We start from the raw sequence: 121,896 nt of genomic DNA on the forward strand, positions 1-121,896 counted from the left end.
GGCTGCGGTCATCCTCCACTTAAAGGAGAAATCCAGTGGTTTACATGAACAATGTATCCAATCAGTCATGTAATATGTACTCTATGTTGATAATGTGATGCTAAATCCTCTCTCATTTAATAATGTTTTGAGAAAATGTTTTACCGACAATTACGAATTTTCAGGGGCACTGCCATTTTCGCAAGTCACATGACTTACGTGCGCGGATGTGACGTGTAAGGTGCTGCACCAAAGGCTTAATTACATTGTGATTTCTCAGATTCATCCTCATCTGATGAAGAAATAGCAGTATCGGTTGATTGGGAAGACGAAAGAGTACTTCCATACAGATTTGAACCTATGGCTGTAAATAATGTTGAATATTCGGATGGTTCTTCGGGCGGAATGACGCCAGAGTCTGATTACTTGGAGGCCTATGCGCGGGATGTAAGTGCGTAAACAAAGCACCCCGGAGCTCCGGGCTGGCAGACGCGGATGGTTCTTTGGATGGGAATGAAGCGGAGTTTGACAAACTTCGGCGTTCGGTGGAGGCCGCGAGCCAAGCGTCGGCGTCCGCCGCAGGCAGTTAGCTGAAGCTCGGATGCAGAAGCTCGGCGGAGGCCTTTATGAAAATTTCGATGACAAATTCAGACCCCTCCATGATTTCTAAGTGGGAGAACTTGCAATATGGCAGAGTGTTCAAATACTCATTTTCTTCACTGTATATTTATACTGAAGCAACATATTACCAGCCATTGCTCTCAAATTAACATGACAACATTTTGAATGGATTTCCTTCATTAAAATCCTTCTATATCCTTATAAAATATACCAACTTAGACTGTGGACTACGTTATCAGCTTCTGTTTTGGTGCAATAATAAACAAACCATGTAAACGCAAAATAGTTGTCACGATTGTCGGGTTGTCACGTACCAATTCACTAAATACATGGCGTTGGCATATTTTAAAACAAGACCGAAAACTTCATATGTACATTCAGGATATCAAAGCCCTAAACCTATTTATCAATTTATGACTAAATAAACAGAATAAGCCCTGCAATTGGCTGGCAACCAGTTCAGGGTGTACCCTGCCTCCTGCCTGTTGACAGCTGGGATAGGCTCCAGCACTCCTCGTGACCCTCATGACGATAAGTGGTACAAGAAAATGGATGGACTGATAAACAAAATAAAAACGTTACAAATGCTTACCAGTCTTTGTTTCCAACACGGGGCATGTCGTCCTCCCTGGGTCTGACTGCGAGCTCTGCACCTTCATCGCCAGGTTTTTCGTTTGCATTCGAACGTGTGTGTTGTCTAACTGGCTCAAATTAATAACCTTCACCGCCTTTATAAAGTGAATTATTATTATCATTAATCATTGTCGCTCTTACAATGCAGTCCAATGGCCAAAATGTTTATGTTCACTTCTGATGTCGTGTCCCTCCTCGGGTTTTTCCACCCTGGTTCTGTGTTTTTCTGGAAAATCTAGCAATGTGCGATCATTTTTTGCCGATAATCGAAAAATAAAAATGTTTTCTTCATAAGTGGTTTCAGATTCAAATTCAGCATTAAAAACTGTATTAAATGAGCAAAAGGTGCATCGAAGACTTTACATACCTTTTAAACTTCCGCTAATACCCAACAGTAACGTAATAGTTTAATGTTAAAAAATACATAGGAAAGAAACAGTTATACTAGTTATGGATGCCATTTTCTCTTCCGCGCTCATGCAGTCTCAGTCTCTCTCTCGCTTGTATGTTTGTACGTGCCACACAATCGTCTTGCACTCACTACAAGTCATTCAGACCTCTCTGCCCATGCTCATGCTAACTAAATACAGCACAGACACTGACCTTTGAAAGAAAAAAAGAAGTCAGAAGACCACACGAAAGCACACCTGCTACCCATCACCAGAGTCTTGGTTATGAGCCACGTGGCTTTCCACTTCCCCTTTTCCCCTCACCTGTGTGTCTCTGATCGGTGCTGTCATGAACGGGGCTCGAGGGTGGACCCAATTGCACGACTCCAGAGACAAGCAGACAGTACAGAGGAAACCTTTATTCGGTCCAAGGTCAGGGATCAGGCAGACAGTCCAAACAAGCAGAAGTAACAGTGCGACAGGCTTACGAGGGTGGTCAGTGGACAGGTGTGGGTCGGTACACGGAGAGCAGAAGTCAGGGAAACAGGAGTGCGGGAACGAGGCATCAAGGACGACGATCTGGCGGAGGATGACAAGGGAGAGGGTGTAACGGAAGTTGGTGCGTGGGGGTTTGATGCGCAGCCAATCAGCTCACAAGATGAAGCCACACAATGCTCTCATTGGTAGATGTCACACCAGGGACCAATCACTTTGCCTTGCATCAATGCATTGTCCCGTAATACACTCTATATTATATGCCGATCTGGCTTTTTTTTGGGGGGGGGGAGAAAAAAAACACGATGCACTGAAGCCGTAATAGCCGAAACGTGAAGTAGAGAGGAATTACTGTTCTTCAATTGTTGTATTTACTGCCAGTGATGTAGCTGTGGGAATTTTACTTTGCTGAATGCATCTGTCAAGTTCAGAGGTGGCGAATTTTTTTACTTTTCAACCAGTTATCCTCCCACGATCTATCATCGCCACAAAGGGGGATGGAGTGCGGAAAAGTGTCTCATTGCTGCAACTGCCATGAAGAAAGCAAGAGGAGATATGAGGCCAACTTGCCAGCTTTATGTGCACATGCACAGTGACACGTCACAAAAGGTCAGGATTAGTCAAAGTGACTCAGTCATTTGACATTGGTGATCGACGTATTGGCCACACCCAAATCAAGTGGCGAAATAGATGATAGGCTGACATTTTTTTTTTTTTGGCATGCAGTCACATAATTCACCAAAACTGCCTCGAAATTGACTGTTCATTCGCCATTGATGATTTGGGCACCTCTGGTCTAGCCAATGCCACAATTTGCTTCCTGAGAGAGGAAAACAGTCTAAGTCACTGACATATAGGAAACTGATCAAGTCAAAGTTCTCCCAAACGGGAAAACTTTCTTTTTGTCAGTGGTTCCATCTTTTAAACACTCGCAAATAATTAACTAAACCAAGCAAAAGATGTGCGGGCCAACTCGATTGCAATTCGCTGAGGTTTGTGTTCAGTAATTGTAAACCAACACATATTTCACACTGAGGAGATTTGTGAGTAGTTGGATACAAGATAATCTTCCTTTCAGTGTGACATTTTTGTATGGTGTTGAGTTGAGTTCCTTGGCACATTAGACATTGGGAAACATTGCTATATACGATTTATACAACTGTTCATGCTGTACTCTTTGTATGACGGTATGATTACTTTTATGGAAATGCATCTTCTATCCCAGCTAATGTGGCTTGGTTCTAGCTCATGTTGGTGTTTATGTAACAAGTTTCATGTCACCTTGTGTGCAAAGAGATGCTTAGAGTTCATCTGTCAGTCAAAGAGGGAACACCCTGGAACCTCCTCAGAGAGCCTGAGTGATTATTCTCTTCTTTGTGCAGTCATTAAACGTTATTATCTGCTGGCAGGGCAACACCTCTGCAGACAGTCCGGTCAAGGAGGAAAACAACATGGAGTTCTTTCTGCAACTTTGCTCTTTTGCCAAGTCACTCTGATTAAGAATTATAGAAACAGTAAAACTATGCTGAAATTGGAAATGTGTGTTAAGAATAGTGAGACATATACAGTCACTCACATTTGAAAAATGTACAGGTGTGGTCAGTCATGCCCGCAGATACAGTTCCAGGTGTGATTAGGGATGGAATTTCAAGACTTTAAAATAACTTACTGAATTGTTATACCCGAGTATGTAGTTGTTACCTAATACCATAATCATAATTTATTGACATTGCACTGAGACAGACATTTTTAAAGATGTCAATAGACATTCAATTTCAAAACTAAATATTTATATAATCAAATTGTTTTATTCCATCGTGATGTATTATAATCTATCGTAATTTAAGGTGGTATATATTGTCAATCCATTGATGAAAGATAGCAGGAGATAATCTATAGCTTCCCTAAAGCATGAAGAGGGGTAAAGTTTTCAACTTCAAGATAACGCGTACCACGGGGGAAAATGACCATTCGCATTTAGATATATGAACAGACTAGTCTAATGTTAGAATTTAGATCAAGTCAAAATAAATCACAATCTCATATTTACTATAGTTAGATTCTGAAACATTACCTGTGTTATATCCCAGAAATGTTTTCAGTGTAACTGAATTTCCTTTGAGATGATCATTATGTTGATGACTTTCAACCTAAATGCCCTCGCAGTAGGTGAAGAAGCTCCAAACGTGCTTTTGGCATAACTTCTGAATATGCTCAGTACCTTGCATTTCCTGTTTCCGGGTGAATACTGATTGTTTAGAATCAGGCTTGTTTTGTTACCAACGTTTATAAAATAAACACGTGAATTAATGTCAAGACCAACGTTCCCTCTAATTTTTTACGTGTCTGAGCAAACACACTAGGCCAGTGAGTGCCCCCTTTGTCCACTGCGAACAACATCAGACGTATGCACTGTGGTCAGATCAGTGTCATCCATTGAAGTTACATAGCTCATTAAAGATTCAGATTACAGCATTTACGTTCCCATCAGAACATTTTTAAGAACAATTTTGTGTTTTTGCAAACTTACAATGAAAATGTCAACAAACAAAAAAATACACTGCTAACTAAACCAAGCCAACTATGAACTACAAATTTGAAAGGCCGCTTGCAACTTTGTTTCTTTTTTTTTTTAACCCACAATGATATTTGTCTGTTTTTCTTGGTGCAAAACTGAATTATTGCTTGCAGAATATCTAGCAATGGATGTTGAAAGCTGAATGATGCTCCCAAACAGTTTTAAGGTAAATGTCATGTTGCCTATATTTAAAATACTGTTAGGTTTATCACCTAATTTGCACAAATAACAATATAATAATAATAAATAATGAGAAATCTTTTTTTTTCTGATCAGGAGGATGTGAGAGACTGGCCAGTTACAGTCTCCAAATACGTTCTGAACCAGCCTCTCGGGTACTCTTCATTTATTTCCAAAAACACACAAGGTCAAAAGGAGGAGTGAGTAAGTGAACAAAGGCACACTCTTTGATAATGTGTTGATGAAGTTGTCCTTGGCCACTTCTCAGAGTTGTACCTGTGTGTGTGGGGGCTTGTCCTATGAACAAGACTCTTCGAACCAAGGATAATACTTTGTCTGGCTGCATTCCTGTGTGCAAGGAATCTTCGAAACAAGGATGATATTTAGGGCTTTGTTGCAAGCCCATAATAAATATATGAACAATAATCCTAACAAATACAGAATTATCTATTTATGCACTGTATTGTCTGTGCTTTCATCCTCGATCAGGCTGTGCCCAGGTGGAATTTTAATATTATACACCATCTCATCCTGTACTTTCTACTTTGGCTTCAGACAAGACCTTTTTTACTCAAAAAAAAGGGAATATCTTGTCCACTTTCATCACTTTATCTTCTATTGTTCACATAACCTGACATTCATTAAAGCAACAGCACTTTTTTTACTTTTACTATTATTATCGAGAGTAAACACAAGCAGCATGTCTAACTCTCTTTGCTCTACGTTCCCCAAACTGTGTGGGTGGAGGGTGTTTGTAATTTACCCCTCCGTAGAAATTGCCTCATCCGCGTCTCTGACCAATCAGAGGCCAGAGATCTGCATAAACCACGCCCCTTGTTGGCATCCGCTATTACCTCAGACAACGTTGCATGGTCCAGTTTAGCTTTTGTCAGCATTTTATCACGTATTTGGGTTCTTTAACAATAGATATGGTTAAGAGGTGTAGTCACGGACTTTGTAATAGTGACGACAGGTATCCTGAAAGGCTAGTTGGTGGAGTTCAATTCGTACCCTTTCCAAAACCGAAGACCCAGTACGAAAAATGTCTTCGATGGATCAAACTTTGTGGAAGACCGCATCATCAACTCAATCCATCTAAAATCAACCGGAACACATATGTTTGCACGAAGGTAAGCCCTATATTTGATTTTCAATACATGTCTCATATAAATGAATGAGCAGTTCTTCGCTTACATAACATAGCTACGTCTTAATGATTGACACACATGATCTGTGTTGAGCAATATTTTGCGATGATCTGACTGCACAAACGTGTCTCTGTTTGGCAGCTCCCGAGCTAAGCTAAACCAGACTAGCGAGTCCTAAAAGCCTTCGACGTGCACCGAGACACCAAGACTGAAGGAAGGAAGTTTGAGGACACTATAAAGTAGTGATTGTCGTACTCGGTCGGGACTTACGTAGGTACAGCACTAATTCAAGAATAATTATTGAGGGGAGCGCGTGACGTTACACAAAGAAAACGAGAGAAACAACTCGTAAATCAAGCCTCGCCTTCTTCTTTTCCTTCATACGGCGGTTCACAAAGGGCTATACAGATACACATACAGATTCTGCACACAAGTGTGATAGGTAACACGAAAATAGGAAACTGTCAATGACGAATTCGTCTTTGGGTTATAATACATTATATTATGTGGCTTCTCGGGCTTCCTCTGACTCCGGAAAGATCTCCCGCTAATATCAATGGTTTCTCCGTCGATATGCATGTGAATACCATTGAAATACCCCTCGCTGAAATACTTGAAGCCCTGCTGTCTGCTCTTCAACGATATTTCACTATTCGCTAAGAATGCGAGTGAGAAATCAGCTGGTAAATCGGACAATTTCGCTCTAGTCTTTTCTTCCTGCGCCGCCATTTTTGCTAATTGTTTGTCTGAGGTTAGCACACGTGGGGTGACGTAACTTCAGGAGGCATGGTTAAGTGCCCTGTACGGAGGGGTCAGTTATGAGTGTACATACCGCTCGAGGTGTATGCGCGATCCAGTCTTTTTTTTTTTGGATCAGTGGGCTGTGGTTCACTGTGCTGGATTGGTTTTCATGTGCGCCGAGAATGTCTATGTATTTCTACTCGTAACAAATTTTACATGCGTGATTTTTCGTGCTCCACTGTGCAGATTTGCGAGTGCGATGGCGCGCGGGCACGGTCACGCCCATCAAATCACAATGACTGCATATACATAACAAGGACGTCCCAAAGATGTTGACGTAATTTTCTTGTCTAATAACCAGAGGTGGGAGAAAGTCATATATATTTGAGTCTCAAGCAAGTGTCAAGTCATAATGTTCAAGTCTCAAGCAAATCCCATATTACTGGGAGAAAAAATGAAGTCATTACTTGTTTTAACCAAGTGATAAGTTAAGTCATGGGTGCTCAATGTGCCAATCACAACTGCGTGCCAACTAAAAAAAAAAACAGCCGTATTTTTTTTTTTTTAACTTTAGCTCACCGCGCATGTGCAGGCAATGACAGAAGAGGAAAACACCCTTTCAGTAAGTTCCCCCCTATTTTAAGCTCTCACTTAAGAAATCGTAACAAATATGAGTATGGATGCTGCAGTAAAAAAGATAAAAACGTATCACTTTCATACGGAATGAGAGGCAGACAACTTTTTCACAATGTCATTTTCGAAGTACGTTTGCCTTATCTGCCAGTGTAGGGAAATGTGGAGCGGCATTTTCGAACTTTTTATGTATACGACACAGACATTCTGCCGAAAAGCAAGATGAGAATCAGAAAAGTGAACAAATTAAAACCCCAACTGGCCACACAGCAGTCACTTTTCACACAATATTGTTCAACAGCGAAAGCAGCCACTGAAACATCGTTACCGGTTTCGTCACATCAAAGTTAATAACAAGTCCTTCCAAGACGACATTTTAAAAATAAGGCGGAAATATTATCTTCAATGAAATCTCTGCAGCTGTAAAGGAGCACAGTTACAGGGCACTGTGAAGCCATGGCTGATGTGTGGAAGGACATCGGAGATTGAGTGTTTCACACTCACGTGAGTGACACGGCCTAGGTGTGCATTTTCATTTGTATGGCATTTAGTGATCATCGTGAACTCAGATAGTTACGAAAAATATTTAAACTTAATTATGTTGTGTAATATTGGCTCAAAAAACACATCACACCCCCAATCAATCGCGAGAGGCTGGATGCTTGAGAGAAAAAGTCTGGGCACCCATGCTGTAGTGTTAAAAAAATAGTAGTCCAATGTGACTAACCAGTTTAATCAACATTGTCAGAAAATTTTACTTTTTTTTACTGCTACATGTATGGATTAGAGACGGTGGCACTGAAGAAACAACAGGGAGCAGAACTGGAGGTAGGAGAAATGAAGATGTTGAGGTTCTTGCTTGGAGTGAGCAGGTTGGATAGGATTAGAAATGAGCTCATTCGAGGGACAGTTTTGGGATGAGAGGGATGTTTTGGAGACAAGGTTAGAGAGAGCAGACTTCGATAGTTTGGACATGTGCAAAGGTGAGAGAGTGAGTATATTGGTACAATGGTGCTGAGGATGGACCTGCCAGGAAAAAGCGCGAGAGGAAGACCAAAGAAAAGGTTGATCGATGTCACGAGGGAAGACATGAGGACGGTGGGTGTTAGAGAGGAAGATGCAGGAGATAGGCTTAGAGGGAAAAAGATGACAGGCTGTGGCGACCCCTAATGGGACAAGCCGAAAGGAAAAGAAGAAGAAGTCAAACAAGTTACCAGTAGGTGCAGTAGATTCTCAGACAATCAACAAAACCCAGCAGTCACGAAATACACACTTAAGGCTCAGCAATTGGGCAATTTGCTGAAAGGGGTGTGTTAAAAAAAATAGTAGTGTGGCATTTAAGACAGTGAGTCATCAATTTTGTGAAAAAAAAAGGTGAATGTCAAGTGGCCCCTATTTGAGGACGAAGCCAGCACCTGTTGAAGTACAAGCACCTGTTTCCTTGAAAGCCTGAGGAATTTGGCTTGTTCAACACATTTTTCAGAAGAACAGTGTACGTGGATTAAAAGTTGGATTGGAAAGGGGAAACCTTATGAAGAGGTCCCAAAAATTCTAGGCTCTTCTGCTAAAATGATCTCCAATGCCTTAAAATGGAGATCAAAACCAGAGACGTGGCAGAAAATGGAAGAAAACCATCAAAATGGATCGCAGAATGCCTGGAATGTCAAAGGCTCAGCCAATGATCTGCTCCAGGATGATCAAATTCAATTTGGAGTTACCTGTTGGTACTGTGATCGTGAGAAGATGTTTGTGTGAAGCTCTGTTTAGAATTCCCTGCAAAGGCTCTCTGTTAAAAAAAAAAGGGCATGTGCAGAAGAGGCTACAATTTGCCAAAGAACACATCAACAAACCTAAAGAGAAATGGAGGAAAATTTTTTTGTGAACTGATGAGAGTAAAATTGTTCTTTTTGGGTCCAGGGGCTCCAAACTGAATTCAAGCCCCAGTACACAGTGAAGACAGTGAAGCATGGTGGTGTACTTGAAGAGGTCATGTTGCTTCATGTGAAAGAGGACATGCCCTTGAAATGGGTGTCTATGACCACAAACACGAGTAAACATGCAATCATAATTTATGGGGTGACATGTGACTTCTTCCCAAGGGCTCATCAAAGACCAAATTGTCCATAGGTGAAAATGTGAGTGTGAATGGTTATTTGAAGAGATGTGCCCTGCGACTGGCTGGCGACTTGTCCAGGATGTACCCCACTTCTCCCACAAAGTCCCAAAGAAAATACAGAATACTCTATACCTATTGGCAGATTTTTATGGGAGAATTCATTCTTTGTTATCTATGGTAAAAACTCACCCATTTACTGTTTTGGGCTCAGGCCAAAGTCATGTAGTCTTGTCGCTTAGAACATTTTTAAGTGAGGGGAGCATTTTATTTTTGTCTTGTCAACTAGAGAAGTATGCTTTCCCAACATCTTGTGGGCTCTATAGAAAAGTATAAATATTTTGGGGTTGGCATCAATAACTCTTACTCTATTTGGAGCAGAGCTCGACCTCCACCCCCCAAAATTTGAAGGGGAAGACCATATAGATGTTTTTATGTTGATAACATTGCGCAAATGAAAAACAATTCCTTACATCTATTTAATTACATCATTGCTGTTGTATATATACAATGTACCAGATCAATGTTAGCTGGTTGACCTTCCATAATAAATATTGAACAAATAACATTTTAAACAGTATATTTTACAAAATCAATACAAAAAAGGTCCACCCATGTGATATGTTGCACTTCACTGGGGCCAAGGTTGTTGTCCTTAGGGTTGAGTCCTTTTTCTCTCATTGCACAGCTGAGTTGGGAAGTGGTGAACAATAAGGCAACTTTTCCCATCGCTGCGCTTTTTTATTTTTTTCCTTTTCACCCTCTCGCTACACATGCCTGCGCAATCACAACACCTGTAAGAACCATAATAAACATAAGCAAATCACACATGCACCTACATTGAAAAAAACAGAACTTCAGTATGCTTTTGCGGATTCATGAGATCCACGGGTTGGCCAGAGCTCTTGTCCCAGTTGGTCAGTGCAGAATCAGTACAGCAAGAGCTTCAGATGCGGTCAGTGTCACCAAGCTCACTCTCCGAAGAGTGGGGGGGGGGACTGGACAAGTAGCATTAAAACGGGTAGAATCATAAAAATAAGCAGAGTATTTCAAACTCCCCTCTTGCACCACCACAAACCTGCTTGAGCGGCTATGCATCTGAAAATGGCAGTTAAAATTAAAAAAAAAAAAAAAAGTACATATTTTGTTTGATCTCAGGGAGGTACAACTTCAGATGACGGCAATCGTGCGGGTTAGCTAATCTTATATTTGTATGTGATATCCCCAAGAAGGCAAAGTGCCAGTCTCTGTTGGACTCTGCAAGCAACGTTCTAATCTCAAAGGCCACATTACAAATAATTACATTATGCGTCATTTCAGAGAGATGATAAAGAAAAATTATTGTGTGTGTACCCTGCTTAAAAGTAGCGAAGAAGTCGACTAGTCAGGCAGAAAATCTGTGAGCCAAACGCTGTTATGTCATCTGACCTGTAGGGAAGACAGGACATTGCCTCCAAACAAGATCAAGATCTGTACTAATAACTGACGAGAAACAAGCAAGTTCATTTACGTCTGAATGTTTTTTTTTTTTTTTAAAGCTAAGTTTTGAAATTTGCCAGCAACAACCACACGACCTTAATTGATGAAAGATCATTTTTTTTATTTATTCTTATCGAAGCACATAATGCATCACCCGGTAAGAAAATATTTTCATAAAAACACACCTGGCAATGCTAGTGTGACATTTGCCTCAGAACTTGACAGAACTGACAAAAATACAGATAATTCAAATTAAGGAGACTCACCAGAGCTCACATACATGCTAACACAGTAGGTTTCGTAATTACCACAACAACAATCACATTAACAAACCAGAACATGAGGACTATTTGTCATGAAATAGTTGTATGCTCTTACAAAGAATTTCAGGGGGAAAAAAAAAAAGATAATTAGAAAAAAGTTTACTTGCACTTCATTTGGCGCAGTGGAGTTCTACAATTCAGAAAACGACAACCAATAAGAATAAAAAAAATAAATAAATCAATACCTTCAAACTAGTTTTATGAAGAACATGATACATTTTTTCCCAATTAGTTTGATCGTGCGTATAGAGCTAAAATTATATAGTACAGTGGAACCTCAGTTTGAACATAATTTGCTCTTTTGAAGTGTTCAAAGTCTGAGTTGTTCAACTAACGAAACATTTTCCCATAGGAAATAAAGTAAATGAGTTTAATCCGTTCCAATCTTCAAATAGTAAATTCCCATTTTAATTCCTATTTATGTAAGTAGAATTATTTGAAAACAAAGATAAAATATTTAAAATGGGATCAAAACAATAAAAATGACAAAAACATGTACAAACTGCATTTAAACAAATCAAAAATGCATACATTTAAACCGTTATAATTTACCTTTCTGGTGGCGGTGCGATGGCATCGAAGGGACTTAATAGGGAAGGAGGAAGTGTTACACCGAAGTCGCCTTCCATGATTTGACTGCGCCTAATTCTCCAGTCGCTTCTCCATTTCTTCCATTATCCGTGGCTTTTACTTTGTAATGGCAGTCACTCCTTTGGCAACACCAACCTGCCTTTTATTACATTCCTATTCTTTCGATGATAGGAATAGTCGACATAGCCATATGATGGTCGCTAGAGCCGTAACAAACATTTTACCCCATTTTTGTACTTAGCGATTATCTCCTTCCTTAAACACACTGTGATTCACACAACTTTCCTTTTTCCTTCGCTGATGGAAGTACTGATCTCTTTCCTTGAGCTCATGGCAAATAAAATACTTGAAAAATAAAAAAATCTTGAGAAGCACTTGCTCAGGTGCATGCTGCACTGGCTTGAGTATGAGTGACTGCTTGACTCGAAGTGGGCAGCGGCTCATCTCGGCATTGCCCCGTGTGATTTCACGATCGCTCAGCTCAAGTCGGCTACACGGTTAACATTTGTTTAGCTTCGCTCAATGTTCGAAGACAAAATTGGGTCGAAAACCGAGGCCTTTTTTTCTGCATATTTTTTGGGTACCGCCAGAGACGTTTGAATTCTGAGATTCTACTGCATACAAAAAAAACCTATACAGTGCTTCTCAAAACACTCAAAGACGCTTTACACTTAAGATGAAAAAAACAGAATAGATAGTTTTCGACCACGTGACCTCATCTGGGCACGCGGCTATGTTGGATGGGTTGACTACTGTTCACTCTATCCCTTTTGTATACAGACAGGAGTTACGCAAATGTTCGTACGACTTAAAAGTGACGCATGATGGCTCAAAAGATTTTGGAAAGTTATTGGGCCTCATTAGATGTTTCAAGAAACCGTTTCGACAAGAAGTCTACTTTGATTGACAATGTCGACCCATATGCCTTGAACACAAATGGAGGACCCAAATGTGGGCGTCGGTAACCTATCCAGACATTGTCAACTATCTCCTCTTCCCAACAAGCGCTTATACCATGGACCAACTGAAGAATTACAATGGTCTGGAGGCTTACAACCAATTCATCAATAGCTAGGTTCTTGATGCGGCAGTCTCCATTGTAAGCAACCTGTGTCACCACAATGCTAAGGTTAGTGTACCACACAATGCAATTTAAATATGTATGCTGAGGCGACTTCATTTCTGAGTGAATGGTATTGAAAGTATTCATTTCCGTGATTACAGTCAGTGTTGTTAAATTATGTTGATTATACCAACGAAAGAGGTGTAGATTATTATTTTCATTTTTGCAAACGTGCTCATAACGATCGCTTTGGGGGGAGGGATGAGAAAAGCAAGTGCAAACCGAATATGTGAAACAATGAAATAAAGATTAAGATGGATTCATTCTAGAGGACTCTGAGGAGGAAGTTTTAGTTGCTTTCGTGAGTAGATTTTGAGAGACGTGCATTGCATTCACACACGAGTATTATGTCCGCCCTTGGCCCTAAAGAATACTTCTCTTTCACAGAACTTATTGCTAAGTAGGTGTGAAATTCTAAAAGGTATCCAATACCTATCAAGAACAAAATGCTCTGAGCAAACTCTGACATAAGGGAATGATTTGGCTGTTAGATCTGCTCTGCTGATATAAGACAGACACAGTTGTCGCCATTTGGTTGATAACTGCTTAGTTTTCTCGCACTGGTTCTCGATCATAGCTGGCGGGTGAAAGAAAGACGCTTTACAACGCCCACTTTCGTTTGAGTAACCGATAACATAGGAGTGCGCACCCATTCATACATGAACTGATTTGTGGTTAGTTACGGTTTGTTGACTCGAATTCGTCCAAAATGGCACCCATTTTCTAAACCGGAAGGTGTGCAACAACAGTTGAAAACTATCTACAGAAAGTGGGTGAGCAGGAAGTCGGTTGGGTGCTGGTGTCAACGACGCTGTCCACTGGAGTGAAATGCAGACAAGCATCACCGGCCAGCGGGAGCCTGTGTGGATGTTAATCTCTCAAAAGAGTTTCCTATGGAAGTAGATTAGTGCCACCGGGATTTGAAATTGAAATGTAAAGTGAAATAGGATTAGAATTTGAAATGCCACAGAAAACAGGATCTAAATTTGAAATGTAAAGGGATCACATTTTCAATAGTTGTATTTCAGTGTAACTTCTCAATGTTAACAATTCAACTGGCTACAATTCGCTGTCTAAAATCCACAGTCTGTGCCACCAGGCAAGGTTACTTAAGGTCAGAACCAAGCACCCAGCCAAACCAGTTACACTTTCTTAGTATGTGACGTCACGTTACGAAGAAAGCGTAATTGCGATTGGCTGGCTGTTCCGCCTGGTGGCACAGACTATGAATTTGAGACAGCGAATTGTAGCAACTATTGAAAATGTGATCACTTTACATTTTAAATTCAAATCCTGTTTTCTGTGGAATTTCAAATTCAAATCCTATTTCACTTTACATTTCAAATTCAAGCCATCGCTAGCTTGCAAATATCAAAAAATGTTATCAAGAACTGCTCTTACCTATCACAACAAACAAAACCATTAAGCCATACTTTTTAAGGAGCCCCTGGTGAAGCCCTCGGGAAAATGCTGCCCAATTAATCAGTGACATTCTTGAGAAATTTTATATCATCTTAACAGCATAATTGCTTCAGGAAATGAAAAAAAAAAAAAAAAAAAAAAATCAACCAGAAGAGTCAGGTTGCTGCGATTCAACATTTGACGAGTACTAGGACCTGGATGGAAAAAAAAAAAAACTTTTTTTTTTCCATTATTGTTGACATCAATCATCCCGTAAGTTAAATATGGCTTTGTCAATTATGCAGTTGGGCTGACGACAGCATACTAAAAGCCTTTTCTAACTTTGTTCAACTCATTGAAGTACATTGGAAAATCAAAATGTTTTCAAAGCTCTTCATGTGATCCAGTGCTACCGTACACCACACAAATAGTTCTCTGATTGGTTCAAAGCGGAGCATTTCAATTTACATTTGACAGCGCAATCAGTGATCATGTTGTGACTGGTCCTTGTGCGCTTTAAAAGTTAACCCTGTAGCCTTAGTTCAATTTTTTTTTTCTCCAGACAGGTATATCAAACATAAATGTATAGCTGTTTAGACCATTTTAGATTTTGCTAATTTCCACAACCCTTTCAAATGGTGCACTTCCTCACCACTGACCAATAGGAACACAAATACGCTGAATGATTATATTTATAACAACGGTGGGTGAAAAAAGGAGTCATGGTGACGTACTATAACTTTCATGTAAGTACTGTATTTTCCTGTACTTCCTCTCAAATATAAAGCTGGATTCACAGGTCTGAAGGAGCAAAACAATTACTGTCCAGTACTGTTGAGCGGCCTTCTTCCTGGGAGTCCCTGAGATCTTAAAGTTGTCAAAAAAAAGGAAAACATTTTCACATCATTCGACTTCTCATTTGCCTCATAAAAGTGAGCACAAACTCTCTTACTTGCCAAGAAAATGGGCTACGATGCAGCAGTGGTGTGGCTTTGCTCCACAGTGTTGAAGATGAGACAGACAGCGGCCGTGAGCAGGAGGTGCATGGCCTCGTAGAGTAATTTGGGAGAGAAAACGCTCCAAATGAAGAGATGGTAGCGCAGGACGGTCACCAGAACTATGTAGGCCGCAGCCGGCACCGACCTCAGCACGGCCAAACAGTAACAACCGTGACCGACTGCAACAGGACTCCTGTGGAGGAAAAATGCATCGTCGGCGAAGGGAAGGCTGAGATCAACAACAATTTGTTTTTAATAAAGGAAAACAACATTAAAGTATGAAATAATGTCATAAATATTTAATTAAAAGTCACCAAAGATTGGAGTGTTTGTATGTGCTTTTAAGGTGTCTGGCCAAATGAGTGAGTAACATCAGCAGCTGACACCAGTTCGACTTGCTTGTTTAACAATCGGCTTCAGAATCACTTTTTTTGTTGAAATATAATACAACAAACATTTGTTAAAGGGCCACGACCAATCTGGTATGGAATTCTTCAACTGAACGCTCATATTTGCTTGGGAAAGTTTTAAGACATATCCCCTGCTTTGACGCAGGTCCCTGCATTTATTTAGTATAGGGACCAGCCGACAGTTCGCAATGGCTCGTGCCAGGGCTATTTGGTAGGGCGGGCAGTGAAGGTGGCGTTCGCCCCCCCCCCCCGTTCGGTGAAGTCTGCATTCATGTTGTACATTTTGGTAGCAAACTATAATATGTGCAGTGCCTTGTGAAAGTATTCGGCCCCCTTGAACTTTAACCTTTTGCCACATTTCAGGCTTCAAACAAAGATAACATTTTCATTTATTGTCAAGAATCAACAACAAGTGGGACACAATCGTGAAGTGGAACAAAATTTACCGGCTATTTCATACGTTTTCAACAAATAAAAACCTGAAAAGTGGGGTGTGCAATATTATTCGGCCCCTTTACTTTCAGTGCAGCAAATTCACTCCAGAAGTTCAGTGAGGATCTCTGAATGATCCAATTATGACTGATGATGATAATAAATAGAATCCACCTGTGTGTAATCAAGTTTCCGTATAAATGCCCCTGGTCTGTGATAGTCTCAGAGTTCTGTTTAAAGGGCAGAGAGCATCATGAAGCCCAAGGAACACACCTAGTAGGTTTGAGATACTGTTGTGGAGAGGTTTAAAGCCAGATTTGGAAACAAAAAGATTTCCCAAGCTTTAAACATCTCAAGGACCACTGTGTAAGCAATCATATTGAAATAGAAGGCGTATCGGATCACTGCAAATCTACAAAGACCCGGCCGTCTCTCTAAACTTTGACCTCAAACAAGGAGAAGACTGATCAGAGATGCAGCCATGAGGCCCATGATCACTCTGGATGAACTGCAGAGATCTACAGCTGACGTGGGAGAGTCTATCGATAGGACAACAATCAGTCGTGCACTACACAAATCTGGTCTTTATGGAGGAGTGGCAAGAAGAAAGCCGTTTCTCAAAGATATCCATACAAAGTCTCATTTAGAGTTTGCCACAAGGCACCTGGGAGACACACTAAACATGTGGAAGAAGGTGCTCTGGTCAGATGAAACCAAAATCAAACTTTCTGGCCATAGTGCAAAACAATCTGTTTGGCGTAAAAGCAACACAGCTCACCACCCTGAACACACCATCCCCACTGTCAAACATGGTGGTCGCAGCCTCATGGTTTGGGCCTGCTTTTCTTCAACAGAGACAGGGAGGATAGTTCAAATTGATGGAAAGATGAATGGAGCCAAATACAGGACCATTCTGGAAGAAAACCTGTTGGAGTCTGCAAAAGACTTGAGACTGGGACTGAGATTTATCCAACAAGCCAATGGACCTTTCCGAATGTTATGTGGAGAGCCGTGACTAAATATAAGCACTACTGAGCATTCAAAGCAGTCTCACGTTGCTTTTATTGACACACGCACAAACATAATGTCTATTTGCCTATTTGTATCACATTGGACTTTTAGGACAGAGTACTGGGTTCCATAGAAAAGATACATTACTGATTCACACATCAGTAGATTCTACGGTAAAAAGGCTTTTCAAATATTGCGAAGACATTACGCAAGTCAGGGCAAACCCAGAATTATTGTCCTATACATCAAGCTAACTTCCCTAAAGAAAGTGTCTGAAGAAACTATAACAGACTATATTATTCGTGCTGAAAAGACCTCCCTGAGAAGTGCAAAGGAGGAAATTTTGTGATGGACAGGTAATAGCCATGGTTCTGAAGGGTCTTCCAGAATCCTACAAACCTTTTCCCATTCACACAACACAGAGTGATGAAGAATTAATGTTCACACAGTTCAAAAGTAAGCTGCCAAGTTACGAGGAAACTAAAATGTTTGACACTAAACCTAAGATGGACGATGTGATGAAATTGGAAGTGACCTGCTACAGATGTGGAAACCGTGGCCACATATCCAGACACTGTCAGTAAAAAGGAATACCAAAGTGGTGTCACTATCACAGAAGCTCTACACACAACGATGATACACGCCGAAGAAAATCCAAGCAAAAAGATGATACCAAACAAACTGCAGAAAGAGAACAGAAACATGAAGAGGAAGAGACATTTGTTTTCGAGGTCAGTCAACAGTATCTCCCAGATAACATTAAGAAAAATGGAGTGATGATAGATTGTGGTGCTACATCACACATTATGAATGAGATCCACAAATTCAGATTTGATGAGACGTTTAATCCAGAAAAACACTACATGGAACTCGCCGATGGAAGCAGGAGAAACAACATGGCATTAAAACGTGATGATGCTGAAGTAGTTCTTCAGGACATTAAAGAAAAAAATGTTGCTATCGCACTGAAGAAAGCATCATTCATCCCAACCTACCCCCAGAGCATAGTCTCTGTGAAAGCAGCCACGACTGACGGAGAAAAAGGGATCTTTCAAGATGGAGGAAACGAATTTATCACCAAAGATGGAACTGTATTCTGCATTGAGGAAAACGAGAGACTATACTACGTAAGAACAGAAAATACCCAGCAACAAGGTGTTGATGACTCTGTAAATGATATCCTGCGCAGAGACAAAGTGAGCCTTACTTGTGATGTTAAAACATGGCATGAGATATTGGGACACTGCAATGTGGATGATGGCATGAAAATTACCAAATGTGGTAGATGGCATGAAAATTACACGTAACATATAAATAGACTGTAATGTTTGTACACAGGGAAAATTTACCAACAACAGAAACAGGAAAGCTGATCCAAAAGGTATTGCACCTCTTGAATTGATAAATACAGATTTGTCTGGCCCCATCAAGGTGACCAGTCAAGACGGTTATAGATATGCCATTTCATTCACAGATGATTTTTCAGGGAAATATCTGTTTATTTCCTTAAAAATAAGAATGATGCTACATTAGCAACAGAAAAATGTCTTGCAAACAGTGCGCCATTTGGCAATGTAAAATGCATTAGGTCTGATAACGGTACGGAATATACATGCAATACCTCTCAGTCAGTATTGAGAGAAAAAGGCATAAGACATGAGACATTGTCTCCACATTCTCCTCATCAAAATGGAACTGCTGAAAGACAGTGGAGAACGCTCTATGAGTTGGGAAGGTGCTTGCTACTTGAAAAGTGATTACCAAAGGTACTATGACCTTAAAGCCGTTCAAAATGCAGCTCATATTTGGAACAGATGTTACAATAACAGGACCAAAAATACCCCATATTTTCTGATGACAGGATGAAAGCCAGACCTCTCCAAAATGTGGGTGTTTGGGTCAAAGTGACATGCATATATATACATGACAAAAAGAAATTAGACACCAGTTGTGAGAAAGGAATATTTGTCTGGTATAGTAGAAACTGCCCCGCTTACCCGGTGTATAATCCACTAACAGAGGGTATATATTATCACGAGACATTTGCCCTGACAGCAAACATTACATCAGTACGAGTGTTGATGCAGATAGCTTTACAAAATGAACCCATTGTCCACCAAATGGATGTTAAAACAGGATATTTACATGCACCTATAGAGGAAGAGATTTTCTTAGAGCAACCACAAAGTTTTGAAATGACATCTAAGACAGGAGAGAAGCTCGTACAAATTAAAACGATCCCTTTATTGCTTAAAACACTCTGGGAGTATTTGGTATAAGGTTCTACATGATCACTTGGTAAAAGATAACTTTGTAAGAAATCTGTCGACTGTGTATATACAGTTTGAAGATGATGTGATCTTGGTCATCATTTGGGTAGATCGAATAATTGCAGCAAGCAAGAATGACATCCTAAACGAATTCAAAGACACAATGAAGTCCAGATTTAACATGAAGGATTTAGGAGAAATATCATACTTCTTGGGTATTGAGTTTGAACAAGATGGTGAACAAATCAAAATGAGTCAGAAAAAGTACATCTTAAAAATGCTTGAAAGCTTTGGAATGTCAAAATGTAAACCACGCTACATGCCATGTGAACCAAAACCAGAAACTAATGAGAAAGATACAAATGAGGTTGTGAATCCCAAAGAGTATCGTGAAATTGTTGGCAGTTTGATTTATGCCATGACTTGTATCAGGCCAGACATTAGCTGGATAGTAAGCAAACTGTCACAAACTCTGGCGAAACCAAAAGCAGAAAACTTAGTATCTGGCAAACACGTTTTGGATGTACTTGAAAGGTACAAGTGACTATGAGGTGTGTTTCAAGAAAAATGAGGAGGATTTAAACTTAATGGCCTTTAATAACTCTGATTGGGCATCTTCAGTTCAAGATCAACGAAGCACCACAGGGTACTGCTTCAGCCTAACAAAACAGGGTCCTGCGATCTCATGGAAGTCAAAGAAGCAACCAACAGTTGCTCTCTCAACTTGAGAGGCACAATACATTGCATTGGCTTCTTACTACTCAAGAAGCTAGGCTACAGGCCTCCGCCACCACCGAAGCTCAGCTAACAGCCCTCGCCGCATGAAAGCTTGGCTTGCCGCCCACCGCCGGAGCTCACTCGTCAGACTCCGCGTCATTCCCGTCTGAAGAACCATCCGCGGCTGCCGGCCCCGAGCTCCCGAGGGCCTTTGTTTAGGCACTTATGCCACGCGTAGGCCTCCGAGTAGTCAGAGTAGTCATTTCACCCGAAGAACCATCCGAATATTCAACATTAATTACAACCACAGGTTCAAATCTGTATGAAAGTATTCCTCCATCTTCCCAATCAACCGATACTGCTATTTCTTCATCAGATGAGGATAAATCCAAGAAATCAGCGCTGGGCATAATGGTGTCCCATGTAATCCAGCGTTTGGATCGGCACTGAACACGTCACATACGCCCACGTACATCAGGTGACTCTCAAAAATGGCAGCGCCCCTGAAAATTTGTAATTGTCAACAAAACACTTCTCAAAACACTATTAAATGAGAGAGGATTTAGCATCACATTGTCAAAATAGGGTACATATTACATGACCTATTGGATACACTGTTCATGCAAAACACTAGATTTCCCCTTTAACATGCAGGCCAGTAGGAAGAATGTAAGAAAAGATGGACAAAAAAAGATAAATCAATTTTCTTGCTTGAGAAAAATTGCACTGGTGTGTAAATGAGGACATTTTACTAGGCAAAATTCCCAGGTGAGGGGGAGGGAACTTGAAGCAGATTCTAAAGAGGGGGAGAGGAGAAATGGAGATGAAGTAGAGGACATGGGAAGGAGTCCAGTTTCGGAGGGAGGGAGAAATGTGTTGTGGTTATTTGTCATCTGTGGACCTGTCCTGTGTGTTCACCATGTTATGTTATCACAATAAACAAACATGTTGAAGAAAGAACCCCAGAAAAAAAAAAAAAAATTACGTTTGATGTTTGTAAAATTAAAGCAAAAATGTCCAAATCCTTTTTGTCAATTATTTCATACTTGAACTTTCACCGTTCATTTTGAATTTATTGCGGATAAATACAGCACAGATACGGAAGGGAGGTTAAATGTGAATTTTTGAATTATAGTTCACTTACGAGAAGTGACGCCATCAGGCAGTGGTGTTGTGTTGACTGCTTAACAGACCAAGCGCAAATTTTGCAACAAGACTAAATTTTATATCCAAGCTGTTGTTGTTGCCACATATTGCTAACAGAAACACGAAAAACTAGCTAGCACCTTCATAAAAACTGAATGGTGTCTTTTGGGGAAAACGAATGGCCAAGAGTCTCAAAATGGTGCTTTCTCCCGCCATGAAAGGCAGATGTGAATGCACACGAGTTTGTCTCGCTGCCACTACTGCAAGAAAACTTGACAAGTCTCATCACAATAATTATGGACTCTCAAAAGAAGGGGGAAAAAAAGACTTTGCACTTTCACTGGAGATACAGGTGGTAAAAGTAAACCTCCAATACAGATTTTGCAGTTTTGCAGCAAAAAGCGAAGAAAAACAATCACGTGAGAAATTTTTTTGTGGGTTAAACAATTTTTTTTTTTTTTTTTTTTTTTTTAATCAGGCCATACTACATCATGTGTCTCATGAATTGTTTTCCTGTAAAATGTGATGCATGTAATCTAAGTGTAAAAGCAGTATGAGGAAGTGCAATTCAAATTCTTTGGACTGTTAGACCGTACCTGTATTTTCTTTGTGGATGGTGGTTCATCTATTTGTAAGTTAATACTTTTTTTTTTGGTTGAGTTTTTAGTTTTGTGATTTTTTTTTTCCCCCTCACACTTGACAAATAATCCCCGCAAAAATAAATAAAACTAAAAAAAATACAAAACCAATTCTCAAGAAGTTAGTACATTGTGTCAGATAAAAACAGAATAGAATGATTTGCAAATCACATTCAACCTTTATTTAATCGAATACACTAACAAAGACATGATATTTAATGTTCTAACTGATGCACTGTTTTTCTCAAATAATCATTAAAGGAGGACTTTGTCCAAAATTTCTAAGTACCGTAATTTCCGACGTACAAGCCACTACTTTTTTCACATTGTTTCAACCCAGCACCCTATGCTCTGATGCGGCCATTTAATGGATTTTTTCGGCCACAAGGGGTGCTCGAGCAGAAAAGGTAAGTGAGACGGGTGGAATATATGTGCCGAGGAAGACGCAATTTTAATGTAACTTCACGCTGTGTGGATAGTTTAAACAGACAGTCATCATGGAGAGTGCAAGAAGAAATTTCTACAACGCAGCTTTCAAATTAAAATCAATCAAGCTCGCCGATAAACAAGGAAACAGACCTGCTGCTCATGAACAAGGAATAAATGAATCGATGGCGAGACACTGGAAACGGCAAAGGGAAATTTGCGGGAATGTCAACAATTCAGTTTTTCTTTTTTTTCTTGTTAATATGGGATTTAGGAAATGGATGCAACAAAACATTGAAAAATGATGGAAGGAGGTCTGCAGACTTTCCATACCCACTGTATTTGTCAGTCTAACATTGAGAACAGTTAAGCTATATTTAAATTCATAAATCACATCGCTTCAAGCAGCAGCATGAAAAGGATTACAGCTACTGGAGCATTCATTAGAGGACAACATGAAAGAGATGGGCCGACCAAACAACATCCTAACGACTCACAAGGGAGAGCCACAAACATGTGAACGTTTGAGAGGATGCTTTAACAGGCGCTTGGCAAATCAATTTTGCTGTGAGATTAAATGTTATTTGGGCTCTTGCCCGATTGTTGCAGATGCCTAATGAAACAGATCATCGTGACAGAGCTGCAGGGGAATTTATTTCATCATGCCTTGTGAGATTCTCTTGTTCTTCCCAATATTAATTAGTAAAAGCAAGGGTAGGCTAAGGGGAACAACTGGCTTTAATCCCTGCATGATTTAATGTTTTGGTTTTTGGTAAAAGATAATTGGTCAGGGACTTGCATCCATGGAGCTAGTTTATACAGCATTACAGAGATTACCTGTCAAAATAATTGCTATTCAGTCATTTTAATTCATAATTTAAAAAAATTCCGGGGCAGTGTTTGGTACATTTTTATACCAAGATCTTAAGTCCCCTCCTCAAGCCATCACCTTATCGTGGCGGAGGTGTTTGTGTGTCCCGATGGTAGGGTCACCCATGGCAAAAAGGTCCTAGGTGAGGGACCAGACAAAGTACGACTCCAAAACCCTGGATGAGAGGGTAGTCTCCCTCCACCTGCAGGTAAGGGGACAGGTCCTGAATCTCGAGACCTGGAAGGGTGTGTTTGGGAAGAACGCCCCTCCACATCAGAACCCGAGTGGTGCTCTGTGACTGGACTCGGATTGTCCATAACAAACACCATGTTCAGGCAAAAGGGTGTCCACCTGGCACCAGGACACCCTAGGTTGCAGTTCGATGATCGACTTTGTGGTCGTGTCATCGGACTTGCAACCGCACACTCTAGTGAAGCGAGGGGCGGAACTGTCAACTGATCACCAACTGGTGGTGAGTTGGCTCCGATGGTGGGGGTAGATGCCGGTCCGACGTGGCAGCCCCAAAGGTATTGCAAGGGTCTTCTGGGAACGGCTGGCACAGTCCCTTGTGAGAAGGAATTTCAACTCCCACCTCCAAAAGAACTTTTCTCACGTCCCGTAGGAGGCGGGTGGACATTGAGTCCAAGTGCACGATGTTCCGCGCCTCTATTGCTGAGCCGGCTGACTGGAGATATGGCCATAAGGTGGTCGGTGCCTTATGTGGCGGAAACCCGCAAGCACGTTGGGGGACACCAACAGTGAGTGATGCTGTCAAGCTGAAGGAGGAGTCCTATCGGCATTTTTGGCCTGTGGGACTCCCGAGGCAGCTGAGCCGTGGGAAGAGTTCGGTGAGGTGGAGAATGACTTCAGGACGGCATCGAGGAAATTCTGGTCTCAGGAGGGGGAAGCAGTGCACTGTCAACACTGTGTATAGTGGGGATGGGGCACTGCTGACCTCAACTCGGGATGTTGTGAGTCGGTGGGGAGAATACTTCAAAGACCTCCTCAATTCCACCAACACGCCTTCCCATGAGGAAGCTGAGTCTGGTTGCTCTGAAGCAGGCTCTTCTATCTCTGGGGTCGAGGTCACCGAGGCGGTTAAAGAGCTCCTTGGTGGCAGAGCCCCGGGGGTGGATGAGATTCACCCAAAGTTCAGAGAAGGGTCTGGGTGTTGTGGGGCTGTCCTGGTTGACACGCCTCTGCAACATCGCATGGACATCAGGGAGAGTGCCTTTGGATTGGCAGACTGGGTTGGTGGTCCCCCTTTTTAAGAAGGGTGACTGGAGAGTGTGTTCCAACTACAGGGGGCTCACAGTCCTCAGTCTCCCTGGTCAGGTCTATTCAGGGGTACTGGAGAGGAGGGTCCGTCAGGAAATCGAATCTCAGATTCAGGAGGAGCAATGTGGTTTTGGTCCTGGCCGTGCAACAATGGACTAGCTCTCCACCCTTGACAGGATCCTCGAGGGTGCATGGGAGTTCGCCCAACCAGTGTACATGTGTTTTGTGGACTTGGAGAAGATGTTAGACTGTGTCGCTCGGGGAGTCCTGTGGGGGGTTCTTTGGGAGTATGGGGTACCGAACCCCCTGATACGAGCTGTTCGGTCCCTGTATGACCACTGTCAGAGTTTGGTCTGCCTTGCTGGCAATTAGTCGGGCTTGTTTCTGGTGAGAGATGGATTCCGACAAGGCTGCCCCTTAGTCACCGATTTTGTTCACAGGTTTTATAGACAGAATCTCTTGGTGCAGCCAAGCTGTAGAGTGTGTCTGGTTGGGTGACCTCAACATAATGTGTTTCTGTTGGCTTCATCAAGCCGTGATCTCACACTCACTGGAGCGGTTCACAGCTGAGTGTGAAGCAGCTGGGATGAGAATCAGCAGCTCCAAATCTGCGACCATGATCCTCAGTCAGAAAAGGGTGGCGTGCCCTTTCTGGGTCAGGGATGAGAGCCTGCCCCAAGCGGAGGAGTTCAAGTATCTTTGGGTCTTGTTCAGGAGTGAGGGAAAAATGGAGCGGGAGGTCGACAAACGGATCGGTGCACCGTCTGCAGTGATGCCGACTTTGTATCGGTCCGTTGTGGTAAAGAGGGAGCTAAGTCGAATGGCGAAGCTCTCAATTTACCAGTCCATCTACGTTCCTACCCTCACCTATGGGCATGAGCTGTGGGTCGTGACTGAAAGAACAAGATTCCGGATACAAGCTGCCGAAATGAGTTTCGTCCACAGAGTGTCCGGGCTCTCCCTTAGAGATAGGGTGAGAAGCTCAGTCATCTGGGAGGGGCTCAGTGTCGAGCCGCTGCTCCTCCGCATTGAGAGGAGCCAGATGAACTGGCTGGGGCATCTAATTCGGGTGCCTCCCGGATGCCTCCCTGATGAGGTGTTCAGGGCAAGTCCCACTGGAAAGAGACCCCGGGGACGACCCAGGACACACTGGAGAAACTATGTCTCTCGGCTGGCTTGGGAATGCCTTGGGATCCCTCCAGAAGAGCTGGAAGAAGTGGCTGGGGAAAGGGAAGTCTGGGTATCCCTGCTGAAGCTACATCCCCCGCGACCTGACCCGGAAAAGCGGTAGAAGATGGATGGATCTTAAGTGAACAAAAAATAGATAACTTCCCTTAATGATTCAGTTAAAATGTATTGTTAGATAAACATTGTATCCAAATAAAATAATAAATTGGTCTTCAAGATTAAATGTGAAAGTATTGTACTGTAAGTGTACTGGATTGTACTGAGATGTAGTCTATTGGATTTAAAAAAAAAAAAAAACACTGTCACATTATGTACAGTTTAGGTTTCCTACATTTAAGTCAAGGATTTTTTTTTTCCATCCCAATAGATGGTGACCGCGGACTATTAGTGATACTTCTACAACATTTTGACAATCACTATTTTAGTAGGGGGAGGCTATAAATCCCTTTTTGGAGGAAAAACACCCGGGAATGAGTTTAAATAAACCTTTATTGTACATAAAGAAGATATCTAAATGTTATTTCTCTCTGTGAATTTGCTTTTTGCACCTACTTTCATTTTATGAAATACATGACTATATCCTTAAAGTGCGGGTGACATCCCTATAAACATTCTAAAATAGATATTGTAATGGAAAATACATATAACAGTATTCACTTCAATGTCTATACGAAAAAAAAAAAAGCAAGCGGAGAGCGCGTCATCCATGCACAAAGTTGCACAATTGAGTGTCCCTCGACATCCAAGTGGTCGCCATATTAGTCGCGTCATCTGTCCTTGACGTCATTGTAACTTCCACCGTTGAAAACGCGCAGTGCCTGCTACTATGGAAGCCGAACAACCAAGATATTCGGATTTTTCCAACGCACCTTCTGACACGGAAGCTCTTTTCGAAAAGGACAACACCACACAACCGAGTGAAGTTACTGGGGCAATATTACACTATTGTTTCGAGCCATATTCAGATGCTATCTGATCACGGCCAAACCACATCCCGTCCGATCCACTCCCGCGACGGAGATGAGCCATCGCGGCTCATCGTAGCCGGCCGGTGTGGCTTTAGTCACAGTCGAGCCGGCTGAGTAACGCATTCTCGGCTGGGTTCTTCAGAGCCGCCCCCGTCGCAAAGCCCCACGCGCAGCCTTCGCGGAAGATGTGACCGCCGAACATGGCGCCTCAGCTGGTGTGGCTGAGTTTCGGCCCGCCGTGCTATATAAGGAGGGGGTGGAGCTGAGCTATGTTGCAGGCTGAGTGAGACATTGTTGGCTGGGCGGATCTGTTGTTACGTTATGAGAGAGACCAATTACGTGTTCCGCCCCAAACTATTCTTTTTTTTTTTTTTAGAAGCTGTATACACACCTACCTGTTATTTGGAACCCATGAACCTCTCGTCTTTTGCACCCGTGCAATCCATTTTTCACAACGAACAGTGTCTCTTTCAAACTTATGAAGGGTAATTCCATTCTCCCGAGTGTTCAAGCAATGTCCAGCAATGCAATGAGCCGGCATTTTGGCTAACACGAAGGAACAACGAGCTACCTTCGCGGAAGTAAAACTAATGGAAACAAACGAGTCCACAAGGGGGCGCAACTATCCTTTACGTCACTTCCTGCTTCTTCTCGACAACAAATTCCTGAGAGAATTTTCATGGCGGGAGTTACAAAAAGCTGCATACGTCAAAATCATGTTTTGTGGTGAAAAAGCACATGGGACCATATTGGCTGTGGGTTTTTCATTAATAATGTACCAAAAATCATCTGTTTGACGACACTTGAGCTTTAAAATCGTTATTTTGCAGAAATATTCAGTATGCATCCTTGTATGTCTGACACATGTCAGGCTATTCACATTCAGCTATTGGATATAGTGTCAGGGAAGTTGCTCCATGGCCAAACAAAAGTCTGACAGTGTAAATGTAGATCTGTCCTTGGTCTTGCCTAACAGAACCGTAAGGTTATCACCACACTGTTCAGGAGTCAGCATCTTCCACTTTCGACCTTCAGTGTTGAACATCCTGAAGACATTGCTTGTTCTGGGTAGTGATATGTTACTTCGTCTTTCATTCTCTTGGTCTTTGTCTTTAGGTCAGTGCAGTATTCTGAAGATACTCATCAACATGTTCAGCGGCTGTGAATGGTCCGCCTTGGTCCTTCAGTCTGTCCAAAATATTTAGTTTTCTGTTCTCAATGTGCAGCAGTTTAGCTTCCTTCTTACTAAGCCCAGCAGCTCTAAGATCCTGTTGGCGTTTGTTCCAGTCTGCAGTAATATTATTCATAATCTTGACCTCAGGGCCCATTTTACGGAAATCACTTGAAGCATCTTTTTGGCGCAAGTCTTTAGTCAGCTTTAGTATATTGCCACGAGATACAGTGTCCAAACTAGGCTTCTTCTTTAGCCACTGATCTGTATCTCCACACTGCCTTTCCAACTGCAAGTTGTGAACAGGAGCCTCGTCGATATTCTGGGCCACTGGATATTCTCTCTCATATCCTCCAAAATCATAATATTTTCCCCTCTGCATGCCAAGTATATCAGCCATTTTGGGAAGAATTCTGTTTGCCAAAGATACACATTCTTTGGTATGTGTAGTTGCCATCTCTTTGACAGATTTGACTACATCAAGCTTGTAGTTTGCCTTGACTGCATCAAAGAGAATCTGAGAAATTCCACTGAAAGTAGGTTGCAGGAAACTTCTGTGTTCTGGAGATCACTGTGGAGTGATGCAAAGAATTCTGCAAGGCTTGTATGTGTTGCTTTGCTTGAAATAGTCTTCACATAATGGTCTACATGATATTGATAATAAACTCTCTGTGTGGTATTTAGGCAAAAATGCGCGTATGTGGTTTTCACATATATGCCAGTAGCCAAGAGAAGCCAACTGTAAATGGAAAATGATGTTGAAAAATGTAGTTTTTATGGGTATGTGGTTAATTTGAATTAATTTTCCGCCATTTTGTAGAATTATAGCCCTCCTCTAATTTTAGGAGCTCTAAATGTTCTGAACATATATCCCAAAAGCCCTTAGCTACCCTGAATCAAGAAAAAGATGCACCATTTTTGTCATTTTCGTCATATACTGGACATAAAGCCCACCCTAAAAGTGTTTTTGTGATAATTTCCAACAATTTTTTTTGATCCCTCCAAAATATTTTCATAATTTCACATGAGAATATTTTTGACATGATGGTAATGTCGAATGAAGTCCAACAGTCATTTAATGGGATGCCATTTTAAACTACAAATTCAATGTTGCCAGCAACCAAAGTGTGTTCCACTTGCATTCTAAATTGCTGTCTCCGTAAATAAAATGAAAATTTAATCCGTTTTGAAATGTTTTAATCGAATCAAAATGTAAGAAATACTTGAATCTCCACTTATCAAGGTGCTAAATGATATAATGTTCAATATTGACTCAGGAAAAGATGTCAATTTTGGTGTTGTTGGATCTCAGTGCGCTTTTGAAAATGCAGATTATAATATACAGTGTTACCCCATCATTTGCGAGGTTTACGTTCCTTTCACCCCCACGAATAATGAATGCCGTATTAATACACACTGATTACACTTTTAGCCAGCATCTCAGCAAGTGCTTTAGTGTGTATGTAAGCTCCATAAGAAGCATATCAAGGTCCTGGCGTGGCCTAGCCAGTCTCCAGACCTAAACCCAATAGAAAATCTTTAGAGGGAGCTGAAACTCCGTGTTTCTCAGCGACACCCCAGAAACCTGTCTGATCTAGAGAAGATCTGTGTAGAAGAGTGGACCAAAATTCCTCCTGCAGTGTGGGCAAACGTGGTGAAAAACTACAGGAAATGTTTGACCTCTGTAATTGCAAACAAAGGCTACGGTATCAAATATTAATATATTGGTTTTGTCAGGTGTACAAATACTTATTTGCAGTTGTATCACACAAATAAATTGTTTAAAAAAATCATACATTGGGATTACTGTATTTTTCTTTTTAGATTATCTCTCTCACAGTGGACATGCATCTATGATGAAAATTTCAGATCCCTCCATGGTTTCTAAGTGGGAGAACTTGCAATATAGCAGGGTGTTCAAATACTTATTTTCTTTACTGTAAGCAGTACTGCTCTACAGAGCTTATTAGGATTTAAACAAGTTCCAGAAAGCAGCATCAGATACATTTTTAAGATAACAAGCCCAACAGAGTTACAATATAGTTTATACAGTACATATGTAGTTACCTGTTTCTCTCTGAGCTGAGGTAACAGACAAGGTGGCAAGCCCAAAGCAGTGGCCCGGCATATGTACTGACGGCTGTTAAGAAGATGGCGGGAGCTTCAACGAAGTTATCTAAACCAACAAACCACACTGAGATGTCGACTGTTGAAATGTTGTTGGAATTACCCTGCAAAAGCACGGAACATTTTATTTTAGCATTACAAATATGTCACAATGACACCTACTTGGCCGACCTGTTCAACGTCTGTTGCTCAGTACACTAGTAGTTTCTTACTTTTCCAGGACATTCCAAATTGTTGTATTACCTATGCCCAATGTTTGTGCAATAGTTCTGATTGATTTTCCCTCTTCTCTCAACTTCAAAACAATTTAGTTTTTTGCCGTAGACTATCTCGTCTTCATGTTTGCTTAAACACTTTTCACAGGTCAACCCCAAAGCCAAAAACGAGCACTAATGTTTAAGCAATCAATCTAAAAGGCAAAACTTGAGCAACTGCAAACACCTGTCAGTCACATTTTCCAACAATATTTTTGCTCACTTGAAAAGTTGGTGGCTTCAAACTGAAGGTTCTCTGTTTAACATATCTAGATGTAAATACCATAAAATAATAGCTGGAATTCTGATATTCTGATATTCAACCATGAATATAATATGAATATGATATGCAACCAAAATGTCTTCAATATGCAACAAAAACAAAGAAATTGACCTTGCCCTTCCAATACCTTTGTAGGTGAGTGGAGCTACGATGAGGTTTTGGTTGACTACAACTTCAAAATCCTCTAGAAGGTCTGTAACAGTAGCGTGAATATATTTTTTCCCTGAGAAATATTGTACATTATTAAAGACTGCTTAAAAACCACAACTTTTTCTGGACAATGTTTCTGTAAATTGTTTATGGTATTGTTGCTTACCTGAAAGTAAAAGAAGGCCTGACCAAACCAGAAGTGCATAATGGTGGTCTGGGCTGCATCATAATGAAGCTTCCTCCAGATGAACTGAGCCATAAGTGTTTGGATGAGCAGACAACAGCACAACACTGGCAGGTTGTGGGCACGAAACAACAGGGAAATTAACAAGACCAGGCCACTGTAAATCTCCCACAGCCCCCTGTTCTTCAATTTGGCATCAGGTGCGATGATTTGGGATCGCAACAGGTCCTTTGTACCCGTGAAGAGGATACCCAAAACAAACACGTATACAAAGCGTGCTTCAACGGTGCCCCTAAAAAAAAAAAAAAAAGACAGTGACACAGCAGGGTCATTCCTAAAGGCATGTATTTATTCCACTTCTTAATACATTCTAAAATAATGAATATCTGTGGTAATTAGAAAATAACACTTAACAGAGGTTTGCAGCTGTTAGAGATACCTTACTGCATTTCAAAGTTTAAAACAACTGAGGTACATCCCTCAATGAGACACTCGAAGCATTTTCAAGGTGGACTATCAATGTCAACATTTTTTAATACAGTATTTCAAACTAACATTTCTGGAACTTGGGACCAGATGTGATCACAATGAATGACTCACCCAAAAAATAAAGTGAAAGTGGATGCCTGTAGCATGTGACTGACTGGGTGTGTCCATTAAAAAATATATGATGCCCCATCTGGGTGAATGCCCCCTTGCACCACACTGGGGAGTGGTTATAAAAAGTATATGAACGGTGTATGGGCAAAGGATGCACATTAACTATTTTGAGGTTGAATATTTCTCAGGGGCACCTTTAGCCATATTGAGGGGATTTTTCCTCACAAACGTTTGGACAAAGGATAAAAAGCGTGGGGATCACATGCCTCCCTGCCCCCTTGTACCGCCACCTCTGCTTTCCATAGATAACCAAATCATATCGTTCCACCCTTAAAGATATATATATATTTTTTTTTAAATCAAATTGCAACCTGTGTATTTAGATGTGTAACTGGCCTCATACCAGAAATAAGTCTGAAGGGGAGACGACGCAATTTTGCTTACTGCATATTTTATAATCATCTTTGTTAAACTGTATTTGCATTCCATCCCCTTTTCCTTTTCCTTTACGCTTTTAATCACGAGGGTCACGGGCATACTAGAGCTTATCCCAGCTGACTGGGGGAAAGGGAGTGTGTACCCCGTGTGTAATGGTTGTCAGCCAATTGCAGTTTATAGCATATTATCTTATAAAATGATGTCTATGACATGTTGTCAAAGTTTAGCCTCATTCCATATTTCATATTTTGCTCACTTATTACTCAGAATACATTGTGTTTCTGTTCTATCCTTTTGGTCAGTACACGCAGAGCCATGGTAATATCAATGGTTTTTGTTTGTTTCTTTCGGCTTGTCCCTTTCGGGGTCGCCACAGCGTGTCATCTCAGATGAACGCACATATGTTTGGCACAATTTTTACGCCGGATGACCTTCCTGACGCAACCCTTCTTAGGGAGTGGAGGCCCCAGTGGGATATGAACCCACAACCCCTGGTTTTCCAAACCAGCGCCCTAACCACTGAGCTACGGGGCCTCCCATGGTAATATCAATGGTAATATCAATAATTAAAAGGTATGCTGGAAGGCGAAATGAATTGCCTGCAGTAAAGCATCACTCTGTTGGACTCCTTTGGGGATTGAAAAAAAATGGTTGTCAACAGATATCTGACAATGTCTGTGGAATATCACATTTACAGTGAAGAAAATAAGTATTTGAACACCCTGCTATATTGCAAGGTCTCCCACTTAGAAATCCTGGAGGGGTCTGAAATTTTCATCATAGGTGCATGTCCACTGTGAGAGAATCGAAAAAGAAAAATCCAGAAATCACAATGTATGATTTTTTTAACGATTTGTGTGATAGAGCTGCAAATATGTATTTGAACACCTGTCTCTCAGCTAGAATTGTGACCCACAAAGACCTGTTAGTCCGCCTTTAAAAGTCAACCTCCACTCCTTGTATTATCCTGAATCGGATGCACCTGTGTGAGGTTGTAAGCAGCATAAAGACACAATGTACGATTTTTTTTTCATTTGAGTGATGCAGCTGCAAATAAGTATTTGAACACGGGAGAAAACCAATGTTAATATTTGATACAGTAGCCTTTGTTTGCAATTACAGAAGTCAAACATTTCCTGTATTTGTTCACCAGGTTTGCACACTCTGCAGGAGGGATTTTGGGCCACTCCTCCACACAGATCTTCTCTAGATCAGACAGGTTTCTGGGCTGTCGCTGAGAAACACGGAGTTTCAGCTCCCTCCAAACATTTTTTATTGGGTTTAGGTATGGAGACTGGGTGGGCCACACCGGAATCTTGATATGCTTCTTATGGAGCCACTCCTTGGTTTTCCTGTCTGTGTGCTTCGGGTCATTGTCATGTTGAAAGAACCAGCCACGACCCATCTTTAATGCTCTGACTGAGTGAAAGAGGTTATTCCCCAAAATCTCACAATACATTGCCGCGGTCATCCTCTCCTTAATACAGTTCAGTCGTCCTGACCCATGTGCAGAAAAACACCCCCAACGCATGATACTACCACCCCCGTGCTTCACAGTAGGGATGGTGTTCTTGGGATGGAACTCATCATTCGTCTTCCTCCAAACAAGGTTAGTGGAATTATGACCAAAAAGTTCCATTTTGGTCTCATCTGACCATAAAACCTTCTCCCATTACTCCTCTGTATCATCCAAATGGACATTGGCAAACTTAAACTTAAGACATGCCTTGACATGTGATGGTTTAAGCAAGGGAACCTTCCGTGCCATGCAATATTTAGTATGACCAACACTCACCTTGGAAACGCTGGTGCCAGCTCTTTTCAGGTCATTGACCAAGTCCTGTCATGTCGTCCTGGGCTGATTCCTCACCTTTCTAAGGATCATTGAGTCCCCACGAGGTGATATCCTGGATGGAGCTCCACTCCGATTGAGATTGACCGTCATGTTTAGCTTCTTCCATTTTCTAATGTTTCCTCCGACAGTGGATCTTTTTTCACCAAGGTGCTTGAAAATTTCTCCGTAACCCTTTCCAGCCGTGTGGAGTTGTACGATTTTGTCTCTGGTATCTTTGGACAGCTCTTTGGTCTTGGCCATGTTACAAGTTTGAGTCTTACAGATTGTATGGGGTGGACAGGTGTCTTTATGCTGCTTACGACCTCACACAGGTCCATCTGATTCAGGATAATACAAGGAGTCGAGGTGTACTTTTAAAGGCGGACTAACAGGTCTTTGTGGGACACAATTCTAGTTGAGAGACAGGTGTTCAAATACATATTTGCAGCTGTATCACACAAATCATTAAAAAAATCGTACATTGTGATTTCTGGATTTTGTTTTTTTTAAGATTATCTCTCTCACAGTGGACAGGCACCTCACGATGAAAATTTCAGACCCCTCCATGATTTCTAGGTGGCTCCCACTTGTAACATAGCAGGGTGTTCAAATACTTATTTTCTTCACTGTATATGCTACTGTTAATATTTTCAATTAGAAATAGGATACAAACAAAAAGAATATAGATTTGTTGCAGCAATACGAATACTAAAGTTTTGTTCAAAAGCACAATTGGATTTCGGAAAAGGAAAGTTGGTGTGTGTGTGTGTGTGTGTGTGTGTGTGTGTGTGTGTGTGGTGTGTGTGTGTGTGTGTGTGTGTGTGCGTGCGTGCGTGCGTGCGTGCGTGCGTGCGTGCGCCCACGTGTGCGTGCATGCGTGCGTGCGTGCTTGTCTGTATGGCTGATCAGAGCAGAGCTGGAGTCGATTCCCGGTGACTTTGGGTGAGATGTAGGGTTCACTCAATACTTGTCACCAGCCAATCACAGAGCATAAATTGTCAAACAACCATTTACATACACGTTAACACCTACAAAGGAAGTAGGGTCTTTAATTAAACTAGCATGCATATTTTTCGGACGTGGGAGGAAACTGGAGCACCTGCAGAAAAACCACACGTGCACAGAGTAAGCATGCAAACTCCAAAAGATAAGGAACGAGATTAACGCCTAACCTAAAACTATGAGACTACTTTGATAACTACTCTTATCAAACAAAAACTAATTAACCTTAAACAGTAAACATTAAGTAGAAGGGAAGATTTTGGTTTTCAAACAAGGGTAAATTCTAGGCATTGTAGTCCGTAGCAATTAAATGCAGCACTATGGGGGCACAAGGCAGTGCAATCTGTAGGCTGGTCCCAACCCCGGACAAATGCAGAGGGTTGCGTCAGGAAGGGGATCGAGCATAAGATTTTGCCAAACAAATATGAGCATTCATCTAAAGAATCCCATACCAGATTGGTCATGGCCCGGGTAAACAATTCAGCTACTAAGGGTCGGAGACGAAGAGGAGGAGAAAAGCGGATTCGTCGGCAGAAGAGGAAAAGGAAGGCATAGAACCTAAAACTGAGCGTAGGGACTTTGAATGTTGGGACTATGATAGGAAAAGATCAGGAATTTGCTGACATGATGATTAGGAGAAAGGTTGGTATATAGTGCATCCAAGAGAGCTGGTGGAAATATAGTGAGGCGAGAAGTATAGGGGCACGGTTTAAATTATTTTACCATGGAGTAGATGGGATGAGAATGGAGTAGAGGATATTTTAAAAGGAAGAGCTGGCGAAGAATGTCTTGTAGGTGAAAAGAGTATCAGATCGAGTGATGAGCTTGAAATTTGAAATTGCGGGTGTCATGTATAATGTGATTCACAGCTGTGCCCCACAGGTAGAATGTGACCTAGAGTTGAAAGATAAATTGTGGAAGTAACTAGATGAAGTAGTTCTGAGCATCCCAGATGCAGAGTGAGTTGTGATCGGTGCGCATTGTAATGAACACGTTGGTGAAAGAAACGGGTGAAAAAGAAGTGATGGGTATGTACGGCATGCAGGAAAGGAACTTTGAGGGATAGATGGTGGTGGACTTTGCAAAAAGGATGGAAATGGCAGTAGTGAACACTTTTTCCAGAAGAGGCAGGAACATAGGGTGACCTACATGTGCAGACAATGTAATCTGAAAAATGTTACTGACTGTAAGGTTGTATTATAAGAGAGTGTAGATCAACAGCATAGGATAGTGGTGCATAGGATGACCCTGGTGGTGGGGAAGAAGATTAAGAAGACAAAGGTTGAGCAGAGAACCATATGGTGGAAGTAGAGAAAGGAAGACTGTGGTGGAGCCTTTCGGAAAGAGATGAGACTGGCTCTGGTTGGACAGGAAGAGCTCCCGGACTGGAGTACTACAGCCAAGGTGATCAGAGACAGGCAGGATAGTACTTTGTGTCTCTTCTGGTAGGAAAGGGGAGAAGGAGACTTGCTGATGGAACGCCACAATACAGGACGTTATACAAGGAAAGAGATTAGCAACGAAGTAGGACACAGAGGACTAAGCAGAGGAGAAAGCAATACAGTGAGATACGACGTAGGGCAAAGGTAGTGGTGGTTAAGGCTAAACAAGAGGCATATGATGACATGTTCACCAGGTTGGACACAAAAGAAGGAGAAAAGGATCTCTACAGGTTGGTGAGACAGAGGGACAGAGATGGAAAGGATGTCCAGCAAGTAAAGTTGATTAAGTATAGAGATGGAAATGTTGACTGGTGCCAGTAGTTTGCTAAAGAGATGGAAAGAATACTTTAAGTTGAAGAATGAAGAAGATAAGAGAGAAGGAAGAGTAGAATAGGCAATGTAAAAGACCAGGAACTGGCAATGATTAGTAAAGGGGAATTTAGAAAGGCATTAAAGAGGATGAAAAATGGAAAGGCAGTTGGTCCTGATGATATAGCTGTGGTGGTATGAAAGCAATTTGAAGAGGTAGCTGTGGAGTTTTTGACCAACTCGTTCAACAGAATACTAGCGGGCGAGAGGAGGCCTGAAGAAAGGAGCTCTGGGAACTACAGAAGAATAATCTTTGATGAGCCCCACAATGAAATTTTGGGTTAGAGTATCAGAGGCTAGACTCAGGAGGTTTGCGAGCAACAGTATGGTTTCATGCCTAAAAAGTGTACCACAGATGCATTATTTGCCTTGAGGATGATAGTGGAAAGGTACAGAGAAGGTCAGAAGGAGCTACATTGTGTCTGTGGCTCTAGACCTGAAGCTAGGCCACTAGAACAGTGGTGATGTGTGCCATAGGTGTGACAGAAGAATTTAAAGTGTAAGTGGGACTGCATTAGGGATCAGATCTGAGGCCCTTCCTGTTTGCTGTGATAATGGATAGGCTGACAGATGAGGTTAGACTGGAGTCCCCTTCGGCTATGACATTGTGATATGCGGTGAAAGCAGGGAGGAGGTGGAGGAACAATTAGAAAGATGGATGGATGAAGATCAGCATAAGCAAAACAGGATATTTGTGTGTGAATGAGAGTGGTGGAGGGAAGAGTGAGGCTCCAGGGAGAAGAAATAGCGAGGGTGGATGACTTCAAATACTTGGGATCAACAATGGAGAGCTATAGTGAGTGTGGTAAGGAGGTGAAGAAATGGGTCCAAGCATGTTGGAACAGCTGGCGGAAGGTTGTCTGGTGTGTTATGTGACAAAAGAGTCTCTGCTAAGATGAAGGACAAAGTTTATAAAACAGTGGTGAGGCCAGCAATGATTTACAGATTAGAGACAGTGACATTGAAGAGACAACAGACAGGAAGCAGAGCTGGAGGTGGCAGTGAAAATGAAGTGAAGTGAAGATGTTGAGGTTCTAGCTAGGAGTGAGCAGGTTGGATAGGATTAAAAATGAGCTCATTAGAGCTGCAGCCAAAGTTACAAGTTATACAAGGTTCAACAGAGCAAACTTCGTTGGTTGAGAGAGGGAGAAACTGAGTAGAAGTAGAGGTAGAAGGGTGGTGAGGATGGAGCTGCTAGGCAAAAAAAAAAAAAAAAAGTGAAAGGAAGACCAAAGAGAAGGTTGCTGGATGTTGTGAGGGAAGACATGAGGGGAGTTGGTGTTAGAGCGGAAGATGCAGGAGATAGGCTTACAAAGAAAAAGATGACACGCTGTGGCCACCCTTAATGGAACAAGCCAAAAGGGAAAAGGAGTCTGTACATTATATATATTTTTGTCGTTTTGTTGTATAAACACAGTGGTCCTAAACATTTTTTCAATTGCCTTATTTCTTAACGCCATTCTGTGGTCCTACTGCCGTTTACGGCATTCGCACTTTTATCTTTTGCAATCGACTTGAGGCTAACATTAGTTTCTTGTCAAGTTTGTTTCACATTTTTCCCTCTTCCATCATCATAATATCCTTCCCTGGCTGGGATAGTTCAATCATAAAAGTATTTTTGTCCAATATGTTTTTTTGGACCATTTTCAGCGGGGAAAATCTTTCAGTAACTTAGAGATGTGTACTGTTGGACCAGTGGTGAGGTAACATTATGCTAGGAAATGAAAGGATCGTTGAGGAGAATCGGCATTCTTGTAGGTGTATAATTCCAGTGGAATCTGTCAACTAGACCTAGTCTAATTCAGAATTGGTTTTCAATTCTCACCCCTATAAGTGGCAGTATACATTACATTTGCACTGCATGCTGAAGCTTACTCTGGAGACTGGGCCCTGGCACTTCATTCGACCTTGTTGGGCCACAGCCTTCCCCAAAGCCCCCAACAATGTTTTATCCATAAGAAAACCTTTACGGAAAAACAACAAATCTAACCGACCCACATTATATCGTGACAGGTCAAGAGGAAAAACACTGGCATATGACGTAGTGCACTATTCAGGGCAATCATGGGGGCTTGGGGTGTCTAAATATATTGATTCATCAATGCATTGCTATTTGTCAAGAGTGCAATATTGATCCACAAAATCCTCAGAAGCGATTCAACTCCTGCCCAGTGAGACGCGCTTTGCATGTGATTTCACGGAGCACACATGTATGGAACCACAACAAAACAGATAATTGTTTTGGGCAACAAAGAAACGAAGACTGCTATTAGTAAATACCTGAATTCACTATCTTCAAAAACTAAGATCAGGTCCAAAACCTTGGTGTTCTAACTTAACTTTCAACAATCATATCAAATCAGTTATTAAAACTGCCTTTTACCATCTGAAGAACATATCTAGAGTGAAGGCTTGCATGTGTCAAGCAGACCAGGAGAAGCTCATCCATGCTTTTATCTCAAGTAGACTTGACTATTGTATTGGTCTTCTGACTGGACTACTCAAAAACAACATTATACAGCTGCAGCTAATTCAGAATACTGCAGGTTGGGTTCTGACCGGAACAAAGAGGTCAGAGCATGTAATTTCAACTCTTGAGTTCTTTTCACTGGCTTCCAGTCATCTTTAGAATAGATTTTAAAGTTCTGCTACTGTTCCATAAATCACTAAACAGTTTAGGGCCTGAATACTTGATACGAAATGCTTATGGAATACAAAAACAGTAGGACTGACAATAAGGTCAAATAGTGGAGTACAGAGTTCAAAGCAAACATGGTGAAGCAGCATTTAGCTATTATCCATCTCGCCATCCATTAATTTTTCTGACCCACTTAATGCATGTTTTGGGGATGGGAGAGGAAACTGGAGTACTCAGAGAAAACCCACGCAAGTACGAGGAGAACAAGCAAACGCCAAACAAGTGTAGGCCGGGATTTGAACCCCAGTACTCAGACTGTGAGGCCAACGCTCTGCTGCTGCCCCACCATGCAGCCCCATTCTGTTATTACGCTGCACAAAAATGGAATAAGTTGCCAACAGAGGTGATATCAGCCCCAAGTGTGAATGTTTTCAAATCCCGGTTTAAAACTCTTTTTATTCTCGAGATTACTTCCAATTTTCAATTATATTTGTTGCACTGTATGCTGTTTAATTGTTCTTTTATTTTTTTAAAGTTTTTCTTTGTATTCAAATGCATTTAATAATGTAAAGCACATTGAGTTACAGTACCGTGTGTATGAAGTGCGCTAAACAAATAAACGCAGAATTGTCAGTTTTATTTTTGTGCTCCTTATGCACAAGTTATTATTGTGCATTTTTTATATAATTTTCCAAAATAAAAAGGTTCAAAAGTTTACATGCACTTTACCTTTTCAGTGTAAAAACACGACGATGATGTTTTTCACTTTGACACCATATGAACAAGTTATCCACGCATTTCTATTTTCAAATGTGACATGACATTTCTATATGGCATCAAAATTAATTTCATAATTGTCTACATTTTCTTGTGTATTTATAATTCTTACTGAATTGATAGAGCGTTTGAATAAATATCCATTCGCATTGCAACAATATAGAATAAAACCTAAATCTAAAGATTCTAATCAAATAATGAGGTTCTTTATGCCCAGGGATGTTTAAAAAAAAAAAAAAAAAAAAAAAAGAAATTAACCAACATCCCACAGTGCACTACCTGTTGGGGATAAGAGACTTGGTTGGCAGCTTGGAACATAGTGATAACGTAAAGGAAGCAGGGTATTGTCTCCTTGATAGGCAAGCCAGAAGCAACAAAATAATTGTGAAGCTGTTTAAGGAACTTTTGAAAGCAAAAGCAAAATTGCGCCACTAATTACTTAGACACAGACACAAGAATGAAAGTGTGAGGTCAGCAATAGGTAATAGCCCCAAAAGATCAAATTGGGACATTTTCAGAGCACATACTCATTATCTTATCTCATTTGGGCAATAAAAGTTGTTTGCCATTTATGTCATTATACTCAACTACTACCCTCCAAAATGGTTGCAGTTATTTCCAACTTTTGTTGCCAGATTCATGAATATTTCATGACACTTTACATCAGCATTTCCTACGATGCCACCCTAAGCCACTCTTGATTTTTCCTTGACGTTTGAACAACAATCTAATCAAATCCATCCTAGTCCTTTTGATGACTTTCTAGAAATGGACATGAAGTCAAAGTATTTCTCCTAAGAGGATGTTCAGGAGAAATGACATAAAATGCTGTTGTTTTAGGAATAGGTTCCAAAGGTCAGAACGCAAAAACATGACCTGTGTACAGTATTGTTAAAAACATTATGGAAACTTTAAAACGCACATACCAAATTAAGTAGACTGAGTGATTGATTGAATATGTAATTTGCACTATTCTCAGTCCTACCGACATGCAACCAGAGCTTGGTTGGAAAATTATGATTAACCACCATCATCAATACTTTCATCTTTGATTGCAAATTACCCTGTCCACATCCATCACAATTTATATTGTGATCACGTGACATTTAAGAAGTGGGGAACTTCTAACATCTGACTCTAAGAATACATTACAATGCATCGTCAAAAAAAAATCAAAATGTTTTGAGTATTGGGGAGAAGCAGGTTTGACATTGCTCAGTGGCTGACATTATTTCAGATTTCTTCTAAACCAATGTCAGTTATGTATCAAAAATAGCGTCTTCTTTACTACAAACAAATATAAGGTCTGATATTTGAAAGGTTATTAAAGTCACCAGTACATGGCAAGGTGAATCAATTTCACCTAGCATGCTGTTAATAGACCCAACAGAGGAAAGAGAAAAGTATCTCAAGGTAAGGAGCCGAGAGGCTGTCAAGATTTTATGTTACCTTGGAAACAAGCACTGGTGTTGTTATGTCACCTCATGTTTTGGAATCCCCACTTCATAAATGATCTGCATGAAGCTAACACATTAAGTAAGCCAGTCCAACACTGCACACAGACAACATGAAAGCAGAGTGTGGAAACATAACATTCTCCAAGGGACAGACACAGTGTCATGAAAAAGTATTCACTGCCTTCCTGATTTTTTTTTTTTGCACACACAGGTTTCAAATCAAAGGAATTTTTATATCATAGATTACCCAAGGAAATACAAAATGCAGTTTTCAAATGACAGTAACATTTATTTGGGCACAAAAAAAAAAGAACAATTTATGACCCTCTGTGAAAAAGTAATTGCCCGACCTATAAACAGGTTGTGCTACCCTTGGCAGCAATAACTGAAATCAAGAGTTTGAGACTGTTAGTGATGAGTCTTTCACATCTCTCTGGAGGAATTTTCAGTATCAGAATCAGCTTTATTGGCCATGTATGCCACAATATATGAGGAATTTTTCTCCGTAGTCAGTGCTGCCTAGTACGACATACATGTTGAGTAGGAAGAACAGAACAAACCAACTAACAAAAATGAAAGACAATAGGCAATTGACAGGGAACCTTTACAGAATTTTGAAGCATTTAGAGTGCCCATTAGAGCATAGTCCAGTGCAATGACCAAGGGGTGTCAAGGTTTAATGAGTGCAGTTGTGCAATAGTCTGTTGTATTTAATAACTACTTTGCTTTGCAGAATTGTTTCAATTGTTTTTTAGAGCATGAACTGCCCATTTCAGGTCACACCACAGAATCTCAAATGGATTTAAATCCGGACTTTGACATGAACACACCAATTTTTTTTTTTTTTATTTTTTTTTTTTAGCCATTCAGAGTTGGACTTGCTGGTGTGTTTCAAGTCATTGTCCTGCTGCATGATCTAAGAGCGCTTGAGATTGAAGCGTGAACTGATGACCAGACGTTTTCCTTCAGGGTTTTCTGGTACACAGCAGAATTCATTGTTCCATCAATCACAGCAGGTAGTCCTGGTCCTGAGGCAGTGAAGGATCCCCAGACCATCACACAGCCACCATCTTGCTTCACTGCTGGCACAATGTTATTTCTATCAAAAGCTGTGCCATTTTTACGCCAGAGGTAATGGGCCCTACACCTTCCAAAAAATTAATTTTTGACTCGTCAGCCCACAGAATGTTTCTCCAAAAGGTTTGAGGATCATCAATATGTTTTTTGGCAAATGTGAGATGAGACTTTGTATTCTTTGCTGCCAGCAGTGGATTTCACCTGGGAACTCTCCTGTGGATGCCATTGTTGGCCAGTGTTTTTTTTATGGTAGTCATGAAAACTGACCTTAACAGAGGCCAGGGAGGCCTGCAGGTCTTTAGATGTTGTTCAAGATTCCTTTGTGACCTCCTGGATGAGTTGTCGTCCCACTCGAAGTAATTTCAGTTGGTTTCCAGTTTTCTCCATTTGTGGATAATGGCTATGGCAGTGGTTTGCTGGAGCCCCAAAGTCTTGGAAAAGTGTTTGGAAATGTGTTTGTAAAGTTTTTCCAGAATGATGGACTGCAAAGTATAGTGGTAATCAGGTTTGGGTGTGGCTTGTAAAATTGAACTCAACTTTCCAAATCAGCAGTTAATCACAGTGACTGTGATTAAACAAGGAAGGTGGGGGTGGAGGGGTATTTACACTTTCACAGAGGGTCAGAAAGGTTTGGATTTTTTTTTTTATTGTTTGCAAACTGCATTTGGTATTGCCTTGTGTTGTCTGAGTGATAAGATTGGTTTGATGATTGGAAACCTGTGTGATAGATATGCAAAACAAAAGCAGAAATCAGGAGGGGGGAAAATACATTTTCACAGCCCTGCACAAAAAACTGAATTGTTTGGCAATATTTTCAGCCTTTTACACAAGGTCAAATCCCTTTTTGCATACAGCACTTTTTGAATGCTACTATTTTTTCCTTAACAACTAGATTTGGACTTTGTTGAGTCTACCTGTACTTTCTTCACTTTTCATATCCGAAGTATAGGGCTTGTGCACGTGAAATCGCAGTTTGCACGGTGCCATATTGCCGGTGAAATCGAGCTGTCAAATGTGTTTTGGGCCTGTTCTGGTTAACATACCTCTGCAAAATCGCGTGGACATCGGGGACAGTGCCTCTGGATTGGGGTGGTGGTCTCCCTTTTTAATAAGGGGGACCGGAGGGTGTGTTCCGACTATAGGAGGGATCACACATCTCAGCCTCCCTGGTAAGGTCTATTCAGGGGTGCTGGAGAGGAGGGCCCATCGGGAAGTCTTATCTCTGATTCAGAAGGAGCAATGCAGTTTTCGTCCTGGCCTTGGAACACTGGATCAGTTCTACACCCTCGACAGGATCCTCAAGGATGCATGGGAGTTCGCCCAACCAGTTTGGCTTGGAGAAAGCGTTTGACCGTGTCCCTCAGGGAGTCCTGTTGGTTGTTCTTTGGGAATGTGGGGTACCTAATCCCCTGATACCAGCTCTACACTCACTGTAGGGCCGGCGTAAGAGTTTGGTCCACATTGCCGGCAATAAGTCAGACTCGTTTCCAGTGAGAGTTGGACTCCGTCAAGGCTGCGCTTTGTCACTGATTTTGTTATTAACTTTTATGGACAAGATCCCAGACACAAGCGGCAAAAATGTGTTTCATCTGCAGTGTCTGGGTTCTCTCTGAGAGAGAGGGTGAGAAGCTCGGTCATCTGGGAGGGGCTCAGTGTCGAGCCGCTGCTCCTGCCCATTGAGAGGAACAAAAAGAGGTGGTTGGGGATTTGGATGCCACCTAGATGCCTCCCTGGAGAGGTTTTCCGGTAACATCCCACCGGAAAGAGACCCCGGGAACAACCCAGGACACGCTAGAGAGACTATGTCTCTCGCTGGCCTGGGAACGCCTTGGGATCCCTCTAGAAGAGCTGGATGAAGTGTCCAGCAAAAGGGAAATCCGGGTATCCCTGCTAAAGCGACTGCCCATATGAACACTCAGAAAAGCAATGGATGGATGGATGCACACATGCAGAGAGGGTAGAACATTACTGTATATGTATGTGAATTATGTGTGGCTTAAAAAAAAAAGACTGTACTCTGTTATAATTTCCATGATTTCCAATGAGGTTAATTTATCTCATCACAAAAGAATCACAGTGGAGAAATGACTTAAAAGGGATTGAGTTCGACCCAAGGTTCTAGAGAACAGGCAATTTCCATGTACTATTTTCAATAAATTGTAATTGTACAATACTCGATGTGATTTTTTTTAACTCATGAACAGATAAAGTTTCAAGTTCAGGAATTTTTCTGTGAATATTACTGATATAACAGCTCAGTTTCTTTTGAATTGTGATAATTCTGACAAACATTTGATTACATGTGATCTTGTTTTTCTACGTGGGACCACATACTTTATTATTCAGTGGTAAAGGATAAGGATGAAGGACAGACTCAGGGCCATATTGGACAACTCCTCTCATTCTCTCTCCAATGAGGACTGACAGGTGGGCAGCTCATTTAGTCAGCACATCATTCCACCCAGGAACAGAACTGAGCACTTCAGGCGCCGGCAATCCTTGTGCCCGCTGCAATCAAATTGCTGCCACAACTTGTCACTCAAGTCCCCTCACCACCAACCTCAATCAATAGATTCACCATAGCCTCAATGCAGGTGGTGCTGTATATCGTAAAATCATTGAATAAAAAGTCCTTCTTCTTAGTATGTATTTTAAATTGCATGTATTTATTGTTTGCCAATACTCCAGCAAACTGATGTGTTCTGATGTAACGCCTGTTATTTCCCCTTTGGGATAATTTAAAAATCATCTTGAACACAGAAATGGGGCTTCGGTACTGGCTAAGATTACCTTTAGGGGCAGTAAAATGTATAATGCCAATGACTGATGCTGGACCAGACAGAAAGAGCCCCTGTATGTGCGTATTTCTGTGTGTACTGTATTAGGGGTTCACAGGTGTCTCAAGATGGGTTTGAATATATTTCCATTTTTAAGCGTGATTTAGTATGCATGAATACATTTGAACTGGAAACTAGCACAAGAGCTCTGTAAAAGATAAAATTGTTCATGCCTCATGCAGGTGTGAACTACAAACATTGTAAATCTATGAGAAGCAAACATTCAATCGTCAGTTCTTTCAAGTAGAAAAACAGTCTCTGAAGGAAAGATGAGAGCAGATCTTCAAACAATTGCATTGATGTTGAGCTAATTCATGTTTGGGGAAAAAGAAATTATTTACTTTAAAAAAATACATTTTTATTATTTGTTTCTATTACTTTTCGATGGTATATTGCAAATTGTGAACCCTGTTTATAAATAAGAAAATTTTGGACATTACACTAAATTAGCACATTAGATAAGAACTGCCACTTGTTTGAAATATTTTTTTAAAGGTGACATAGGCTTGCTATTTTAACGAGCATATTTGCAGAAACAAATGAAGAAGTGCATAAGTTTGAACATTAAATATCCTGTTTTGATACTTGTGTATGAATCATATATTGAGAAAATAGACTGGTTGATGTCTGACAAAAAGCTAGGGGAGAAGAGAAGCTAGCTATCAACATGTCAATCATACAGTGTGCTAAAAGAGCAGAGGGTCCTCGCAATGACTCATTCAGGTGCACTTCATAAGAGGAGGGTGAGAGGTTGCACTTTTAATTAGGAGCACAAGTAGAAGACACTGCCAAGAAGGACAGGAAAGGTTATGAAAGGCCAGGAGACTGCATGGTAATGGTTGGAGCCAGACCTGAAAAACTGAACAGGACTGCGCAGTCATTATTTTAAAAAAGGAGGGAAGTTCTGTGTGTGTGTGTGTGTGTGTGTGTGTGTGTGTGTGTGTGTGTGGTGTGTGTGTGTGTGTGTGTTCTGCATCTGAATCTAGATTCTTAAAAAGGCAAAATATCAATTGCTGATTTTTTTTTTCTTGATTATTGCACTGTACTAGAAAAATAGCAATGACAAAAAAACAGCAACTTGTCAACACAACTTAACTTTAAGTAAAAAAAGTCAAATTGTGCTTGTAATAAAATATAAGACAAGCAGCACAGTAACTGGTTAGCTCACCTGCCTCACAGTTCTGTGGACGTAGGTTCAAATTCCGGTCCTGCCTGTGTGGAGTTTGCAAGTTCTCAGTTTGGGTTTTCTTAAGGCACTACGGTTTTCTCCCACATCCACAAAAAATGCATAGTAGGTTAATTAAAAAGTGTAAGATGCCCATAGGTGCAAATTATTGTTTCTACAGTGCCTTGTGAAAGTATTCGGGCCCCTTGAACTTTTCAACCTTTCGGCACATTTTAGGCTTCGAACAAAGACATAAAATGTTTTTTTTTTTTTTTGTCAAGAATCAACAACAAGTGGGACACAACACTGAAGTGGAACAAAATTTATTGGATATTATAAACTTTTTTAAACAAATAAAAACCCAGTCTCAGGTCTTTTGCAGACTCCAATAGGTTTTCTTCCAGAATGGTCCTGTATTTGGCTCCATCCATCTTCCCATCAATTTGAACCATCTTCCTTGTCCCCGCTGAAGAAAACCAGGCCCAAACTAGGAGGCTGCCACCACTATGTTTGACAGTTGAGATGGTGTGTTCAGGGTGATGAGCTGTGTTGCTTTTACGCCAAACATATTGTTTTGCATTGTGGCCAAAAAGTTGGATTTTGGTTTCATCTGACCAGAGCTCCTTCTTCCGCATGTTTGGTGTGTCTCCTAGGTGGCTTGTGGCAAACTTTAAATGATACCCATAAAAAGTATCTTTGAGAAACGGCTTTCTTCTTGCCACTCTTCCATAAAGTCCAGATTTGTGCAGTGTACGGTTGTGATCCTATGGACAGACTCTCCCACCTCAGCTGTAGATTTCTGCAGTTCATCCAGAGCAGGGGTGCTCAGACTTTTTTACCACAAGATCTACTTCTCAAGCATCCAAGCTCTTGCGATCGACAGGGGGATGTGTGACGTGTTTTTTTTCATTATTATTATTATTATTTTTAGAATAATCAATGATGAACTAGAACTACCCATTACAAAAATGCAAAACATATTTATTTTAAAGTATACTGAGCATTCTTTATGCGTAAATGTATTGTTTGTGTGGCTTGCATTACCGCATGAGCAAATATTACGCAACATAATTGACTTTAAACATTTTTGTAACTATCTGAGTTCACGTTGATGATCACTAAACGCTATACGAATGAAAATGCACACCTGGGCTGTGTCACGCACGTCACTAGATTCGTCCAACTGCAGTGAGAAACACAATCTCCGATGTCCTTCCACACATCAGCCGTGGCTTCACAGCACCGTGTAACTATACTCCTTTACAGCTGCAGAGATTTCATTGAAGATAATATTTTCGCCTTATTTTCAAAAGGTCGTCTTTGAAGGACTTCTTGTTAACGATGATGTGACGAACCCGGCAACGATGTTTCAGTGGCAACTTTCGCTGTTGAACAATATTGTGTGAAAAGTGAGTGCTGTGCAGCAAATTGGGATTTTAGTTCGTTCAATTTTCTCATTCTCAGCTTGCTTTTCGGCGGAATGTCGGTGTCGTATTTTGCATAAACAGTTCGAAAATGCCGTTCCACATTTCACTACACTGGCAGATGAGGCAAACGTACTTCGAAAATGACATTGTGAAAAAGTTGTCCGCCTCACATTCTGTATGAAAGTGGTGCGTTTTTATTTTCTTAACTGCAGCATCCATACTCATGTTTAAGATTTCTTAAGCGAGAGCTTAAAATAGAGGGGGGGGGGGGTCTGGATCACTGACAGCGTGTTTTCCTGTATTGTCGTTGCTTGCACATGCGCGGTGAGCTAAAGTAAAAAAAAAAAAAAAAAAAAATACGGCTGTCTTTTTTTTTTTTTCGGCACGCCATCACGATCGACCGAAACTATGATCGCAATCGACGTATTGAGCACCCCTGATCCAGAGCCTCTTGGCTGCATCTCTGATCAGTCTTCTCCTTGTTCGGCTGGGTCTTGGTAGATTTGCAGTGGTCTGATACTCCTTCCATTTATATATGATTGCTTTCACAGTGCTCCTTGAGTTCTTTAAAGCTTGGGAAATCTTTTGTCCTTTTTTATACATATATATATGTATATATTACAGTCACGAAAAATGGTCATGGTCAAATGGTTCATAAAAAAAAAAAAAAAAAAAAAAACTTACTTGGACATCGTCCGACCGGAGTGTTGCCAGGGAAACAAGACATTGCCGACAGCTGCCCGGTAGCTGTAGACCCCCAAAAGTCCAAGTGCAAGGGCAAACTTGGACACCAACGAGCACCGTCTTTGAATCAGGAAGTAGATGAGAACCAAAGAGAAAGCGGACAGCAGAGACAGGACCACTTTGTGCTCGGAGCTACAAAGAGAAAAGGATAAAAAATAAACATGTTTTACAATTAAAAAAAGAAATACTTTGTTTCCAAAATATGTAAAAAAAAAATAGGCATATTTAAAGACGAAATAAAATTGATTAAACTGATATTCAAAGTTCTATTTACAGAAATCAAGTTTGAATAATGAAGATAACAGCCAAGCTTGAAAGACAGAACATGATAAATGGTTCATAATATTTTGATTTGCACTTTAATTTATTCATAAATAATAGTCACAACAATAGTCACAAAAGAAATGTAAATAGACCAGGTTAACCAAAGTAAACACAAAATTCAGATTTTAAAAGGTAATTTTAATCAAGGGGGGAAAAAAAAAATCAATTCAATGCAACTTGGTGCTGTGTGAAATTGCCCCCTTGTTAAATTATGAATTAACTGTTGCTTCTTCTTCTTCTTTTCCTTTTGGCTTGTCCCGTAAGGGGTCGCCACAGCATCTCATCTTTTTCCATCCAAGCCTATCTCGTGTATCTTCTTCTCCAACACCCACTGTCCTCATTTCCTCCCTCACAACATCCATCAACATTTTCTTTGGTCTTCCTCTCGCTCTTTTGTCTGGCAGCTCCATCCTCAACACCCTTCTGTCAATATACTCACTCTCTCGCCACATGGCTCAGGAATACTTCAGAAAAATATTCTTTTCCTTTTGGCTTGTCGCGTTAGGGGTCGCCACAGCCTGTCATCTTTTTCCATCCAAGCCTGTCTCGTGCACCTTCCTTCCTTCCACCCACTGTCCTCATTTCCTCACTCACAATATCCATCAACCTTTTCTTTGGTCTTCCTCTCACTCTTTTGCCTGGCAGCTCCATCCTCAGCACCCTTCTACCAATATACTCACTCTCTCGCCTCTGCACGTGTCCAAACCATCTAAGTCTGCTCTCTCTAACCTTGTCTCCAAAACATCCAACTATGGCAGTCCCTCTAATGAGCTCATTTCTAATCCTATCCAACCTGCTCACTCCGAACAAAAACCTCAATATCTTCATTTCTGCTACCTCCAGTTCTGCTTCCTTTTGTTTCTTCAGAGCCACTCTCTCTAATCTGTACATCATGGCCAGCCTCACTACTGTTTATAAACTTTGCCCTTCATCCTAGCGGAGACTCTTCTGTCGCATAGAACACCAGACACCTTCCGCCAACTGTTCCACCCCGCTTGGACCCGTTTCTTCAGTTCTTTACCAAACTCTCCATTGCTCTGTATTGTTGACCCCAACTATTTGAAGTGATCCACCCTCGCTATCTCTTCTCCCTGGAGCTTCACTCCTCCTCCGCCCCTCACATTCATGCACATATATTCTGTTTTACTTCAGCTAACCTTCATTCCTCTCTTTTCCAGCGCGTGCCTCCATCTTACTAAATGTTCTTCTGCCTGCTCCCTGCTTTCACTGCAGATCATAATATCATCGGCGAACATCGTAGTCCAAGGGGATTCCAGTCTAACCTCATCTGTCAGTCTATCCATTACTACCGCAAACAGGAAGGGGCTCAGCGTGGATCCCACCAGTCCCACCTCCACCTTAAATTCTTCTGACCCACCAACGGCACACCTAACTGATGTTCTGTTGCCCTCATACATGTCCTGTACTATTCTAACATATTTCTCCGCCACACCAGAATTGCGCATGCAGTACCACAGTTCCTGTCTTGGTACTCTGTCATGGGCTTTCTCTAGGTCTATAAAGACACAATGTAGCTCCTTCTGGCCTCCTCTGTACTTTTCCACGAGCATCCTCACGGCAAATAATGCATCTGTGGTATTCTTTCTAGGCATGAAACCATACTGTTGCTTGCAGATACTTCATCTATTACAACTCTATCCTCTCTCCCATTCTCTTCATTCATTAACTTCTAAAAGTACTGTTTCCATCTACTTAGCACTCTACTGGCAACAGTCAACATATTTCCATCGCTATCCTTAATCACATTTATGTACTGTTGCTAATCACATTTAACGGAAAGCTGAGCCCCAGGAAGTACAGTGCTCCGAAAAAGTATTGGACCCATTCTCAGATAAAGTGGAACCTCGGAGTTTCAACGTCTCGGTGGTTGTACAAATCTGGGTTCGACAAAAAAAAAATAAAAAAAAAAAATCTGTGTAAAAAAAAAAATGCGTCTGATTTCGACCTAATCCTCACTGTCTGAACTCTCTGGCAAAACTGAACCCACGTTGACACATGTAGCCGACTTGAGCCGAGCAATGTTGTGCACACACATGGCGGTACCGTGATGAGCCGCTGCCCACGTCAAGTCAAGCAGTCACTCATACTCAAGCCTGTGCATGCTCATAATGTGAGCACGCACATTCGCGAATGTTTCTCAAGATTGTTTTTTATTTTTCCAGTATTTTCTTTGCGATGGGCTCACAGAAAGACAGCAGTCCTACCAGCATCAAAGGAAAATGAAAGTTGAGGGGACCACAGTAAGAAAAGCGATAATTGCCAAGTACAAAAATTGGGTGTGTGCTTGTTACGGTTCTTGCTCGCATCATATGGCTAATTTGATTATTTCTACAATCCGAAAGAATAAAAATGTAATAAAAGGCAGCTACTACTGCCATAAGAGTGACAAGCATTACAAAGCAAACACCACATGTAATAGAAGAAATGGAGAAGCTCCTGGAGAATTACCTGGTCAAATAATGGAGGGTGACTTCGGCATCACACTTACTCATTCCGTCCCTCCACATCCATCCATTAATGCCAACACACCGCAACCCAAAACATAAATGATACATATTAAGTGGCTTTAAGAGTATGCTTTTTTTTTTTATTGTTTGGATACAGGGTGTGGGCGTTGTTACATAAACAGGAACTAAAATGGGAATTTACTATTTGGCAGACACGATGGGGGAGATGTAAAGCGTTGGCCTTACAGTTCTGAGGACTGGGGTTCAAATCCTGGCCCCACCTGTGTAGCGTTTGGATGTTCTTGCAGTGCCTACGTGAGTTTTTACCCGGCACTCTGGTTTCCTCCCACATCCCAAAAAAACATGCCTTTATTGGAGACTCTAAATTGTCCCCTAGGTGTGATTAAGAGTGCGACGGTTGTCTGTCTCCATGTGCCATGCGATTGGCTGGCAACTAGTTTAGAGTGTGCCCGATGACAGGTGGGATTGGCTCCAGCACTCCCATGACCCTCCTGAGGATAAGCAGCTCAGAAAATGGATGGTTGAATTTACTATTTGGAGGTTGATAACAAACTAATTTACATCATTTCCTAAGGATTTGGGGTTTTTTATGTTTAACAATACGGACATTGAACACTTCACAAGATCAAATTCTGTTCAAACCCAGAGGTTCTACTGTACTTACATTTTTGAATAGGCTCCTCACTGAAACGTTTAATATGATCAAACAAATACAGCCCTATGATGGCACAAGCCATTGCAATCCGTAGGCCGGTCCCAAGCTCGGATAAATGCAGAGGGTTGCATCAGAAAGGGCATCCAGCTTAAAACTTTGCCAAACAAATAAGAACATTCATCTAAAGAATCCCATACCCGATCGGTTATGCCCCGGGTTAATGTCCGCCCCTGGCATTGTTAACCGGTGGGGCATCAGTGGAAATTCAGCTACCGTGGGTTGAAGATGAATAAGCGGAGGAAAGCGGATTCTTCGGCAGAAAGAGAAAAGGGAAGTACAGAGCCTACAACTGAGTGTAGGGACTTTGAAAGTTAGGACCATGAACTAGGACTTATCGTAAAGTAGTGGTAGGGGAGAGTGTAGCTAGAAAGCATAAGATGCTGGTATGAAGAAAGATTAAAAAAAAAGGTAGCAGAGAACTATGTGATACAAGCTGAAAAAGGAGTGTGGCCTTTCGGAAAGAGGTGAGACAGGTTCTCGATGGACAGGAGGAGCTCCCAGAAGACTGGATTACTACAGCCAAGGTGATCAGAGAGATGGGCAGGAGAATATTGTGTGTGTCTTCTGGTAGGAAACGTGAGAATGAGACTTGGTGGTGGACCCCAAAGTACAGGAAGTCATACAGAGAAAGATGTTAGTGAAGAAGAAGTGGGAAAGAGAGGACTGAGGTGAGGCGAAAGGATTACATTGAGATGTGACATAGGGTAAAAGTAGAGGTGGTGAAGGCTAAACAAGAGGCAGTCCCTCCCTATACCAGGTTGGACACTAAAGAAGGAGAAAAGCATAGATGAGGTAGCAGAGGAGTTTCGTACTTAGAAACAAGATGATCTGTCATAATCTGAGCAACAAGTGGAGGTTGGAGAAAAGATAGAAAGGGAAACGTAATTATGTTAGTTGCGCACTGAAACCTTAAGAGAAATGTTTGTCTTTGAGAGTAGATGTGAATGTATAGAGATTGGATATAAATTACAATTAATGAAAACATAATCCTAATCATTTATTAGCTATTTGGTTGTTCACATATAAATTGACCACAGCTAATACAACCAGTTCGATGGACTAATGAAAGAAATATTAACCTTTCCTGAAGTAATGGAACTGTAGTTCCATGTTTACACCTACATGTTGTAGTCTACCTTTAGCCCAACATTTGCTGATTTTGGCACTCCCGTAACCCTTGTGAGGATAAGCGGCTTGGAAAATGAGTGGATGGATGGATATAATAGATAACCCAGAATATGTCTTTGTTTAAATGCACTAAATTATTGGAACAAGGGACTGACAACCATCGACATAGACAGATTCTATTTGGAGATATTTCTTTTCGAAAACTTTTTTTCCTAATTTTCTCTCTCCAATATTTATTTTTGGGTTGAACCAGTCACAAAAAACAACTCTTGGTACTTTATCCCTGCTTGCTCAAGAATTTTAAATGTTTAAAAAAAGTAAAAATGTTAAAAAAAAAAAAAAAAAAAAAAAAACACTTTTCACCCCACTGCTATTTTCGTGACCATTATTTATACATTTTGTTATTCGTGGTCTGGGCTGGTCCCCATTCTCGGCAAATAGTGTGGATTCACTGTACTTTCTACTGGTAACACTAATTGAAAGTGCAAATGTGAAATACCATTATGCAGCAAAATATTAGTTTTGAACAAAGTCACATAAAATCTAAAATGAGATCACTGAAATTTTTTAGAGAACTAGCAGGAGACAGCTGGAAAAATTGGGAGAGTTGAATATAAGATGGATGGGTGACCCTCAAACTGTGGATCAAATCGGTAGAGCAGGTCATTACGTAACCGAAGAGTTGCCAGTTCAAACCCCGGCTCCAACTTTCTGTATGTCGGAGTGCCCTTGGGAAAGACACTGAATTCCAGTGGGCATAATAGTGCCTTCCATAGCAGTAGCCACCCATCGGTGTATGAATATGGGCATGAATCTCTGTGTGGCTTTGTAAAGCACTTTGGGCACTGCCATGGTGTTGATAAAAACGCTAAAACCATGGAGTCAATTTAACTTCAACAGTAACTTGAAAGATTGAAATACCAACATTTTCTAGATCCAGTAGTTGTCAACTTTGAGCAATGCAATGTCAACCTCATTTGCTTAAGCTACCCTAAACTGTGCCTAAAGTGTAATGGAAAAAAACTTTATGGGCCACAGGACCCTTTTGCTACCAGGAAGCCGAAGTTTCTGTGTTGGTTGGTGGAAAAGCCCAATTGGTGGTAGGACCCTGAGGGCGGACGAAATCTGCCCGGAGTTCCTAAAAGGCTTTCGTGGTTGACATAACTCTGGAACAAAGCACGAACATTGGGGTCAGTGCCTCTGAATTGGCAGACTGTGACGGAGGGTGCATTCCAACTACAGGGCCATCATACCCCTTAGCCCCCTTCTTAAGGTCTATTTGGAGGTGCTGGGGAAAATGGTTCCATCGGGAGGTTGAATATCAGATTCAGGAGGAGCAATGTGGTTTTTGTCCTGTCCCAGGAACAGCAGACCAGCTATGCATCCTCTCTTGGGTTCTGGAGTATGCATGGGAGTTAACACAAGCAGTCTATGTGTGTTATATTTACTTGGAAAAGGTGTTTGAAGTGTCCTGTGGTGCTATGAGAGAATGGGATACTTGACCGCTTAATACAGCCTGTTCGGTACTTGTATGATCAGTTTTTGGTCTGTCTTACCAACAGTAAGTCAGATTCATCTCCACTGACTGTTAAACTCCAACAAGGTGGCCCTTTTTCAGAATTTTTTTTCCTAATGTTTGTCAACAGAATCCCTAGGCACAGCCGAGGCGCTGATGGGATTCCCTTTGGCGATTTCAGTATTATATCTCTGCTTTTAGCAGATGATGTGGTTCAGATGGGTCTGTCAAGCCGCGACCCTGCATGTCTGCATAAATTGTGATCTGATATCCAACTCATACACAGCTGTTTAATTTTCAAGATGCAGCTGCATATCCTATTGTGGGTGTTTCTATGTTTATTTTCTGTTTAAAATTATTACAATGTAACGCTTGTCAGGAGACTGTCAATTATGATTTCATAATTTAATATTGGTCACCTGTTAAGCCAATGGCCCAGATCAGGAAGATGAGCCCACTGGACACCTGTCTGGTTGAGATAGCGCAGCAGTCGACAGCAGAGCAAAACGAAGGGCGGTGTAGCTAAAGCTAACCACTTCTCAGAGTAGATCTCTTCCTTATGGTAGTCTTTGTAAGGAGGGACATGCTCTTCCTGATCTCCCGGGTTGGTCTTCTCTTTGAAGTACATATCTTCTTTATGGAAGTCTTTATAAGGAAGGATATGCTCTTCTTCACCACCCGGGCCGCTCTTTTCTCTGAAGTACTTGCAACACACATCCTGGAAGACTACGATGCAGAGGGTGTTGAGCAGGAAGTACCAAGTTTGATGCTCCTCCTCTATGAAGCTGCTGGATGCCAAACTGAGGGTGTGACCAGCTGTGCCCACCAGCAGCAACGCATCCAACTCTGACAGCGACCATTCACTGCTACTGCTTTTCAATGGTGACTGTGAAAAGGAAGAAATGTTTAACCTTTAAAGCAGTAAAATGAATGCCAAGTGGTTGTTTTTTTTTTTCTTACGTGGACTCACACACACACACACACACACACACACACACATGTCACACTTACAATCAAACCCAAAGATGATTTAGGTGAGATTTTGACTGCCTGTAGACTTCCACACACTCAAAGATCCAAGCCTGAATTTGGGCCCTTGGCCTTACTTCAACAAATGTACTACAACTACCGTTTTTCTTTGACAACTTTGTGACAAACATGTGAAAGTTAAACCAAAAATGAAGTCCAAATAGTCTCAGAGAAATAAAAGTATTTATTGAATGTCTTCCAATGTAAAGTTATTTTCACTGGGTTTTCATTATACTTTTTCTGCATCAGTTCTTTGCAAGTTAGCAGAAGGGAAATGAGAAGTCACCTTTAAAGATATATTATAATGGGCAGAGGGATGGAGCAATAAAAGATTAGACCAACCGACCAAAAGTTTTGCCCTTCAAAGTAACTATTCCCAGTACCATTCTACAGATAAGTGTTTGTTGAATTTGACGATGTCACTAACCCTAACCGTATGGAAAAATAAACTCGACATAAACATCGCCAAAACAGGACTCAACAGCATAGGTAACAATGCCAAGTTAGATATAGCATCAGCATGTGGGTTTTTGTTTGTTTTCACCCAACTAACTACTTTTCTCTCTTCTAAGTATATTATATATAATGTTTTATTAATTTACATGTCTGGTTCTGTAAAGTAGAGGTGGGGGACTTGAGTTACATTACTTGACTCGAATCAAACTTGAGTTGCTACTTTGGAACATGCTTACTAAAACTTGCAAAATTACATAGAGTGGCTTGACTCGTTGCGCTAAACTAGCGCATCAGTCATAATGTGGCAGATCTCCAATTGAAACGAATGTCATAAAGCAATAACCTACAAAGTACACAAAATGAATGCATTCACCCATTCACAAACTCCCTAATATATCTGGGAAACAGGCATCAAAAACAACATAGACATTTTAAAATCTGATGATTACATATTTTCCTCCCATATACTCCCACAGAATATTTCAATATTGATTAGTTACATGGTAATATACTGAAAACACGTGCAAAATTTATCATGATCTTCCATCTGCATTGTATAATGGCGCCTATCTAGTATTGCACTTGAAAATGAAATCAAACTACCAACACCTCGGAATTACCACCAATCAATTTTATATACAGTAATACCTAATTTTTCGCAGTAAATTGGTACCAGATACACCCGCAAAAAGTGAACAACTGGGAAGTAGGGGTAAATGGCTTTTTTTTTTGCTTCATAAGTCCTTGTCGTCTTGCTGGGGATGCCGCATTAAACCCCATCAATGCGGCTTCCCACGACAGTACTGTACTGATGAATCCTGGAGATTTTTTGTTTTTGTTTTGAATTATTATTTTTATTTATTTATTATACTTCATTGGTCCATGTCGTCACGTTGGGGATGGCGCATTAATACGTAGAGATCTGGCTTTGGGGGGGGGGGGGGATCCACAATGCACTGAATCCACGATAGGTGATCCGTAAAGTAGAGAGGGATTACTGTATAAACATAATTCACTAAACTTTTCTCTATTCCTCACCACCACAATAGCTTGTGTAATTTTTCATTTTCAAGTTCATTCTTAGAGCTGGACTGTACACACCAGCGGGCCAATATTGGCCCACAAGTCATATATGAGATACCAATGATTTACCCATTTTTCAGTGTGGGGGGCGCGGGGAGGGGGGTATTAGTAAGTGCAAAATAAAGTGGATAAACTGTAGTATTTTAACCCATCTGAGCCCTCATAAAAAAATACAGACCCCAATTCCAATGCAGTTGGGATATTGTATACGACAAATATAATTAGAAACATTGTCATTTTAAATTTAATGCATGCAACACATTCGCCAAAAACTGGGATAGGGGCAATAAAAGGCAGGGAAATTTCAAGAATGCTAAAAAAAAAAAAAAAAAAAAAAAAAAAATCCCAGCTATTTGGAACATTTCCATGTTAATTCGAAACAAGTCAGTGTCATAATTGGGTAAAGAAAAAAAAAAAGAGCATCACGAAAAGGCTCTGTTGTTCAAGAGCAAGGATGCAGCCAGGGTCATTATTTGTAAAAAACTGCTTGAGCAAAAAGTGTAACAGTTTATTTTAATCTGCCAACAATAGCAAGGAATTTACGTATTTCATAATCTAGAGTCCATTAAAGCATCAAACGAGTAAGAGAATCTGGAGAAATCTATGCATGGACGGCCAAAATCCAACATTTAATCCAGTGACCTTACATCAGTCTGGAACCACTGCATTTAAAATCTGTATAATCGTGGAAAGGATATTGCCATGTGGACTCTGTTAATCCTGCTTGTCACTACATCTACACAAATGAACAAAGTCTTTTGTACCCCTGTAATAATAAAAGAAAAAAAAACGGTGGTCACAGAAATAACTTGAATTTAACTAAAGTAACAACATATTTAATGAAAATAAACAAATTGGTGTTCAACAATTTTTTTTTCTGTAGATCTTAAATTTCTGGATAATATCTAAAACTGTAGTCACAAGAACATCAAGATACTTGGAGATACGGTTTAATTTTCTTTGGAGATGGTTATTGTTTTTAAAATACAGACCCTTTCCAAAAAATTTAATATCATAGAAGTTTTATTTCAAAAATTCAATTCAGTTAGTTAGACATTCATAGATAATAAATTCAGGGACTGTAATTTAATTACTTTCAAGTATTTATTTTTTTCACAATTTGAGCCTTCAGATAATAGGACCTAGAAAATTAGAAATTGAAATCAAATCACGATTTACTTTACTTTGGAGGTGGGAAAAAAAAAAGAAATTTGGGGTCACCTAAAAATCAACCAAAAAAAATCATATGTTCAAATCGACATACCAGTCCATTAATCTTCAATACTTGGTTGGGAATCCATCCATCCATTTTCTACCACTTTTCCGGGTCTAGTGGCGGGGGAAGTAGCTTCAGCAGGAATATCCAGACTTCCCTTTCCCCAGCCACTTCTTCCAGCTCTTCCGGTGGGATCCTGAGGCGTTTGCAAGCCAGCCGAGAGACGTAGTCTCTCCAGCGTGCCCTGGGTCGACCCCGGGTTCTCTTTCCAGTGGGACATGCGCGGAACACGCCACCAGGGAGGCGTCCTGGAGGCATCCAAATCAGATCCCCCAGCCACCTCAACTGGCTCCTTTCTTGGGTCTGGTGCCACTTTGTTTACACTTCATAATAATTGAAACTATTTCCTAAAATTATTTAACTCCATATTTTCCCTTATTAATGTACACATAGCACAACACAGACAAAAAAAATGAATTGTTGAGATAGTCGGAGATTTTGCCAGGTAATAGAGCGAGAGGAAGACCAAAGAAAAGGTTGATGGATGTTGTGAGGGAGGACATGAGGACAGTGGGTGTTAGAGAGGAGGATGCATGAGATGGGCTTAAATGGAAAAAGATGACACACTGTGTCGACCCCGAACGGGACAAGCCGAAAGAAAAAGAAGAAGTTGAGATATTCGTAGTTATTAAAAATGAAATCAGAAATATCAGACAGCCATAAGTATTCAAACCCTTTCCTGTGAGAATCATTTAAGTCGGGTGCAGTCCATTTCTTATGAACATCCTTGACTGTTCTGGATCCTCACTAAAGTCCAGCTGTGTCTAATACTGGACTTGATTAGGAAAGCCACACACCTGTCTATATCAGACCATACGGCTCAGAGTGCATCTCAGAGAAAATGAAAATTATGAGCTCAAAGGCAAAGGCTTGAAGATGTCAGAGACAGAATTGTGGTAAGGCACAGATCAGGCCAAGGGTACAAAAAAAAACATCTGCTGTATTTAGTTTCCTTTAGTACAATGTCATCTCTAATCCTTGAATGGAGACATTTGGGATGACCAGAAACCTTCTGTGAGCTGCCTGGCCAGCCAAGCTGAGCAATTGGGGTAGAAGAGCCTTGGTGAGGGAGGTAAAGAACCCAAATTTCACAGTGACTAAGCTCCAGAGTTGCAGTCGGGAGATGGAAGAAAGTTGTAGAAACTATCATTGCAGCCCTCCATCAGTCGGTGATTTATGGCAGTGTGACCCGACAGAAGCCCCTCCTCGGTGCTAGGCACATTAAAACCCACATGGAGTTTTTAAGAAAGACCTCAAGGACTCCATGATGATGAGGAATAAGATTCTCTTGTCTGATGAGATAACAATACAGTGAAAAAAATAAGTATTTGAACACCCTGCTATAGTGCAAGTTCTTCCAATTAGAAATCATGGAGGGGTCTGAAATTTTCATCGTAGGTTCCTGTCCACTGTGAGAGAGATAATCTAAAAAGAAAAACCCAGAAATCACAATGTATGATTAACAATTTATTTGTGTTACAGCTGCAAATAAGTATTGGAACACCTGTCTCTCAGCTAGAATTATGACCCTCAAAGACGTGTTAGTCCGCCTTTAAAAGTCCACCTCCACACCATGTATTATCCTGAATCAGATGCACCTGTGTGAGGTCAGGTGTGAGGTTGGAAAGGGGTACGGAGAAATTGCCAAGCAGCTTGGTGAAAAAAGGTCCACTGTTGGAGGAATCATTAGAAAATGGAAGAAGCTAAACATGACAGTCAATCTCAATCGCAGTGGAGCCCCATGGATGATATCACCTCGTGAGCACGCAATGATCCTTCGAAAGGTGATGAATCGGCCCAGGACCACACAAGTATTTGAACACCTGAGAAAACCAATGTTAATATTTTGTACGGTCGCCTTTGTTTGCAATTACAGAGGTCAAACGTTTCCTGTAGTTGTTCAGCAGGTTTGCACACGCTGCAGGGGATTTTGGACAACCCCTCCACATAGATCTCTAGATCAGACAGGTTTCTGGGCTGTAGCTGAGAAACACAGACTTTCAGCTCCCTTCAAATATTTTCTATTGGGTTTAGGTCTGGAGACTAGTTAGGCCACGCCAGAACCTTGATATGCTTCTTACAGAGCCACTCCTTGGTTTTCTGGCTGTGTGCTTCGGGTCATTGTCATGTTGAAAGACCCAGCCACGACCATCTTCAATGCACTGACTGAGGGAAAGATGTTGTTTCCCAGAATGTCACAATTCATGGCCGCGGTTATCCTTTCCTTAATACAGTGCAGACGTCCTGTCCCATATGCAGAAAAACACCCCCAAAGCATTATGCTACCACCTCCATGCTTCACAATAGGGATGGTGTTCTTGGGATGGAACTCATTATTCGTCTTCCTCCAAACACGGTTACTGAAATTATGACCAAAAAGTTCCACTTTTGTCTCATCTGACCACAAAACTTTCTCCCATGACTTCTCTGTATCATCCAAATGGTCCTTGACAAACTTAAGACGGGCCTTGACGTGCTGGTTTAGGCAGGGGAACATTCCGTGCCATGCATGATTTCAAACCATGACGTCTTAGTGTCTTACCAACAGTCACCTTGCAAACGGTGGTCCCAGCTCTTTCAGGTCATCGACCAAGTCCTGTGGTATAGTCCTGGGCTGATTCCTCATCTTTCTAAGGATCATTGAGACCCCACGAGGTGTTATCTTGCATGGGGCTCCACTTTGCTCCAACAGTGGACCTTTTTTCCACCAAGTTACTTGGCAATGTCTCTGTAGCCTTTTCCAGCCGTGTGAAGTTGTACAATTTTGTCTCTGGTGTCTTTGGACAGCTCTTTGGTCTTGGCCATGTTACAAGTTTGAGTCTTACTGATTGTATGGAGTGGACACGTGTCCTTATGCAGCTAACAACCTCACACAGGCTCAGGATAATACATTATAATAATAATAATTTTTTTTTCTAAAGGCGGAGAAACAGGTCTTTGAGGATCTGAATTCTAGCTGATAGACAGTTGTTCAAATACTTATTTGCAGATGTATCACAGAAATTGTAAAAAAAAAAAAAATCATATCGTGATTTCTGGATTTTTCTTTTTAGATTATCTCTCTCACAATGGACATGCAGCTACGATGAAAATTTCAGACCACTCCATGATTTCTAAGTGGGAGAACTTGCAATATAGCAGGTTGTTCAAATACTTATTTTCTTCACTGTAGGAGTTTTTGGTGTTGATTCTAAGCAGTATGTGTGGAGAAAACCACTTACCTATCCAGTACAGTCCCAACAGTGAAGTATGATGCTGGGAGCATCATATTGTGGGGCTGTTTTTCAACTACACTGACAAGAACGGGGATATCCTGGACAAAAATTCCCCCATGAAGCGGTGTTCTCCCACCTCATTCCACTCTTTCTGGACCCCTGCTATTTTCTTGAATCTTCTCAGATTGATAATCCACTAAACCCCATGGTTCTCTTTTGCTGATGCATCTTGTCCCGACAGAATTTGTCCTTCCACTAGACTTCCAATTGATATGCTTGGACACAGCACTCTGTGAACACCCAGCCTCCATAGCTTTGAAAATTTGTGGCTACCATCCTATGGAGAGTATTGATGATGGTCATCTGGCCAGTTTAGCAGTCTGCAGTCTTCCCCATGTTCAACCCAACTCAGACAAATGAACCAAACTGAAGCAATTTAAGGACACCTGTTGAAACTTGTGCAAGTGCTTCTAGGTTAGTAGGTAATTAAATTGTGGAAAAATAATTAAATGAATACATGAAATTGTTTAACTTGTGGACCCCGAATCTTTAATCTATCATGGTTTAACATTTGAATGGAATTGTGGAAATAAAAACTTTTCCATGGCATTCCAATTTTTTTGAAAGGGTCTGTAATTATTTTTAAAGCAATATCTGATTTTCATTGATTCATTTTTCTAAGTATTTTGTGGACAATAACGTTTGTCAGAGTAAAGTTATTTCTATGACCACTGTGTTTTTTTTCTGACGGGTACCTATAACTTTGTCTACGTGTGTATAAAGGAAAGTTAAAACTATGCCAAGCAAAGCAAAAATCATATATCAACAACCTTCAGAGCCACTTCTTTTCTGGGCCAGAGCTCATCTGAGATGGACTGACGCAAAGTGGAAAAGTGTTCTCTGGTTTGACGAGTCCACATTTCAAATTGTTTCTGGAAATCATGGACGTTGTGCCCTCTGGGTGAAAGAAGAAAAGGGCAAACTATTTTTCTCCCCGCAAAGTTCAAAAGCCAACATCTGTGATGGTAAGGAGATGTGTTACTGCCAATGGCAAAAGTAACTGCACATCTCTGAAGGCGCACTAATACAGATAGGTACATGCAGGTTTCGGAACGTGTTTGGTACATGCATGTTTTGAAGTAACATAATGCTGCCATTCAAGCCAAGTATTTTTTCAGGGATATCTCTACTTACAGTGCTGTGAAAAAGTGTTTGCCCCCTTCCTGGTTTCAATTTCTTTTTTTTTGTTTTTGTTTTTGCATAGCTATAACACAAAGGTTTCAAATCATCGAACCAATTTTAATATCACTCATAGACAACCTATGGAAATAAGAAATCCAAACCTTTCTGACCATGAGTCTTTCATATCACTCTGGAGGAATTTTGTCCCACTCTTCTTTGCAGAACTGTTTCAACTCCATCACATTGGAGGGTTTTCTAGCATGAACAGCAGCCACAGCATCTCAATCGAATTTAAATCCAGACTTTGACTTGGCCACTTCAAAACCTTAATTTTGTTGGGGGTTTTTTTAGCTACTCAGTGGTGGACTTTCTAATGGGTTTCATTGTCAGGGTTAGGGTTAGGGTTAGCCAATTGAAAACTGCTTTTTTTTTTAATTTCCTTGTGTTTTCTCTGGGTGATATTAAAACTGGATTTGATGATTTGAAACCCTGGGGGCACATTGCAGCAACTGGTAAGAGCGTTGGCCTCACATTTCTGTGGACCGGGGTACAAATCCCAGCCCCGCCTATATAGACTTTGCATGTTCTCAGTGTGCCTGCATGGGTTTTCTCCCACATCTCAAAAGAATGCATTAGTTGGAGACTCTAAATTGCCCCAAGATGTGATTGTGAGTGTGACTGTTGTCTTCTGCAAGCAGTTCAGGGCTTACCCTGCCTCCTCCCCGAAGATAGCTGGGATAGGTTCCAGCACTCCCATAACCCTTGTGAAGATAAGAAGCTCAGGAAATGGATGGATGTATTCAAACCATGCGTGATAGATATGAGGGGAAAAAAATGAAATCAGGAGGGCGCAAAAACCTTTTCACAGCACTGTATGTCAGTGAGACAATGACAAGACACATTGGTATTGGGAGTAAGACAGTGAGTATTAGACTCGCCTGCCAGCAGTCAAGACATCCCTCCCTCTCTCCCTCCCTCCCTCCCTCTGACTATTGGACAACTGAAATTGTACATTAAAGTGCCACTGTCATGAAATGCATGATTTTTAGTATATTATTAATGAAAAAACGGCAGCCGACATGGACCCATGCGCTTTTTCACCACAAAACATGTTTTTGACGTGTACAGCTTTTTGTAACTCCCGCCATGAAAATCCTCTCGAGGGATTCGAGAAGGAGCAGGAAGTGATGTAAAGGATAGACCCGCCCTCAAGGGGACTCGTTTGTTTCCATTAGTTTTATCTTCGGGAAGGTAGCTCGTTGTTCCTTCGTGTTAGCCAAAATGCCTGCTCGTTGCATTGCTGGACATTGTTTGAACACTCGGGAGGATGGATTTACCCTTTATAAGTTTGCAAGACACCTGGTTCGTCGTGAAAAATGGATTGCAAAGGACGAGAGCTTCGTGGGTTCAGAATGACAGGTAGGTATGTATACAGCTACTATAAAAAATAATAGTTTGGGGCGGACCATGCAAGCCGTCTCTCATAAAGTAACATAAGATACGCGGACGAAATGTGTCGATATGCGCGTCGGACGGCGTTGGGCTGCTGCGTCACTTCACCAGCGAACCGCACGGGCTCCCGGACGGCGGCGGCTCTGAAGAACGCTGCCACAATGCAGCACTCTGCCGCGTGCAACAACAACGCAGTAAAGCGCCCCGGCTCGACGGTGTTGTTCATCGCTTATTGCGGAGTCTATGAACAAACCCCTAAAGCAGCATGGCTCGGCTCTGCCTCACTCAGCCACGTGCGACTACAATGCAGTAAAGCGCCCGGGCTCAACGGTGTTATTCATCGCGTACTACAGCGGATGTTAACAACCCCCTGAAGCAGCATGGCTTGGCTCCGTGATAAGCCACCTCGGCGCCGAAAATGACCCACACTGGCCGGCTGGGATGAACCGCGATGGCTCATCTCCGCCGCGGAAGTGGATTGGACGGGAGGCGGTTTGGCCGTGGTCGCATATCATCTGAATATGGCTCGAAACAATAGTGTAATATTGCCCGGTAACTTCACTCGGTTGTATGGTGTTCTCCTTTTCGAAAAGAGCTTCTGTGTATGTATGGCGACCACTTGGATGTCGTAGAATGACACTTCTGCAACTTTGCGCATGGATGACGCGCTATCCGCTCACATTTATTTTTTCGTATAGACATTGAAGTGAATAATGTTATATGTATTTTTCATTACAATGTCTATTTTAGAATGTTTATAGGGATGACACTTGGCCTTTAAGCAAGAATGGGGACTAATTCCACCAGCTTCAACAATGGATGTCCTCAGTTACCAAACACTGACTGAGTGTTGTTAAAAGTAAAAGTGACATCATGGTAAAAAAAAATGCCCATTTCCCATCTTCGGAATGTGTTGCAGGCATCCAATAATTAATTTTTGTATTGGTAGTGTATGCAATTGAATATACTTGGGGCTTGAAAGGGATTGTCAAATTATTGCATGCTCTTTTTATTTACATTTTAAAAAACGTCCTATCTTTATTCGAATTGGGGTTAGTATCATTGTTCCCCTATTACCATAATGATAGAACTCGGAAGTGAACAATTAGGGCAAGTGACAAATATATACAGTATTAAACTGAATTGTGAATTCCAAGAACAAGTGAAAACACACTATTCCAGTCAATTTAATACTCTTGTGTTTTCTATGAGTTTAAATATTTGTTGGCTTTAAAAGATAAAGTGTTAGAAATGGCAACACTTAAATGCACAACTCACCTTCCCGTATAACTTTGGTCCCAAGGGAATTCGTCTTGCCATCATCGAGAGCAGCAAACAAGACATGGCTGAAGAGAAGGTGATAGCAGCAAACACAAGACCCCAGGAGAGGCTGCAGAAGAAGCATGAGCTCTCAGTAGATGTGCACACCAGCACATGCACAGACGCAAGCAGTAGGCACAAGAGGTAAAAAGGCAACGAGAGCAGTGCCGAGATGACTGGGAGGTCCACGGATGCTGAGCTACTCAGTGCTTCAGGCATGGCCAACAATAAGACCAAGAGCAGCTTGGAGAGAATAGAGTAAAAAAACTTAAATTAGTACTACTGAATGGTGGAAAGGTTACAGCAATTGCATATGAATTTCAATAAGTGTCGACGTAGAGTTGTGTTTAAGTGATTATCTGATTGGTGAATGAACATTCAAATTAACAAATTATCATTGATCATTTTACACTTGAGACTATGTGAGTCCCAGGATGCACATGTCAGAAAAACAATGAGTCACACCTCTTGGAACTATGTGTCTCAGCAACTTAACATCACAGAGTACAGATACAGTAATGGTCACCTACATCGCGGTTCTTGGTTCACAGTTGTTAGTCTTTTAAACATTTTATACCGTTTGTGCAATATTTTTGTCTTATCTATTGCTCTTCCTCCCTTTCAAAAAATATTTTAGAATACATTTTCCCAAAACCTTTCAAGTTAAACGATAGTGTCAATGTTTTATTACGCCAATGAAATAATGATATAACATATTAAAGACTTATAAGCGCCTAATTCTACCCTGCTAATCAAACACAGGAGCACAATAGTGTAACAATGTTCTCTCATTCACTGAAAAGTTATTTGACGATATGAGCAAGTGAATAAATAATTTCAAATAAAGTGCTGAACTTGGAAAAAAGGTTTGAGTTTCTACTTTTCTGGATGGCATCTTGACAACAGTGAAGTCTCAAACAATTTTACATACTTATTTTAACTGAACGGTTTTAGAGGTTATGTTTGTTCAACACTTTTGTTCTGCTTTGACATTTTATTAGACTTTTCATAAGCACTCCCAGTGGGAACTTCCCACTTAAAAGCCTTTGTGCCTCTTCACAGCTAGCATTTTATGACAGTTTAATACATTAGCCTCAAGGCTTTGTACTACTACAAGTTTTGGAAGTGTTTAGTTTGATCAAACTAAAATGAAGAAACCCAGAGAGAGAAAAGCAAAGCCCTCCCATTAAGGAGCATAATGATAACCCATTTTACTCTCAATCCTCTGGGGCCACATTTGTAACATTTTTCACCTACTTGACTCAAACCTTTGCCACTTACAGATCAGTTTTCTTATATTTAAAAATCTTCAATTGCCTCATCATATTTATGCATCAAATTTATGAATTATTTTTGGAATCAGAAATCAAGGGTAATGGGATTTTCAAGTATTATTGATGTTTGGTAACACACAAATGCTTACAATCTTTGAATGTTATCAGTTATAACAATTTGAAATTTTTGCTCAGATTTGAACAAGAATCATGGAAGTTGACATTATTTGCCTTAGTGGGCCACATAAAATCATGTGGCAGGTTGGATCTGGCCCCCGGGCCTTGAGTTTGACACCTGTGCATTAAATTGTCTGTCACCATTAAAAAAAAGGCAACACTTTCGACGGAACTCATAAGAGACACATTCCACATTGTTGTTATTTTAGTAAAGTAGACATATGCACTAATAAAAGCAACAAAACTTTCACCTTTTGTCTTTTTTCTCAATTCGACGTCGCATTTTCGCAACTGCCGTCTTGGCGCTTCTCAAACGCTTTTGACGTAAGTGTGTTATGTCAACTACAGAACTGCCTGTCACCCGTCTTCGCGACTGTCTCCACTGTAAAGCTGATTCGGAATTATGATTTTCAATGTTTTTTTTAAATTCACAAAATGGGAATTTTGACACAGATACTGCGATGCAAAACTGCTTGGTGAGCCTTGCAGACACAGGTAGGTAAGCACATAGGTAAGAAACATTGTGTGTCAGTGGATGCACATTGGATGCACTCTTTTAACCAGTCATCATTTTGTGGATTTAGGATGCGCGATGTACATCAAATGAGATCCCTGTATTATTACACCTAAACTATTTATATATTGAATATATACTGGTACTTTAATATGTTCTAGGGGAAAATATTCTTCAAATAAATAGAAACTGAACATCCATTTTTCAGATTAGGGCATTGTCTTGTTGAAGTTTGACAGAGATTGCAATCTACTACAGACAATAACTTACAGAATAGTAACTGAAGAAATGAGAAGAAAATCCCTGGTCCTTACCTGAAATACAAAGACCATTCCAGCAATCATGGAGTAAACGTCGTACTTGCCCAGCTCTTTGCTGAGGGCTGAGCTCATGGCAGACAGTGCCTCCAAGTACTGTTTCAGGAGCTTCTTGCCCATGTTGGTCAAGACCTCTGATGTGTTCCCCTCCAGGTAGCGCTTCATCCAGCTTCCGTGTGCCTTTTCTGCCACACGGTATTGTTCAAATCCTGCCTCTACATCAGAAAAAAGGCACAAAATTTTGTACTACTGACTGGAGCCGTGTTTTACAAATTTGGTATTCAGTATTATGATGGAAAACTGAATCAGGAGGTCTAAAATGATAATTGTACTCACTTTTTGGGGTCAACAAAACTAACTGAATGAACTAAAGTCTGGTTTGAAGTCTTGAACATCAGAGATTCATTTTTTCCCGAAAGTAAATATTTCTTACCCAGGAAAATGGACTGACAATTAGGCTTAAGGCTTGTTTATACTCACATAAGCGGCAACCGCACTGACATCACTGCGGCTATCCCACATGCAGTTTGCCTTTATATTCAAGCACAACCCTTGTGCATAGTTTTGAAAAAGTGTTGCAGTTTTCCTCCAAGTCGGGGGCATTGCTGCAGCTGATATTGGCTAGGACACCACTGGGTGCTCTTCTCGCTCTACACAAACAACTGCACCTTGAGGTACCCGGCTTTCAAACTCTTGAAGTTCGCAGAGGACACCACAGTACACAGTCATCGGCCTCATCAAAGACGGCGAACTTCCTATCCTTCATATCGAGAAGAAGTGGTGAGATTGAAATTTGGTGTGGCCAACACAACCTGGTGTTGAACACTCTAAAGACGGTAGTGATGATTGTGGACTTTACAAGGCAAACCTACAATGTCTTTGATCAAACGTGCCCAAATTGCTTAATTCCATGTTCTGTTTTTCTGTTTTCTGCTTTTTGCATTGTGTCATCACTAATAACAGAATGTTTTTGAGTGACTCTAAGCAGACATCCACATTTGGTTTTGATATACATTAAATATATTTGAAGTGCTGAAAACATTGCAAAGACATAATATAGTGCAGAATTGTTGAGATGTCCCTTAATTTCTCGTATCAGATGGGCACCCATGTATAATACGCATCTACAAATTTAACAGAATTCTGGAAGACCATTCTACCTATATACAATCCATCTTTGCAATGCATGATTTTGTTTCTACCCATATGATCAGAACATGAAGTATCCCATATGATCAGAACAAGAAGTATTACATGTATTGTATTACGTGTTTCCCTGAAGAATTATTCTTATGCTAAGCAATTTATTTGAACATGTAATACTTGGGCGTCATGGTGGTGCAGCTGGAAAGCGTTGGCCTCACTGTTCTGAGGACCCGGGGTCAGTCAAGAGTTTGCATGTTCTCCCCATGCCCGCATGGGTTTTCTCCAAGCACTCCGGTTTCCTCCCACCTCCCAAAAACATGCAACATTAAATTGACACTCTAAATTGCCCCTCAGTGTGATTGTGAGTGCAGCTGTTTGTCTCTATGTGCCATGCAATTGGCTGGCAACCAGTTCAGGGTGTAGCTTGCCTCCTGCCTGTTGACAGCTGGGATAGGCTCTAGCACTCCTGCGACCTTAGTGACAATAAGCGGCTAAGAAAATGGAAATATGGATGGATGTAATACTTGCCTTATATTTCTCGCTCTTGTTTTCAGAGTTAACAGACTTACTTTTATTTAGTAAATGAGAAAACACACAGTTGTGCTTACATGTTTGATTAGCCAGGCCAAATTTGTAGTATGGGTAGAATTCTTTAAAGGAATAGTCCGCTGAACAATGAAAAGCCTTAATCCGATAGGTCATGTCATATGTACTGTACCTTGAAAATTTGAGGTTAATCCAATATCAATTAATGGTGTTTTTAATCAGCAATTACGAATTTTCATGGGCGCCACCATTTTAACGAGTCACATGACTTAAAAAGCAGGAAGTGATGTCTCCTGTGTGCAAACACAATCACGGACAGCGCTGATTTCTTGGATTTATCCTCATTTGCTGAAGAAATAGCAGCATCGGTTGATCGGGAAGACGGAGGAATACGTCCATACAGATTTGAACCTGTGGCTGTAAATACTGGTGAATATTTGGATGGGTTTTTGGACGGGAATGACGCAGAATCTGACTCAATAACTAACCACAGGCGATAAACGGTTGAACGCAGATTGTGTGGAGCAGTAATTCTGTTAACTTTTGACAAAGGTCACTCAAAGAAAAAAATATGAGTACCACCGAAGTTTTCAACAAGAATGGACAGCCTTTGTGGTGAGGTAGGGTTCTGCTCAGTGTTTAAATTCACAGATGGGGAGTATGCTAGAGCTTTCGTACTCGACATTGCCAATCAACATTTTGCCAACTTCGCATAAAGACAAGATAATCAAACGAATAAAAGACGTGCCTTTGTCGGCAAGAACTGTTCACCATTATACCATCATGGTGGCAAATCAAATTGAATTACGTTCACGATTAAAGGATGGAAGTCTCAACGCCTGCATGAAGTATGAAAGCACAAGAAGTCGCATTGATGGTAAGAAGTACTTTTGACATCATTGGTTAGCAACATCATAATGGTTTTTAAAAGAATTCAAAGACTCATTGTACTCTAAAAGTGTTGGTCTTAAATAAATGCGCAAATACACCTGTACATATGTCGTACGGCTCAGGGCGACCACACTTCGCTAGCCACTGGGTCTTTAAATGTTTCTTTTTCTTACTGGGCAGAATATGCCACCAAGCCTTCCACGGATTATTTCTATCTGAATTATGGCAAAATTTCGCGATACAGTAGGGCATTTTCACGTGTCTGATGGTGGTGGTACTGCATGTGATTACACTACAAATCGTCCATGATTTCTTTGTTTACGCACAGAATACCTCACATCCGCGCAAGTAGGTCACGTGGCTCACCAAAATGGCGGCGCCCAGGAAAATTCGTAATTGCTGATAAAAACACCATTAAATTAACCTAACTTCAAATTTTAAAAGTACAGTACATATGACATGACTTATCGGATTCAGCCTTTTCATTGTTTATTCTTCATTGACTATTCCTTTAAAGAAAATATTAGGGACCAGATGAAACATTTAATTTTATTTGAATGGGATTCAAATAAAATTGTCAAACGTTTCAAAATAAGCATTATTCATAAAAAAATAGATAACCTTAAAGAAATTAATGCTTGCTGTTCAGTCAGTCATATTTAAAAAAAATATATATACATATATATATATTTCACAAATTCTGCCATTCTTCGGAACACAACTATACATATATGCCGTCATAGTCATGTCATATTGTAATTAAAGTGTAGACTACACCATTCTCAGAATCTATAGGTGGTGTTCACATATCGGAATGAAAGTGTGCTGCTTATTCCATAACCTCAAGATGCTGGCCTAGATTTGTTAAATGTTAGGAGTTTTTTCCCCCTATTTTCCCCTATACCCATGTATAACATGCACTATTGACTTTTGAAAATTTGGGGGGAGGAATGCACATTATACATGAAAACTACAGTAGGTTGAGCATCTTTTTCATGTCTGACTTTCATTTAGCGGGCGGGGCTAATACAATGCCCCACAAGGCATATACTTTCAAGTCCAAGTTCCCTCCCTCACTATAAAAGCACAAAGTGACTTCATTTCGTTTGGCTATGCTGGTAATTTGTGGGTTTCCTGTGATTAGCTTTTGTAACAGGGCGCATTTACCACTCTAACATGCAGCTTGCTGGATGCCTCAAAGAGCTCAGTGACGTTTAAAGTCCCCCAAAAATGAGGAAATAAATAAAAATTAATGGATTGACCTTTTTAAAGGCACAGGCAGATGGCGAGCTAAAGATCAACACTACCACCTGACTCTGCAGTGCGCATTTTTACAATGGATAGTTTTGGAAACTTTCACCTTAGACAATATGGCATCGTTGGTATGTTGATAGTGAATAGGGTATTGCTGACTGTGTAACAACCTGGACTTTCTCCTACCATTCCGCTGTTGTCAGGTGCCATGTTCGGCTCTGACATTGTCACCTACAAGACGCTCAGTTGATGTGTGCTAATTTTTATGATTGATTATACTCCACATTACACATTCAATTTTGAAGCTGAGCCTCCTAATGCGATTTTACATCACTATCACCCCCTTAGTATGTTCGATTCTTTTTGGAGGATGCATTTGACAAGCCTACACATCTGCGCTGAGTTTCCACCCACATCCCAGAAAAACATGCATTAATTAAAGCCTCAAAATTGCCCATAGGTGTGTGAATGTGAATGTAAAGTGTGAATGATTTTGTTTTTATCTGCCCTGTGATTGGCTGGCAATCAGTTCAGGATGTACACCGTATTTCACTCAAAGATAGCTGGGAAAAATTCCAGCAGATCAGTGACCTGAGTGAGGATAAGCGGAATGGAGGATGAATGAATTTGGTAGATTTGTTAATATTAGTCTTATCTGTTTTCAATTTTACATGCCATTTTTGGGGCACATTTACTGCCTCTTTAAAAGTTAACGAGCTCATATTTTATATCCAAGACGTAGAAAGTAGATTGACTTACAGTTCGTACTACATTACATGAGGCGCAATTAATAAAACGCGGGTTGATACAACATAGATTGATCCTAGGCATATGCCCAGCGCAACATGTGGACCAATGAAGCAAAAAAATAAGTTGATTGGTTCCCGGCACAACATCGACCAATGAGAGCACGAGTTGCTTTATCCCGTGAGCTGATTGGTCGCACAACATCTACGCCTCACACAGTAACTTCCCTTGTCCCACCCATTTACTTGTTGTGTATGTTGTAGTCAGGTTCACTATATTTGGATTTTAACTTCCGTTGGATTTTTGTGGAATTTATCAAAACTATACATTTTTGGAGACCTTATAACATGAACAACCAGAAAAACATGGTTTCCCTTTGGCCCGAGTCCTATATTGCCGCCATCTGGGATTTCACAAAATGACTGCCATGAAAAGAGTTTTCCTCAATATCTCAGCTTCTAAATGACCTACAACTTTTATTTTGACAGCTAAACTACCAGCTGTAAGACCAAGGATTCCAATGCTCCAAGTTGCAGCTGGGTTGAGACATTTGTTACTGCAGTTCTTGCAAATACTTTCCAATTTCACAAGACAAATTCGTCATTAAGCCGTACTAAGCACCAAACGCAAGGATACCTTTATCTAGTGATCTGATTATTGTAGTAGGCGTATATTATGTAAGTTAAAAGTTGAACAATTTACTGTACCCTACATGTAATTTGATAGTGGTTGTATTATAATACATAATGGTGTTGTTTCTTCTTTTTTCAGGCTCTAAACATGAGTGACAAATCACAAGCTACTGAAGGAGCTACTTGTCAATGTCAGGAGTCTATTAACTGGAAGCAGTGTATGCGTTCCCAGTCTGATCGTGACAAGGAAGAGTTGGTGCAACGCATAAACTCCTACCAGCATATGCTTGACATAGTAGAAGAGAGGTCCAGTGTGCATGATGGCAACTATGTTGAGATCCAACGATGGCTGCAAAGCAGTTCAAAGAACACACCCTGTCTCTCATCAGGCCCCCCGAGGCCGTCATGCACATGCATTAGCTACTGGTCCCCACACTGCAAAGGACCACAAATCCTGCTTGATAAAGCGTGTTTTTCCCATGGACAGCGAGAAGCAAACACCGGTGGAAGCAGAACAGGATGTAAAGAACCCTTGTTACAGCATGCAAATCTTTTCCAGCTGATTAACCTTATTGATGTCTAAACACAGAACCAAACATACCTACCAATGGAAGATATTGAAACCACATATGCCATATGTTGTACAAAATGCCCGAGGGTTCAAGGGCCTGTTTGTGCCACCATTCATAAAGACGGGTGCCTTTGTGTTTTTTCCAGTATGCAACCATGACGGATAGCCTTCCAGCTCCAAAGGCCATCATTGACATGGTTAGGTGTCAATGAAAAACAGATCTGTTCTTCTGCCAGATGTTCTATCAGAACAAAGAACTTAAGCTGTACCGATTTTTGCCAGTGTGGCAGTGAATGTCAGAAAGATGAGGACACAGAACGTGTTTTCCAACTACTGTCAGACGACTGTTAACAAAGGTTATTAATTAAAGATTTAAGTAAATATGTGTACTGTTGTAATGTCAAATATGTAAACTATAAATACTATTTACATCTTTTAATCATTCTGGTACACAGATACACGAAAATTCCCGGTGTGTGCGTGTGTGTGTGTGTGTGTGTGTGTGTGTGTGTGTGTGTATGTTGGGGGGATCCTACTTCACAGTTTTTCACAATTCATGGGGGGTTCTGGTCCCCATTAACCCCAAAAAATGAGAGATTACTGTACTAAAGCACAGTAACAAACTACAAGTACTATGTACTATGTACTTGTAGTTTGTTACTTCTTACCTAGAGCAATACATTGTTTTAACTTGCTTTGAGAGAGAGATTGAAATGTGTGATTTACAATGTAATTTGTGTTCAACAGTGGTCTTGCCTTAAATATTGCAATTAATGAAGCAACAAATTATACATTCTTTACATTTCTGCGATGCATTTACATGCTCAAAAACAAAATAATTTTATATCTCAATAATGCTTTTGTAGGCGATTCAAGGACACTGTAGTGCAATAACTTGATTTGGAATACATTAATGAATATAGCTGCTCTTCTAAAAATATTTTGCAGTAAAACAATTTCAGCACCAAAATTGTTGATAAACAATTGAAAGGTTGGTAGAAATATTACAACCTAAAATCACAGAAATTGTAAATTGTACAATAATCTATGCAAGGCTGGAGTTAGACTGTGAAGTAGACATGCTAACCACTACACAATAATGTGCTCTGGCAAAGTATTCTGTGAAATTTTCTTTTACTTATTTAGAGTATTTTTCACCTCAGTCTGCAAACACTGACCCAAAACAGCTACTTAACAAACATATCAGGTGTATTTCTTAACTCCTATTCTTAACTCAATATTCAATATTATGTGTGTGGAAAAGAAAAAATGAATACATAAATAGATAAATCAACACATCCAGAAGTAACTCTGCTGAAATCATTTCCCATCTCATCTTATCACCATGGAAACCCGAGACTAAAATTGAAAGTAAAAATGTCAGTCTGTCTCTCTGGCTGCCCATCTAATAGGGAGAACATGCAAACTCCAACCAGAAAGGGAAAGATAGCATGTTTCACCTCCATTTCCAATTTCTGGTCCTATCCATCAAATATAGCTGAAATTGGGATTGTTTATCATCATTATATTAGTTTACCTACGGCAACTGTTGCATAATATCTTTGCATCTGAGAGAGTGAAGAATGGGAAGAGATTGACTGAGACAGAGTCAAGAGGCGTGGGAGAGCTACTGGAAGGTGGACAACACATGGTCCTGAGTTTCAAGCAGAAAAAAAATATTTAAGGAAATATTTGTTGCTGCAAACCCAGATGGCCTTTTCACATTAACTGTAGGGTTTAATTCTGTTTTGATCAAGCGTGTGATAAGGTCTGCATAGTTGATTTATTTGTTCTCAGAGAACAAGTACTTGTTCGTGCTGTCCTTTCCCAGTCCCCTTTTGAGCACACAGATGGGAGTAGAATACAAACAAATCAAAGATCTGAATAGGTAATGTATTATTGAATTGTTGAATTTATTTCAAAGGACATATTCTGAGATAATCTATATGAACTAATTTACAATGGGCTTGTTTTTTACGCAGCGAAATACACAGCATCACAAAATTAGAAAATAGATGAAAAAGATAAGGCTATCTAGTATGTCATGTTTTGGACAAACACTACATTAGATGGTGGGCAGACAACACTCTCAGTGGCATGGAAATAAGAAATTGGACTGATGGATGCCAAAACAGTATCGAATTGAATCATAATCAGTTGCAATGGTGATGAAATGCATGCAAACATCTACATATGTTCAGGGTCATTTGAATTAATTTTTTTTTAATCCAGTTAAAATGAATAATTCCATCTGGGACACCGTCCTGTGGCAAAGCTATGCAGACGTGTGTTTTATGATTATATGTAACAAATGCGTCACTGGCACCTCAAGAAAAAACGTAGTTTGAAGAAAAACAACACATTTGAAACAGTAGGCAAGCAGTATTGGCCTGATGATTAAAAGTTAATTACAATGATCCCACACTATGGCGTGCAATGTGGAGGGTGGTTCAGGGGTGGAGTGGGGTGTGACCCCAGGCATCTGACTTTCCAAATGGGTCTGGGTAGGCATTAAAACAATTGGTTGACTAATCGACGTGTCGGCTTTAGTATACTTTATATTCCCGTGGTCACATGGCTGACATCACGCGACCTATGCATTGCCCCACCCAGCACTTCTGGAGGAAGGAGCTCATCTCTCGTGATTGGCTTGTTCAGTCACATGCTGTGATGACGTACTCACTGTTCCTCCCAGCTCCACATAGCATCTACATCGCCACCTTCTCCATCAATTTTGCAGGATAATTAAATATATCATCTGGTCATTTAGGTCCATTTCTTCAAGCAGACACGCTTGAGCCATTGGGAATGACCAAAACGTGTAGGGGAGCCCCAACTGGTGGCGTAGTAGCCAATACCAGCCAGAGCGACGTGTCAGACGTGGAGAAGAATGGCAGTGAATTTTCAAAACTGAGCATGTTGGTTGTGCTCGAGTATAAAGGCAAACTACACGCATGAGACCCTCAGTGACGTGAGCGCAGTCGCTGCACGTGAGAGGATAAAGAAGCCTTTTGTCATAGCATATTCTGGATACAGCTTTAAATCAATGAATTGCCAGTCACATGTTCACAGACGCCTGTTCTGGCTGCTGGTTTACAGTCTGTCTCGTGTCCTTTGACATGGCTCATGATGACGACTTTAGACGCAAATGCGCTCACAATACATGAAGCAGCTCTGAACATGCGCTTTCGGCCTAACTTGCATTTCCTGTTTCTGGGTGAATACTGGTTGTTTTGGAGCAGGCTTGTTTAGTTAATGTTTATGAAATAAACACGTAAATTAATGTCAAGACTACACAAAATAAGTCACGTCTTTCAATATCTATTTTTACTATTCAGAAATTTTACGCACTGTGCAGATTTGCGAGCACGGAGGCGCGCGAGCGCGGTCACGCGCGTCAAATCCGAGTGACTGTTGCTGTGTGCGTGATGTGTGTTGTGAGTGCTGGACCTCTAAATGGAAACTTTTCCTGCTTAATGCAGTAAAGAAAATAAGTATTTGAACATCCTCCTATATTGGAAGTTCTCCAACTTAGAAATCATGGAGGGGTCTGAAATGTTCACTGTAGGTGCGTGTCCACTGTGACAGAGATAATCTAAAAAGAAAAATCCAGAAATCACAATATATAATTTTTGTAACGATTTATTTGTATGATACAGCTGCAAATAAGTATTTGAACACCTGAGAAAACCAATGTTAATATTTGGTATAGTAGCCTTTGTTTGCAATTACAGAGAGATTTTGGCCCACTCCTCCACACAGATCTTCTCTAGATCAGACAGGTTTCTGTTGCTGTCTCTGAGAAACACAGAGTTTCAGCTGCCTCCAAAGATTTTCTATTGGGTTTAGGTCTGGACACTGGCTAGGCCACGCCAGAACTTTGATATGCTTCTTACGGAGCCACTCCTTGGTTTTCCTGGCTGTGTCCTTCGGGTCATTGTCATGTTCAAAGACTCAGCCATGACCCATCTTCAATGCTCAGACTGAGGGAAAGAGGTTGTTCCCCAAAATCTCACAATACATGGCCGCGGTCATCCTTGCCTTAATTCAGTGCAGTCGTCCTGTCCCATGTAAAGAAAAACACCCCCAAAGCATGATGCTACCACCCCCATGCTTCACAGTAGGGATAATGTTCTTGGGATGGAACTCATCATTTGTCTTCCTCCAAACATGGTTAGTGGAATTATGACCAAAAAGTTCAATTTTGGTCTCATCTGACCACAAAACATTCTTCTATGACTGCTCTGTACCATTCAAATGGTCTTGGCAAACTTAAGACAGGCCTTGACATGCTGGTTTAAGCAGGGGAACCTTCCATGCCATGCATGATTTCAAACCATGACATCTTAGTGTATTACCAACAGTCACCTTGGAAACGGTGGTCGCAGCTCTTTTCAGGTCATGAACCAAGTCCTGTTGTGTAGTCCTGGGCTGATTCCTCATCTTTCTAAGGATCATTAAGACCCCACGAGGTGATATCTTGCATGGAGCTCCACTCCGATTGAGATTGACCGTCATGTTTAGCTACTTCCATTTTCTAATGATTGGTTTAACAATGGACCTTTTTTTCCCCACCAAGCTGCTTGGCAATTTTTTCATAGCCCTTTCCAGCCGTGTGGAGTTACAAATTTGTCTCTGGTATCTTTGGGCAATTCTTTGGTCTTGGCCATGTTACAAGTTTGAGTCTTACTGATTGTATGGGGTGGACAGGTGTCTTTATGCCTCTAACAAACTCACACAGGTATATCTGATTCAGGACAATACATAGACTGGAGGTGGACTTTTAAAAGCGGACTAACAGGTCTTTGAGGGTCAGAATTGTAGCTGATAGACAGGTGTTCAAATACATTATTTGCAGCTGTATCACAAAAATTGTTTTAAAAAAAAAAACAAAAACAAAAAAATCATACATTGTGACCTCTGGGCTTTTCTTTTGAGATCATCTCTCTCACTGTGGACATGCACCTACAATAAAATTTCATACCCCTCCATAATTTCTATGTGGGAGAACTTGGAATAAAGCACGGTGTTCAAATACTTGTGTTCTTCACTGTACATTGAGTCTTTGTAGACCTAGAGAAAGCCTATGACATATTACCAAGACAGTCTGTCTGGTGCGGCGGAGAAATATGTTAGAATAGTACAGGACATGTATGAGGGCAGCAGAACAGCTCTTTCCCCAGACAGTACGATAGAGATGGGAAGGATGTGCAGCAGATAAGGGTGCTTAAAGCTCAAGTGTCATCAAACGGATGATTTTTGGTATATTACTAATGAAAAACCCACAGCCAATATGGTCCCATGTGTTTTTTCACCACAAAACATGATTTTGACGGATACAACTTTTTGTAACTCCCGGCATGAAAATCTTGTCAGGGATTTGTTTTCGAGAAGAAGCAGGAAGTGACGTAAAGGACAGCGGCGCCCCCTCGTGGACTCGTTTGTTTCCATTAGTTTTACCTCCGGGAAGGTAGCTCGTTGTTCCTCCGTGTTAGCCAAAATGCCGGCTCATTGCATTGCTGGACATTGCTTGAACACTCGGGAGAATAGAATTACCCTTCATAAGTTTGAAAGAGACCCTGTTCGTTGTGAAAAATGGATTGCATGGGTGCAAAGGACGAGAGCTTCGTGGGTTCCAAATAACAGGTAGGTGTGTATACAGCTACTAAAAAAAATAATAGTTTGGGGCAGAAAACGTAATCGGTCTCTCTCATAACGTAACAACAGATCCGCCCAGCCAACAATGTCTCACTCAGCCTGCAACATAGCTCGGCTCCACCCACTCCTTACATAGCACGGCGGGCCGAAACTCAGCCACACCAGCTGAGGCGCCGCGTTCGGCGGTCACATCTTCAGCGAAGGCTGCGCATCGGGCTTTGCGACGGGGGTGGGTCTCGACTGTGTTCATCAAGTACTGTGGCGTCCGTGAGCCCCACCCTAAAGCAGCACCGCTCGGCTCTGTCATAAGGCACACCGGCCGGCTGCGAAGAGCTGCGATGGCTCATCTCGGCCACGGAAGTGGATCGGACGGGATGCGGTTTGGCCGTGATGGCAATATCATCTGAATATGGCTCGAAACAATAGTGTAATATTGCCCTGAGGGCTCGAAACAATGGTGTAATATTGCCCTGAGGGCTCGAAACAATGGTGTAATATTGCCCTGAGGGCTCGAAACAATAGTGTAATATTGCCCCGGTAACTTCACGCGGTTGTGTGGTGTTGTCCCTTTCGAAAAGAGCATCCGTGTCAGAAGGTGCGTTGGAAGAATCCGAATATCTCTGTTGTTCGGCTTCCATAGTAGCAGGCACTGCGCGTTTTCAACGGCGGAAGTGACGATGACGTCAAGGACAGATGACGTGGCTAATATGGCGACCACTTGGATGTCGAGGGACACTCAATTGACCCCTCCGTACAGGGCACTTAACCACGCCTCCTGAAGTTACGTCACCCCACGTGTGCTAACCTCAGATAAACAATTAGCAAAAATGGCGGCACAGGAAGAAAAGACTAGAGCGAAATTCTCCGATTTACCAGCTGATTTTTCACTCGCATTCTTAGCGAATAGTAAAATATCGTTGAAAAGCAGACAGCAGGGCTTCAAGTATTTCAGCGAGGGGTATTTCAATGGTATTTACATGGATATCAACGGAGAAACCATTGATATTAGCACAAGATCTTTCAGGAGTCAGAGGAAGCCCGAGAAGCCACATAATATAATATATTATAACCCAAAGACGAATTCGTCATTGACAGTTTCCTATTTTCGTGTTACCTATCACACTTGTGTGCAGAATCTGTATGTGTATCTGTATACATCACAATCACAATCGTCATTAAAATATGCTTAAAACATGCTATCTTATCTCAAGACAAATGAATTAAGTGAAATATTCAGTAAAAAGACATCTAAAATTGTCCTTTTCCCCACATTATACATATTATAGTATAGATATAGAATATACATGAAAATATATCCTAGAATTTCTACACCAAAACATGTTAAAGAAATTGATCTGTAGTAAATACTATTAACTTTTAAGTCTCAAACTTGTTACGTAACGTTGTACTGATACACTTGACCACATTGCTCACTATCTTAGATATAGATCTAGTAATACTAATAGTATAATCAGTTGCCTTTAATATACTATATAAGCTTGGCGGGGGGGGTTAATACTGCAGTCACTCACATTTGAAAAATGTACGGGTGTGGTCAGTCATGCTCGCAGATACAGTTGTGAATGTGATTAGGAACGCCTTAAAATAACTTACTGGATTAATATAACATAACTAAATTAAAATTAAAAAAAAAAAATATATAACTAAAATAGAAAATTAAAAATTAAAACACAAATGATAATTTCCAATTTCAACTGATATTAGTGCAACATGATATAAAACAGTATAGTAAAATTTTCATCAATAAAAATTCTTGATCTGACAAGCTTTATCTGAAGAAAAGTTAAATGCACTGGCGTGTCAAGGAATAAACACAAACGGTCTATATTCGCAATGTTTTGAAAATGCTGAAAGTTTAGTTCAACATAATCGGCGTTCGTGGCAACAAGCTAGCGATACATTGGAACAAACATTCCTGTCGGCAATCGTGACGTATTGTTGTGGGGGGGAATGACTGGGAAGTGGCATTGATTAGTAAGGGAGAAGGTACAAAGTCACAGAACAGAATGAAAAATGGAAAGACAGTTGTTCCCGATGACATACCAGTCTGGGTATGGAAGCAATTTGGTGAGGTGGCTGTGGAGTTTTTGACCAACTTATTCGACAGAATACTAGCGGGCAGAAAGATGCCTGAAGAATGGAGGAAAAGTGTACTAGCTTCCATTTTTAAGAACAAAGGCGATGTTCAGAGTTGTGGGAATTATCGAGGAATAAAGTTCATTAGCGACACAATGAAGTTATGGGAAAGAGTAGTGGAGGCTCGACTCAGGACAGAAGTATCTGCGAGCAACAGTATGGCTTCATGCCTAAGAAGAGTACCAAAGATGCATTATTTGCCTTGAGGATGCTAGTGGAAAAGTACAGAAAAGGTCAGAAGGAGCTACATTGTGTTTTTGTGGATCTAGAGAAACCCTATGACAGAGTACCAAGAGAGGAACTGTGGAAATATGTTAGAATCGTACAGGACATGTAAGATGGCAGCAGAACAATGGTGAGGTGTGCTGCAGGTGTGTCAGAAGAATTTAAGATGGAGGTGGGACTGCACCAGGGATCTGCGCTGAGTCTCTTCCTGTTTGCGGTAGTAATGGATGGGCTGACAGACGAGGTTAGAGTGGGATCCCCTTGGACTATGATGTTCGCAGATTATATTGTGATCTGCAGTGAAAGCAGAGAGCATGCAGAAGGTGTCTAGTGTGTTATGCGACAGAAGAGTCTCTGCTAGGATGAAGGGCAAAGTTTACAAAACAGTGGTGAGGCCGGCCACGATGTACGGATTAGAGACGGTGGCACTGAAGAAACAACGGGAAGCAGAACTGGAGGTAGCAGAAATGAAGATGCTGAGGTTCTTGCTTGAAGTGAACAGGTTGGATAGGATTAGAAATGAGATCATTCGAGAGACAGCCAAAGTTGGATGTTTTTGGAGACAAGGTTAGAGAGAGCAAATCTCAATGGTTTGGACATGTTCAGAGGTGAGAGAGTGAGTATATCGGTAGAAGTGTGCTGAGGATGGAGCTGCCAGGCAAAAGAACGTGAGGAAGACCAAAGAAAAGGTTGATGGATGCTGTGGTGGAAGACACGAGGACAGTGGGTGTTAGAGAGGAAGATGCACAAGATAGGCTTAGATGGAAAAAGATGACACGTTGTGGCAACCCCTAACGGGACAAGCCTAAAGGAAAAGAAGATGATTATCTAACATATCTATCTAACTGTAAATTTTTATCTGCATTAAATGTTTACCTAAAAACCGGGATCCAAACAGGTCACTCAGAGAAACATTTTCAGAAATAAATTGACTTTGTTGTTTAATTTAAGACTTGATGGGTGAACAGGCACTCCAAAATACCCAAAAAAAATGAAAACCACTGGATTAAAGGAAATATTTGTGATGCTCATTCTATTTAAGACAATAGATTTGTAATTTACCTCTCATATAGTCTGGAATGCTGTCCTTGAGCAGGCAGTTTAGCTGGTGTCCATTGAGATGCAAAAAGCGCAGCTGGTCTCGAAGTGATGTTTCATCAAATACACTCTGAATGACACGGCCCACACTATTTTGAGATATGGGCAGGCCCAGAGACAGGGCCAGTGTTGGAGTGAGGTCAACTTGCTCAACTTCATCAGGGTACTCCATGCCCACTGACATGACAGACAAAAAAAAATGCACAAACATTCTAATTACTTTGCATCATACATGAAAATATTACAATTAAAATTAAGTCATTTTCCTGCATCAGCTGTTGTCCTTAAATTACCGTATGTTTGGTTTACTGTTGTTTTCTATCCAGAGACTGATTCTATCAAGGGCCTGACATTTTCGATTGATATGTTTATTGGAATGTGTTCAAGCTTTGTCCACCCTCAAAATATTGACTTTCCACTAATGACAAAACTTGTTTTGCAATGGAATTCACCTTTAAAAGCTGAATTCTGCTTTTTCAAAACTATGACCGTTTGCAAACATTTTAATGTTTACACCAAGATGACAGAAATTGAATCTCTAGCAAGCGAGCTATAACATTAAAAACTTTGTTGGAGTGGTACAAATCAATGCAGCTCAGTGTTTCTGATTTAAACACGAGACAGTTGCAGGCTGTGACAACAAAGCTCAAAGGGGTATTTGTATATTTTCTAGTCGAAAAAGGTTAGTGTCTACTACGCTATTCCAAGTGACATCATATTTACATTGCTAAGGTATCCCTCCACTTACTTTTATGTTGTTTTACCCCAAGCAAAGTTAAACATTGCACTGTCTTTATATTTATTGTTCTCCTAATTTAGAGTATTTACTTTGAACTGGTAAAGCTACATGGATTCAAGTTACAGTTACTCTCAGCAGAGGGGTTCAAGGAAAACAGAAATGTCATAACTCACCCCCCCAAAAAAAAAAAGAAATCGTTCACTGAATGTTGATCCACGGCTGAAAGCACAACACACTGATTTATGCACCACAGTGTTAAACTTCCTGAGGTTAACTCTTCTCAACGTTGGCAACCGATGAATTTTGTAGCAATGGCAAAATGACCTTGCATGTTTAATGCATGACATGCCAATGTAGCAGGGTGAAGGATTTCATCTGCACTTGGAGATGCCTCATCCCATTGGTTTTAGTTAGGGTAAGCTCTTATACCAGAAATAAAAGCAAATCGGACAGGGGTGGGCAAACTTTTTCGCTCAGGGGACACATTGACATTTAAAATTTGATAGGCGCGCCATGTTACAAGCAGATGCTTACATGTGAAAAATATCAACAAAAAGGCGTTGTAGTGTTAATACTTAGATTTACTTATAATGGCAACTGTGTTGTTTTGTTCATCAGTCCAAAGTCTGATGTTAGTTTTGCTGTGGCAATTTTCGGAACAGCAGCTGCCACGTGGCAGGAATATCACTTATCCACCACAAAGAAAAAAAAAGCACCATCTTAACTGAACACATTACTTGGTAACGTACACCACACACGGTACTAACATCAACATGAAATAGTAATTTGAATAATTGAATGTTAATTCAACAACTTAATGCCGAATGCAGAAGAGTGCAGTCAGTGCTGTATTTTCACGACAATAAGGTGCACTTAAAAGTCTCTAATTTTCTCAAAAATCGACAGGGTGCCTTATGGGTCAACCAACATCCAAAATTTTTAATTGATAGGGAGAATTTCCTGCTGACACGCTACTTATACAGTAAAGTGGTAAAGAGGATGTGTGAAAGAACAGCATGAGGATGTTACAGGGGGAAGTGTGGGCAAGGGAGAGGACGCTAAAGGCACGCCCCCCAGAAGGTACATTATGTGTTTTGTGCCAAACAACATCGCTTTGGCTAAGGACCCGCAAAAATGGCACCAACGGAGAGATACACTTAAGAAGCGCACTTTAAACTGCAAGCTATCAGTTATACGGAGAAACATGGGTAACAAGGAGCTGCGAGAGAATTCAAGATCAATGAATCCATAGTACAAAAGTTGAGGAAGCAGGAAAATAAGTTTCACTAAGTCAAGAAGACGAAGCGGAAACAAGGCAAGGGTAACAGTGTTAAAAGTATATATGTTTAGTTTATGTTTATAATCACACAAAATTTGTAAATAGTTGCCTGACATATTAACCCAGAGTGGAACGTTGCAATTAAGTACCGCCCTTGCACCCTCACGTAGACGAAGAGGGGACACACCCTACCGTAATAAGTACCGTCACTGTCTTTACCACTGCTCTTTTCAACGATGTACATTTTGGTCCTAGCTTGATGCTACAGAAACCACAAAGTGTTTGTTCCGCCTTGTTCACAGCAGCTGCGTCAAATCAATGTAGATTGCCTCCGAAACGAATCCTGTGTCACGACGTGGTCTTCAAAACTACACAACGCAGAAGTCCACCGGTCATACAAGGAGGCCCGAGTTGGAAGAACAACTCGAGCAATGGATTAATGATCAAAGAACAAACAACCGCTGAGAAAAAAACAAGTGCAGTGAAATGAATTTGGTTTGGTGTGACACCGTGGCTGCGGATGGGGTGTTGACTGGTGACTTGCTTCTACCGGTAGGAGGGGTGGGGAGAGTAGAAGTTTGTTCTTCTGCTTACAAAAATAAAACAGATATAAATTGTGCCTCACTGCCTCGTAAGCGCCACCATGCCAGAGCCTAATAATACCGTGCACCTTGTATGTGTGTTTAACACTGAAATTGCACCTGCAATTGAGGCTACGCTTTTTAATACAGTGCGTCTTGGGGTTGCGAAAATACGATACCTAAATGTAAACAAGTACTTTATTCCCAGTACACTTTAAAGACTTTTAACTGATAGATAGACAGACAGACAGAAAGATGGATGCCGACTGCACACCATGAAGGCAACTGTGTGTGCGCGCGTGCATTTCTGCGTGCGTGTATGAAACACCCACTTACAGTACTATCACATTTTCGTACATGCATGCAGAAATGCACACCCGCACACACACACAAAATAAGGTTACCTCCTAACCTATAAAATGTCACTCTCAGAACAATTTGCCCAAATTTCCATATTTGGAAAAATTTAAATTGAGAACATTTCTGTGGAACAGTCATAATCCTGAATAAAAGTACGACCACAATATTTGTCAATATGTCTGGTGTGGCAGAACAATATGTTAGAATAGTGCAGGACATGTAAGGGGGGCAGCAGAACAGTGGTGAGGTGTGCCGTAGCGGTGTCAGAAGAATTTAAGGTGGAGGTGAGACTCCAACAGGGATCAGCTCTAAACCCCTTCCTGTTTGCTGTGGTAATGGATAGGCTGACATATGAGGTTAAAATGGAATGCCCTTGGACTATGATATTCGCAGATTACGTTGTGATCTGCAGTGAAAGCAGGTAGCAGGTGGAGGAACAATTAGAAAGATGGAGACACACTGGAATCGAGAGGAATGAAGATTAGCTGAAGTAAAACAGACTATGTGTGTGTGAATGAGAGGGGTGAAGGGGGAAGAGCGAAGCTACAGATAGAAGAGATAGTGAGGCTGGACAACTTAAAATACTTGGGGTGAACAATCCAGAGCAACGGTGAGTGTGGTAACGAAGTGAAGAAACGGGTCCAAGCAGGTTGGAATGGCTGGCGGAAGGTGTTGGGTGTGTTATGTGACAGAAGAGTCTCTGCTAGGATGAAGGGCAAAGTTTATAAAACAGTGGTGAGGCCGGCTATGATGTACAGATAAGAGACTGTGGCATTGAAGAGAGAAAGGGAAGTAGAACTGGAGGTGGCAGAAGTGAAGATGTTGAGGTTCTAGCTAGGAGTGAGCAGGTTGGATAGGATTAGAAATGAGCTCATTACAGGGACAGCCAAAGTTGGATGTTTTGCATACAAGGGTCGAGAAAGCAGACTTCGATGGTTTGGACATTTCAAGAGGCGAGAGAGTGAGTATATTGGTAGATGGGTAATGAGGATGGACCTACCAGGCAAAAGAGCAAGAGGAACACCAAAGAGAAAGTTGGTGGATGTTGTGAGGGAAGAGACGAGGGCAATTGGGATTAGAGAGGAAGATGCAGGAGATAGGTTTAGATGAAGATGATCACACACTGTGGCGACCCATAACAGGACAAGCCAAAAGAAAAAGGTTTGAAGAAGAAAATGAAGATTTGTTAATGTAATGTTTTTACTAAACGAACCTTTCAATCGTGAACGTTGTTGCAGCTGAATCAAAATCCCAACATATAAGATTTTGACATTTCATCCTAAAAAAATACATGTCTATGGATTAATTCACCTTTGCCTTTGTTTTCAACACAGTTTAATATTTTTTAAAGCAAGTATCTTAAAGCAGATTAATAAAATCTCAAATGTCTAAAATAATACTCCACATTATTGTGCGAACAAACATTGCTGAACGACTGAATTGGATAGTTTATCTATGGACAATAATTTTGGTTTCCAACTTTTGCAATGAGTTCATGTACGCGCATCGGAAGTACATAAGGTAGGGGGGAAAAAATGTAATAACATCTTCTCTTACATGCAATTCATATTACCGGTACTTATTTATCTTCCTCAATCTGCAATTGCTGCGCTGCTGAAACTATGCAAAGTTCCCGTGTGTGGAACTAACAAAGGTTTTCTTATATTAAAATAGTTTTAAATTATAATACATGTTTAACCTGCTCACATTCTGAAGTGATGCACTAATTTATTTCTGGTTCAGGCACACTCTTAAGTGAATGTGTACTATTTTAGATTTCTCTCTCGATACGTATTAATTGGCCTGTTATATTGTAGTTCAAAGTTGGATACTCGGCATGAAAAACACAGTTCCAGTCAGAGTCAAGGTGTCACACGTATCATTTCTCGTCTTCTTTTCCTTTCGGCTAGTCCCATTAGGGGTCACATCACTTATTTCAATGTTGTGTGACTGCTTGTAACTTTATCTTAGGTTTGCTCTTCCTCCCTCTGTGACATTTTAGTATGAAGTCACCACGGAGGCGATGATCAGTGTCTTACAATGCATTGAGTCCAAACGCAAAGACAATTTTCGCATTGGCGGACAGAGGGGCAAAATAAAGCAGGATGGACCAAGCAGCTGTTTGTGAATGCGCCGGTAATAGACACTGGATGTTCCCCCCAAAACACATGCATCCCATAACATTTATACATGGTGACCGGCATTATAGCAATGGATCCTGACCCTGAAGAGTCTTGGTTGTTTCTTATGTGGAGAGGTACTCCCAAACCACAACATGAAACTGACACACATGCATAGGCATTTAGGCAGCCAATCATAAGTGAGCAAAACTGATGACTTTTTCCACACAAAGATTGTACGAGTTCAGAGGAGCACAAAATCACATGCACACCACAATTTGGACTTTAGAAACTTCCTCCCATAGAGTTATGATACTAAAATTTAGGCCTAGTTTGGTAGAATCTGTTTTTTTTTTTTTTTTTGGTGTAGTTCTGCACACAAATTGTTCAAGCCAGTGTTGATCTTATTTTGTGTTTTTTTAAATTAAAATTAAATTGAAAAAATTCTAATTAAATTTTTTTAAATGACAAATTTAAATTGCGTGAGCATCCATGTGCACCAAGGATGCCCAGCCTCAGCCACAGTGTGCCTGCAGCGGGCCCAAGATAAAAGGAGTTCAAGACCCCTCCTGTAAATCATTGGGAAATTTGAGACTTAAAGCCCATATGTTTGTCTTATTAGTGGAAAATAATGTTTAAACAGGCCATGTTAATTTTCATATATATTTTTAATGCCACCTGCTCAAACCATATCATTTTCGAAGTCAAACTGAGAGCAAGGACACAGTTACTTCAAAACTAAACCAACCACCGACCAATTTTGTTTGAATTGTGTGAACATGATTTTTTATACCAAAATCAAGGAACATTTTCATCTTTGTAAGAACCACAGAAAATCTGACCAATCAAATTGAAAATTTCAAAAATAAGGTGATAAAGGCATTTGCCAACAATGTAGATCTCAAAATAAATACTATACTATACTTAATACTATCTTCCATGAAAAAATTAGAAAAGGTGACTTTGGTGGACCTCCGTGAAATTCAACAACCCAAAATCCGGAACAACGAAACGGAGAGAAAATTCCTGCTGTTTTTCCTGATTTGGTAACACATTTACTTCATGCTTCTAACAATGTACCTATGCCTGTTACGCAAAAACATAATTCAATAATATCCAGTTTCTGCTACTTGCACCACCAGTTAGTATTAGTACCACAAATCAAAATCTAAATGACTAAAACCCAGTGCAATATGAAGAAAAAAAGAATGATGTAGATAGCTTTGGCTTAACTTTGCAAGCCGGGGATACTAGACACGAAATATTTATACAGAAGTGATCAGCTTGAAGGTCATACCACTGAGATTTATTGTGAAGGCTCCTCTCTGAGTATCCACAACATCTTTCTTTGGCTGTTAAAGTGCCACTGTCATGAAATGCATGATTTTTAGTATGTTATTAATGAAAAAACGGCAGCAGACATGGACCCATGCGTTTTTTCACCACAAAACATGTTTTTGACATCCCCAAAACATGCATTGGTTGGAGACTCTAAATTGCCCCTAGGTGTGATTGTGAGTGTGACTGTTGTCTTCTGGACCCAGTTCAGGGCTTAACCTGCCTCCTCTAGCTAGATAGCTGGGATAGCACTCCCGTAACCCTTGTGAGGATAAGCGACTCAACAAATGGATGGATGTATTCAAACCTTGCGTGATATATATGAGGGGGGAAAAAATGAAATCAGGAGGGGGCAAATAACTTTTCACTGCACTGTATGTCAGCGAGACAATGACAAGACACATTGGTATTGGTAGTAAGACAGTGAGTACAAGACTCGGCTGCCAGCAGTCTAGACATCACTCCCTCCCACCCTCTGACTATTGAGCAACTGAAGTTGTACATTAAAGTGCCACTGTCATGAAATGCATGATTTTTATTATGTTATTAATGAAAAAACAGCAGCTAACATGGACCCATGCGTTTTTTTTCCACCACAAAACATGTTTTTGACGTATACAGCTTTTTGTAACTCCCGCCATGAAAATCCTCTCGAGGGTTTTTTTTCCGAGAAGAAGCAGGAAGTGACGTAAAGGACAGACCCGCCCTCAAGTGGACTCGTTTGTTTCCATTAGTTTTACCTCCGGGAAGGTAGGTCGTTGTTCCTTCGTGTTAGCCAAAATGCCGGTTCGTTGCATTGCTGGACATTGCTTGAACAACTCGGGAGGATGGATTTACCCTTCATAAATTTGCAAAAGACCTGGTTCGCCGTGAAAAATGGATTGCGCTGGTGCAGAGGACGAGAGCTTCGTGGGTTCCAAATGACAGGTAGGTGTGTATACAGCTACTAAAAAAAATAATAGTTAGGGGTGGATCACGTAATCCGTCTCTCATAAAGTAACAAAAGATACGCGTACAAAATGTGTCGATGTGCGCGTCAGACGGCGTCTGAGTGCTGCCTCGCTTCGCCAGCGAAGCGGACGCGTTACCGGACTGCAGCGGCTCTGAAGAATGCTGGCACAATGTAGCACTCAGCTGCGTGCAACGACAACGCAGTAAAGCGCCCCGGCTCGACAGTGTTGTTCATCGCTTACTGCGGCGTCTATGAAGAACCCCCTAAAGCAGCATGGCTCGGCTCTGCCTCACTCAGCCGCGTACGACGACAAGGCAGGAAAGTGCCCCAGCTCAACGGTGTTGTTCATCGCGTACTGCGGCGTCTATGAACAACCCTGAAAAGCAGCACGGCTTGGCTCTGCCTCATTCAGCAGCATTCGGCGACAACGCAGTAAAACGACCCGGCTCGACGGTGTTGTTCAGCGCGTACTGCGGCGGCTATGAACAACCCCCTAAAGCAGCACGGCTCGGCTCTGCCTCACTCAGCCGCGTACGACGAGAACGCAGTAAAGCGCCCCACCTCGACGGTGTTGTTCATCGCGTACTGCAGCAGCTGTGAACAACCCCCTAAAGCAGCACGGCTCGGCTCTGTGATAAGCCACCTTGGCGCCGAAAATGAGCCACGGCTAGTTGCAATGAGCCACGATGGCTCATCTCCGCCGCGGAAGTGGATCGGACGGGAGGCAGTTTGGCTGTGATCGCATATCATCTGAATAGTGTAATATTGCCCCGGTAACTTCACTCGGTTGTGTGGTGTTCTCCTTTTCGAAAAGAGCTTCCGTGTCAGAAGGGGCATGTTCGTCTCCCATAGTTAGGGTGCACCGCGTGTTTTCATTGGCGAATGTCCGGGTGACGTCACGGACAGAAGATGCAGCCAACATGGCGACCACTTGGATGTCGTAGAATGACACTTCTGCAACTTTGCGCATGGATGACGCGCTCTCCGCTCACATTTTTTTTTCGCATTGAAGTGAATAATGTTATATGTATTTTTCATTACAATATCCATTTTAGAATGTTTATCTGGATGACGCTTGGCCTTTAACTCTGTTGATAAAACAGCCATCAGAACTTTAAACAAAAACCAAGACAGATCTGTGTACCTTTCCTCTTGAAGGCAGGGCTTATGAGCACCAGGGGTGTCTTGATTTCTGGTTCTGAGGAGCCTCCGTGGCTACCAGTCTCTGACATGCCATGATCCGCACACAGCACCAGCAGATAGGGCAAAGATCCTTCTGCTTCCTACAATGATGAAAAACACCACAACTTCATGGACTTTTTAAAACCTGAAGATAAAACTGACAATATTGATGATCTTTCCCCTGAGAACAGCCATGACTACTCACAAAAACAATTACAAAGCAATTAAAATCAAGTCAACAAAAGAATTTATAGTTAATATCTGGAATATTATATTTGATTTGGAAGTATCTATAATTACATGAAATGCATTACACTAATGTGTACTGCAGCAAACTATGGCATGGAGGTATATGGTAATTTACATATTTATTTTAACGGTTGAAGAATGAAGTTCAAACACCTCTACAACTTCAAGAGAATCTGATCTCAGCACCCTCAACAGGATAAATATAAGGTAGAAATAAATAAATCCCTCACTTCCAGAGAAACAATAATCCCTTGTACCAGGTTACTGTGACCCCTCATGTAATAATGGTAATAGTTTTATGAGGTGCTGGATATTTTGCATCAGGGAGTTAATTTACACAAAATTATACAAATTAAATCAGTGCCTGTGTAGGTGACTGCCTAGCACAATTGTTTAATGGTTCTAAGGTCAAGGTTTCTAATCCGGCCTCCCGGAGTGGGTTTTCCATGTTGCCCCTAGCCTGCGTGAGTTTTCTTCAGCTAGTCCAGTTTCCTCCTACATGACAAAAACATCCATGGTGGGTTACCTGAAGACTAAATTCTCGCAGGTGTGAATATGAGTGTGAACACTTTTTTTTTTTTTTAATATATATGTGCCCTGAAATTGGCTGGGGTCTAAGTCAGAGTGTTCCCTGTCTTTTACCCAAAGTCACCTGAAGTGGGCGTAAACATTAAATACCATAGATTTTTACATTGTTGGTTGGGTTTCTGGTGTGGCTGAAACAAATTATTGGGATTTCCATTCATTTGAATGAGGAGAGATAATTTCAAATAGGCATGTTGGGTTACAAGCATGGTCAGTGAACAAATGAAACTTATTTCAAAGCAATACTCCACTGTCTGTATGGGCACTCACTTTTTCAGCCACATTCCTGCAAGTAAAAGATACTATAGACCTCGTGCACGTGACCTCACAATTTTCACGGCGCAATATTACTGGTCAAACAGAGCCTCTTGACATTGTGGGAGACATTGAACCAGAGGAGAAAATTTACAATACCAAAGACCTGTTGTGCTGTTGGTTGTCACAACAGACTTAATAGATATTCAAAGATAGCATTCTATGGAATACCAGCTGAAAAGACCAGAAAATATCGATGGATTTCAGCAATTAAACATTAATGATGGTGCCCAAAGAAGATACTCACACGCCTGTGTAGCGATCGCTTCATTTCAGGTAGGAACTATTCTTCTCAATCTCGAATTACCAAGAAGTATTTATAATGCCAAGTTGGCTCATTTGAGAACAATGCGTATTTTAAAAAAAAAACCTGTTTGTCGTAGAGGTTTACAGAGGTTAATTGTGGCCAGAATATCTTCCATGTAGGTTCCGTGGAGACGACTCTGTCTCCTCTTTTTTTTTCCCCCAATAAGGAAAAGAAGAAGATAGTCAATGAATGCGAGTTTGTGTAAAACCAGGGGTCATTTATATAAATATTGGTATTTGTATTGAATACTATCTGAAAAGATAGATGGATTCCAACAAAGGTTAACGAGCTGTCAACCAGTCACTATGTGGCATTTATTCCAGGTTGAGAACAGATCCAGCAACAAAGTATTCATCTGCGTCCAGACTTTTATACGCTTTCAAACTTTTCCCTGTAAATCTCGACTTACTCACCAGATACATGTGTATATCCAGTTGTCCGAGACAAGCGGAAGTGAATTAACAGTCCAATTTCTTATCAGCGAAAACATCGACTTTGGCATGAAATATGGGTCCTCTATGCCGAGTTTATCTTATTTTTCCACATACCTTCATTTATTTTCAACTTCTAAATGTAACGGTATCGGACAAGACTCTGGGCGTCGTGCTATTTTGTGTCGTCTCCAACCGTCTTAGCATTGAAGAATGCTTTGTTAGACCAGCAATATGGCGAGGTAAAGAAAAGTCATGTGATTTTATGACATAGGTGCACAAGCTCTATAGCTGAAAAAAAATGTTCTGCCCATATCGTCATTGTAACAAAGGACAGACTTTACCTCAGCCGTATATGGGGGAGGGTAAAGAGTTGTTCACCTGTATCGCATTAAAGTGCCTTGAAAAAGTATTCATACGCATTGAACCTTTTCATATTTTACCTCTTTTGAGATTTTGTGTGATCGGCCAACACAAAGTAGCACATCATTGTAAATATGAATGGAAAAGATATGTAGTTATCAAAACTGATCTGAAATCTGTGGCATGTATTTGTATTCAATACCACGTTGAAAATACTTTGTCGAGCCACCTTTCACTGCAACTACAAGTGAGTCTTTTGGGGTACGTCTCTCCGAATATTGCACAGACCAAATAACTTTAATACGAGCACTGTGATGAACACCAGTTGTAGGTGGTTTGACTATTTCAAAACAGCAATGGTGACAGTGGGTACCCTTGTCTTGTTCGTCTTTGGAGGAAAAAAATTGTGATGTGATCCTGTTCATCTTAACTCACTTTTAGTGCGTTGTATAAAACTGCTATGCAGTTAACCTTATCAAAAGCTCTCTGTGTGTGGAAGGTGACTTCGGAAGGCAATTGATTGCATTAGAGAGTACAGTCCAGTAGTGTTCAAAATAATAGCTGTCCAATGTGACTAAGCAGATCAATCCATCCATCAGTCCCTCACATTGGCCTGCGAGCCATTAAGGTCAGGGGTGCCCAGACATTTTCACCCCAAGATCTACTTCTCAAGCATCCAGCCTCTTGCGATCGATGGGGGGAGGGGGGTACGTGTGGGGTTTTTTTTGTTGTTGTTTTTTTTTGAATGACCAATGATGAAATGGAATGACCAAGTCACAAAGATCTACCCATTATAAAAAGGCAAAACTTTAAAGTATATTGAGGATTCCTTACGCGTAAATGTATGCTTGTGTGCCTTGCATTACCGCATGAGCCAATATTACACAACATAATTAACTTTAAACATTTTCCGGAACTATCTGAGTTCACGATGATAACAAAATGCCATACAAATGAAAATGCCCACCTGGGCTGTGTCACTCATGTCAGTAGATTCGTCCAACTGCAGTGAGAAACAGTCAATCTCCGATGTTCTTCCACACATCAGCCATGGCTTCACAGAACCGTGTAACTGTACTCCTTTACAGCTGCAGAGATTTAATTGAAGATAATATTCCCGGCTTATTTTTAAAAGATTGTCTCGGAAGGACTTCTTGTTATTAAAAATGATGTGACGAACCCAGAAACGATGTTTCAGTGGCGGCTTTCGCTGTTGAACTATATTGTGTGAAAAGTGACTGTTGTGCAGCCAGTTGGGATTATAGTTTGTTCACTTTTCTCATTCTCAGCTTGCTTTTCGGCGGAGCGTCGGTGTCGTATTTTCCAAAAAAAAAAATAGTTGAAAGATGCCGTTCCACATTTCTCTACACTGGCAGATGAGGCAAACGCACTTCGAAAATGACCGTGAACAAGTTGTCCACCTCCCATTCCGTATGAAAGTGATACGTTTTTATCTTCTTTACTGCAGGATGCATATTCATGTTTAAGATTTCTTGAGCGAGAGCTTAAAATCGGGGACAATCACTGACAGCGTGTTTTCCTGTACTGTCATTGCTTGCACATGCCCAGGTTTTTTTTTCCCCTCAGCACGCCGTCGTGATCGACCAAGACTGCCTTGCGATCAACGCATTGAGCAACCCTGATTTAGGTGGCCCAAAAATCATTGCGGCACAGTCATGTTTGACTGACAAGCTTGTCACCGTATTGCATTTCATCCTCTTCTTCTTTTCCTTTCGCCTTGTCCCGTTAGGGGTCGCGACAGAGTGTCATCGTTTTCCACCTGAGCCTTTCTCCTGCATCTACCACTTTAACACCAACTGCTCTCATGTTTTCCCTCCCAATATCCATCAACCTTTTCTTTGGTGTTCCTCTCGCTCTTTTGCCTGCCAGCTCCATCCTCATTACCCTTCTACCAATGCACTCACTCTCTCACCTCTGGACATGTCCAAACCATCGAAGTCTGCTCTTGTCCTTGTCTCCAAAACATACATCTTTGGCTGTCCCTCTAATGAGCTCATTTCTAATCCTATCTAACCTGCTCACTCCTAGAGAGACCCTCAACATATTCATTACCGCCACCTCCACTTCTGCTTTCTGTTGTTTTTTCAGTGCCACCATCTCTAATCCGTACATCATGTCTGGCTTCACCACCGTTTTACAAATTTTCCCCTTCATCCTGGCAGAGAATTTCTGTCACATAACACACCAGACAGCTTCAGCAAACTCTTCCATCTTGCTTGGGCCTGTTTCTTCACTTCCTTACCACACTCACCATTGCTTTGGATTGGTGACACTAAGTATTTGAAGTCTTCCACCCGCTCTATCCCTTCTCCCCTCCACCTCTCTCATTCATGCACATATATTCTCTTTTACTTCGGGTAATCTTTATTCCTCTCCTTTCCAGTGCATTCCTCCATCTTTCTAATTGTTCCTCCACCTGCTCCCTGCTTTCACTGCATATCACGATATCATCTGCGGACATCATGGTCCAAGGGGATTCCAGTCTAAGCACATCTGTCAGCCTATCCATTACCAGATCAAACAAGAATGGGCTTAGAGCTGATCCCTGATGCAGTCCCAGTTCTCTCGAGCCACAAAAACACAATGTAGCTTCTTCTGACCTCTGTACATTTCCACTAGAATCCTCAAGGCAAATAATGCATCTGTGGTACTCTTTCTATGCATGAAACCATACTGTAGCTCACAGATACTTACTTCTGTCCTGAGTCTAGCCTCCACTACACTTTCCCATAACTTCATTGTGTGTCTCATCAACATAATTCCTCTATAGTTCACACAACTCTGAACATCGCCTTTGTTCTTAAAAATGGGAACCGGCACACCTGTGCTGTCCATTGTGAGTCTTTCTCACCTCTTTCTGAATCGCCGCACAACATTCTTCCTTTTACAGCTTCCACCACATGGTTCTCTGCTCTACTATTGTCTTCTTAATTTTCCCATCTACCACCAGAGTAATCCTACACACTGCCATCTTATGCTGTCGAGATATACTCTCCCCTACCACTACTTTACAGTCAGTAACCTCCTTCAGATTACATCGTCTGCACAAAATATAATCCATCTGCGTGCTTTTACCTCAGCTCTTGTATGTCATTATGTTCCTGCCTCTTCTGGAAAAAAAGGTGTTCACTACTGCGATTTGCATCCTTTTTGCAAAGTTCACCACCATCTGTCCCTCAAAGTTCCTTTCCTGCATGCCGTACTTACCCATCACTTCTTCATCGCCCCCGTTTCCTTCACCAACATGTCCATTACAATCTGCATGAATCACAAATCTCTCTCTGTCTGGGATGCTCAGAACTATTTCATCTAGTTCCTTCCAGAATTTCTCTTCCATCTCTAGGTCACATGCTACCTGTAGGGCGTAGCCGCTAATCACATTATAGATAACACCCTCAATTTCGAATTTCAGCCTCATCACTCTATCTGATATTCTTTTCACCTCCAAGACATTCTTAGCCAGCTCTTCCTTTAAAATAACCCCTACTCCATTTCTCTTCCCATCTACTCCATGGTAAAATAGTTTAAACCATGCTCCTAGACTTCTAACTTTACTACCTTTCCACCTGCTCTCTTGAACGCACAATATATCAACCTTTCTCCTAATCATGTCAACCAACTCCTGAGCTTTTCCTGTCATAGTCTCAACATTCAAAGTCCCTACATGCTGAATTTCCACGACACCCTGCAGTGTTAGCGTTCTTAACCCAAGCCACGACCGATCCGGTATGGGATTCTTTAGATGAATGGTCATATTTGTTTGGCACAGTTTTACGCCGGAGGCCCTTCCAGACACAACCCTCTGCATTTATCTGGGCTTGGGACCGGCCTACAGATTGCACTGGCTTGTACCCAATAGGGCTGCATTGTATTGTATTTCTTTCCGGAGTAGATTGACAAATTCAATGTAGTTACCAATATTGTCTGATCCTTGCCCTTCAGCTATCCTCAAAATGCCTGCTCCTGTGCTCCAAGGTAGACAACGATGTCCAAAAGCCTCTTCAACATATCCCGGTTCTTTTTGACAAGCGAGTTTTGCTGCTCTGAAGTGAGCCACAGTCACTTATTTAGCTGATACTCGAATCCTGTGTTTCCAAATGTCTTCAGTTCTGCCATATCAAATATGTGTTGGGAGATCCATGCTCGTGCTTGCGAAGTGCTTGTGAAGGTCACTTAAATCATCATAACCTCTCACAGTTCAAACTCTGTTCCACAGAAAAAAAGGAGACTGGGGCAACAGAACAGTTTTCTATCCTGTGGACAGCCAGCTCGCCATTTATGTTTCTTGTAGGTGCTGGCTTGAAAGTGACGGACAAAAGTCTTCCTCGTTTCGTGGTGACTACTTCAGGAGTAGGCAGACCACTTGAAATTATATTGTTCTTTTCCTCAAAAGTTCTCTGTGAAAACAGCAGTGAACATAACGACTGAATTGAATTAATTTCACTCATTATGACTCGGCGATGAACTGAACCACTGACAGTTTCCTGTTGAACAATTCTAACAAGACAATTATGCGCGTGCGCGTTGGGAAATAAACTGCTTCACTGACCGCTTTTTTGCCATTCAAAATTCACACGTAAACTAAACAGCCTCTCAGAACTCGCAATATTCCTTGGTATTTTATTGCGCATGAGTTTTATCGGCTGTCGGCCTTCCAGGTTTTCTCATGGAAAACAGAACAAATTAGGAATTTAAGACCAAAACAGTAGAACTAAGCTATTGTATAATAGATGACACTGACAAATAAATATTTTCAATGATTTTATTGAAGATCCTGGGTATGCACTGCATTTATAGCTTATTACGACCACTCACCACTGCTTAAGAGTGTGTATATCATGAATGCAGTGTTTTGTTGGTTTTCTGAAAATCTACTGCACCTACTGGTAACTTGTTTGACACGTAGCAATAAAAAAAAATAGACTGATACCATGGATAAATCTGCTTCGTCACAATGAACACTAGTGTATTTAGGGGTATCAGAATATAGGGAAATGCACAACACTTCAGATTTATACTTGCTAAAAATGTGAAAAAGTTGTTTTTGTGTCAACTTACAATCATGCACTGCTTTGTGTTGGTCTGTCACAAAAAAAAAATGCGTTCAAGCTAGTGATTATAATGTCACAAAATGTGGAAAAAGTTCAAGGGATATTAATTAATTTTCAAGGCTCTAATTACAAATGAGAGGTTGTGAAACTTTTAAGCAAAATACTCATTCCCTGCTGTAAGTTCCTGAAAGATTGTCACAGAGAAGTTATTAAAACACTTCCCATTTTGAATAGTGAAAAAAGACAGAATATGTTGTAGATTACCAGTGTAATGCATTTTTTACTTGTGTACTCTTTTATATTGTTCCATAATAGGAAGCACTTGGGTAAGTAAATTAAAAATTGGCATCCAAAAGAGCTTTCATTGTTCTCGTAAAACTACAGTTTTTGCATCGTGTCTGTGGACATGTCTTGCTCGTTCATCAAAAACAGCATTTGAGTACTCAGATAATGATGCTTATTGACAGGGGGCCCTCACAATTTTGTCATTTGGTTGTCACTGAATAAATTAATTAGAAAATATTGTCACGTTTACCTTTGAAATGAGCAAACCATGGATTTTCTTCAGAATATCATCCATCTCTAAAAGTTTGGGCTGAATCAGAGAGCTGTGGGGTCCGCTAATATGACCAATATGGTCAAGGCCGAGGTAGTGGAGGATCAGAATATCCCAGTCATCTCTCTTGAGCGTGCTATCCAAGTGGCGAGTCACATTGTTGTCAGCCTGCATGATACAAGATGAAAACAATAAAAAAATGAAACGGTACATCCACAGTTTTAAAAAAAAAAAAAAAAAAAAAAGTCCTGGGGTATGGGCCGTTTAATATCAAGATCTAATATCCCTGCATAGTTATTTTACAAACCCGATTTCCATTGACATTGAGATCTTCATAAAATCAGAACACAATTTAATAAACTACAAAGACAAGATATTTAATGCTTAAAGTGAATGTTTGGGAACTGAGAGAACACATTGTTGTAGCTTTGTAGGTCACTTTCTTTCACATTCTTGCTTGATGTACAACTTGAGTTACTTATAGGTCCAGGGTCTCCATTGCAATATTTAGGGCAGACTAGCTGGGCAAAGAGGCAACTTTCTATCCAAAATAGCAAAGCAAAGCAGAACAAATACATATAGCCCATTTCATACACAAAGTGTACATAATGTGCTTTACATGAGTAAAACCATTTGAATACAAAGACAGAAAGCATTAATAACTGGGGAAAGATTAATTTTTAAAAATGACGAAAAAAATTACAAATAAAAATAGTCATGAATCTCCTCCGTTAATATTCAGATGGTTTTTAGTGTAAGTGGAGCTGCCCAAGAGGACCATAATTGTGTTATTTGTTGGAACCAGAATTACTGAGGTTTTTTGGAATGGAAGAAAGGATGGCATTGTAAGTGGGAAATACAGTGTCTTGTGAAAGTATTTGGCCTCCTTGAACTTTTTAACATTTCGCCACATTTCAGGCTTCAAACATAAAGATATTAAATTTTCCTTTTTTGTCAAGAATCAACAACAAGTGGGACACAATCGTGAAGTGGAACGAAACTTATTGGATATTTTATACTTTTTTAACAAATAAAAAACTGAAAAGTGGGGTGTGCAGTGCAGCAAGCTCACTCCAGAAGTTCAGTGAGGAACCAATGTTCAGAGTATAAATGCACCTGCTCTGTGATAGTCTCAGGGTTCTGTTTAAAGTGCAGAGAGCATCATGAAGAATAAGGAACACACCAGGCAGGTCCAAAATACTTTTGTGAAGAAGTTTAAAGCGGGATTTCAATACAAAAAGATTTCCCGAGCTTTAAACATCTCAAGGAGCACTGTGGAAGCAATCATATTGAAATGGAAGGAGTATCAGATCACTGCAAATCCACCAAGAACCGGCCGTCCCTCTAAACTTTCACTTCGAACAAGGAGAAGACTGATCAGAGATGCAGCCAAGAGGCCCATGATCACTCTAGATGAACTGCAGAGATCTACAGCTGAGGTGTGAGAGTCTGTCCATAGGACAACAATCAGTCGCCAAGCGACTTGCAGCTGCAATTGCAGCAAAAGGTGGCGCGACAAAGTATTCATGCAAGGGGACCGAATAATATTGCACGCCCCACTTTTCAGGTTTTTATTTGTTAAAAAAAAATTTAAATATCCAATAAATTTTGTTCTACTTCAAGATTGTCTCCCACCTTGTTGATTCTTTAGAAAGACATTTTAATTTTATATCTTTATGTCTGGAGCCTGAAATGTGGCAAAAGGTTGAAAAGTTCAAGGGGGTCGAATACTTTCACAAGGCATTGTAGGTGATGCCATAGAAGAACATGTTTGTTCAAGGATGATCTTTTCACTGTCGCATAGAACATCTAGAACAGTCGAAAAATAAAGGTAACTGACATCTATCGGCCTGGAAAGGGTTACAATATCCATTACTCAAGCTGAGGATTCCAGCAAAGCTTAGGGAGAGGCATTACCTTTTCATGGAGAAAACATGGAACAGGCTTGCCAGAAGTTGCCAACCAACAAAACCTACCCCAAGAGAACAGCAATGACTCATCCAGGAACTCACCAAGGAACTCTGGACAACATCTAAAGAACTGCGACCCGAAAAAATCATGCAAGGAAGAGTGAGCAAAAATATCTTCAGAGAAATGTGAAAGACACCTTGCTTGTAGAAAATGCTTGATTTCAGTTGTTGAGAATAGCCCAACAATGACCATCACCTTTTCACACAGAGCCAGGAAACTGGATTCTTTTTCCTTAATAACGGAAAACTTATTCTTTCGGCTTGTCCCGTTAGGGGTGGCCACAGCCTGTCATCTTTTTCCATCCAAGCCTATGTTGTGCATCCTCCTCTCTAACACCCACTGTCCTCATGTCCTCCCTCACAACAGCCATCAACCTTTTCTTTGGTCTTTCTCACACTCTTTTGCCTGGCAGCTCCATCCTCAGCACCCTTCTACCAAGATACTCACTCTCTCGCCTCGAAACACGTCCAAACCATCGAAGTCTGCTCTCTCTCACCTTGTCTCCAAAACATCCAACTTTGGTTGTCCCTCTCATGAGCTCATTTCTAATCCTATCCAACCTGTTCACACCAAGCAACAACCTCAGCATCTTCATTTCTGCTACCTCAAGTTCTGCTTCCTGTTGTTTCTTCAGGGCCACCATCTCTAATCCGTACATCATGGCTAGCCTCACCACTGTTTTATAAATTTTGCCCTTCATCCTGGCTGATACTCTTCTGTCACATAGAACACCAGACACCTTCCACCAACTGTTCCACCCCGCTTGGACCCGTTTCTTCACTTTCTTACCACACTCTCCATTGCTCTGAATTGTTGACCCCAAGTATTTGAAGTCATCTACCTTCGCGATCTCTTCTGCCTGGAGCTTCACTCTTCCTCCTCCGCCCCTCTCATTCACACACATATATTCTGTTTTACTTCGGCTAATCTTCATTCCTCTCCTTTCCCGTGCATACCTCCATCTTTCTAGCTGTTCCTCCGCCTGTTCCCTGCTTATCAAAATATCATCTTTGAATATCATGGTCCAAGGGGAATCCAGTCTAACCTCGTCTGTCAGCCTATCCATTACTAGTGCAAACAGGAAGGGGCTCAGCGCAGAACCCTGATGCAGTCCCACCTCCACCTTTAATTCTTCTGACACACCAACGGCACATCTCACCGCTGTTCTGCTGCCCTCATACATGTCCTGTACTATTCTAACATATTTCTCCGCCACACCAGACCTACACATGCAGTACCACAGTTCCTCTCTTGGTACTCTGTCATAGGCTTTCTCTAGGTCTACAAACATACATGGAAATCAGTATTTTAAAAAACTAACTTGTAACTTCATTTGGGTTATACTTGCTGATATTTCCATTGATTTCAAGATTTTAAAGAGGGAGAACTATGCAAAAATGTGGAATTTGAGATGAGGGTAAATACTTATTCACAGTACTGTATGTATGTATCTGTCTGTGCATTTATCACTACCCTTGACAACATCAATCAGATTTCTTTTCTTGGCATGGAATACCCAGTCTTTGGGGCATACAAGTCTCTGTCTCAGGATGTTACAATTTTTTAAGTGCACCGGAATGTTGTGTTGGTTGAAAATTTGTCAGTTTTTCATGCAGACCTGATCCACGTGGAATGAAAATATTGTTGCGACTGTCATTCTTTTTTGTGTCCTCTACCTTGCTCCAGTTGAGGTAAAGTTTTTAGGGCCTCCCCCACGTCAATGTCGGAACGGTATCCCTGTTTTGGGAATGAGGAAGGAAACCAGTGTACCTGGAGAAAACTTACGCAGGCACTGGAAGAACATGCAATGTCGACACAGGCAAGGCCGGATTTGAATTTGGGTCCTTAGAAATGTAAAGCTGATGTGCTATCCAGTTTGTTACCATGCCTCCGATATAATTCATTACAAAATAAACTGTATTATTGTTCACTCGTGTATACTAGGAACAGACAGTGAGAGGCACAACTACTACTTCTATTAAATTGGAGAAAGTACATGATTAACATATTAGGGTTGTAAAATTTTAGATTCAGAGCATAAACTAGTTTGAAGAATGTTCACTCACGCATGTAAAATTTACAGGCTGACTTTGCTTGTTAGTTAACCTGAGATTCAATGGATTTAACTGGATATCGGATTTTTTAATGAATACAGCCCCACGTGAAAACAATTCTCCGAATTGTAAGTCAAAAACTTACCTCGGTGTAGTCAGACACAAAAGAAAGTGTGCCATCATACTCCATGAAGTGCTTGGGAAACAGTCGCACCCAAGTTTCATCCCCATAAAAGATCACTTTTTTCCCCGCAGTTTTGGCCTGCCAAATAAGATTGTCTTCCAATAAGGCAGGGGAATTAAGATTCATCAGCACATCGATGAAACCCGGGATACTGCCAGTGGTAAGAGCCTGGGGAGGGACAGGTTGGTATCATTCTGAGAAAAGTAAGTGTTTCATAATGCTGCACAACAGTAATGTTTCATCATGAAAATGTATCCAATTTGAACTAATCGTTAACTCTCAGTGGAAATGTTTTATTAATGTTAAATGGCGGGGAAACCACCTGCTTTAAAAATAAGAATAATGAGATGGTTCCTAAATGTTGCATCACCGTGATTTTTACAATAACAATTATTTTCCACATGAAAAAATAAGACCCATCATGGGAGCAGAGCAAAGACTAATACTGAGTACAGCATAAGATTACAGATACTGAATTATAGAAGATATTCCGGGAGCTCATCCCTAGCCATATGATTAAAACAGAAGTAGAGCAGGACAAATGCAATTACAAGCAACTTTGAAAAGTCTCTCCCCTCTTCAGATGTATCCAAAGCAATACCATTTTTTGTATCTTAATATCATAATACACACTGTACAAAATGTTTTTTGTTATACAGCTGCATCTTTTGTTTCCGAAATATAAGAAAGTATTGATGCTGCACTTTCCTAACATTAAAATATTCAAGATGGTCATGAAATCTGTTCCTATTTACACAAGGCATGAGCAATTTGTTTTGGAATTTGTTCCAAAACTGTACCAAATATGAACTCAAACCCACGGTACATACTGTGATTCATTACACTCATAGCAATTCCACATTTGGTTTTAGTTGACAACAATAAGTGACTACCTGAGGGTAACAATAACTACATGGCCCATGATTAAAAATATCCTTGACATTATTCTGAAGGCTTAACGTGTTTATTTTCTGACTTTTTAATTACTTGTGGTGCCACCACTTCATGTAGAAGCGATGACAAAGATGATTAATTATGAAATGATTATGACTAAGAGTAGCAATGCAATAAAAGTTTTACTCTTCCCGAGTTAGGATGTGTTCTAAATTCTGTTCCGCATCACAATTCTTGGTGTCATGACTGGAGGAGACATTGGCTTTCCCCACTCACATTAAAAGTTTTGGTTGGAAATATTAAACTCTGACATAAAAATACACCCCACTTTTGCAACTGGGAACAACATGGAATTGACCACCTACAACAACTACTGAAAAAAAAAATTAAAAATGTTTTAGAACGCGTGATGAACTGTTCCAAAAATTCCTAATAACAGGCAGAAATTTTGTTCAATATAATACCTTAAATGAACAAATTAAAAAAAAAAAAAAGAATTAACTCTTCAGGGTACCCTCAAACTGCCAGAGTTTGTCAAGCAAATAGTAAAGCTTGTCCACAAAGTCAAAGAAAGCTTTCAAGAGTTTCTAAATTATTTTTATGGACTATATAAACACGTCGCCTAATCGAATGGGAAAATCTTTTCATGTCTGCTGACCATAACTACTGGATACAGATATGTAATTATACATTTAGAATGACAAAAAAATAAATCTACAGCTAAAACAATATAAAGTACTCCATCGAGTAAATTTTACTCAGTACACTATGTATAAAATGGGCTTTTCTCCATTGAATGCTTGTGTGCAATGCAACCAAATACTCCAGATCCCTATTTTTATACTATAAGCAGGGGGCGGGAACCTATGGCTCGCGAGCCATATCTGGCTCTTTTGATGGTTGCATATGGCTCGCAGAACCTTCATAACGACATTCTGTACATGTGATTCTATCATTCAGGCAACGCAAATGACACAGACAGTTTGTCCGAGTGGAGTTGCCGTAGTTTGGTGCATGCAGTAGATGTGCGCAGGTGCAGAAGGGTCAAACGCCGATTGGGTCGTAACAAGTAATTATGGAGATGCATTGCCAATAAGCATTTTGACAACTTTGCATAGAGGCAAGATAAATCAAAACACATGCCTTTGTTGGCAAGATCTGTTCACCATTGTACCAGCATGATGGCAAATCAAATTGAATTACGTTCACAATTAACAGATGGAAGTCTCAACTCCATCGTGAAGCTTAATCTGAGAATGTATGAAAGACTATCAAACCATCAGCAAAACCAGGCAGCACCAGAAGTCGCATTAATGGGAAGAATTACTTTTGTCATCATTGGTTAGCAACATCATAACGTTATTTAAAAGAATTCAGAGACTTATTGTACTCCAAAAGTGTTGATTCTACATAAATGCGCAAATACACCTATATTTAGTTTTTAAAACATTGCATGGCGCTTTTGAAATTACGTTTTAAAATATTTGCCATTTTTGGTTCCCTCAGTCGAACAGGTTCCCGTCCCCTGCTATATGGGAATGCATACCAATTCAATGCTTCTGGACTTCAGTTACAAAAAAACTCATTCTCAACAGACCTCGACAAATATACTCACTCTCTCACCTCTGGACATGTCGAAATCATTGAAGTCTGCTCTCTCGAACCTTGTCTTCTAAACATCTAACTTTTACTGTCCAACTAATGAGCTCATTTCTTATCCTATCCAATCTTTTCACCCCTTGAAAGAACCTCAACATCTTCATTTCTGCCACCTCCAGCTCTACTTCCTGTTGTTTCTTCAGTGGCACTGTCTCTTATCCATACATCATGGTCGACCTCACCGCTGTTTGATAAACTTTACCCTTCATCCTAACAGAGACTCTTCTGTTACATAACACACTAGTCACCTTCCGTCAGCAACCTGCTTGGACCAGTTTCTTCACTTCCTTACCACAGTCACCATTGCTCTGGATTGTTGATCCCAGGTATTTGAAGTCGTCCACCCTCCACTGTGTCTTCTCCCTGGAGCCTCACTCTTCCCTCTCCACCCTTCTCATTCAAGCACATATATCCTGTTTTACATCGGCTAATTTTCATTCCTCTCCTTTCCAGTGCATGCCTCCATCTTTCTATTTGTTCCGCCATCTGGTCCCTACTTTCACTGCATATCACAATATAATCTCCGAATATTCTCACCTCATCTGTTAGCCTATCCATTACCACAACAAACAGGAAGGGGCTCAGAGCTGATTCCCGATGCAGTCCCACCTCCACCTTAAATTTGTCTGTCACACCCACGGCACACCTCACCACTGTTCTGCTGCCCTCATACATATCCTGTACTATTCTAACATATTTCTCTCCCACATCAGATTTACGCATGGAGTACCACAGATCCTCTCTTGGTACTCTGTCATGGGCTTTTTCTCTAGCTCCACAAAGACACAATGTAGCTCCTTCTGACCTTCTCTGTACTTTTCCATTAGCATCCTCAAGGCAAATTATGGATCTATGGTACTCTTTCTAAGCATGAAACCAGACTTGCTCACAGATGCTTCTGTCTCGAGTCTAGCCTCCACTACTCTTTCCCATAACGTCATTGTGTGGCTCATCAACTTTATTCCTCTCTAGTTTCAACAGCTCTGCAAATCACCTTTGTTCTTAAAAGGGGAAGTACCACACTTTCCTCCATTCTTCAGCCATTTTCTCACCCGCTAGTATTCTGTTGAATAAGTTGGTCAAAAACTCCACAGCCAACTCTCCAAATTGCTTCCATAACTTCACCGGTATGTCATCAGGACCAACTGCCTTTCCATTTTTCCCCCCAAATTCTCTTTAGTGGCTTTCCAACTTCCTGCTTACTAATCATTGCCACTTCCTGGTCCACTTGCCTCTTCTACTCTTCCTTCTCTCTCATTTTCTTCATTCATCAACTTTCCATCTATTTAGCAATCTACTGGCACCAGTCAACATTTCTATCTCTATACTTATTCACACTTACCTGATGCACATCCTTCCAGTCTTTATCCCTCTGTCTGGTCAACCTAGAGAGATCCTTTTCTCCTTCTTTCCTATCCAATCGCCAGGGACGGCGCCCTTTGCATCTAAGACTTTGCATCATACACATCTGTGACTCTTATCAGGAATAGTTCCTCTGAAGTTTTTTCTTTGTTGTTCTTTGTTCTGAATGTCGTAACCAGGGTAGCACCGAAAGCCGGAGAAAAAGTCTTTGTGTTTTTGCAGACTTGGCCAATAGAGCTCATGCACGTGACGTCACCATTTTCCCAGCGCCGGATTGCCAGTCAAATAGAACTGCTCGACATTGTGGGAGACATTGAACTGGTGGAGAATGTTTACAATACCTGAGACCTGTTGTGCTGTTAGTTGTCACAACAGATAGAACAGATATTCAAAGAGATCATTCTGTAGCATACCATCTGAAAAGCCCAGAAAAGATCGATGTATTTCAGCAATTAAACGTGATGGCTGGTGCCCAACCAAATACACATGCCTGTGTAGCAATCACTTCAATTCAGGTAGGAATTATTCTTAATCTCAAATTACGAATAATTTATAATGCCAAATTGACTCATTTGAGAACAATGCGTATTAAAAAAAAACATCTGTCGTCGAGAGGTTTGGAGGTGTGTGTGTGCATGTGGGCGCAATACACTTTCGTGTAGGGAGGATCTGACTGGCCGTCGTCTACCCCCGCCCCCACCCCCACCCCCTCCGCCCAATCATAGTTGATGAATGCCCTTTATGTAAAACCAGGGGTCATTTATTTAAATACTCCTATTTGTATTGAATACTAGTTGAAAAGATCAAGGGATTTCAGCAAAGGTTAATGTGTAGCCGAATACGCTTCCGCGTTCACAGGCAGTCAACATGTCGTCTCCCCCCCCAATCATAGTCAATGAATGCGAGTTTGTGTAAAACCAGGGGTCATTTATTTAAATATTGGAATTTGTATTGAAAAAAAATCTGAGTGGGTCCATCACTATGAGGGATTAATTCCCGATTGAAAACAGATCAAGCAACGAAGTATTTGTATGTATCCAGACTTTCCTACGCTTTCAAACTCTTCTGTGTAAACCACAACAATTTACTCACCAGATACATGTGTAGATGCAGTTGTCCAAGACAAGCGGAAGCAAATTAACAGTCCAATTTCTTAATTGGCGAAAACATCGACATCGTCATTAAATATGGATCCTCTATCCCAAGTGTCTCTCATTTTTCCACGTACATTAATTCATTATCACCTAAATGTTTAACGGTATCAGACAAAACTCTGGGCGTCGTGCTATAAGACATTTTCGTTTCATCTCAACAGACATTGAACAATGCTTTGTTTGACCGGCAATATGGCCAGCCATGTGATTTCGGTGACAGAGGTGCATGAGCTTTATAAAGCTGGTTCTGATTCGTCAGTGGTTGTCCAGCCTGATGGGCCTGACATGCAGGCATGACATGCGTGCCATTAATCACTCAAAAATAAGCAAAGTACATAATGTAAAGAATAATGAAAAAATTATGTTAATTTACCTTTGGCGTTGGGCGACTTTGCGAACAGAATGGTGAGTGAAATGGAAAAGGCATCATGGGGACAGAGGAGGATGCAAACTTTGACAGCAGAGAGAAAACATTCATACGACCGTACGCACGCACACAACTTACATTAAAGTTTCTTGGGGCCAAGGTTAAGAAAGATGAATAAACTTGCAAAAAACACAATCATAAAAGTTGCACTTTTCCAACGTGAGTTAGGTTGTGACAGCAATAGCGTGACAACCCTGGTGACCAGTCTTGGCTGTATGTCGCCCAAAATCAGATGGGATAAGTACTAGCTCACGAGTGAGTGGCATATGAAAAATAAATGGATGGATGAATAGATTTAAAACAGTCTGCGTAGCTCATAAAGGCTTTATGATGGCAGTTATTGACAGAAGCTCTGCCCTATCTTCTGTTGAAACTTTAACCTTCCAGTTAACAATGACAATCATGTAAATTGACATGACAGTCAATAACTTCAAATAAACTGAAAAGAGATTTTGTTTTTGATTTTTTTTTCCCCAACTCAGTTATTTATTCCAGCTTTCATTGCTGCGATCTTTCTGTTCCCAGTGCCGATACAAGTTCTCTGAAAGCGATCAATTGATCCCCATCTATTTCTTCAAGTGGAATCTCAGTGAGGTTCATAGTCTATTCAAACACAGACGATCGGAACCAATACAGGGCATTCTCAAAATTACAGAAAACAATCCAAAAGTGCACTGCCCAAAATTTAGGAATAACTATGAACCAATAGGTTAAGTCGAGTGGTGAAGTGGAGGAAAAAAATAAAAATCTGAGATCCTTCCTGCTGCCAAATAGATTCTAATGTTGGCTCAATGAACTGAACTGGTAGCTCATTGACATGCTAATTACTGTCCCATAGTGTGTCCTTGCTCACCATATGCCATTGCTTGAATGTCAAATACAATATCAGTGAGGAACACACACACTACTGCTAGCACTGCAGAGGAAGAACTTGTACAGGTGCCAAAACATAGATAGGAAACATCCACATTCTCATGTCTGTTGACCGCTCAAAAGTACAATGAACCCAAGAATATCTCATCTGTGGTCATGTGCAAAAAATACCTTAGATTTAAAGTTCTTGCTGGTTTGGATTCGGGAGGGGTTCTCGCAAGGAATAGGCATTTGACAAAATTACGTTGAACATTTAACCATCAATAATTCATCCATCCATTTTCTGAGCTGCTTATCCTCACAAGGGTCACGGGAGTGCTGGAGCCTATCCTAGCTATCAACGGGCAGGAGGCGGAGTACACTCTGAACTGGTTGCCAGCCAATCGCAGGGCACATGGAGACAGACAAGTTGCATTAACAATCACACATGGGGGTAATTTAGAGTCTCTAATGAATGCATGTTTTGGGGATGTGTGAGAAAACCGGAGTGCCCGGAGAAAACTATTTAATTACTTTTACTCAGTTTCACACAACATTATTAGTGACTGGGTAGTAATAAATATAATTACAATATTTGAGAATCACGTCTTCTGTATAATTACAATTTCTATGGTGAAAACCTTCAGAACCAGCAGATAAACCTATTGTTACTCGATCCTCAAGAGATGTTAGTTACATTTTACTCGAAGTTTGAATGCATTTGCTATCACTTATTTCCCATAATGGTTGGTTATTGTTTTGATAATTTTAATTGAATTGATTGAATTGAAAAGGATATCAGGAGATTTCACCTGCACTGTCCATGTCCACGCCCCTTTTCCAATCCGCTTAGGGTCGCAACGGAGCGCGGGAGCCTATCCCAGCTAACATTGGCAAAAGGCAGACTACACCCTGAAGTGGTCACTAGTCAGTCACATGGCACAGAAAGACCATCTATGAGTGAAAATTGATCCCTCACTGCCCGCACCACAGTCAGGCATGTGTCTACACCATCAGCTGCACTGTCCAGTATCCAGGTGTTTATTTCAGTCACACAGGTTGAATTTTTGCTAAAAAGTTGACTCCCATTTCCAAACACTGAATCAATTGAGATTATATCACCAATATGGTCCTTGAATCGAATTGGCTACCACGAATTGAAGTATTGTCAAAATGAATCATTACATTTGTAAAGAACAATGCTGCTCGAAGAAGTTGCCTGAACAGAGGTGTGGCTACACTGACCATGATGGTTTTTGTTCGCCCACAAACTAGTTGAAACTAAATCCACAGCGCGCCTCTGCTGTTTAAACACCATTTGACCTCAAATGGGTCAAGAAACACCCATCCATCATCTGAGCCACTTATCCTCACAAAGCTCACGAGAGTGATGGTGACAATTCCAGCTACTTTCGGGCAAGAGGCGGGATACACACTGAACTGGTTGGCTTCAAGAAACAATCTAAAATCAATTCCACACAACGGAAAAATATTCAAAATAAAAGAATATTTATGCTGACTGTGTGTAGGTCCTTCATTCCTCCACCGGCTTTATTTAATAGATAATTTGGCTAACTTGACTAGAAAGACTGATTTAAGGCAATTGTGCACTTAGTCGACTACATTCACACTCATGAGGCAGATACTCAACTTTTTAGCCTAAGTGAGTTGCTGTTATTGCTGCTGCTGCTGCTGCTGCTGCTGCTGCTGCTGCTGCTGCAATGATGATTACCAGAATTTACTGTCAAAACTGAGAGCCTCAGAAATATGTACTGACAACTGTGCCAGACAGTGAGGCTCAACAAGCCAAGTGAATAAAGGAATGGGGAGAAAGCTAATTCCTTCTTGTCAAGAGGGGGACAACATTCCAGTGGTTGAAATAACAATGTAGACTTTTAGTAAAAACGAGCATTTGCCCACAAATGTTAACAAATGAAAAGCTGTAAAACTGAATGGCAGTATCAGAGCAGCATGAGGATTTATTAGCATTTGCCAAGTAGGCTGCAGTGCAGTGACAAAGGAAAAGATGTGCTAATAGCAGGTGGGTGCTTCCACCTACTGGTAATATACTTCAATTCAGTGCTGTGGTTAAACAAAAACAACCAAAAAAAACAAATACTTTATTAATTGTAAAATAAAGGGATATGAATATGGATTTCATTTTAGCAAAATTCTCCAACTGTATTGAGTCTATCTTTTGGTACCCATGTCCCCAGCAAATCTGTCATTTACAGATTATGGATGAACATGTCTCACAACTAAAGACCACCTCCATCCTTTCAGTTCATCACTCCTCTGGATCCTGCTTGACCCCCTTTTCAAACAACTACCCTGAATCTTTAAAAAAAAAAAAAAAAAATACACCAACACCCCCAAAGTGGAATGTCACTAAGCAAATGCCATAGTTTGAATTAAACATTTTTGGAAGACAATGTATAGCTGCGGTTCAATTTGCACAGGATCTACTGCCTCATTTTTTTATGATGGGAAATTGAGTATACTCCAGAATGAAAGAATGAAAACTGACCAAATAAATTGAAATGAATTGCAAAGTCCTCATTTGCGCCCCCACCCTCCACATATTCACATACATATTTCCATTGCTATTCATCCCTGACACAGAAGGACCAGCTGACATCTAATCAGTGATTCTCTCACTAACACAGGTGAGAGTGCTGATGAGGAAAAGGCTTGAGATCACTTTGTCATGCTGATTGAGTTACAGTAAACAGCTTTAAAATGAGGGTGGTGCTTGATTCATTGTTCTTCCTCTGTTCGCCATGGTTGCAAGCAAGGAAACACATGCAGGTCACAATTATGATGCACAAAAAGGGCTTTACATGGAAAGATTTTCCCGTAAGATTGAACCTAAATTAACAATTTATTGGATCATCAAGCACTTCAATTCAAGATTCAATTGCTGTGAAGAAGGCTTCAAGGTGCCCAAGGAAGCCCAGCAAATACCAGGACTGTTTCCTAAGGTTCATTTAGCTCCGGGATCAGGTCACCACCAGTGTGAGTGAATCTGCACGCATAGCAAGACAAAGACTTTTGGAGGAAACGACTGGTGTCAAGATGGACAGCCAAGAAGTCAGTTCTCTCCAAGAAAAACTTCAGGAACAGACTTATATTTAGCAAAACAGCAGAAATTGGAATTCTGAAGACTGGGGTAAAGTAATTTTCTCTGATGAATACCCTTTCTGATGGTTTGCAACATCTGGAAAAGCTTGTCCGGAGAAGAAAAGGTAAATGCAACAATCCGTCCTGTGTGTCATCCAACAGCAAAGCTTCCTGAGACCATTCTTGTGTGGGATTGCTTCTCAGCCAAGGGACTGGGCTCACTCACAATTTTGCCTAAAAACACATCTATGAATAAAGAATGGTACTAAAACATCCTCCAAGAGCAACTTCTCCCAATCATCCATGACCAGTTTGGTGACGAACAATTTCTTTTCATGCATGATGGAGCACCTTGTATCCGGGTTCTTGTTCTTTCAGTCATGACCCAAAGCTCGTGCCCGTAGGTGCGGGTAGGAACTTCGATCGATTGGTAAATTGAGAGCTTCGTCTTTCGACTTAGCTCCCTCTTTACCACAACTAACCGATACAAAGCCAACATCACTGCAGACGCTGAACTGATCAGTCTGTCGAGCTCCCCCTTCATTCTTCCCTCACTCATGAACAAGACCCCAAGACGTATTTATGTTGAAAGTCATCAATATAATGAGCCATGTCAAAGGAAATTCAGTTACATGGGTGCTCAATCCATCGATCGCAAGGCAGTGTGACGGCATGCCCCCCCCCCCCCCCAAAAAAAAAACGTTGAACTATTATCCAGCTCGTCGCTTGATTAAGGTGTGGCCAACACGTCGAGCACATACACATTAAGGCACGTTTACACACACACATGCAAGCACACACGCACACAACAATACATCACGATTGCCAACAGGAATGTTTGTTACAATGTATCGCTAGCGTGTTGCCACTAATGCCGATTATGTTGAACTAAACTTTTAGCATCTTCAAAACATTGCGGGTATAGACCATTAGTGTTTATTCCTTGACAGGCCAGTGCATTTAACTTTTCTTCAGATAAAGTTTGTCAGATCAAGAATTTTTATTGATGAAAACTTTTAAATACCGTTTTATATCATGTTCTACTAATATCAGTTGAAACAGGAAATTATCATTTCTGAGTTTGAAATTTTAGTTATGTATTTTTTCATTTTATTTTTAATTTACAGTTATGTTATATTAATCCAGTAAGTTATTTTAAGGTCTTGAGATTCCATCCGTAATCACAGCCGCAACTTTATCTGCAAGCATGACTGACCACATCTGTACATTTTTCAAATGTGAGTGACTGCAGTAGTACCTCCGCCCCCAAGCTTTGTTATTTTCTTAGTTATTTTCTCCAATTGTACCTTCAGTGCTTCAATGTTTCTTCCTCTCGCTCTTTCTCTCTTATACCTTCTCCACAAAATATTCAACAAATGATCAAAACAATTTCCTTTAGTCAGTTTACTTACTGTATTTAGTTTATAGTACAGTTTAATTAGTTTTTACTGTGCATGTGCAAATAAATTAAAAATACAAATACAGTGCAAAAAGGTCAATATAAAACAAAAGCAATGTAATTTAAAATAAAATGTTCCTCTAAAAAAAATTCTCAGTTACTGTAGCTTCTTGACACGCTCCTGCAGATCTTTCAGCGTTTTGGCTAGAGCTTGTACAGTGAAGAAAATGAGTATTTGAACACACTGCTATATTGCAAGTTCTCCCACTTAAATCATGGAGGGTCTGAAATTTTCATCGTCTTTGAGGGTCAGAATTCTAGGTGATAGACAGGTGTTCAAATACTTATTTGCAGCTGTATCACAGAAATAAATTGTTAAAAAAAAAAATCATACATTGTGAGTTCTAGATTTTTCTTTTTAGATTATCTTTCTCACAGTGGACGTGCACCTACGATGAAAATTTCAGACCCCTCCATGATTTCTAAGTGGGAGAACTTGCAATATCACAGGGTGTTCAAATACTTACTTTCTTCACTGTAAGCCAATTAATGTTTTTGCCGAATATTTCTGAGAGTGATCCTTCTTTGTGAAAGCTTCTTAGGGAAACTAGCAAGCACTGTTTGCATTATACAAGGTAACGTACCAAATTGGTCAGTACAAAAAACAAAAATACACCATTTATTCATTTTTGTTTTGTAAGTTAGTGTTTTATATATTGTTCTCCTTGGTTAATGTTGCCGAACTGAATTTGAAGTTATTATTTATCTATGTTATTTTTCAGGCGGCACGGTGGCTCAGCTGGTAAAGCAAGTTCTGAGGTCCCGGGTTCAATCCCAGACCCGCCTCCGTGGAGTTTGCATGTTCTCCCCGTGCCTGCATGGTTTTCCTCCGGGCTCTCTGGTTTCCTCCCATATTCCAAAAACACGCAATAATTGGACACTCTAAATTTCCTCGAGATGTGATTGTGAGTGTGGATGTTTGTCTCGATGTGCCCTGCGATTGGCTGGCAAACAGTTCAGGGTGGACTCTGCCTCCTGCCCGTTGACAGCTGGGGTAGGCTCCAGCACTCCCATGACCCTTGTGAGGGTAAGCCGCCAAGAAAATGAATGGATGGATGGATGGATGGATGGATGGATAGTTACGCATTTCTATATCCTGCAAAAATGTTAAGGATAAACTCTCCTGGACCCCGCCTCCTGCTCATTGACAGCTGGGATGGGCTCCAGCACTCCCCGCGACCCTTGTGAGGATAGATGGCGAAGAAAATGGATGGATGGTTGGATGGATGGATGGATGTTATTTTTCGCTATCAAATGGTGCAATAAGTCAGTCAAAAATGTTTAGTTTAATCAAGGATTTTTTTTTGTTAAAAGGCAAATTGATGCGCTTAAAATCTTTTCTGTTACAGGCTAAAAATACATGTTAATATAGTTATTCTTTGTTGTAAGTTGAACTATATTTCTAATTTATTTTTTGTTTTCTTTAATCTTAAGGATACAATATGACGCAGAGCTGTACATAAAACAACTTCATAGACAAATACAAATATTTATAGTTGCAGGTCGGGCGCAAATTGTTTTCTTCTTACTAGGGGGAGCGTGACGGTAAATAATTGAGAAACATTGCGTTAAATAAATACATCTGCAAATGTGACTCAGCAATATTATGTCAGTAAAGGCATTATTTGTGACATAGCTATTTGATGCTATTGGACTGTGTGAAGCAGTCATAATGGTATGTCCCAAGACGAGTAGGTTATGAACAACATTGGTGAGTTCAAGAATAACTCACCTTTATCCTGGGCAAAGTGACAGTTGGACTTCTAGCTTTAGCCACAAAGCTCAGTGTTGAGCCTCTTTCCACCAAGTGTCTCGTGTAGGGCATGGACTTGCGACCATGAGCCCCGAACACAAAATCCTCCCGCAAAGCATCGATTAACATGATCACCACCCTTTTGAACAAGGGCTGCGGGATATAAGACCCATTGGGCGAGGATCCTGGAGTTCAAGGGACATACTTCCTCAGTGGCAGAAGCTTTCCGACAATGATTGAGTCGGAACTAGGCGGGTGAATTTACCTGACAGCGGCTCCGCAGGTAGGTCTTGGAGCCTGCTCCTGGACGACGAAGACTTGACAGGTACAGGGAAAAATCCCCTCAGGAATAGGGCAACCCCCAAAACCTCAAATATTAAGATGAACGACGCAAATGCGGAGGAACGGACTTTCATTTTCTCTTTTTGTCTTCTTTATAATGCCTCACTGCACGTAAACGGTAATCAAGAGTTAGCTAGAAACTAATGCATAATTTTACTCATTACATTCAATTGCGGCTGACAAACACTGCAGTGTACAATTTATACGCCTCAAACAACCGGAATACATTACACTGTACCCCAGTGTAGCCAGTCAAAACAACTTCCGCGTTTATTGGTTACTACGAGAACTGAAGAGGGTCGAAGTAAATAAAACGCGACTTTCGATGGTATTTTAAATAGAGGCGTTCCCATCCAGGGCAACCCCCAAAACCTCAAATATTAGGTTTAATGAGGTAAATGTGGACGAACTAACTTTCATTTTATCCTCTTTTTTTATTTTTTATTATATGATACAACACTATACGTTAATACTAATCAAGAATTAGGCTTAGCTCGAAACTAACACATAATTTTACAAATTACAGCATTACATTCAGTTGCGGCAAACACTGCAGTGTACAATTCACAGGCCACAATGAAATTACGTCTATGTGCAAGTGTTACAATACATTAAACATACAGCGTTTCTCAACACGCAGACTCTATCCACCACTCAGATGACAATAACAGTAAGGTGACTGAGCAAAAGAAGCCCGGGTGGCAGATGCTGGGGACGTGGAAGAATGGTTGGTAAGGCAGGTACGAAGGTACGTGGAAAATGCGAGATACTTGGCATAGAGGACCCATGATTAATGCCGAAGTCGATGTTTTCGCGGATAAGAAATGGCGAGTGGGCTGTGACTGACGTCACAGCTGTGCATGCGCATTAATTCTCCGCCGTATTGGAAGACAAACAAACCCCAGAGAAGTTCGAGTGCTGTAACTTACCCTGACATTGTTAACTATTTTATCTTCCCTCCAAGTGTTTATACCATGGATGACCTGAAAGCTTACAAGAGCATGGATGCATACAATCAGTTTGTGTGGGGGGGGGTTTGCGATGTGGGAGCTGTTGTCAGAAATGGATACCTAGTCATATGATCTATATTTCATTATACTCTGGCTTTTCTCAGTTCAATGTAGACGTTCCCACAACAGCTTATTAGCAAATCTAATTATTTAATTCATGTACATTTAAATGTATGTAATGTTTGTGAGGCCAGGAGTAATTTAATGAGCATTTGCAACTTGTAATTTGACAGTTAAATAACACCATGCAGGAAAGAGTATAATGAATTTATAATTTATTAGTTTCCATCTCATTGTACTCCATATATTTTCAAAATCAGAATATTATATTGATGGGTGAAAATATTCAGTAATAATGAAATGTGCATGATAATACATGTATACATGCATGTATGTTAAAAACTCTAATATTATCTTTACAGGTTCTCCATTCCCAAGCATTGCAAGAAAAGATCCTTTGGCCTTGGGTGATCGCTGAACAAAGTGGGAAAATTGTTGCTGCGCATTGCAATTGCAAGGCTGGCCTGAGAGAAGCTTGTTCACATGTTGCAGCACTGCTGTTTTGGGTTGAAGCTAACATCAGGATATGGGACTCAAAGACTGCCATCCAAGAGAAAGCATACTGGAAGCTGCCAACACCTCCTCAAAAGTAGTCAATACAAAAAAAAATAAAGAAAAATCCCTATCTACCTACTGACCTTAGTTTTCTTAGTTCATGTTACCAGAAATACATTAATTTTGTTTGGCCTTATCACAATGTTTTGACCATATAAACGTGCTGTACCCAATGTTATGTAAGTGCAAAAACAAACTGAAATTTTCAGTTCAAAATACTTGTCACTTATATTTTTGTGCCTGAAAGTACAATCACTGTGACCAGTTATAAGGCAAACATGTATAACTGTCACGTCCCATCGGAACGTAGTTCAAGGAGACACGTTTATTATATGCAGAGGTAGGGGATCGAGCAGGCAGTCCGGTGCAGCAGCGGTAGTTGGGACGTCGGGCGAAGAGAGCAGATGAGCGGACAGGCAGGAGTCGGTACACAGGGGAACAATCAACGCAGGCAGAAGTAACGAAGGAGTCAGCCTTACAAGGTTGGTCGGAGAACGGACGAAGGTCGGTACACACAGGTTCGATCAGGGATACCGGAGCACACGAACGGGACATGAAGATCAACGAACTGGCGCCGGCCAATTGTCATCGCGGTCATATAAATCCACTGTCACGATGCGGGGCTCAAGGTTGGACCCAAATGCACGACTCCAGAGACAGCACACAGTACAGAGGAAACCTTTATTCGGTCCGAGGTCTGAGATCAGGTAGACAGTCCAAACAATTCGTAGTACCAGTACGAATGGGCTTACGAGGGTGGTCACAATGAACAGGCGTGGGTCGGTGCACGGAGGTCAGAAGTCGAGAAAGCAGGAGTGCGGGAACGAGGCATGAAGAGCAACGATCTAGCGGAGTATCTGTCGTCCCCCGGGTCCTATATGTACTGGGTCTAATCAAAGGTCATGAGGCGCAGGTGTGCACCTTCAGATTAGCTGGCCACGCCCAGCCCGGGCTGGAATCCAGGAGCATGACATCCACAGCATAATCAGGCTGCATGAGGCGCAGGTGTGCACCTCCCAATCAACGCACCTGCGCGGGCACCCACACAGCTCGTGCTGGAGCGGCAGGATCATGACAATAACACCAACTGAAGTAAAATTATGTATTTGAAATGTTCTATAGCATCAAATTAAGAGTTTATCCTTAACATTTTTGCAGGATATAGAAATGCGTAACTATCTATCCATCCATTTTCTTGGCGGCTTACCCTCACAAGGGTTGTGGGAGTGCTGGAGCCTACCCCAGTTGTCAAAGGTCAGGAAGCAGGGTCCACCCTGAATTGTTTGCCAGCCAAACGCAGGGCAAATCGAGACAAACAGCCACACTCAATCACACCTAGGGGGAATTTAGAGTGTCCAATTAATGTTGCATCTTTTTGAGATGTGGGATGAAACAGGAGTGCCCAGAGAAAACTCATGCAGGCACGGGAAGAACACGTAAACTCCACACAGGTGGGTCCGGGATCCAAGCCAGGACCTTAGAACTGTGAGGCCAATGCTTTCCAGCTGAGCCACCATGCCGCCTTTCAGTATATCATGTTGAACTAACTTTAGGACAATGATTGCTCAATCTGCATGGTATTAATCAATAGTTGCAGCCCTGAAATTAACACATTTTAAATTTGAAAAAGATTTCTCAATCCATGTACAACATTGGCTTGACTCAGGTGTTGATAAATGCAGGAAAAAGAAAACATGAACTTGCAAAAGAAAAAAGGTGATCCTCTGCAAACTGTTGTAGACTTGACTATCTGGAGTGAACAACATATTCCTCATGATTGTCAGATGTTATACAAGTGTAGTAACATTATTGCCAGCTTCAAAATCTTTTTATTTTCTTACACTCTACATTATCATCTGCATCTGGGATTTGTAATTTGTTGTCCAAGTATTAAACACAAGTGTAAATAATCTTGGAGATAATAGTTTGTTTCATCTTGTCTTATATTGTCTTTTTTTAATGTAGATTGACACCTCGATTATTGGAGAAATGGATGACGCAGCTTTGGGCTTTTCCATTCCAGCCTATGGTGACAGGATTGCTGCAAGGTATTTCTCAATGGAAAAACAAAGCGGTTTCTTCCCATTCAGTTAGTGATGATTGTTTGGACTGTGAATGTGGGCAATGGCAGATTTTCTTGGTGTAGGTGCTGTATAAGTAGTCGAAGAAACAATAACTCACACGAGCTTGGGTTGACTGTGAAAAATTTTTTCTACACTATCAACAGTTAATTCACTTTTGGACGGGAATATTTGTGTGTTAGAAACACCATTGTGCTTTTACTGTTAAATTTTAATGGAATTTGAATCTCTACCTAATAAGACAGTGTTTGTGAGTCTGGTACAAGGTAGTTTGGGATTTTTTTGTTTTGTTTTGTTTTGCGAACACATTATGTGTCAACTGTTGAGTTGTGTAATTAAAGGGTCAAACTGTGACATTGAACAGACATGATGTTTCCAGCTGCATTGCATGCATGCTTGGATTGAGAAAAAATACAGGTATCTCATATGTGCAAACTCCAATAAAGAACTTGCCATATTAAAATATTCATAAGTATGCTTCATTTGCTGAAAGTTTGATGACTACTGCATTCTAACATTAATGTAAAGTTTAATGGCATTCAAATACCTGCAGTACAAATACAATAGTTGACCTGATCTATTTGGTGGAAAGATGGCATAATAAGCAAATACTAATATTCACAAAATGTTGTTACATCTAATTGTTTTGCTGCAGATTACACAGACAGTCAATTCACAGGAGAACCCAGCCTCCTCAAAATTAGGAAGGTATCATTCCTTAGTGCTATAATAAAAACATAGTATCAAAACAGAAAAAAGTTTCACTGCTCAGTATCAGGAGATAGTATAAGACCTCAATTTGACATTAAGCGTACACAGTATTACGATTATTACATTACGTACCACCAGACACAATGTATTAGGAAGTTTCAATTATAAATGATAGGCAAAGCACCCAAGATTTTACATGTGTTTTCATGCACACATTGGAAGTTTACTTTTCTTGAAGAAAGATACATGGGGCACAACGTAGAGATGTCCATTTGGAGCAAATTCACTTCTGAGCTTGACCATTTTTGGAGGGTTCCATGAGCCTGTCATTTGATCCTTTAGAGCAGATTGTGATCATGAAATGTGCATTCATATGTAAGCATGCAAAAACATGTAAAGCTCGATGGCTTCTTCTGTAGAGGTAGGTGGATGATAGCTGTTTTCTGCCATGGCAAGACAACAGATGTCAGGCACTGTATCATCACAGGGGTACGGTCCTCTCTGAAGTCATTCCCCTCTGCAGACCTCTATCTTTTCTTGAGATATCTCTTTCAAGTACTCTCTGCCTCCAAAAAGTTCAGGTAAGGTGTACATCATCACTGGGCGCCCACCTGGCGATGTGTATGTAGTACATATCAGCACCAGTTTAAACATTTGTGGAATTCTAGGCT

The 121,896-nt window shown here is 40.9% G+C and overlaps 1 protein-coding gene, 1 long non-coding RNA gene and 1 other non-coding gene across 10 annotated transcripts; 1 reads left to right on the forward strand and 2 right to left on the reverse strand.

Moving 5' to 3' along the window:
• Nucleotides 1–9,980: 9,980 nt before the first annotated feature.
• Nucleotides 9,981–117,544, reverse strand: pigg (phosphatidylinositol glycan anchor biosynthesis class G (EMM blood group)). Of its 8 annotated transcripts, XM_061834941.1 has the most exons (15): nucleotides 117,430–117,544; nucleotides 116,732–116,913; nucleotides 116,446–116,651; nucleotides 103,748–103,954; nucleotides 99,557–99,745; nucleotides 91,662–91,800; nucleotides 83,113–83,325; nucleotides 68,221–68,438; nucleotides 65,900–66,184; nucleotides 55,348–55,814; nucleotides 48,697–48,888; nucleotides 30,932–31,241; nucleotides 30,019–30,182; nucleotides 15,380–15,618; nucleotides 11,090–15,294 (listed from the first exon to the last, which is right to left on the reverse strand). In XM_061834941.1, exons 2-14 carry the CDS (start codon nucleotides 116,880–116,882, stop codon nucleotides 15,396–15,398), a joined length of 2,964 nt encoding a protein of 987 aa, XP_061690925.1. In that variant the 5' UTR covers nucleotides 116,883–116,913; nucleotides 117,430–117,544; the 3' UTR covers nucleotides 11,090–15,294; nucleotides 15,380–15,395. The 8 variants fall into 8 exon arrangements, 7 of the variants coding, with proteins under 7 accessions (XP_061690924.1, XP_061690925.1, XP_061690923.1 ...); XM_061834940.1 differs by lacking the exons at nucleotides 11,090–15,294; nucleotides 117,430–117,544 and adding an exon at nucleotides 9,981–10,304 and having other exon boundaries at nucleotides 116,732–117,098; XM_061834939.1 differs by lacking the exon at nucleotides 117,430–117,544 and having other exon boundaries at nucleotides 15,384–15,618; nucleotides 116,732–117,098.
• Nucleotides 32,449–32,521, reverse strand: trnas-gga (transfer RNA serine (anticodon GGA)). The gene has a single exon. It is a non-coding gene; the product is annotated as a tRNA-Ser (tRNA).
• On the forward strand, nucleotides 117,106–120,921 carry LOC133508666 (uncharacterized). The gene is made up of 4 exons (XR_009797116.1): nucleotides 117,106–117,202; nucleotides 117,449–117,556; nucleotides 118,241–119,525; nucleotides 120,399–120,921. It is a non-coding gene; the product is annotated as an uncharacterized LOC133508666 (long non-coding RNA).
• The last annotated feature ends 975 nt before the right edge of the window (nucleotides 120,922–121,896 follow it).

The sequence above is a fragment of the Syngnathoides biaculeatus genome, chromosome 11 (assembly GCF_019802595.1).
Source record: "Syngnathoides biaculeatus isolate LvHL_M chromosome 11, ASM1980259v1, whole genome shotgun sequence".
Lineage (NCBI taxonomy): Eukaryota > Metazoa > Chordata > Actinopteri > Syngnathiformes > Syngnathidae > Syngnathoides > Syngnathoides biaculeatus.

Coding starts and splice junctions, on each gene's coding strand:
- pigg (XM_061834940.1), bottom strand. CDS start 116,882: ATGAAAGTCCGTTCCTCCGCATTTGCGTCGTTCATCTTAATATTTGAG. Junction 116,652..116,731: donor ACCTGCGGAGCCGCTGTCAG/GTAAATTCACCC, acceptor CTTGAACTCCAG/GATCCTCGCCCAATGGGTCT. Junction 83,326..91,661: donor CCCTGCCTTCAAGAGGAAAG/GTACACAGATCT, acceptor CTGTCATGTCAG/TGGGCATGGAGTACCCTGAT.